The sequence below is a fragment of the Schistocerca cancellata genome, chromosome 4 (assembly GCF_023864275.1).
Source record: "Schistocerca cancellata isolate TAMUIC-IGC-003103 chromosome 4, iqSchCanc2.1, whole genome shotgun sequence".
NCBI classification, from domain to species: Eukaryota; Metazoa; Arthropoda; class Insecta; order Orthoptera; family Acrididae; genus Schistocerca; species Schistocerca cancellata.
This window is the reverse complement of record NC_064629.1, coordinates 506,033,469-506,177,647: the sequence shown is the minus strand read 5'-3', so window position 1 is coordinate 506,177,647 and position 144,179 is coordinate 506,033,469. Positions and strand designations below refer to the sequence as shown.

General features: G+C 41.8%; 1 protein-coding gene across 1 annotated transcript; it reads right to left on the bottom strand.

Annotated features, from left to right (window-relative positions):
- Positions 1 to 71,234: 71,234 nt before the first annotated feature.
- LOC126184292 (uncharacterized) lies at positions 71,235 to 119,770 on the bottom strand. The gene is made up of 4 exons (XM_049926670.1): positions 119,648 to 119,770; positions 97,347 to 97,445; positions 80,857 to 80,958; positions 71,235 to 71,330 (listed from the first exon to the last, which is right to left on the bottom strand). The coding sequence occupies exons 1-4, from the start codon at positions 119,768 to 119,770 to the stop codon at positions 71,235 to 71,237; spliced, it is 420 nt and encodes a 139-aa protein (XP_049782627.1).
- Between the last annotated feature and the right edge of the window lie 24,409 nt (positions 119,771 to 144,179).

Below are 144,179 nucleotides of genomic sequence, written 5' to 3'. Positions count from 1 at the left end.
TTTACAAAAACAAAAAATTCTGTTCTTGATGGGTTAAGGCAAAATAGCTATTCCCCCAGTACGCAGCGTTCCACCACTGCACCGTACGGTGGTCGCTGAAGCACTCTTTGAGCTTTCGGTTACAGAAGGCTATCGGTGCTTACCAGTCCCCAGTTGAGGAAACCCGGTTTTGCCAAATAGTGGTGGTCTGGATTCTGGAAAGGCCAGTCACCGAACGTTTCCTCTAACGTACACAGTACGCGGTACAGCAAAATGGGTTCATATATTCTCTCATTTAGTGTTTTTCTTAAGCGCAGTAATGGGACCACTCCCTAACTACGAAAAATACCCCATACTGTAACATCACCTCTTCCGTACTTTACTGTTGGCACTACATATGATGGCAGATAATGTTCTCCAGGCTTCACCAAACCCACACTTCCATTGGATTGCCAAAGGGTATAGCGAGATTAATCCCTCCTAATCACTCACTTCCAGTCGTCCACTGTCGACTGATGTCGCTCTTGACACCACCTTAAGTGTGAGTACATAAATGTGTAGTTTATGAGGACTTGCTCGACTAATATACCCAATTTTTTTAACTCTTTACGCACAGCCCTGTGATAGCTGGACTACTGGTGAAACTTTTGAACTTACTAGTGATTCCTTCCGCTGATATCATGCGATATTTTTATAAACATCTTCCACAATACATGACGTTTATAGTGTCTTGGTTTAGCTGTCGCTGTTCGTTCTAGTTTCCTCTTCACAGTCGCATCACCAACAGCTCACTTGGGCAGCTTATGTAATGCTGGTTGAAATGGCCGTGATGTTTTTTTGTTATTCGGGTGACATCCAATGACTAACCCACGTTCGAAGTCACTGAGCTCTGCTGACCGATCCATTCTGCTCTTATTGTTTCTCCGCTGGGAACATAATATTTCCCCCCTCTTTTTATGCTGGCGGTTCCGCCTATCGTGACATCTTGTGGTTAATTCCGCATTATGAAAGGACGCCCGGATACTTTTGATGCGACCGTGTATACTTTAATACCACCCTCCAGCCAGGAATTTTCATTAACTGTCACTAAGAGTGTTTCAGGCACGGGAAGAGTCTTCTCGATATGTCTTTCGAAGGCTGTTTGCTTCCACTGCACAACAAATACATGGTTGTATTCGTGCTCATTGGGGGCTTCACCTCACATTAAAGAAAATCATGGACATTCGTTCCAAATTTAATGAAAACGTGATCATTAGCTGCCTGTTATGTAATGAACATCTCCACAAAATTTGATATATATCGCACTGGTTACTGGTTGTGTGACACTTTCCTTTTAAGTCAGTGTAGTTAAAAAAATAGTAGATACAAAATAAAAAAAAGCATCATAAAGGGTTGTATATCTGCGTTTTTGGGACAAACAGACTCACATCAAATGGAGTGTGTCAGTACTGGCAGACTGGCATACTGCTAGGACCACCCAAGGTCTGTATTTATATGATAATGCGGATTTTGCAACTATCTACTTGCGTAAATGGTATTTAACGAGTATGAGTGTATTCATAGATCTTAAGTCATCAGTATTTCTAACAGTTTGATGCCGTTGGCCATATTTTGTCATTTTATGCGAATCTTCTCAGCTCAGTGGAACTACTACACCCAACATCATAAAAAATTTGTTTTGCCGACTCCAGCTTTGGTATTTTCCCCTCTACTGATATTTTTAATCTCAAGGAGCAGGGGATAGGCAAAATAATGTGAACACCTGTACTTACTTAGGAATGGTTTATTAATAAGTGGCTGGACCCCAATTTGCCCGAAATACAGCTGCGATTCTTCCTGGAATTCTGGCTTACAATGGTTGTATAGACTCCAGTGCTGTGTTATGCCACTCTTCGATCAGAAACTCTTCTAACTCCTGTAATGACGAGGGAGGCGGAAATCTGCTCAGGAGTCTGCGCTCCAATACCGCACACAAGGGTTCGATAATGTTTTTGTCCGGGGACTGTGCTAGCCAGGGAAGACGCTGCAGTTCAGTTGCATACTCCTCATACCACGATGTTCTGGCAGTGTGAACGGGGGCATTATCGTCCTGAAATATGGCATCATTGTTGAGGAACAACATTTGAATCATGGGGTGCACCGTTCACCGTCCACATAACCGTTGGCTGTAACACGGCTTTTGAGAGTAATGATGGGACCAGCAGAACACCATGATATGGCTGACCACACCATCACACTTCCACCTACATGCTTCACCGTTGGTATCAAGCAATCAGTATTGTGGACTTCTTTTGGCGTTTTCCAGACGTAAACCCGGTCCGATGTTGGAAATAACGAAAATATTGACTCGTCGGACCATATGGTGTGTTTCCACTGATCAACCGTCCGTGCTTTATACTCCTGACACCACGTTTTACGCTTCTTTGCATTGGTTGTCTGTCTACTGCTTTTCATCACCATCGTGCTGTTCTTCCTTAAGTTGTGTATTCTGTGTTATGTCTGCTGCCCAGTCGCAGTATTGCTTCACTATACCGACTAATCATTGACGATGTGTATATATTTTATCTAGTTAGGCCTGATTACAATTTCGTCGCTTTATCATTAATCAAGTCTGTTGTCCGTCCTAGATACACATCATGGACGTTTTGAGGAGCGCCATACGATTAAATAGTACGTACGTGTTTGAAATGTGATGTATCAATCGGATTACTCCAGCACTTTGTCGAACAGTTTTTTTTTCTCTTTGAGGGTATTTCAAGAAATGCATCTCGTAATGGAAAGAAATCAAATGGTTCAAAATGGTTCAAATGACTGAGCACTATGGGACTTAACATCTGAGGTCATCAGTCCTCTAGAACTTAGAACTACTTAAACCTAACTAACCTAAGGACATCACACACATCCATGCCCGAGGCAGGATTCGAGCCTGCGACTGTAGCAGTCGCTCGGTTCCGGACTGAAACGCCTAGAACCGCTCGACCACCGCAGCCGGCGAAAGAAATCAATGAACCAATATTTTCAGTAGATGGGTAAATTGTGCGTCGAAGCTTGTGATAATCCAGTATAGAACTTACCTTGAGACATATCGCACCACAGAGAACTACGTGTTTATGAATTCCACTATAACGATTTTGCTGTCCCTGCGGAATTCATTAACGGCTTTATAATGCATCGGTGCATTCTCTTCCTTGCAGTATTTCTCGTAATTCTTTTTTCTATACCGTTATGATCTGTGCATACAGTGTGTTGGTGCTGTTAGGATGCAAGGGAGAAATTGATAGTGACCACATTTTTATATAAATGTATTTTTTTCTTTGAGCCAGAAAGGATGCTCGTTGAGACGTGTAAACAAATCACTTTCTTTCTGACGTTTCATAGATGCTTTGACAGCGCACTGCATAATTTCTACAGTTTCTGTATAAGCATCATATTTTCGGAAGTCTCTCCTTACGATCTTTAGCATTACAATGTTGGTTATAGAGTGCTTTCCACTTCTTGTGATCAAACATGCTCTTCTACTTTTGAACATATTTGTACTGTACTGCCGGCCGGAGTGGCCAGCGGTTCTAGGCGCTTCAGTCTGGAACCGCGCGACCGCTACGGTTGCAGGTTCGAATCCTGCCTCGGGCATGGACGTGTGTGATGTCCTTAGGTTAGTTAGGTTTACGTAGTTCTAAGTTCTAGGGGACTGATGACCTCAGATGTTGAGTCCCATAGTGCTCAGAGCCCTCAGAGCCATTTGAACCATTTTTTTTTGTACTGTAGTGGAGTGCAGTGTCTGTGTTTTACTATACAGTCCAAAGCAATGTTGTGTGATGTTAAACTTTAGTTTGTAGTAGTTATAAACAGAGTCAATAAATTACATATTTTTGAAACAACCTTAAGGTACGTCCCTTCAGTTCAAGATGGCAGTGATCACATTTACAGCGAGTACTTTTAGGTACTGCTGTTATATTCTATATAGCTGACTGGAAATGTGTACTGACAATCACAACTGCTCTGTTTACGGATGGTTGGCTGCGAGGTCTGCCTGTAAACATACCGATTCATTTTGCAAGCATCACTGTCTTCTGACAACAACGGTGACTTCCTTGCAAACACAACGATTGAGTGGGAGTCATTACAGCTTTGTGGTAACAGCGGCTATGGAGCGGTTTTCGTATGTTGAAATAGTTGACATGAATTTGATATACAGGTCTGTGAATGGAAATGGACCAGCTAGAGTGAGTATGTAACACCAGTATCGATATTCTCTATACTTATATAACGTCTCGGTCGTTTTTGCTTAATGAAACATCTGTATAACCATGCTCTTTGACGTAAAATCCATGTCAATTTTTATTTATTATTTACGTCAGTGAAATTAATCTATGGATGCAATTTTAAAAGTAATGTTTTCTAAACGAAAAGAAATTTTAAAACTTTACTTGTAGAACTGGTTCATGATGTAATCTCCCCCCTCCTTCCTACTTCCATCTATTCTTGACATTAAACAATGTCCAGTCCAAGTAAGCAAAGTCTTTTGTGATGATTTGAGAGGACTGGAGATTACAATAAACTTTCTAGTTTACTTAGCTTGTCATGTTGAGATGGTTCTAGTTTTTCTTGTCTAGGGGTCTGATTCTTGAAGCTGAAAATCTCACTTCAGGTCCTCACGGTTGGTTTGCATTAATAAATCTGAAATTTGTTGTGGGAGCATTTTTTTACATAACTGTATTTTCGCACATTTTATATAGTACTGTGATTTTTCACATTAACAAAGCCGAAATTACATTGTTCGCACAAGAATACGTCGGATCACATCAGAGCTAAGCTTACGACTCCCACACACTGCAGAAACAACCACATTCCAAGGGATTTACATTTTTTCTTAACAAATGAATTTCTGCTAGTTTCCGTTACATTATTAATTTCGATTACTATTTCATAAATGAACCCAGAAATAAATACAGTAAATAGTTCAGGATTGCGTAATTAATAATAGAAATTTTAAGTGTGCCGATAATTCGTAATTTGAAATGCTTCTAAAAAAAATTAACTGTACATTCAGAACTAGTACACATCGATTATAACATCGAAACTAAAATATTTTATAAAGTAATTCCTTTTCATAAATTTTATCTTGAATTATAACATGCTGTGTATAAAATTACATGAAAATTTTCAGAAAAGCAACTGAGGTAATATTGACTTGCCCAAAAGTCGAAAAATAATACTGGTATCGACAACTACTTTTAAGGAAAAGTAATGCTAGAGGAGGATGTCCCGATACAATGAGTAGGGTACTTAAATTTGTAATCATATAAAACATGAAGGGAAGTCCCTCTGCAACGAAACTTACTTGGCGGGAACAGAAAGCTTGGATTTGCCGAACGAACTCCCGTGCACCTTTTTGGCAAGAGTCAGTGTTCGCATCTTGTGTGCTGAATGAGGCAAGAACACCAGCAAGATTATTCAATACATCCTTGGATGTGGAAAAAATTTGGCTCATTATTCATAAAATACATTGTTTAGATCTGTACTATGAAAATCCGACGCTAATAAGAGGATATTCAGAACTTGTTACGCAGCAAGAGCCATGGGTAACTTTGTCGCCTTTTTGAGTATCCACAAGAAATCTCCACCATCGTCCCAAAGTATAAGTTGAGTCAGTATTTACAATGAGCAGTTATCTGGTTTCTTATCCGAATAATAATGCTGTTTTCCTTTCGAAGACCCATATTTAATGAATAGTCGTTCACAGAGACAGCGTCATTTTCCAAGTGCTGCATTGCTTCCGAATATCCTATTTTATTGAACTGAAGAGTAAGTGCTTTCTTCAACTACATTTAATAAACTTTGACCATAAAACTGGGATTATTCAGATTAGTCACTGGCTAGTATAACGGAAGTGCCAGCAGTAGGAATAATTACTGTGCAAATTTGCAGTGCTGTTTATATTTTAATGCGTATACACTTAGAAGATATTTCTCGTATTGTGTGTTAACTAAATTGTTCAGTTTTGGTCCGAGTCAGTTTATACAATAGTTTCTGTGTTCCCTAGCCAGTTTTGCATTGCATTTCACAGTAACAGTACTATAGAAGTGTAACTTTCATTCTAATGACTTGCGTGTGCTATAGTAAGTAACTGGATACTACAGTTCAAACTGTAACAGGCCTAGGGGACCACATGTTTTATTTGAGCAATATAGTATAAAGAAGTGAACTCTCCTTGATAAAACAAATAGTAATAAAAACAGGGAATAGAATTACCTGAAAACCATTTCAGTGACAGAATTTTCCAGTAATTAAGCTGACAGAAGAACCTATTATCCACCTTAGAATTGCTCCACCATCAGTAAACATTTACCTATAATGATCAATAGCTTCCTGCTATAATGTACAGTTACTAAGTGTTACTGAAAGCCAGGTGTTGCCAAAACGTTTACTGTTACTTCTGTGTTGTTCATGCTGAACTATTGTTACATTGATTGCTAAATTACGCTACTGTCTTGTATCCTATTTGCAAAACAGAATTTCAGTATGAAGAAAGTCAATTCCAATAGCTAACTTAGTTCACGAACAGTGCTACTACTTGGTACGTTAAGCCGGCCGGTGTGGCCGTGCGGTTCTAAGTGCTTCAGTCTGGAACCGCGTGACCGCTACGGTCGCAGGTTCGAATCCTGCCTCGGTCATGGATGTGTGTGATATCCTTAGGTTAGCTAGGTTTAAGTAGTTCTAAGTCCTAGGGGACTGGTGACCTCAGAAGTTAAGTACCATAGTGCTCAGAGCCATTTGAACCATTTGAACTTGGTACGACTGTGCGTAATTAGGCTAGCGACCGTAATTGCAGTTTACTTGTAACTGGAGTCACGCTCCACGAACACTACAGTTCAATCATTTTAGCATAATACATAAATGACGTAGTAAAGAGTAGGAATTACAGTTATTATTGGTAGCATTGCTAGGGAACGAAACATGAAGAATATGTGTATGAGAGAGAGAGAGAGAGAGACGGGTTGCTGACGACTTCTCATTGGTTTTTGTTAGTTTGTTTGTTTTGCTCATAATTAGAACAGCACATCGTTGAGCGCTAGTCCATTGTGTATTCTATATCCATACGAAATAGAAACTGCATTTTTAAGTAACAAAAATTAGTTAATTTCGTAAGTCCAGCGCTTTTATGTAACCAAAGCAATTACTTTTGATGTAAGTTCGGTTTCCATACACAAACATAAAAAATCTGTGTTATTATCCTTGTTTTTGTACACAATAGTAAGTTCTTCGTCATGATCAAAGGAAAGAGTTTCCTGTTATTATTGATAAGTGCGAAAGTTGTTTATAAAGAACGTAAACACGCTTTACATAAGCTTGTTTCTGTTTTGCGTTTTTTTTAATTTTACCTTCTTTGAGGAAATCGCGTTTTCTAGCGCTAAGTGATAAACCTGTACTGGTTTTTTTTATTTGTTCTACAACATTCATCTGTTTCACGTTACAAATCAACAATTTTTGGATAAAACCTGAATAAAATATTGATACTTTAACCGTTCATTTTTAAGTAAGACGGGAGGCAATTATATTGGACGAAAATGTTCAGTAAGTTACGAGGCCCTTCACTCAGTTTCTAGACGCATGACCGCTTCCGGCTTGTTAGTGAATCTAATAGGATACGGATCTTATATGCTAAGAAAGCGATCGAAATGAGGTAACGCCCGATAAGTAAGCAACACACCTGTCTTACAGGTAACGCGGTTTCCATCTTACATGACCAAAGCTACCAGGAAAACAACCACGGTCTACGCGTACTTGTGACAGTATGTGGTAGCCTACGGTATTTTTACAGCTGTGCTTATAACTAATAGAATCTTGGTTCAAATAACGTTTGCTTCCTTTCAGTAGTAAGATTTCGAGTAACGAAATTAGTCCGATAACTTAAACATTACATGCAGTCATGGTGAAATGAAAGTCCTTTCACAGGAGTAACATTATCGCTATAGTGCTAGTTTAGTAAGAACCGGTAGTGTTATAAGTACCGACAGCGCTTTCACAACCAGTGGGTTCTACAACGCCAAACATTCGGACGTGTGCTTCGCCTGCTACTTGAAACAAGCACCTTCCGTTCCATGAAACCGATCGGAATAGAACAGTGTGAACTTCAGAAATTGAAGACGAGATTCTGCAACATCTTGACGACATTCCTTCTACAAGTACACGACCTATTGCACACATCCTTGGCGTCAGACATAGCCTCGTGTACAATGTGTTACATGACCAGGAGCTCAGCCCTTTCATCTTCAGTGTGTGGCAGCCCTAGCACCTGAAGACTTCTCCTAGTCGTGCGGTTCGCCGAATGTTTTTTACAACAAACTGCCATGAACCCCTTACTGTCAGCCGATATCCTGTTCACAGACGCCGGCCGAGGTGGCCGAGTGGTTCTAGGTGCTACAGTCTGGAACCGCACGACCGCTACAGTCGCAGGTTCGAATCCTGCCTCGGGTATGGATGTTTTTGATGTCCTTAGGTTAGCTAGGTTTAAGTAGTTCTACGTTCTAGGGGACTGATGACCTCAGAAGTTAAGTCTCATAGTGCTCAGAGCCATTTTTTTTTTTTGTCCACCGACAAGGCTTTTTTTACTCGTGAAGGCTGTTTCAATAGCCACAATTCGCGTGTGTGGGCACATGTGACTCCACGAGGTACTCGACCTTATGTTTATCAACAGCCATTCGGTTCTAATATGTGGGCCGGCATTCACGGTGATAGGTTAACTGGGCCGGCTGGAGTGGTCGAGCGGTTCTAGGCGCTACAGTCTGGAACCGCGCGACCGCTAGAGTCGCAGATTCGAATCCTGCATCGGGCATGGATTTGTGTGATGTCCTTAGTTAGGTTTAAGTAGTTCTAAGTTCTAGGGGACTGATGACCTCAGCAGTTAAATCCCATAGTGCTCAGAGTCATTTGAACCATTTAGGTTGACTGGACCATACATTCTTCATTACGCTTCACAGGACGGAGATATCGCATCTTCGGGGAACATGTGTTGCCAGAACTGATAGAGGATGTATCTCTGAATGTTAGAAATAGGATGTATTTCTAACACGATGGGCGCAGTCCATTTCAACATTGCTGTGAGGCACCATCTGAGAGCCACCTTCGGGAATCGATGTATCGGCGAGTGTGCCATGTGGCCTTGCCACCCATGTCATCTGAACTCACATGTTTGGATTTCTTTGTCTTGTGACAGTTGGTGTATGAAACCTTATGGAAATAGAAGACCTCGCGGCTACAATTGCTGTCGCTGCTGGTACCATTGGGGACATGCCGGGAATCTTCGGACGGACACTACAATCAAAGGTACGACGTTGTACTTCGTGCACACAGGCTAATGGTCGCACATTCGAACAGTTGCTGTCAGTGCCACTATAATTAGAATGCGAAACTACCTTATGTGTAAATCATCCTTAGCGACAGAAATATGCCGTTTGGGATCATACGTACCATTGCTAAATATATTTGTTTTGATGTTCTCTACCTCCTGTATTCGATTAGATCGAATAGTTTCGGAACGTCCTGTATACAATACTAAATGTGGAAACAAACAACAGATTCAAACTACGATAGAAACGTGGTGTCATGTTTGTACTGCATAATGAAGAGAACAAAGGGAGGGAGAAAAGTCCCGGCGGGTAACTTCACCAAGGGGACCTACGGGCATAAAGTTCCACTCCGACAAACGGACAACCGACAACAGCGAGACATGCCGTCATCTCACGGGACACTGTGCTAGTGTCTTGGCTCTAAGCACTATGGGACTTAACATCTGAGGTCATCAGTCCCCAAGACTTACAACTACTTAACTTACCTAAGGACATCACGCACATTCATGCCCGAGGCAGGATTCGAACCTGCGACCGTAGCAGCAGTGCGGTTCCGGACTGAAGCGCCTATAACAGCTCGGTCACAACGGCCGGCCTAGTGTCTTGGATTCAAATTCAAACCTCTTCGCAAAGTCTGATGATCAGTTACTTAAGGGTAGTACCTGTTCTACCTTTTACGGTCAAATACTGGTGGTGAACGTTTCTTATACGATCAGTATTCAAACCGTTCACCTCCGAGTTGAGCGCCACCCACAGACGCGGTTCAGCTACGGAGGCGGTTCTGGATACATACTGATACTGCTGACTATAGTCAGACGTTAGATAAACATATGAAGCAAACACTATAAACCATATTATTACACCACAGCCTCCAGATTCGGTCCGTAAGCATTTCAGACCTTACCACAGATGTTTAGCGATTGTCCAGCGCTACATGAATTGTAAAATGAGTTTAAAATATTTTCCTTGTGGTGACACCGTGAATCGTTGAAGGATTTATCTCAACGTAGAGTTAAGATGTCGCATAATTATCAGCTGGAATATGCTTGTTTTGGTAATACACGAACATACAGAAAAAAATACCCCACCAAGAAGGAATTTTAAGACAATTCTTAGAAACGTCTGTGAATCTTAAGTACTTTGTGAACACATCACGAACTGGAGGCGCAGTTTCTGCATGTCGTTGCATCATACCAAAGACTTAAAGGCAGGCTTTTTGGGATAGTGACTCCGTTTACTCCAGACGTGTGCAGGTGAGCTCTGACTGGCCAATCTCTAAGTAGTCAATCGATGGCACTAAAACCGAATTTGAAGCTCAACGAGAAACTGGTAATTTGATGCAAGAATATGCGTGACTAACAATATGACTAACAGTACACTGTAGGCGTACGTTGTATACTAGATGTAAAGGCACGCAATTAGTACTGACAACAGCCTGACGCTGCAAGCAATGACTATGAAGGAGAGGGGGCGCTATGTAAGTAGTGTGCGATAAGTTGGGAATTTGGGGTGGACGGGAAGGGTGCTCGGCTAGAAGAAGCGGTTAAGAGGACCGTTCACGTAAGGCAGGAAATCTGGGTTCGAGTCCCGGTCCACCACAAATTTTCACTTGCCGCCACTGAATTCATTTCCGGATCGAAGAAGACGATGCAAATATTCAAAAATTCGAGCAAGAACAACTTATAACATGAGTAACTTGGAAGAATATCCTCGGTCTAGAGAAGCAGCTTAAATCACTCAATAAAGTCAAGGTCTACGGTTCAGACTGTATAACAGTCAGATGTCAGATTCCTTTCAGACTATGCTGGTGCAATAGCTCTACACTTAGCAATCATATACAACTGCTCGCTCATCGTAAGAGATGTGCCGAAAGAATGGAAAGTTGCACAAGCCACACCAGTACCTAAGAAAGGAAATAAAAACAATGCGCTGAATGACAGACCCATATCACTAACATCGATTTGCAGTAGCATTTCGTAAGATATGCTGTGTTCGAACATCATAATTTACTTCGAAGGAAACGATTTATTGACAAACAGCCAACACGGATTCAGGAAATATCGTTCTTGTGAAACACAAGTAGCTCTCTATTATCACGAAGTAATGAGCGCTACCGGCAGGGGATGTCAAATTGATTCCATATTTCTGGATTCCCAGAAGGCTTTTGACATTGTTCCTCACAAGCGACTTCTAATCAAATTGCGAGCCTATGGAGTATCGTCTCAGTTGTTCAACTGGCTTCGTGATTTCCGGTCATTCCCCGAGGAAGTGTTAATAGACCCTCTGCTGTTCCTGATCTACACAAATGATTTAGGAGACAATCTGAGCAGCTCTCTTAGATAGTTTTCAGATGATGCTGCCATTTACCGTCTTATAAAGTCATCAGATGATCAAACCAAATTGCAAAACGATTAAGAGAAGACCTCTGTATTGTACAAAAAGTAGCCGTTGACTCTAAATAATGGAAAGTGTGAAGTCATCTACTTCAGTACTAAAATAATTCGCCTGAATTTTGGTTGCAGTCTGAAACATACAAATGTAAATGCTGTGAGCCGGCCGGAGTGGCCAAGTGGTTCTAAGCGCTACATTCTGGAACCGCGCGACCGCTACGGTCGCAGGTTCGAATCCTGCCTCGGGCATGGATGTGTGTGATGTCTTAGGTTATTTAGGTTTAAGTAGTTCTAAGTTATGGGGGACTGATGACCTCAGATGTTAAGTCCCATAGTGCTCAGAGCCATTTGAACCATAAATGCTGTGAATTCAAATAAATACTTAGGGATAACAATTACGAATAAGTTAAATTGGAACGATGATATAGATAATGTTGTGGGGATAGCAAACCGCAGACTGCGATTTATTTGTAAAAAACTTAGGAAAGAAAACAGGTCTGTAAAAGAGACTGTTTACACCACGCTTGTTAGCCCTTTTCTGGAGTATTGCTGTGCGGTGTAGGTTTCGCATCGGATAGGATCGAAGAAGCTCAAAAAAGGACGGCTCGTTTTGCATGTTCTAGAAATAGGGGTGTGAGTAGCACGGATTAGATACACGACTTGGAGTGGAAATAATTACAACGAAGGCATCTTTCGTTGCGGCAGGAACTACTCATGAAATATCAATCCCAACTTTCTTCTCAGAATGTGAAAATACTTTGTTGGCACCCGTCTGCATAGGGAAGGATGATCATCATCATAAAATGAAAGAAATCACAGCTCGCAGGGAAAGATTTCAGTTTTGGTTTTCCCCGCGCGCTGTTTGAGAGTGGAACGGTAAAGAAACAACTTGAAGGTGTTTTTTGTATACGAAGTCTTCACGGGTTGTCAGTCGAGTAGCGTCGTCGTCTCGTAGCAACGTTTCGATGGAATGTGTCTCCATCATCTTCGCCTGAAGATGATGGAGACGCATTCCATCATAACGTTGCTACGAGACGACGACGCTACTCGAGTGACAACCCGTGAAGACTTCATATATGAAATTCGCCGAAAAAGCCTGCACTCACACATAGCTTGAATGTGGTTCGATGAACTCTCTGCCAGGCACTTAATTGTGAATTGCAGAGTAATCATGTAGAAGTAGATCGCGGCTGCTATCAGAATTTCTATTTCATTTCATTATATATAAGTACGGCTGTAGTCCGAAAGAATAAGCACCACACACATGTATAAATATATACGCCTTGACGGCCTTTAAGATCATTTCCGTGCGGATGCGCTCTCTCTCCCGAACTCTTGCGGAAGTCAGGGTCAGGCTGCGAGCAGTGAGTACGGTAGACAAGGGGGGTTATGTAAGCAGTGTGCGACAAGATGGGGATTTTGGTTGGACGAGAAGCATGCTCGGATAGCTGAAACGCTTCAATTTGCTGTCGGCGACGGAGCGGCAATGCCTGTGCTTAGCGTCCCACCGATCTAATGGTGTAGGCGAGTTTGTTTACTTCCCGCTAGTGTGTATCGCTTACTACAAGCTCGCTGAAACCATATGGCGAACTTCTATAGGAAAAACACTATCAAGATCACTATTCCAAGCTGAATATCCACGACCGCGAACATATAAAGTAGAAAAGTTCTTGAAACTTCCTGGCAGATTAAAACTGTGTGCCGGATCGAGACTCGAACTCCCGAGCATCGTCGTCTACCACCTTGACAACTCGAACAGTGACAGTGCTCGGCTGGTTACTTACGTCTACTGGTATCAAGGCTACAGCATGAAAACACAAAAATGTTAATAACCCGAAGATAATTAACTTTGGAACCCACAGTAAAGTAAAGCAGTCATCAGTTGGACGATTGGTTTGAACACCACATGCTTTAATAGGCACAGTCCTGTTGGAGGTGGTATGCTGTTGCTTTCCTCCGACCTTCGAGTTGACTTACCTAGCCAGTTAATAGGGGAACCTACAGTTTAATGTGGCTTTCGGACCACAGTTTGGCCGCGCGGGATTTGCCGAGCGGTCTGAGGCGCTGCAGTCATGGACTGTGTGGCTGGTCCCGGCGGAGGTTCGAGTCCTCCCTCGGGCATGGGTGTGTGTGTTTGTCCTTAGGATAATTTAGGTTAAGTAGTGTGTAAGCTTGGGGACTGATGACCTTAGCAGTTAAGCCCCATAAGATTTCACACACATTTGAAAATTTTGGACCACAGTGCAACTCGTCATTTTTCACATCAACGAACACTGCCCGAGGGAAATAAGTGTAAAATGGCAGATAAAAATCGTGGGACTGACCAGGAATTGAACCCGAAATCTTTGTATTTGTAGTCTTGGTAGACCGACTCAGTAAGTCATAGATCTCAGCTTTCTGACTGCCAAACTGCTTCACAATATAAGCATCTCTGAAGAAATTCAGATCTACTGTCAACGATACGAATTTCAATATTGTTCTTCACATTTGCTAACAGCGGCTCTAACAACTTACTTTTTCTCTGGGCTGCTTCAAATAGGGGCAATTTTGTCGCCTTAAATCCCATTGAATATTTTAAATATCACTTTTGGACAGCGTTCACTTCCCCATTAATCAATGTATGGACCTCAAAAGAAGCAATTTGCCTGAGTAGCTATAGAGTAGGTTCTGAAGAAACCAAACACATTACACTGCATTTACTCTCTGTGACCTGATTAACACATATGAATCCATGACAAAAATAAATTATTTTAAGAATCGCCTGTGAAAGGAAAAAGAACAGGATGTGACGCTTTAATTATAGCGCACTGGATCAGAAACAATGAAATTAATTCTGTGCCACACTGATGTATTGCATACTAGTGCAATAAAATACTCATCAAATAAAAACGGTTTTGTGCCTCCGTTGCAATCGAGAGTGGAACACAAATCGTAGACAGATTTTATGGGTCACCATGTAACCTCCCCCCCACTTACCGACCTTAATGACAGTGAAAAATGAAACCGCGTGTACCTAATGGGAGTTTTGGAAAAGCAATCGTCACCGAAGTTAACCTGTCGGTAAAGAGGGAGGAAAGGGTTACATCTAAATGAAAGGAAATGTGCTAATGAAACTGGTGGAAATTAATTTTGAAAAGGGGTAAAGTTAATAAAGAAAGTAAATGTGCAGCCGTTACGTTAACAATTAACTAGCGGTAATTAGGTATTTGAGATTTGGGGGAAATCACAGTTGCCAGTCCTAAGGACAATTACTATAGTAACTGAAAAAGAAAGGTTATTACACATATAATTAGCACTAGAAGCGTGGCAACTGAAGGTTGACACGTGTAGTGTGAAAACTGAAAGTTTGTTAGAAGTAATAAATTTCGCTACACCCTGACTTAATTTAGCAAAAGAATTAATAAAACCGGAAAATCGAAAGTTAATTTAGTGACCGAAGTTAATAGTGAGCTTTCTTTCTGAAGCACATCGAAATTCAGTAAAATACGGTTAGTCTTGGACTACCTCAACAATCATTTCAAAAGCTACTTGAATCTACGCAATTTAGAAAGAAGAGATTTAACTTTGAACTTGAATTAAATGATTCTGAACAATTAACAATAGTAAAATTTAGTACGTACCAAGCTGAGCTGCAGTCACAGGTAAGCTAAAATACGGTAACAAAGCTCGCACTCTTAATTCGTGCTTGTGTAATCTGAATATTGTAGCCAGCTATTAATGCCATAATTGAACTTTGAAATTAAAGCAGTGAAAACGAGTTAGCTATATTACTTTAATGCTGGCGTTTGAATTTCAACGACACTCGGGTTCATTTCGGAAAAGGAAGGGACTCTGCTTGGTAATGCAATTGGGACAATGAGCAACAAACGTTCATGCTAAGTTGCTGTAATTATAGTGACGAAAATGGAACAGTTCGAAAAGCTGAGGTCTGCCATACAGTTCTAAAACTTTACGTGCGTCCAGTCTTCCTTGTCGGTTGATTGAAGGTTTGAAGCCGTCGGTCGAGGAGGTGGCGACAGTCACTCATTGTCGGCCGTCGCTGTTGCAGAAGCTGGATGTTGGCGCGCCTTCTTCTCGACACGGTCACCAGACGAAACGGGCTCTTGATGGGCGCTAGTTAATGTTTCCCGTCCGCGACACCATGTCAGAAACTATCATCGCAAGTCGAGCGCAATTACATGCTGCCAAACCCCGAAAGCGCGGCAACTCGCGGGAGCGTCACACAACACACCTGCTCCACTCGCTACTCCCGCCACACTCCCTCTGCTCAGCCCGCGCTCCATGCGGCAGAGTTAACACTACCAAAGATCCTACACACTTTGATTCTTCACACGACCTATCGACGTAATCGTTCGATAGCAGTTTTCCCTAGGCAAGACCCAGCGTAAAAATACAAATAATATTTACGAAACAAACCAATTATACATCGACATAAATGCATAAATATACAAATAGTAAAACAATTACAATATACAAAGAGACAGAAATGTCATATCTTGAGGTAACAAAGCAAGGAAAAAAAATAGTACAATAGATGGAAATAGGAGGCTATGCATTTCCGGCGTTACAACCACTCAACAACATTAAAGCATTTTACACCGTTGAGAGTGAGGAGTGGAGTAGACGTTGTTGTGGATTGGCAAGAGAGCCAACCCGGTGTGAGAGGAAGCCGAAAGGCACTCGTTTTAGCTCACGCAGGTCGGCGTGAGGTCTGGAACAGGTCAAGGAAATTAGACTAGCAAAAAAGGACGTAGCTGTGGAATACTTAACTTTAATCCATAAATGGTGAACATCGCTCTTGACGGTACATGTTTTACAGCATCAATAGTAACTGGTAATGGCGCCTTGCTAGGTCGTAGCAAATGACGTAGCTGAAGGCTATGCTAACTATCGTCTCGGCATATGAGAGCGTATTTTGTCAGTGAACCATCGCTAGCAAAGTCGGCTGTACAACTGGGGCGAGTGCTAGGAAGTCTCTCTAGACCTGCCGTGTGGCGGCGCTCGGTCTGCAATCACTGACAGTGGCGACACGCGGGTCCGACGTCTACTAACGGACCGCGGCCGATTTAAAGGCTACCACCTAGCAAGTGTGGTGTCTGGCGGTGACACCACATTCCTCCCCCGCAAATCGGCTGACGCTTGTGGCATAAGGCTTCCGCCCGTCGTGGGGAGGACCCCATGTTGACGTATGCGACGAGGTGGGGAGCCTAACAACAGGCGAGGCTGTGCCACCCGCACCCTGCCATTCGGTCTGCGGGGAGCCAGGAAACGCCTGAAAATCTGCTCCAGGGTGCACGCCAACATGCGGTGTATGCGCCCATAGAGAGACAGGAGGGCCCGAAGGGTCGACCTCCATCGGGCCGGGGCATCCGACGGGCGAAAACGACATATGGTCCGGAGCGGGCAAGAGTTCCATGGCGGAGGACAACTGGTCACGGTAAGCGATCGGCGGCGCGTTACCCAGGGAGGCGCCCGGTGGTTGCAGCGACGCATCCACTTCGGGCGTCGCCGGCGGGAGAACAGGCGGCGGCGGCTGCGGCGGCGGCGCGTCGCCATGGGGCAAAATGGAAGGCAGCGTCGGTAACACCTGGGGCTGAGGCGAGCCAGTAGATGGGTCCCCAGGGCGCTGACCGGACGGCACCGTCGCTGAAAACAGACGGGGAGCGGCAGATCCCGTGCGACGACAGAGGCGCAGCTGATTGAGATGCCGACGCACCTCACCAGAGGCCCCCAAAACCAGATACATAGCGCGGCCGAGGCAGCGAAGAATGCGCCCTTCAAGCCAACGCCGTGAACCTCGATAGTGACGGTAGTAGACAACGTCGCCTGGGGCAAAAGCAGGTGGCTGCCGCTGCACAGGAACCTGATGCGGCGGATGTAGCAAAGACATCAAGGTGCGATGAGGGCGACCGTGAAGCAACTCAGCCGGCGAGCGACCATCTCGAGGCTGAGAGCGATACGAGGACAAAAAGAGCAATAACGCGTCCTCCCGAGAATGCGACTCTTTCAACTTCAACATCTGTGACTTGAAAGTACTGACCAATCGTTCAGCGGCACCGTTTGACTGTGGCGAAAACGGTGCGGACGTCAGATGTTGAATACCATTGGCCTTGCAGAATGACTGAAATTCTGCGGAAATGAATTGTGGGCCAATGTCGGAAACAATAGCCTGTGGAAGACCTTCAATGCAAAAGATAGCGGATAACGCTTGGATGGTGCCAGATGACGTCGTGCAAGACATCCGGACAACAAAAGGAAAATTACTGAATAAATCTACCACAACCAACCATCGAGAATTCCAGATTGGACCAGCAAAATCGATGTGTAAGTGTTGCCAAGGGGAAGTGGCTTTTGGCCATGCAAAGAATTTCCACGGTGGGGCTGATTGTTGTTCGGCACACACCATGCAAGAAGAGCACATATTCGTAATCGCGGCATCGATTCCGAACCAAGTACAGTGCTGACGAGCAAGTTGTTTCGTACTCACTATACCCCAATGTCCTTGGTGGAGAAGCCGTAAGACAGAGGACTGTAACGAACGTGGGACCTCGACCCTGGACTGATCATTATCAGAACGCAACAGCAAAACACCACGTCGTACAAAAAGTCTCTCCTTGTGATGATGATGATGTTTGGTTTGTGGGGCGCTCAACTGCGTGGTTATCAGCGCCCGTACAATTTCCCAACCTTTGCTCAGTCCAATTTCGCCACTTTCCTGGATGATGATGAAATGATGAGGACAACACAAACACCCAGTCATCTCGAGGCAGGTGAAAACCCCTGACCCCGCCGGGAATCGAACCCGGGACCCCGTGCTCGGGAAGCGAGAACGCTACCGCGAGACCACGCGCGGCGGACAGTCTCTCCTTGTGAGCAAAAAATCGGCGAACCAACGGTTCCCCGATCCATGACTGTGACAAGGGCCATTGCTTAGCAACAAAACGCAGAACGGTAGCAAGGACAGGGTCGGCAGCTGTGGCTGTAGCTACACGACGAAAATCAATCGGAAACGATTCGACCACGTCATCGGTTTCCGAATCAATGAACATGCAAGCAAGTTTGGAGGAATCGAATGCTCTATCCTCAGCAACAGGCAAACGGGACAACGCATCGGCGTTTCCGTGCTTAGCAGTGGACCGATGCAAGATATCGTAGCGGTACTGCGAGAGGAAAATAGACCAGCGAATGAATTTCTGCGCTGTACGTGGAGGTACAGGCTTGATCGGATGGAAAAGCGATATCAAAGGTTTGTGGTCTGTGATGATGGTAAAGTGACGACCACACAAGAAATCATGAAACTTTGTAACACCAAATACGGGAGCCAATGTTTCTTTCTCTATCTGTGAATAATTTCTTTGCGCAGACAAGAGCAATTTGGACGCAAAGGCAATAGGGCGATCGTGCGATCCATCTTTGTGCGCAAGCACAGCACCGATCCTGAAATCCGATGAATCCACCATCAACAAAAGGGGCTTCTGGGGATCGAATGGCGTAAGGCAAATATTGGAAATCAACAGCGATTTCAACTGGCGAAAGGCGCGTTCGCATTCCGTCGTCCAGACGAACGGAACACCTTTACAGCGTAAGCGATGAAGCGGAGCTGAAATGGAAGAGGCGTGGGGGATATGTTTATGATAGTAATTTATTTTTCCCAGCACACTCTGTAGCTGCTTCAAATTCTGCGGCGAAGGCAAGTTTTGTATGGCACGGAGGTGCTCTCGACTGGGATGTATGCCTTGGGCATTGAGTACATGTCCCAGATAGGGTAAGTCACGAGCAAAAAACACACATTTGTACTTCCGCAAGCGAAGACCATTTTGTCGCAAGACCTGAAATAATGTTCTGAGATTGGCTAAATGTTCGTCTTCCGTCTTTCCGGAGATCACAATATCGTCCAGATAGTTTGCTGCAGTAGGGACCGACGCACAAACAGGTTGTAGATATTGCTGAAACAATGCAGGGGCGGATGCACACCCGAATGGCAGTCGTTTGAATCGATACAAACCAAGATGTGTGTTAACCACCAAAACGCGCTGGGATTCTTCGTCCACCGGTATTTGCTAGTACGCATCTGCTAGGTCCAACTTCGAAAAATATTTACCCGGGCACAGATTGTCAAAAAGATCTTCCGGGTGGGGTAAAGGAAAAGTTGCAGTCACTAGTTGTGGATTCACTGTTGCCTTGAAGTCCACACAAAGTCTCAATTTTCCGGAAGGTTTTTTGCAAAATTACTAATGGTGATGCCCAGAGAGAAGCCTGGACACGTTCAATGATACCTTGTGATTCCAAATCGTGTAATGTTTTTGCGACCTCATCACGCAATGCGTGGGGAACATTGCGCGCTCTGAAAAATTTTGGTTGCGCATTTACTTTCAGTTCCAAATGTGCTTTATAGTTCTTAGCGCAACCAAGGCCCGGTGCAAAAATGTCTGCAAATTCTTCACATAGACGAGAAACACTGTCTGAAGGCACAGTCTGGTTCACTGATAGGACCTGATGTACTATAGACAAGTTAAACAACTCAAATAAATCGAAACCAAACAAGTTCACTGCAGCAGAAGAACGAAGGACGTAAAATGACACAAGTTTTGTTTGTCCCTTGTATGTTGCAAGAAGGCTGCACTGTTCTAACACAGGGAGCTAGTGACCTAAATAGCTAGTGAGCTTAACATTTGTGGCACGCAACGGAGGTGTGCCCAGCTGTTTGTACGTGGCTTGATTGATTAATGAAACCGCAGCTCCGGTATCGAGCTGGAACAGTATCACTTTGCCGTTAATGTCCAAGTCCACAAAAAGTTTATTGTCCTGCTGACGACAAGAGCGACTGTCTCGTGCAACGTGAACTGACACTGGAACAAAATCACTTGCAACTTGACGGGAGTGCCGGCGACCTCGACGCCCACTATTTGTGGGACGAACACAGTCACTGTTCGAAAGAGTGGCACTGGGTGGAGTGGCATGAACTATATGAATTTCCATCGGCAAAGTGTCGCGGGCCTGAGTATCCTTGGAGCGATTCCGATTCCGGCGCGAAGCAAAGGGTCTGGAATGATTTTGAACTTCCTATGTGAGCTTTTTCTGGCAAACACTTTGAACATGCCCTTTTTTATTACAGAAAAAGCAAATAGCTTGGCGTGACGGGCAATTCTCACGTGAATGTCAAGTAGCACACCGCGGGCATGATTTTAGCACTGCATTTGCTTGCCGGCGCGGTACACGTGGCCGAGAGCCAGGCGGCTTTGGCGCAGCCGGGCGCGAGGACTGTTTACTGTGCCATGCAGCTCGCCCAGCGGGCCAGTTAACCTGACACATGGGTGGCGAAGTTTCAAATGATTCCTGAGCAAAGTCAAGTGTGTCCTGCCGATCCAATATGTCCATTACTTGTTGAAGGGAGGGGGTGACTAGTTTCAAAATCTGTTCCCTTATACGAACATCAGAAACGTTCTGTGCAATTGCATCACTCACCATAGTATCTGAATAAGGGAGTCCACATTGACACTCAAAAGCACAATCCCTAGTAAGGCCTTGCAAGGTTGCAACCCACTCCCTATTAGTCTGACATGCCGTACGTTTTGTACGAAAGAAGGTATACCTTTTTGCAACTACATTGACTGATTCTTTGAAATATGCATCTAATGCAGACAAAATTTCGTCGTAGGACAGAGTTGCTACGTCACGTCAGGGAAATAATTTGACTACCACACGGTACGTGTGCACACCTACGGAGGAAAGGAGAAAAGGTTGCCGCTCATTACCTTGAATTCTGTAGGCGGCGAGATGGAATCCAAATTGGCGTGACCACTCCGTCCAGCTTTCCAGTGCAGCATCAAAAGGACGAAAAGTTGGTGCAACTGCGTGTTGTGGCTGCGTGAGTGGTGGAGCGGCGGCTGCCGCATCGTTTTGCATTGCACGTTGACCCTGGACGAGCTGTCTAAGGGCATCCAGTAAGGCCTGCGTCTGCTGGTTCTGTAAGCGACAAAATTCGGACAGTACATCTGGAGATGGTGGCGAAGCCATTTCACAAGTAAATCAGGGCAGTATAGTTACGAACGCGGTGTGGCCTCGTCGCCAAATGTTGTGGATTGGCAAGAGAGCCAACCCGGTGTGAGAGGAAGCCGAAAGGCTTTTAGCTCACGCAGGTTGGCGTGAGGTCTGGAACAGGTCAAGGAAATTAGACTAGCAAATAAGGACGTAGCTGTGGAATACTTAACTTTAATCCATAAATGGTGAACATCGCTCTTGACGGTACATGTTTTACAGCATCAATAGTAACTGGTAATGGCGCCTTGCTAGGTCGTAGCAAATGACGTAGCTGAAGGCTATGCTAACTATCGTCTCGGCATATGAGAGCGTATTTTGTCAGTGAACCATCGCTAGCAAAGTCGGCTGTACAACTGGGGCGAGTGCTAGGAAGTCTCTCTAGACCTGCCGTGTGGCGTCGCTCGGTCTGCAATCACTGACAGTGGCGACACGCGGGTCCGACGTATACTAACGGACCGCGGCCGATTTAAAGGCTACCACCTAGCAAGTGAGGTGTCTGGCGGTGACACCACAGACATTATCGCCAGAAGGCGAGACAACACAGTGCCTCAGCCCCTGCCGGTAGGCAGCAAACGGGTCCCATAGAAGTCAGACCTATGCGGTGTTCAGGAGCAGATGCTCGGCCAAGAAATCTCTCGCTGAAATATTGTTGAACCAAACTGTTATTACCAATGCGACAGAAAGCGAAATATAGTGTACATTCGCCTGAATTACACTCATAGCTTCAGCACCGAGAGGAAAGGGGCGATAAAAGTTTTGTCGACGTGTGCTTTCAGTTGCCAGACGTCGTATTAGCTAGTCCCGCGTTTTACCTCAAGACTACGGTCGTAGTCAAGAGTGATGTACTCAGACCTCTGTCAAGGCTTCCTCCGGGAAGGGCCACAGTCTACAATGTTTCCAGATCGAGCATATTTCCGGACATAGCATTCTGGGGGGGAGCACTGCTGTATTGTCCACCTTACGTGAACGGTTCGGCGTTCAATTTCTTTGTCTAAGACTGTATCTGCAACACACACTGCACGATGAAGACCCAGGGGAATTAAAAAAATAAAATTAGTTTATGAGAGCAATGTTAACTGTAGCGTTTGAAGAATTCATAGTATTGTATACGTGTGTGTAAACGACTTCCAGTGCCCACTTAAGCAAGACAAGGATATACAGTCAAGCTTCAGTATTATAAATACGTCTCAGTTTGTGGATGAACTCAGACTTAGGTAGATAATCATTTTGAATATTTAGCAGTACTGTACCCATTGGTGTTAAACTCGTTTTCAACCAATGATTCCCACAGCTACAGGATCACTACTTGTGACACCTCTTAGACAAAATACTTCCGCAGTTCTATCAGACGAAAAGATCAACCTGACACAAACTGCGGGAAGTTTGTTTTACAACCTTCGTACCTGGATAAAGAGCTTTTCCTCTTTGAGATATCAGTGAATGTTGCTGCATAAGACGATTTAAGAAGAAACTAAATTCCTTCAGCTTCGACAATGTTTAAAGAAATCGCCTTAATGGAACTAAATAGTGGTTTGTGAATCGTTTACCGGCCGTACTCTGCCGCATTTCGGTGGCTGGAAGGCAGAAAGCTTACTGACAAATTTCTCAGAATGAAAAGGGGGACGAAATGTCTCCCACTGGAAGGCCATGTGGTTTTATTCAAATGATTACAAAATCAGGTAAAACGAACAGTGAGGTTGTCAGTATAAGCACATTACAGTTGTCAGTATGGTGTTGCACTGCCCAGGGCTTGTAATGATAAAGGGGCGTTTAGATCAGGCATTTTGTATACATAAGTGGAAGAAAGCACCACTGAATTCTACAATCCGTATGCATTGCATACACACAGAAATTACTGTTACAGTGTGCTTATGAAGCCCAATGAGTGAATTGCGTATTTTCCGGTGAGAAAGAGCACTGGCAAACAGTCTTCGCTACATTAGGTTACTTAAACTGGTGTTACTCTGAGCTAGAATTTATGGTCAGCGACTAAGTGTAAGGCCAATGAGACGGATGCGGTTTTGCAACTGTGAAATACTTTCCCACATTATAGAAGCGAATATTAAATTTGAACTACTATTGCGAAAATTTTGAACTTGGATAGCTTAGAATGAAAATCTTTCTGTTTACTGCAAAGGAAAACAATTGATTTTCTAAAACATCCTCTGTCATACACAACTTGAAACAGGGCACGTCGACCAAACCATATGGAAGAACTGACAGCGACGTATATCGGAAGTCGGTAAGATCCCTTGGCTTTTGGTTTTGCAGTATGTGACAGCTATTTCTAGGCGCAAGTAAATGAAGAAAGGCAGCGGGTTTTTGTTATCAAGTAACATCTTCATCAATTACTTTAGTTTTAATGTAATCTACGAGTAATTGCTGATGTTTGATATTAACATGAAAAGGATTCCGTAGACAGGGAAAGAACCTGTTCTTGGGCAACTACATCTGTAATGACCAACAGGCATTAAATGATCTTCAAGCACATGTGTTCCAGCAGCGGTATGAAGAAAATGATAGTAATAACGACGGTAATACTCGAATTATCCGGTAACTTCACACTTCACAGTGGATTTTCTCGAACTAAGAAATTTGCTGAATTAGTAAAAATTTCAAAATGGCTTCACATCGAGGCTATGATTGATGCCTACATCCTTAACATCCTGCTGACATGTGAATAGCATAATCTCTGTGTCAGAAGCTTGCTTCTACTTAACCATTTAATAGGCTCGCATTTTTTCCACTATGACTAATTTTGTAAGCTAAGCACATCATCCGTTACAGCACAATCCTGGGGCTGGGAAATGTCGCCACAATGGTCTGGTGGAACGAACTCACAGGTGCAATGCGTGGGTTCAGGCATTTGCTTTTAAGAGGCACAAACAAATTTACTTTACCTCTGGTAACCTGAAGAGAAAGACGTTATAATCCAGAATCCGCATTAAACATCACATTCCTTCATTACCAACTGGGCAGAGCCGGTTTACGTTGGTAAATGCCATAGGCGGAAGTCATGGTAAACAGAAATAATGTCGCCAGTAAACTTACTTACATTAGAAAATTTTATTTTATTTGATGAACCGATAGCCACTTAAAGGAACAGGGCTCTTATTTTACTTGTACTTGATTGAACTAGAGACATTGAAAAATTTGGTGCTGGACTGTGATTCGGATTCGTATCTCCTCTTTCGAGGATCTGAATCTCTCGAAACAGTATAGTTCAATCATTTCGTTCCTTTTCCCAAGACTGCAATCTTCTCTAGGTCTCCTCCAAAGGTAAGTTTCTGGGTCCGAATCCTGATCCAGTACAAAAATATTCATAACTTCATTTCAAACCCTATCACGTGCACACTGGCGTGAGTGTGAAAATTAATGTGCATTTTTAATGTCTGTTCATGCGTTTCGAACAATCGCAATAGGTGTCGTTATTTCTGGTCAGACACGCACACGTCTTACTGTTGGTGAGTAAGCAATTCATACTTAAGCTATATTTGTGGATGATAAAGAAGGATGGTAGGTGTGGGGATCGATTGTTGCTCAGGCACAAAAATTTGTATCTGTATTTTAGATTCAAACACCTAGCAGCTGGTAAGAAAAACCGATACGTAACATTTGATTTTACTTAGTTAACAATCCGATTACGTGACGGGTTCGTATCTTCATCACAGAACTTCACATCATGCGCTTCATCTTTAAATGCATGCACAATTTGTTACTTCTGAATGGAGGTATATGGGACATCTTTCGTGGTTAGTTAACAGGGACGTAAGGGTCTTGATAGTAGTCCCGGTTACTTACAAAAACTGTCGTCTTTTATTTTCATGTTTAGATTTGGTTGCTGATATTGGCGAAAATTTCGGTAATTCTTGACTCTTCATGGCTATTCAGCAATTTGCATAGATTATATTAGATTAATAATTGTTCCATAGATCATGAATACGACATTTCGTAATGATGTGGAAAGTGTCATTTTAATGAAAGACTTCTTTACATACCATGATTAAATTTCTTTACAACAATTTTTTCCCTCTCTCTCATTCTTTCTATATTTATCTCTCTCTCTCACACACACACACATCCACACAAGCATCCTTTTTTATTTTTATTTGTTTGTTATGCTCGACTATCGGCCAGGGCCGAAAACGTCTGTGAATGACTTTCTTAGTTTTCAGTGCACTTACGAAAGAAATATAAAAACAACTATCAGATGCATTACGTATTCCAGACCGTGGCAGCTACATCTTTGAGACGCCAGCTATGGTCACTTCCCAGCCCGCTGTAGGAACACATCGGTTCGTATTCTTCTTGCTGGTACTGTAACTGAGATTTGGCAAGAAGGCAAGGTATGTTTGGCAACTCTGTGATCGACGAGTTACTTCCTGGTGTGCACGGAATTAAGCCTCAAAGTTCACTTGATTTTTCCTGTAATTTCCATCGAATAACATGAATTATTATCGCTTGATGTGTAATAAAAGATTGTAAATTTACGGTTTTCAGCCCAGGAAAGTCATTGCACGTGGAAATCGCAGCTAATCTCGATCTTTAAATAGCGGTTTACGAGTTCTAGTCACTACTGGCCTCATAATAGGAAGTCACGACACATACCTCTTCGCTATCTCTATGGTAACTTGATGACCTGTGAAAAGGCGTCTGTTATTGTTCGTGGTTCCAATCTCACTGACTGTAACGATTTTATCCCTCCTGGGAAAGAGCTACAAGCAGTCTGATCAAACATCGATAAGGAAATCGCAAGAAAATACTTTCGGCTCATAATGAAGTGGTGAAAAACTTCACAACGGGTAACACCTCTTTTCGCTGCTGACAAGCGAATTTTGCGTTTCTAGGAACACATAACTTTATTTATGAAATGCCACAATTGCATACCTCTTGAGTATGACACAGCATACCAATTAAACACAGACCCAATCGGAATCTAAGTGAGCAGTATTTTACTAATTCGTGCTGATAGAGGCACGCTTGTGCACAGATATTCAGTTTTATTAAGTCAGACTTTCGTCGTAAGGTTATCGTGGGTGGTTTAATTTCATTTCTTATAATACAGTGCACAATTATCGTAAGGTTTCTTTTAGTGTTGTTAAAACAATAGTTAACATCAGAAAGAAATTAATCATCAACGATATATGCGAATTCTCTGACGTTATCTATAACAGTCTGACAGTGCACATGTTGTTTCTAGATTAGATGCATGCAGCAAACTTGTTCTGGGTTAAAGCTGTCAAACAAGGTTTGAAGAAGAATAAAATGCCACTACCACACGATAGCTAATGTAGAAAATACTTTTATGACGTATTTTGGTGCGATGCGCTCTCCCCACACATAATACACAAGTTTCGTGATGCATCTGCTGCCTGGCCGTCTATTAAACCTGAAAAGAACAAAATGTCACAGAAGTTAGCCCTTTTTCCACATGCGACTATTTTGGGTTGAGAAGTGAAGGGAATTATGTTCAAAGTTCCATTAGATTGATAACTTCAGCGGACAGTAGAATCGCGTTTAAAAAAATGTAGCAGTGAATGTACTCGAACTCGCGACGTCTTATCTACGGTGTGCAATGCTTACCGTTACGCTACTAACTGACATGTAGTTACAGCAGCTCCAGAAGTCAATAGTAATCCTCCAGAACTTCCGCATTCCACAGTGCTGTGAGATAATGCATATGGTCGCATCTAGACTTCTGAGAGACAGACAGTTACGGCTTTTCTTTTGCACTGCACGACGTTTTCAACAAATACATAGCGCAATAGAGTAGCTCAAGTGGAAAGGAACACTTCCTCTTTAAACTTCTGCATCCTACACTGTTGGCAGTCTGTGCAGGTGGCAGTTACGTGATTTTATTTCGGTGATTACAAAATAGAGTCGAATGTATGCACTGGGTACCACTACATGGAGCCTGTATGTCAGAACTCTCATCCAGTGTGACGCAACGGCGTTATGATAGAATAATGAATCATAGAGAAGAGGATTTGGTGGTCTGTAGGATTGATGATAAGTTCATATACTTATGGTCTGGGTTTGATTCCAACTTCTGCCATTGATTTTTGATATGGAGAGACATATTCTATTCTCTCCTGGCTACGCCAAATGAAGAAGGTAATATGACATTGTGGTCTGAAATTCACATTAAACATACTATTCTTTCTCTACCAAGAGGACGTTAGGTTGAACCACAATAAAGTCAGGAGTGGCGACATGTAGAAACTGTATCACCAGTAACCTTACAAACGCTATGTAGGGTCACAGGACACTTATCCCATCTTTTATTTGAGCTTCTGTATGTCAACAAAATTGGTTCTGAACTGGGAATGCAACTCAGACCACCCTTAACACGTAATTTGATCCATTCGTGACAATACAGCTCGACTACAATTTGTTGTTTGTTCAAAACTGCAGATTCCTCAACATCACCACATATTGCGCGCGAATGGGTTCGAATCCTGACCTGGCACTAAAGTTTTCATTATGTATTATCAAGCTCTAGCATGAGAACATCTATTTGCTGGTGGATAATAATTATGATTTTTAATGTATTTTCATTCGTTGTCAACACTAACGATATCTGATTTTTTGACTCCCAGTGAGACACAGAACTATTTGCAAGATCACTGTAAGTTCAAGGATGTTATTCCGAGCTGCTGGTGGAGGAAAATTCGGTAGCTGACGTCCCTTTGTGGGTAGTCAACCGTTGTTGTCACTGAACTCTTCGTCATATTATTTCTAGTTCAAACATGCTCACATGTCACTGCTGGTGTAACAAACCCATATTTAACCTTCGTTTTCTGTGGAATACAACAGCGACAGGTGCCGGGTTGGAGTCCTGGGAAGGAAAAAATTAATGTTTCGTCTCGTCATTTCAGTTAAAACATCCAGCTACTGCCGAGAAAATCCGATATGTCACAGTTGGTTGTACTCTGATAACAATCCGATTAGGTTCTGGGTTCGAATCCCTGTCCAACACAAAGCTTTACCTCACGGCATTTCAAGTAAGTTACTTGTGAAAAAGCAATAGTTAACATCTCTCGTAGTTCGTTAACAGGAACAATAGATGCCGGGTAGGAATTCTCGTCCGTTAAAAATGTTTACGTTATGGAAAGTTGATATTTGCTAACTGATACTGTCTAAAATCGAGGTATATCACTTTCTGTATGCCTAGTCAGGAATGACTGTTAGTTTCAGTCACTCACGAAATCTTTGCTTAGTCTGCATGACCTGGATTTGAATCCATATGCAGAACGAGACGGTTCGTCGTGTCATACATTTTCTCAACTAGCTGCTCGTGAATAACTTAAATTTTTAATGTCATTTTGTGTTAAATAATAAGTACGGCATGTTACTTTGAAGAGGAAATCATGAATACGACGAGCTCACTACGTGCATTACTTATCTGACATAATAATGGGAGTGGTAAAATGTCAGGTATATCATTTATTGTAATAAATGTGAGCTTACTAGGCTTAAGGACAGTATTATCTGTGATAAGGTGTTCCCTAATATTTCTAGTATCGTGGTATAACTTTACATCTTGAGTTATTCCGATACAGAGCAGCGTTTTCTAGTGGTGACTTGTTGGAACCATTTTCAATAGTCAAACGACTGTACTGAGGAGCGTTTAGAGGACCTGCCAGACAGCTGCGTTATGCGGGTTGCATACGAATAAGGCGAAATGCAATTCAGGTCGTTCGGATACTTTCGAGCATGACTGTACGGTGAGTACATATGCCATCGATCCACAATCTAATAAAAACATCATGGTTCATTGAACTACGTGCTTTACTGTTCCATGAATTTAATTTAAATACTAGGAATTGGCATGTGCAGAGTGCTTCACGGACAGACGCAAACTGCTATGTGTTGTTGTCATGTGTTACTAACCTGCACTCGTACACTTCCCGTGAGACATTTTGAAAGGGTACTGTACATTCCCTTTCACTATTTCAAGTAATGTAATATTCACTTGGTATCCAGTCATACTTGTAATGACATCTAACGTACACTTGGTACTACCATATGCATTGAGAGAAGAGGTTGACGTTTCAGTTGCATGTTTTATTCTTATATATGTATGCACCTCCTAACATTTTCCTTGCTGTGTCTTCATTCAATAATTTAATTTTGCTTACTTTTTACCAGGTTCGACTCTGTGTGAGTGAGTTTTGTGCAAGTGAGTTGGGGGGTATGCCAAAGGTAGTACAGGTGTAGTCGGAAGTTTACTGGGTCGATACCCTGCAGCTTCATAACAGAAACCAAAAACGTGGGTGGCGATGTTACATCATCCTTAGGTGGCCAATCTGGTTTTGATTTAGTTTGTGGGTTGTTGAAAGTATTTTACATCTTAGGTTGCGAGGGCACAGTCATACCATATCCCACGTGCACACTGATTTCGGAATAAAAAAAGAGAGATTATAGACAATGTTAAGAATAAATAACTGAATATAATAAAGTTAGGCACATGTCTTTGATACAGTATGGATTCTTTACGTCGCGCGATATCGTAGTGAATCATATTTGAGCGCAGGCGCCTCGCTTCATGTGAGATGAAGGCAGACAATGTTAAATTACACAGCCAGTAATAAAATGCAGCAGTTAGGTGAAAGGCTGTAAAATAAATTTTTGGATGATTTTGAAAACGAGAATTTGTCGGTATTAATAATTCAATAGCATTTCTATTTCCCATCATTATTTGCCATGAGCAAAATATTAAGTTATTGGTTGAGAGGTCCGTCATTTAACATCACTGACAGTGACTATGGCTTGGTTAAAGTAAATACAGAGTGGTTCAAGGAACATTCTCGTCTTAGGTTGTGAAGTGTGTAACAATAGCGTTTATCCGTTGCGTAACAGACAATAAGAAGCAAAATCAAAGTATGTAATGGAAAACTAACTTCTGAATTATCTCATAGCGGCGACCATATTTTGACTTCTGATAGTCTGTAAGTTTATCGTCATACCTGAACAGAGGATGTTGCGTGAACGCACCTGAAAGTATTTAATATTATGGATTATAATATATTACTTACAAAAGCCTTGTCATATATATAAGGCGTTCTCCTCTGATGCTCGTGAGTAGGAGTACCGAAATGTAGTCTGAATTCGATAATCGGAGCTCAAAACGTAGGGATAAGTAGCGAAAGCTTCTTCCAAACCTAAAGAAAAAATATTTAACAGATCTCCTCTCATCTGGCGAACCCTGATGCAGGATGTTAAAGTTATCGCGGAATCGGCTAGAAACGTAGAGAGATAAATATAAGAGATTATTAGGAAAGTAAAGTGAAAAATGATTTTCTTTTCTTGCTTCAGGCTTTTTTGTTTGTTTCCAGTAATTGTTCAATTAAATGTTTTGTTGTTTCATGTGCATTAACCAAAGTCATTTAGTTGTGCTCTGCTCTGAATCTTATTATTATTGCTACTATTGTGAGTGTGAAAGTTGGTTACATTGTATTTTTTATTTATATTTTGTTAGGGAGTTGGTTTTGTATTGGTTAACTTCGCCATTACGTACGTCGTTACAAAGAACGAGTTTGTGAGTGAATAATTTATTTTCGGCATGTCGATTGTGACAAGAGCGCAATCGAAAACCCTATCCGCCATGGACAATGGGAAGTTGGCCGCAGGCACGGGCGATGGAGGTATAACAGCAGAAGCCGCCGGTGACGAGTAACATGCCGGGGCAGGCGAGTTGGGCCGACCATAGGGAATATGTTGCGGTGAGGTGCCCGACAAGAACTTCAGCAAACAATGTACCGAGTAACATTTTCTTGAGACCAAAAGAAAGTTACTACCCTCAGGCAAAAAATAACGCAGTGGTTTGGTTAATGGGCAAATATACAAGTTACATTTTTAACAATATTGGGAGCGATGGACATATTGAATACAAGATGTATATGGAAAATGAATTCGAGAAAACACTTAAGTATCAGAATCACAATAAGAAATATGGTAACATGCTCCGAATTGTCTTCAACAGAATAGGTATAGGTTAGGAACTGAATTCCTCGTGGAGAGGGGATGGGTTGTGTCACGATCCCGGTCCTAACATCACCTGCAAGTCACACATGAAAAATAAATCAGTAGTACAGCAGATAAAAGAATATGACGGTAAACATCTGGTGTCCGTTATAAATGAAGATCTTGAACTCCCTAAGGATGCTTTTAGAAGGCTGGAACTGACAAAAGTAACAATGCAGTGAAGAACTTTGCGATGTCGCTGTTCGGGACTGCTGTTCTGTCCACGTAATTTACCCTGGAAGGAACACACATCAATGATTTACTGAATGATTAATTTGGGTCTGGGAAATGATGATGAGGAACCTCAGGCTGCAGAAGAAGAAAATGTGAATGTTGAACTGCCACCAGTTGAAGGTGACAGTAAAGGTGCTAAATGTGTGTTGCTGCTAAAGACTGAATATCATTCCTCATTCTTTGAATGCTGTAACGTATGACTGCAATTATCTGTCACTTTATTTATGTCATTTCATTTTAAGCTAGCAATTTTGTTACTGTTTATGTGGAATAATAAAAAAACAACTCTGTGAGCCAGAGCGCAGCTGCACACACAGAACCGTTACTCGGCGGCAATTTTGCAGGACGCGAGGCGGAGGCTGAGCTTGCAGAGGTGCCGGAATGCACAGATGCAGAGTATCACCAACAACTGACAAGTAATACCGAAGAAATTAAGAGCAGGTTTGATGACATCACGGGAGCGTAAGATGAAATAAGGCACAGATTACACCGTTAAGTCAAAACATCGTGACCACTGCCCAACTCGTCGCTGGATGCCGCTTGGTGGCGTTGCTGGCACCTGAAGGGTATGTAAGCGGAGCAGACACTGGTGGGATATAACCTCAGTGAACATATGGGCTGCAAATGGGGATATCCATGGAAAAAGCGACTTTGACGAAGGGCAGATTATTATTACGCAGAGCCTGTGAACGTGTATTTAAAAAACGGGGAAGGTGGTCGAATGTTCACCTGCTACTCTCGTGAGTACCTACGGAAAGACATAGGACACTGAAACTATCAGTACGCGCTACATGGTAGAACGGTCACGACTATTCAGAAACGTGGGGTTCCGAGGTTCGCCTGCTCTGTAAAGTAGGATAGATGGTGATCTATGGCATCTCTGCCGAAAGAACACAATGCCGGTGCATGTACAAGAATTTCGGAGCACACCATTCATCGTACATTGTTGAACATGGAGCTCTGAAGCAGATCTCCCCTATGTGTTCAGATGTCGACCCAACAACATCTTCAATTACGATTGCAGTGGGCACGTGACCATCTGGATTGGACCGTCGATCAATGGAAACGTGTCGGTTCTTTAGCTGAATCGCATTTTTGCAACACTATGTCGATGGTCACGTCAACAGACGCTGGCATCGAGGTGAACTGTTGCTCGAAACATGCAGCGCGCCACGGATGCAGGTGTCCGCCGCTCGTGGTCTCGCGGTAGCGTTCTCACTTCCCGAGCACGGTGTCCCGGGTTCGATTCCCGGCGGGGTCAGGGATTTTCACCTGCCTCGAGATGACTGGGTGTTTGTGTTGGCCTCATCATTTCATCATCATCCAGGAAAGTGGCGAAATTGGACTGAGCAAAGATTGGGTAATTGTACGGGCGCTGATAACCACGCTGTTGAGCGCCCCACAAACCAAACATCATCACATCATCATCAACACGGATGCAGGCTGGTGGAAGCAATATTATGTTGTGGGAAACATTCTCCTGCCCTTGCGTGGGGACCTGTAATAGTAATCAAAGACACGCTGACAGCTGCAAACCACCTGTATCCCTTCATGCTTGATGTCTTCCCCGACGGTGATTTCATCGTTCAGCAGTATAACTCCACGTTGCGTAGCCATAACTGTGCTACAGTGGTTTGAGGAGCATTATAGTGAACTCACGTTGATGTCTCGGTGACTAAATTCGCCTGATGTAAGTAGTAGGACTAACTGCATACCACCCCATTTTTCGGGTTGCCTACCCGTCAGGGGCAAGCATAAGGGCAATTATGTTCCATAACCTAATGTTCGGCACTGTATTCTGGTAACCTAATGTTCGGCCCTTTGTCGGCACTTAACCTATAGTTCTGTTAAGTGGTTTTCCATGTCACCCCCATCCCCTTAAACTACTGTACCGCCTTTGATACCAATTTAAGTAATTAGTTATGTCCACCCACCATTTCCTGGTACAATTTTCAAATTTCACATGCTTTTGAATGCCATTTCTAGTGCATTCTTCTTTGTCACCCACCCCCACCCCCATAAACCACTGTACTGCATTTGACATAAAAAAATTATGCAAATTAACTGTGCAAATTAACATAGTGTTCTGCACTTAACTTGCTGTTCTTCTCCATGCCACCCACACACGCTCCCCCCACCCCCTTAACTATTGTACCGCTACCACCACATTGATATAAAAAATTTATATAAATTACTATGAAAGTTAATTAAGTCGATATCCTTCACATCTATGGGTTAGTTCTCTTAATTCCCAGCATCCTATTGGTGGGGGAAATCGATGGAATATAGTTTAAACAAAATATCGCTAGTAAAAAACACATCCTGCCACCCGACAATCGACACTGACGCCGCCGACTCTGCACACGCGCTTTGCATGGTCAGCCAGATGCGAGCCACCGCCGGAGAGATGAATGTCGGATCACGAGCCACTGCTCTCATGCTGCTGCCTCGTGCAGCCAGCAGGTACAACTCGAGTTAGAATTCTTCAAGTGTTATACTGATGTCACATGTCTATGTAACTAACAGCTGAGTCCCCCCTCTGGATGCACTATAGAAGTCTTTTGCAACGCTTCCCAGAATAACACAGGATGCATTCCTCCTAGTGATCCTACTGGAACAGCCCATCCATTATATATCAACCCTACCCAGAAATCGTAAAGTGTTGCAGAAATAGTTAACGGTCGCTTTTGTTGTTGTAAGAGCTTTTGTGATGTCTCAGCTTGTGTGGATGGAAATCCTTGTGTTAACAGGACCTGTTTATGAAAACAGCCCTGAATAACACCAACTGCGTTCTTCCCGATGGTCCTAATGAGGCGTCATGTGTTCCCTTCCTGGAAATGGTGACGTATTGCTTTCAACATACGTCTCAGAAATGGTAAACGTTCTCACTGCAAAAAACCTTCATCATGTCAGTGCACACATCCAAAAACACCATTAATCATAAAAGCATTCTTGTTGTCTGGAAACAGAGGTGGGCGAAATCATAACAATTATGCAAACAGAATTCGAAGCACTGTCCTACAGAGGAGAAAAATGGGTGGAATTTTCAGTGTCCTACAGCTAGTGGTCTCGAAATGTCCTAATGTCACAATGGTGGGTGAAGATCAACATACTGCTAGAGATGGATGGTCTGCTTAGATTTGTCTTTGAACACTTAAACAAAGAAGACTAGACTTTACTCTAAAAACATTTTGTAGATACCTTGACCCCCCTCCCCCCCATCTTGTTCGAACTAGTCCGTATAGGCTCCTGTGTCCCAGAACAAAGGATATCTTGTGAATGAATGGGGCATTCTGATTGGCTCTTACTGACTGTACCCACCAAATTACTAATGCTGCCTGCGTGGAAACATTGTCCGCTTTTTTTTTCTGCAGACGAGACATTCAGTGGCAAAACTATAACGTACAGATTGCCATATTTCACTGACAGTCAAACCGTGCTGCCACGGCAGCGTGCTTACCAGTTTCTGTATCACCCCTCCACTACTTTGCAAGTACCATATACTAGATCGCGAATGAGGTAGATGACTGTGCAATACATCCTTTCATTGTCAAATATACAGGGTGAGACACTAACTACTGCCACGTAGAGTAACTCCGAAAGTATAATAGTAGCTGAAAAGTTTGTGGGACAAATGGTGCATGGGATAACGGGGGCCATAATATGACATTGGTTTCTTGTTGCTAGGTGGGGTCGTATCAGAATCAGAGATATGAAGGTCAACTTTGTTTTTTTTTAAAATGAGATGCTACAGTTTGGTACATATTTTCTGATAGTGGCTATCGAGACAAAGCCAGTGATGTGTAACAGTAAGGTCTTTGAAGGGCAACAAAGGTCAAAAAGTTGGCATGAACGTCCATTTGCAGAAGGTGTTCGATGTGATGACCATTGGTATCAATGCAATGCTGTACTCTTTTTATAATGGACTGAGTGGTATTCCTTATCAATTTGGCGCTTGCCAAAGCACATGCTCTGACCATTCTCTCCCATATACGGCGTATACATCTAACGTGCCATTGACGTGTAAACACCATTCGACGGTTTCGCAATACAACACTAATAGGAATGGTAAGACTAGTATCGTTGAATCAAGAGAATGCGAATTATGTATTCCTTTGAAGAACAAATCGATATGCTTCTCATCTATGGAGAATGCCATCGAAATTCAGTGAGAGATAGAGACTTATAGGCTGAAAGATATCATCAAATTACTCACCCTACATGTAATACATTTAAATATGTGTATGATAAATTGAGAGCAGCTGGATCTTTAACACACTGGAACCATATACAGCAACGGAAAGTTACTAACAAGGAAACAGAGATTGGTACTCTTGCCACTTGAGAGGTGGCATGAGCCCCCTCTCATATTTCTATCTTACGATTTTCCTCTCTAATTGCATGCAGTGAAAAGTCGCTATTCCTTCACACCCGGACTTCCCACGCAGCATCTCTCGTCACCCGGGTGGTCCGGTGACAGGCGGGCTCTGCTGATCTGGAAAGCGTTAAGCCGACGGGTGTGAGGAAGTCGAGTGAATGCTTTGCAGACGCCGACATTGTCAAAAAACACGCCCGGAGGGGTCTGAAGTAGCGGCTGGGCTAGAGGTTCCGTTACTTCGCAGAAACTTAGCGAAAACACTTTCTGGCGGGCTACCAGCAAGGCGTGGGAATGACTTGTGTACCCAGGCAGTTGTGGCGGGAAAATTCCCGCGCTTTCTACAAAATAGTAACTGTGATTGGCTTGCTCAGGGCATAGCTCCGTGACTCCATTGGTGGAATGGTAGTGCTCCGGCAATAGAGTAGAATTTTCCGCCGGTTTTCGAGTTGCTGAGTGGAACATTTAACCATGGCCACTGTCGTGGGGGCGGGAATGTTGTGTGTTCGGCCTGTACGGGTGCTCTAGGTAGTCGGCTCTCGCCTTTCGGTCGAGGACGTCGAAGCAACCAGCCATCGCCTTCGGTACACCAGATCGTGTTCTGGCAGTTAAGAAGACAGTTTGGTAATGTATGTCTGCAGCACCGGCAGATAGGGATTTTCCTAGGTGATAATCAGAGCTCAGCAGAGCGCGCCTGTTCGTCTTTTTCTAACTTTGTTCTGTCTTGAGCAGCAGCAATTAATGTTGGGTTAGCTGTGTGTCTCTCTTAAGATTTGAGTGGGAAGGAATTGGCTCCACATACCACTTCGTCTTAAACCTCACAATCTAGTTTAGGGACAACTTCACCTTCATAGCGTTTGTTAGAGTATCCAATTTGAGCCAATTTGATGTATTATAAATGATTCATGTGTTTTTGTTTATTATTTTGTGTTTAGTCTTAATAAATCATATTGTTATTTTGGACAAAACTTTCATTTTCTTAATCGGTAGAGCAACCCATCATTTCTCACTACGTTAATGAAACCTTCCTTTATTTAACTTATTTATCAAATTAAATTATTGCAGGTGCCAAACTCTTTTCTACTCCGCTTGCGGGGTTGATTACAGTCAGTTCGCGTATATTCTTTAATCCATGTGCAACAGCAAAAGTCGGAGTTAGAATAGGGGGGGGGGGGGGCTTAGAACATCATTTACATATGGAGATTCTAGAAGAATTTAGTGTTAAATACACTGCTTGCCCCAGCACCTTGCACACTGTGGTTCGATGTCCTTGTGTTAGTTCATGTCAAATCGCAAGGGAATCTGGCATGAGTCAGAGTAGTGATGTTCGTGTTCTGAATCGCCATAAACATTATCCTTACCATATCAGTCTCCACCAAGAATTAATTGGTATGGACTGTATGCATCCCATTGAATTCTGCCGATGGGCTTAACTTCAGTTTTAGACGGATGACACATTTATTAATTTGGTTTTAATTACTGACGAGGCTACATTCATGAACCATGGAAATGTTAATTTTAATACCATGCATTATTAGCCAACTGAAAATTCATGTTGGCTGTGGCAATTTGCACACCAAAAACCGTGGTCGGTGAATGTATGGTGTGCCGGCCGCGGTGGCCGTGCGGTTCTGGCCCTGCAGTCCGGAACCGCGGGACTGCTACGGTTGCAGGTTCGAATCCTGCCTCGGGCATGGGTGTGTGTGATGTCCTTAGGTTAGTTAGGTTTAAGTAGTTCTAAGTTCTAGGGGACTTATGACCTAAGATGTTGAGTCCCATAGTGCTCAGAGCCATTTGAACCATTTGAATGTATGGTGTGGGATTCTGGAAGACAGAATTATGGGCCCCTATTTCATCGAAGGAAATCTTTATGGTAGGAAGAGAACCACATTCTTGCAAGAAACATTAGGTCTGTTAGTGGAAAAAATACCTTTATGAACAAGGAACAGAATGTGGTATCGCCGGCCGGAGTGGCTGTTCGGTTCTAGGCGCTGCAGTCTGGAACCGAGCGACCGCTACGGTCGCAGGTTCGAATCCTGCCTCGGGCTTGGATGTGTGTGGTGTCCTTAGGTTAGTTAGGTTTAATTAGTTCTGAGTTCTAGGCGACTGATGACCTCAGAAGTTAAGTCGCGTAGTGCTCAGAGTCATTTGAACCATTTTTAGAATGTGGTATCAACACGATGGGTGTCTGCCATATTTTTCGCTGATGGCTAGAAATGAGTTGCAGAGACAGTTCCCAAATCGTTGAATTGGACGCGGAGGAGATATGTCGTGGCAGACTTGACGCCTCTGGATTTTTCCTTTTAGGGATTCGTAAAAGAAATTGTTTATAAAGACGTTCCAACTACACCTGAATATATGTGGGAGAGAATTGTCAGAGTATGTGCTTCGATAAGTGCCGATGTGATAAGGAATACCACTCAATCCATGATAAGAAAATTTCTGCAGTGCATTGATAGCAATGGCCATCACTTCGAACACCTTCTGTAAATGGACGTTCATGCCACCTTTGTGACCTTCGTTAACCTTCGAAGACCTTACTGTTACACGTCATGGAATTCGTCTCGATAGCCGCTATCAGAAAATAAGTACCAAACAATAGCATCCCATAAAAAAAAAACAAGATTGACCTTCATATCTCTGAAGCGACACCTCCCAGCAACAAAAAACCGTCTTATTATGGCCCCCGTTGTCCCATGCAACTTTTGTCCCACAAACTTTTGAGCTCCTATCATCCTTTCCGAGTTGTTCTTGGTGGCAATACTTAGTGACTCATCCTGTATATGTACACACCACACACCAGTGTATGCTAGACAGAATCCTATACCGATTTACTTATTTCTAGGACTTCGATCACAGTGTGTAATTTACGATTATGATTGCCCACCTTTCCCTACGCAGATAGGAATCACAGAGCATTTTTGCACGCTTAGGATAACATTAAAGATTGAAAGATCACCGTGCATTGTTTTTAACCATCCCTCGCTGCAACACTGTCACCAATTTAATATACAGCTGACTATAAGTACAGTGCTACATTCTACGTTTCGTGAAGGAACAGAGCGAGCCGAGTCCATTAACTGCTGTTCAGTGAAGACTGTTCTGCACCAATCTTGTTCACAGTAACCATCCGAGTGTACAAAATCTCTCCAGATGCGCGCATATCGAAGAGGTTGGCTCCCGTTATCGATGGATAATAGATATGGAAGTGCTGTAATGACATAATAGACGGTTAAGAATAAAAGTGTTGGTTTTTATGCATGATGGAGCTCCATACAGATGGAGTATGAAGTATTTTACGTAAATTAAGTGAGCTATCAATTATAAAGTTTTGTTCTAGTGTCTCGGGTCAGTACCAAGAAGGTACTGGTAAGAGAGAAATGATAGTGGAACATAAACACATGCACACTAATTCAGGACATAAATGTTCAACATCTGACATACATCCACCCTGCAAGCTTTCTGTCTCACTCGCTGGGGTGATAAACTTCAAGAAGATAAAACTACTTCCTTCTACACCAAAGAAAAAAACGTAGAGTCTTTTGATTCATACACAATATAGCTTTCCAGACGTGTATAGCGCTCACTGTTCACATCTGATCATGGTTCAGAAATTGCACTATGCTTGCATCAGTCTTACAAAATGATTGTTAGTAACGGAGAATGCCTCTTACAAGGAACCAGACACACAGCAGAGGTGTTTCACATGTGGCCAAAAAAGACGGTCCTGTCGCATTAACTCAGCTCACCTTGTTTCTCCACAGATTGCAGAAGGTATTCGATATAGCGCTCTCCGACTTCTACCCAGTTCCGACTTAAAGTGGAACGATTACATGGACAAAGCTGCAGGGAGAACGGAACAGATACTGAGGAACAGTTACAAGATGCATAGGGGCTGTCTAAAACCACGTTGGAGTTTTACTGTAGCAGATAAGTTCGAAAAAGGTGACTCGTTTCGAGATATGGGACTGCCACAAATATGATTCAATAGTGGCTGTAATCATTAAAAGACGTCTCCATAGGATCCAACTGAGCTATGTGACTGAATGGGAAGGCTTTATTCTAAATCAAGAACAGTATTTCTATCGGAAAATGTAGCACAATATATCCGAGAGGCCATTGTATTGGTCATAGGATTTTGTACATTTCTTATTACCTCAATCTAGCATTGCATTTTTGAGTGATTCGTCACATAGCATGTCATCAACTGTATGTGATCATTCTCAATCAACCATCATTCTCCATTGCCTATAACCCAGTGCATATATCACAGAACCTGTGACATGGCATCGAGATAAATGTATTGCAAATACTGTTTGCTAGCATGAGAAATATCTAGCGGTGGCATGAGGGAGTTGCAAATACCAGCTTAATTCCACGTTTCATAGCCGAATCACTTTCTAAATTAGGTGATTTTATTACGAGCTCACAGCGACAGCGACGGCGACAGTCTGTTAATACACACCCCGGCGATCACCCTCTATATTCAATGTCGCGGTATTTGCGTGGAAAACCACTTCACTCAGAGGCAATACCACATCTAGATTTATGACGCTTGTATGATTTTTAAAATGGAATTAATGAGTGGTGCTTGCATGCGCTGTAGAACCAAGCCTGCTTTTCATGCAGGGCAACAGTAACACAGTCGTTGCGATCGTGTTTTTTTATAGCTGGTCGCCTATAAGACGATTATATCTCTCTTCCTGAGACATACTGGCACCACTCGCAACAAAAACAAATGAGGCATGTCCATCCATCGCGGATTTTCGTTCAGTATTGTTTGTTGTCACCAGCATTCAATTATTAGTAGGGGATGTGTGATCAATTCGGTGCGATCAGTTGGCACCTTAAGTACGTGTTCTGTGGTCTGTGTTCCGACATGTGCTAAGAAAATGACTATGTCCTATCGTAAGGAAGATATGGATTTGACATGGAAAATTGCGGTAGCTGTAAGGGGAATGAAAGATCTTTTACTTGGAAAATTATGTCCAGTCATAAGGAGGATATAGATATTTGTATTTCCAGAGCCACAGTCGTCAGAAGAGGGTATTTCTGATACTTCGCTCATTTTTTAATGTCATCAGATTGAGGCTGCAATCGTAGTGTTTAACTGAAAGTACAGAGGTAAATATGTGGCTGGTTTCCTAGGACGATTCTGCCTGGCGTGCGGGCAGCGCCTGGCGGCGGTAGCCTGTGGCCGGAACGATTGACATTTCCGGGGTACAACGTGCAGCTGACTTAGCGATGTGTCGCTCTAGGCGGGTAATACTCAGTACGTGTTGCGCAGCCTTCGTGATCGCGCGTGTTGGGAGTATTCTCCATGTAAATTTGAGAAGATACAATATGGACGAGTGTGTGCGCTTCTAAGGTATTCCCTCCCATGTAAATTGCCCAGTCGACTGTTTCTACACGTTTCCCGTCTTTATTTCTTTGAGAGAAAATCGGTTGTGATGTGTGTTGTGTGCATCTAGATGGTGAAAAACAGCTGGAAGAGAGATTTTCTGGGTCTCTAGACATGACAAACACCATAGTTGACCTTTTACAGCAGATTGATGGTTTGAAATTATATAATTGACATATCATTTGAAATTATATCATTGACATAGGTACTCATTAAAAAATAAGAGTGCAACGTACCAGTTTCCTATATTTTACCAAGTTTTCACGTAAAGACCTTTGCAGATGAGATAAGTTTGTATTTACTCAGTGATTTGCAGCACTTCCCACCTCACTGAACCTCTCTAAGGTCTCCGGTTTCTAGAGATATAATTTCCACTCGTTATATTGGGAAATATACTGTGAAAGCGATCAGTAGCATACTGTAAAATCATGTGACAATACATATGTTCTTGTGATCCCAGCGTCTGAAAATGAGTGTAAAAAGCATGGCAGCAGGCAAGCAAGCATGTCGGGGCTACAAACAGTAACGCCTTTGTGTCAGGGGAACCAGCCCAGCCTTTGTACACCAGTTCGGGGGGTGACCACAGTCCGAGGAAGCCGCACTGATAGCGCATCAGGTAAGCGTGCGCGGGGGAATGTGGCTCGTAACCATTGGCCACGATGGATGACCGACCGACTTCGCGGCAAATATCTAGTGCTGCGACTATATACTGAGCATGTGCCCATATTTTTTTGGGATCTATCTGTCTTTGCGATAAAGATGTGAGTGTGGGGTGGTCGATAGCTTTACGCAGGATGCAGAGGTGACGATTTTATACGGTGCAGAATAAGAATCGAATTGTGTTTACTGCATTGACATGGTAATCGTTTGTGGTGATATAGCCCGATTGGCGATAGCTTTCACGCTGAAAAATTCAAGCTTTCCTCGACCGTAGCACAGCAGTTTAATTGATAAAGTGTCTTTCGCGGTAGTTTCTGTATTTCATGATCGGTAGACCACCTTTGTAGGGTTTAACTATCTGTGTAATATGACTGATGTATGTTTTTTATTTCAATATGTACCGGGTGATCAAAAAATCAGTATAAATTTGAAAACTGAATAAATCACGGAATAATGTAGATAGAGAGGTACAAATTGACACACATGCTTGGAATGACATGGGGTTTTATTTGAACCAAAAAAATACAAAAGTTCAAAATAGTCCGACAGATGGCGCTTCATCTGATCAGAATAGCAATAATTAGCAAAACAAAGTAAGACAAAGGGAAGATGATATTTTTTACAGGAAATGCTCAATATGTCCACCATCATTCCTCAACAATAGCTGTAGTCGAGGAATAATGTTGTGAACAGCACTGTAAAGCATATCCGGAGTTATGGTGAGGCATTGGCGTCGGATGTTGTCTTTCAGCATCCTTAGAGATTTCGGTCGATCACGATACACTTGCGACTTCAGGTAACCCCAAAGCCAATAATCGCACGGACTGAGGTCTGGGGACCTGGGAGGCCCAGCATGAGGAAAGTGGCGGCTGAGCACACGATCATCACCAAACAACGTGCGCAAGAGATCTTTCACGCGTCTAACAATATGGGGTGGAGCGCCATCCTGCATAAACATCGTACATTCCAGCAGGTGTTTATCAGCCAGGCTAGGGACGATGCGATTCTGTAACATATCGGGGTACCTCTCACCCGTCATGGTAGCAGTTACAAAACCACAATCACGCATTTCCTCGAAGAAAAAAGGCCGTATAACGGTAAAAGTGGTAAATCCAACCCTTACCGTGACTTTCTCGTCTTGCAATGGAGTTTTCACGACAGTTCTAGGATTTTCGGTAGCCCAAATTCTGCAGTTGTGGGCGTTGACAGACCCTCGGAGCGTGAAATGAGCTTCGTCGGTCCACAACACGTTACTCAACCGATCGTCATCTTCAGCAACCTTTTGGAACGCCCACACTACAAATGCCCTCCGCTTCACTAAATCGCCAGGTAACAGTTCATGATGCCGATGGATTTTGTACTGATAGCATCGGAGGGTACGCCTAAGTGCCAACCAAACAGTAGTGTATAGAATGCCGGTGCGACGTGCGACTGCACGAGCGCTGACTCCCCCGTGCATAGACGAACGCGCTACAGTCTCCTCGCCATAGCTGCATTTGTCAACGGACCTTTACCCGTTCGAATCCCCTTCCTATGGCGATAGGATCGTAACGCTGAACTAGCACATTCCCCATTCTGATAATACAGCTCCACTAAAAGCGCCTTTTCAGGTAACGTCAATATGCTGCGAGTGCTGGCGCATCTGATTCTCTCTCTCATTACAGCTCCTTTCATACGCGATTGTCATGCGCAGTCACTGATGTTTTGCTGTCCAGCGCCATCTGTCGGACATTTTGTGAGCTTTGGTTTTTTTAGGTTCTAATAAAACCCCATGTCATTCCAAGCATGTGTGTCAATTTTTACCTCTCTATCTACTTTATTCCGTGGTTTATTAAGTTTTCAAATTTATACTGACTTTTTGATCACCCGGTACAAAATAGATTCGCCACCGAAAGTCTCTTAATTCGTCTTTCTGTAAAAAATGGCGGACAGTGCTCCACACTGGTGGCATCAGCAGTTTGGCGAGTAAATCAATAAGAAACAATCAGAATGCTCCATTCACAGGAAGTTCCATAACGCCAGAGAGTCACAGGAAATCATTTGTATTGGGAATAGGAGCCACTACAGACTGGTTTGAACAAGACAGGGGCAAAGTATCTCCGGGAAGTTCTGTGACGTTTGAGAGTCACGTGATGTCTTCTTTGTTCGAGTGTTCAGAGACAAGTCCAAGCAGACCATCCTCCCCTGGTTTGCACAGACAGAACCGTCATTGTGGGTTTATATCATTTCCAGACCAGCAGCTGTAGAATATCGAAAATTCACCGAAAATACAAGTCAGTCATTTTTATCGTCTGTTGTAAAGTGCTTCGAATTCTGTTTGTGTAAGTGTTTTGATTTTATCGTCTGCGCTTAGACATCAGTGAGCCTTCGAGAATTGAGGGAAATAACGTCCCCGACTCAAGCAGCAAATATAGACTAATCCTACTCACCGTTTCAGAAAACTGATGAACACCACAGCAGCTGTACAACCCAGAAATTTTTCTCTCTCTCTGGCAGTGCCTTGAAACAAGCAGCTAAAACTCGAAAAGTGGTGAGCGTCCTGTTTAGAGTCACAGAGATATTTCTTTCGACTTCCAAATATCGTGGTTTTGGCTTTTGGCGTGTAAAATAAGATATTGTAGCTGATATTGATTTTGGGATTTGTTGCCCACAAAAGAGTGTGAAATGTCTCAGGGAGGTTTCACAAGTCTGCAGCGGTCTTTTTAGAGTCTGTGTTCAGGTATGGCGGTATACATCGCAAAATTGAAGTAATCTACTCTGCAGCGAACTTTTTGAAAGTGTATGTAGAGGCATATTGAATTTGATTTAGTAACTCCTGAATTAGCTCGTGCTCAAAGACAAGGAATGAATGTGGTATTTTCCAGAATAGCGCGAGAAGTGTCTCAAGGATGGTTTCACACATGGGCTGTGATCTTTCTTTAGATGCGGTGTTCAAGTGTGGTAGTGGTGGTGGTGGTGGCGGTGGTGGTGGTGGCAGATACCTCGGGTGAGGAGAGTTGGAGTTAGGATAGTGGAGGTAGCCCAATTGACCTGTTTTCCAGCCAAAATTTGTTCTTTTCGCCGTGACGTCACGGCAACATTGCTACGTCTATGGCCTGGAAAGAAGGAGCTGGATTTTCTGGGGCACTTCGTTAACCCGAAAGGTATTCGACCAAACCCGGCCAAACATGATACAGTAAGAAATTTTCCAGTCCCAAAGAGAAAGAAATTGTAATGAGGATATTTAGGATGGTGGATTCCTGTAAATGATTCATTCAGATAAAGAGTGTGAAAATGCCACCTTTGTGCTATTTGACTGGTAAAAGGACGAAGTGGAGCTGGGACAGCGAAGCGCAGAGAGAGAGAGTTTGATGAGTTAAAAAAGGCATTGTTAGCTGCGCCACTACTTGCGCAGCCAGAACTCGCAAAGGATATCTGTATGGCTGCTGACAGCTCAGGCTGTGACTTGGGCATCACGCTATCCTAGAAGGAAGAGCGAGGAGGAGATGATGATGATGATGTTTGGTTTGTGGGGCGCTCAACTGCGTGGTTATCAGCGCCCGTACAATTACCCAATCTTTGCTCAGTCCAACTTCGCCACTTTCCTGGATGATGATGAAATGATGAGGACAACACAAACACCCAGTCATCTCGAGGCAGGTGAAAATCCCTGACCCCGCCGGGAATCGAACCCGGGACCCCGTGCTCGGGAAGCGAGAACGCTACCGCGAGACCACGAGCGGCGGACGTGAGCGAGGAGGAGACTTAATTCAGAAACTGATTGCCTCTGCGTGTCGTGTGTTCACTAAGGCTGAGAAAGACTAGACTATCATTGAGCTCAAGGCCTTGGCAATAGTGTTTGTATTTGACAAGAACAGATCTTACCTATTTGGTAGAACGACAAAGATCTACAGCGATCACAGAGCCTTAAAGTTCCCTATGTCGGCGAAGTTAACGCATTTCGTTCTGAAGTGGTGTAGATACCTACCTGGTCCACAAAATGTAATGGCACACGCACTTTCACGAAATCCGACTGCTCAGATAGAAGAGAGTGATGAGAAATTGGGAGAAAATAAATAAAACTCGCTATATTTGTGATGAGTGAGCTTCGAGAATTATGTGTGGACGGCTTTGAGTGAGATAGGCAGGCAGCAGGATAAGAATCCTGTGTGGAAATCGATTAAGGAGAATTTAAGAGTCAACAGTGGCCAAAGGTTGCCAGACTCTACATGACAAAAAAAGGTGTGCTGTTTTATCGTTGGAATGCTGCAACAAATGATTGGGTTGAGTTCATAACAGATGAGAAGGTCAACAGACTTACATGGTATGAGCATCTCAGTTATGGGCATCTTGGGGCATGTAAATGTTTCCAGAAACCTAGAGATTCTGCGTATTTTAAGAGTATGGCAAGAAGGATAAAACAAGTGCTAAGCAGTTGCAAGGCACATCAAGTAGCAAAATCTCTCAGTTTTTCGTGCCAAGTATCGCCATATTCTCTATTGTACCTGCCAGACTAAAACAGTATGGGGCAACAGACCTGTTTGGGCCTCTCCCGAAGTTGGTGGATAATTATCAGTATGTGTTAATGGGTGTCAAACCCTTTTCGAAATATATGACTTTCGCTTCACCATGTAAAACTTTGGGAAGAATGGCCACAGCCGCCTTCATAAGTAATTGCTTAATAGAAGTGGTACGAACAGAGAAAATAATAACTGAGTCTGGACCACAGTTTAGGTCAAAACAGTGGTATCTTGCATTGAGAGGGAGAAGGTTTACGCCACTTTTGTATGATGCTACCACCTGGCTCCGAACCCAAGTGACAGAGTGGTTAAAGAAACTGTGCAGAATTAATTGCAATAAACGTTAGAGGAGATGAAACGAATTTTTGAATCATTTTAAGAATATCATAAATAAGATGCCACATGAACAACAGGTCTATCTCTTACGAGCGTTCCAACGCCAGACCGTATTCCAGAGCTAACCGATTTCCCACCCACCTGTAAGCAGCGCCACAGTGATGTAATAAAAAGAGCAATATCAAATACCAAAAAGAAAGCAACGAATCGACAGAGGAGACAAAAAGGATAGATTAGGAGGCTGACATTGGCTGTTGGTGATGAAGTATTAATAAAATCACAGAAACTGTACAGAAAGCATAGGTTCCTCACGAGTAAGTTTTTCTCGGTCTATAGCGGACCACTCAGAGTACGAAGGACAAAGGGTAGTCCATGCTAACACAATTGAAATTGAATGAGTTCGTGGGCGAAAATCGAGAGGGTTACATCATATTGCTCACATGAGGTTGTGGAAAGTTAGTTTGTGAGTGTATTCTAATTAGTGTAAAGTAACTGTATCTTACGTCCGTGTGTCTGTGAATGGATGTGAGTCGTGTGACATTGTGTATTCTTAGGTCCTAACTTGATTAATTGTGTGCTAAGTGCCAGAAGCTTGAAAGATTGACATGGTCAACTGTAGATGATTTACGTATTAAACGAACAGTACAGGCTATTGAGTGTTTTGCGCCGAAGGAACGCCTGGGATTTTTTTTTGTTTTTTGTTTTATTCTGTTTTGTGATTTTTGTCTCCCAGTGGATAATACATAATTCTCGGTACTCTCATGGATGAGGATCCAGATGTAAGATGCCGAGTTGCACGTGCACTGATGAGATATAGTGTGTGTCCTGAATGAAGTATGAATATGAGAAGTCAGAGGACCATGGAGTACCTTGATAATGCGGTGACAATGAGCCCTAAGACAGAAGAAGTGGTTGGCACGGGAGAAGATAGACGTAAGAATAGGGAGTGTGACATGATGATGGCTAAAGTAACCCAATTAGCATGTAAAGTAGGAAAAATTAATGTTGAAATTAGAATTATATTACTACCTTCAGCTGCTGACGGGCGTTGATATATATCAACAGGGACAGGTGAAAATATGTGCCCCGACCGGGACTCGAACCCAGGATCTCCTGCTTACACGGCAACGCTTTATCCATCTGCGCCACTCAGGGCACAGAAGAGAGGGTGACTGCAGAGACTATCTCGTGTACACCTCCCCTAAGACCCACATTCTCACCTTGTATGTCCACACACTACATTCGTAGTGTCCCACCCCAACACACTCATTACTCGTCGAAGACATTCTTACCAAGCCCCGTAAGAGTTCGGGGAATATGTGTGCATCCGCACAGAAGAAGAAGGTCATGGCCGGTATTGTCAGAGCTATATACTTATAGGGATATGATGTCTGTTCTTTCGGACATGCCCGAAAGAACAAACACCATATCCATATAAGATTAATGTTGAGTTAGTTAATGGTGTATATTTATTAATTTTGTGAATTCTAATCTGTCCATAGAGAAATGGAGAACCTTTGAATTTTCGTGACCAATTTATGTTCCCTAAAAGATAAGGATTCTGGATACTGTATGCCGAGGAAGGATGAGAGATTATAAATGAAAAGGAGTAACTAGAGGGAGACACACATAGATATGTGCAAGGCGAGTCTATCCAAGGGCAAATTGAATGTGTATGTTCGATGGATCGATAATGATGTTGAAGTATCATTCATTCGTGTCTGAAAATAAATTAAGACTTAGAAGTTAACAGGCACAAATTGAGAGGCTTCTGGGAAAGAAGTATTTATAGATGGTACTTAATTTTCTTTTCCTCGATATCTTAAAAAAGTAATAACATGTTTAATCTCCTAATGCTGTGACGCTGTGACAGAAATGGATGACTTGTCTCTTTGATGTGATCAGCTGAATTATTTTCTCTGGAAAGTTATCTTACTGCAAAAAAAAAAAAAAAAAAAAAAAAAAAAAAAAAAAAAAAAAAAAAAAAACGGAGGGAGAGAGAGGGGAGAGGGAGACGGAGAGAGAGAGAGAGCGCAGAGCTGTGTCATACACTGATACACACTCTTCGGGACAGCAGGCTAGGCAGTTATTTGCATGAATGAAATTACGATTGTTTTGTGTTGTGTTATGCAGAAGGTGAAGTTAGAAGCATAGCATAGGGTTGTGTGGACCCTAAAAATAATAAAATTCACATGCAGCTCCAATACTAATTACGAATCCTGAAGCTGACCAATTTAAAACTTTCAGTACCACTGAGGTGTTGACAATATGATGTAGAATACGTGTGTCTTGTAGAGGAAGTCTCAGAGACGTGGTGATGTGCTATAAGAATAAATTATATAGTCGTAAGATGATTAATTGTGTATACAGCAAAATGTTGATGAAAAGTTGGAGATTCATGTTCTTATAGTAAATACTTGAGAGACAAATTTTCTTCTTAGTTTGCATGAGTCTTATTGGATACAGTATCAAATTTGTGATCATATTAACAATTAATGTGGAATTAGACAGATATGAGAACTTACAATTAGGTATTGGCACCTGTTTTACTAAGGATGAGTGCCTGTGTAACTAGTGTTGCATCAAGATTGTTTTGTGTTACTATTTTTAGGCTATATGACCATGCACGTTTGAAGACAAGCTTATAAGTACTGGGTATGATAATGGAGTGTTTAAGAATGAGGAGTCTCTGACTCTCTCTGAGTAATGACGAGGATCTATTGAAGACAGAACATGAAGACTTTGATCGTGAGGTGTCGTTCCAGTTGCGGATAAACAGGACTTAAAGTAGAAAGAAATTGTTAACAGACCATGTACGATGTGTGTGTGTGTGTGTGTGTGTGTGTGTGTGTGTGTGTGTGTGTATGTGTGTGTATGATGCGATGCGATCAGTGTTACAAAATAGTGTGTTATATCCACTGTTGCAAATATTCCGGAAGTCATCGAATGAAGGCGGCGTTCCAAGGAACACAGCAATGCACAAATAGCGGGCACTGGTGTGCAATGCTTTGTGCACCCGTTGCAGGACAATGGCATCCAGGAGCAGTCAGGCACGGCTCCAACGACGCAAAGTGGAGTGTTGGGTGAGACATTTTCACAGGCGGCGACTCCATTGGGCCTGAGGGTCCCAGGCCGCTTCAAAAATTCATTGGGGGGGGGGGGGGGGAGGATGCAGAGACCCCCCCCCCCAATAATTTAAGAAAATTATTACTTATATTATGCTTTGTAAAATCACAAAAGTATGTTGGAATTTTTTATATTCCTTGTCTGATGATAGTTACCTTTTAAAATACATTCAGTAATGAGTTAAAATAAATCATTATTACGGTAGTAAGCAGGTTAACTGAAAACGAGTGGTGTGAATCAAGATAGTGTTATAGTGAATGCCGGACATTTGCCAGGCCGGACATTTGCCACACTTGCCCCTTCGCCAGGTAGCTTGAGTAGCGATCCCTCAGGTAAGGGACACCCTTCCTCGTACTTCTTCTGTCCGCTTTCAAACCGCCGTCTCCACATCTTACTCGATACAACCAGCACGTAAGGGACCTTCTTCTTCGTCGTGCGAAATACAGAGCTTCTTTTCCGAAATCGAAATATTTACAACTTTTGGGAAACGAAAGCAATACTGACGATTATGTCAGTATGTAATTAGTTCTGCCTAGTATAAATATAGATCCCTCTGTTTGTACGGCAGCTTCCTTTCACGCTTACTGATTGCCATAGAAACAGTCCATCGCCATGGTGACAACAAGAGAGGAACGATGTAACGAGAATGCGAATGTACGCTAATCATTTCTTTTTGGTCACTGCATTTGTGCCTACTTTAATTACTACAACTGCATACCCAAAAGACATTAAGGAAAGAATAAATGGGGATGTGAATGTTTGAAAAGACGAACGACATACTCCATATTAATTTACTCTCTAAAATCTGATATCCCTTGTGGCGAAACATTAGTTAATAAAGTGTAGCGGTACAATGTTCAAAACATGACTACGTTCACTAAATAGAGATAAGAACTTTTATGACTGACATGTCATCTAAAGACGACGTGCAATTTTAAAATGTTAGAAATAAGGAAATGAAGTAATACAGAATGCTACTCTTGTAACGTACGTTGTTGTTCTACATTGTTTAGCTCTGGTATTTACAGGGTCACAGAGGAAGCATCCTAGGTTCTGGAGGGAAAAGCTGTAATTGTAATTATCTGCATTACAACAGAAACAAGAAGGATAACTTAAGGAAAAATAATGTAATGTGTGTTCAAGCTCACAATCGACATTGAAGCACATAGTTCCTGTAACTTAGTATGGGCAGAGGTTATATTCGACAACAGATGAAACAGTTACTGAACAGTTCAAAGAAAACTTGAGTCTCATCACAAATAGATACCATACTCATACAATTATAGTTGGCAGTGACTTCAATCTACCTTCCGCATGTTGACAGAAATACATTTTCATACCCTATTTTAAATAGGAAACAACTTGTTCTAAATGCTTTTTTTAAAATTATTTTGAACAATTAGTTCACAAGGCCATTCAAATTGTAAATGGTTACGAAAACACTCTTGACCTCTTAGCCACAAATAATCCTGAGCATCACAGGGATTAGTGAACACGCAGTCTAGCGAGACTCACTTCCGTAACAAATAAATTCACCAAAAATAAACGCGAAATATATCTGTTTATAAAAGCAGCTAAAAATTCGGTTGACGTCTTTCTAAGAGATAGTCTCCAATCCTTCCAAACTATATAAATGAAGACCATATGTGGCTTAAGTACAAAGAAATAGTATCAACAGCACTCGAGATATTTATACGAAATAAAGTAATAAGAGACGGAACTGATCCCCCGCGGTACACAAAACACGACAGAAAGCTGCTGCAGGAGCACCGCAAAAGTCACGTATAATTTAGACGAATGCCAAATCTTCAAGATTTGTGAAGTTTTACTGAGGCTCAAAATTTGGTGCGGATTTCAATGCGACATGCATTTAATAGTTTTCACAACGAAACTCGATCTAGAAATGTGGCGGAAAATCCAAAGAGATTCTGGTCCTATGTTAAGTAAACCAGCGGAAAGGCTCAGTAAGTACCTTTACAGCGCGACAGCGACGGTAATGTTACTGATGACAGCGCCACTAAAGTGGAGTTACTAAATGCAGTTTTCCGAAATTCCTTCACCAAAGATGACGAAGTAAACATTCCAGAATTCGAAATGAGAACAGCTGCAAACACAATTTACAAGTAGATATCCCTGGTGTTGCAAAGCAACTCAAATTACACTGTCAGTGACAGAGGAAATGATCGAATATCTTTTCAAAAAGTCTCTAATGTATAAGAAAAGTAGGTCTAATACATTTGTTTCTGATGCTCTTTAGTAACAATTAATTTTCAGTAGTAAGCTCCTTGCTTTAACTGGCCTATTTACAGATAATCAACAATTTAGTAACAAATTTTAATTTTTAAAGGACTATATCTACATGTACTTAAGTAGATTTGCATCTGCTATAAATGTTTGCAGCTAAACGTAAATTAAAAAAAATCCGAGGTGACAAAATTGTCAACCTTAGGATCAGATCAGTTTTGGGATGTCAATTTTAGGCGCATTTCAAAGGTTCAGTTCCCATTTTCTTTTACAAAAGCGTATACTATCAGTTTAACAAACCATGATATTTTAGGTGATAGTTGCGACACTGAAGCTTCAGAAAATAATTTTAGAACTCACGATTATTTAATAGTACGGCCATAATATTGGAAGGTAAAAAAAAGTTATCTTAACGTGACAACAATAGGGATACTTCTGCGAGGCTTGAAACACTTTTTAATTTTTACATTAAAGGCTGATTCCCATCACACTTTGCACAAGCGTTGGACCGTCAAAATGATAAATTATCATTTACCATTCTGGCGTGTGTAAAATCAGCCTAAACACGCTGAACTAATGTACACTCTACTTACAATTACAACTTAATATTAGCTCCGATAATGCTGCTTCAATGTTTTGATAATTGTAACTCAGTAATCTGCGAGGACTCAGTAGTCTTCATAGTTTCTTAATGCATTATTTTTAACGTATTTTAGTCCAGTTTCTGAATATGGGCAATGGCTTTCAAGCAAGGCCTAATGTTGCCAGTCTCTTCATAATTCTTTATGATTCTCTCTATCCTGTCGTCCAGCTTCTTCTGCCTCTTCTTACCCTCAAGATTCATTTCCAATTTCATGTACATGCAGTTTGTGAGCTCGGCTTCCTTTTTCAAGTACTCCACCAAATAGTTGATTCTAGGGTGAGGGTTTCCAATAATACTATTTATTTTGTTGTGCCACCTTTCAGCAGCATTCGTCGTACGGTGCCTTTTTCCGTAACAGTCCCACATTTCTATTGCGATATCCTCATTCTCTAGCCAGTTACCCACAAAGTAGTCAAAAAATTGAGAGAACCTTCCGTTATCAGGAGCTTCTGCATGAATCTCATTCCATCCATCGCTTACGTCCTCCGATTTTACAAATGCCAGCGATGCACACATGCTGGCGTGGTCTTAAATCCTCGTTCTGGCGGTACTCTTCAGTTAGGCCGAGAACTCGAATTCTTCTCCATAATCTCTTCTTCATATGGAAATAGAATCCATTTATTTGAATTGTGGGAAAAACTTGACGAATGGCTGATATCGCAGCTGCCTCAAAGTCGACCTTTACTTGTTTAGGACACCACTCAGGGATGGCCTGTTTTATCAGACGAAACAGACGAACATATGTGTCTTTCTTCTTATTAGGGAACAGTGCAAATACAGTAGGAAGAATGTTTGTTTCTTTAATCGGACCTCCTAAGTCTACGTGTATGGTGTAGATTTGTGCAAACTGTTTGCGGCAGCTCTTAAATGTTCCATCCATAAAAAAATGGGACATGTTTTTAAACTTCATTTTCCTTTGCTTCCACTAAAAATTGTTATTCTCTCCTCTAATCTATCATCTTCCAGAAGAAAACTACAGGTATCTCCCATTTTTAATAGATCTACATGAAGATTAATTTCATAAGAGTTCTTAGGCTCTTGTTGGTTCCCCCCGCGCTTGACTCCATCGACGAACCATGGTGCTCTTTATACATTCTGAATTAGGCACTGAAACGTCCCATTAGAAAAATTATACATGACTGTGCTTAAACTGACACACAATATTTTTTAGCGCAACGCAATCTTTCAGAAATCCCTACAAAGGAATGGCCCTGACTAACATTAACCTGTACCTTTCACAAATCACTTACCTCACAAAAATCTTCGTTACTCAAGCTACTGCAATACAGCGAGCGCCACTACTGCCAGCTGAATAAAAGATTCAAACTACAGAAGGCACTAACTACTGATAGGTATAGTTAGCAATTGAAAGATGTTAATAGAGAACAAACAATGTATTTACCTTAATAGCGTTGAAAAATCATAATATACATAGCAGTTCATAATATCCAGTATTACAAATTTCAAAACTCCGCCATCTCTCTCCCCACATCCACCACTGCTGGCGGCTCACCTCCAACTGCGCAACGCTACGCGCAGCTGTTAACATCCAGCTGCCCAACACTACAATGGCAGACAACAATGCTAACTAGCCACAGACTGCACACAGCACAGCCATTGATTTTCATACAGAGCGCTACGTAACGTTGCCAATAAAAAAATATAAACAGCCTACTTACATAGCCCCCATGCTCCCCACAAAAAATTTTACAAATTGTTTTGGGCAGTGGCCAATAATGATTTGATAAAATTTTTCATAATTACAATAACAAAGATATCCAATGCACACACTTATTAATACAATGTTGGTCAACAGCTAAAATTTTCTCACAGTCCATAAAGACAGTCCTGATCATTCATCACAGTAAAACTGCCGTTTCTTTTATCAATGTCTGAGCAGTAAAAGACAATGCACACGGAAGTAGTGGATGTCCATGCAGTCTTGAAGAAGTAGTGTTGTCCTTCCAACGGAAAGACAGTCCTGACTCTTGACATGCTGATCAGTTGACGCAGGTAATACAAGAATTACATATTTCAGAGGACACTCGCGCTCCAGTACGGGAGGAGGGACATAGAAATACGGAACAACCACAAAATAATAACACAGGACACTTCGGAAATTATGAAAGAAATTGGCAATACGCATTGGATTTTGAGATGGAACCGCCGAAACGAAGTAACAATGAGCGATGTGCGACTCGCCGACACGATGATTTCGACTATAAGCTGTTCATTACTACACGTAAATTCAAAACATTTAAGAATTCTGACAACGACATTCATCCACAAGCATGGCTCCATCAATTTTCTCATTGTTTTCCTCCCAACTGGCCATTGGAGCACAGGTTAGAATTTATGTGTGGCTACTTGGAGAATGAACCAGCTGTAAGAATGCAATTGGTCATTCACGATTGTCACAGTGAAGGAGAATTTTATCATGCCTTCCTCTCAGCGTATTGGTCTCAAGCTACACAAGACCGAGTAAAACATAGCATCATAATGATGAAACGTTTCGAACAATCTGAATTTTCCAGTCTTATGAAATATTTTGAACACATGTTGCATAAGAATCAGTATCTTTCAAACCCATACAGCCCCTCAGAACTCATCCGCATTTGCTTAATCAAACTGCCTGAACATTTACGACATATTATTTTAGCAGGACGTTGCAAAGACGACATTGAAGCTTTTCAGGGACTGTTACAAGAACTGGAAATTGACACTGACAATCGCGGAACGCGAAAACAGGAGTACAACAATTACAGGTCACATCTGTCACAATTCCGCGATGACAGAAATAATAAATGGACACGACAAGGCTATTCTTATGACATAAATCGTGACCACAACAGACACCACCCGTATGACAACCGCTAGCAGAGTAGTAATAATTACAGGGAAAGATCACCTCTCCGCGGTAATGAATATCACAGAGACAATCAGAGAAACAGACAATATAGGAACCAAAATAATTATTATCAAGGGAGACAGAATAACTTTAGACGCAACGGTCCAGTGCGCAATTACGACTCAGGGAGAAATTCTCCACCATGTGACCGACAAGAAAGAAACTACGGAATATACCGACATGACGACAGACAATATGATGGTAACGACAGACCTGAACTGCATCAGAACTGGCGGGATTTAAACAGGGCAGGGCCCTCTCGTCACGGTGAATTTGTAGAAGATAGGTCTCCAAATCCCAAGAACGACGCGCGGCAACAAAGAAACAGACAATGAATCACACCGCATGCGCCCGCTGGCTCAGAGAAAAATAACATAGACGCTAACCTTGAGAAAAATCCCACTATTCTTTACCGACGTATACCACATGATAATTGCGTTAAAGCTGAAACTCTGCGTACTAGGAAGAGTAAAGGTTTACACCACATTTCACATGTAAAACTGTTTATTGAAAAATAATCTGCTTTTTAACTTTGTCTTTGCCATAAAACGTTTCACTTCACATTTCTACTATGCATTGTCACACTTAGAAACTGTTATTATGCAACTATGTTTTGAAGTTAAATATCCAGTCAAGATCCAAGCAAACTTATTTAAACAGAAATTACGAATGCATTGTTATTGCAAACAGACGACACAGTGTTATTGTGTGTGTACATTCTTGCTTGTTAGCTGCACGATTACGTAACGACTATAAGGCTCACATAATTAGAACATATACTGGTACTGCTAATGAGATTCTAATGCAACATTTTGGTTTACTTGAAAATACATTCTGGATTTAAGGTACTTTCTGTGAGATACCAGATGAGACAGTGGTTAGTTTATGTGACAGCTACACGATTTTATCACGACACTACTAATGAGTGACAATTTACAACGTTGCTTTTGCGGTGTATCTGTTTTATATCTGCACAGTATTTCTGAATTCTTCTGTAAAGTAAAACATGTTTTAGTAGTAACTTTTGTGGTATAGCCACAATGAGACAGCCTTTTCTGTAGTACAACAATACGTTACAGCACAGTACTTTCTTCATCATGGCAATAAGCGTAATAACTAAGATATCTATACGCAAAGCATTTCACTTTTGTTTATCATGAGGTAAGTACATTGACTTCTGCAGAACTTAGCTTTCGGAGGACAATAACTATGACACTTCCACAGAGATTGTCTTACAGCAAGACGCACATTTAGCGCTACCGGACACGTATTTGAGTGATTAATTTTGTACTTAAATCATTTATTTTTAAAGATATTTGAAGTACAATGATACAAAGGTTTTCCGTAATACATTTCATTCCATTGTTGTAATCTGTAACACCTGAGGGTATAATTACATTAATTCTCAGGGGGGTACACGCCTACTTTGTGTACCATGTGTGTGGCAAGCACAAGGAGCCCTAGCTAATATGGTATTTGCTTATACAACTTTACACATCGGTACCATATTTCTCTAACACATAAAATACACAGCTATCTGATCATTTAACTGAGAGACACAAACATTTTTTAATACATCAGTGACAGATGTTTACGCAATTACACAGTTGGATAACTTCACACTTATGAAATTGTATTTTGTCTGTACTTTGTGAACTGTTCATATTTTTTCGGACCCATTGTGATATTATGAGACCTTTGAATGATATATTTGGTATGGGATCACGATTTTTAAAGTGCGTTTGAGGCAGATGACACTTTTGACATGAGCAGAGAATTTTTTTTAATTATTGGAGGAAGCTACGACGATTTTGAGAATTGACTGAGATGTTATGATATCATTACGACGACGATGTGTATTATGCTGTTGAGGTATGTTTATGATCAATAAGCCGATGTTATATGAGTTATTTGATTATGCTACGTACCTATTATGATGAAATATTGAGGAATGTCTACGAATATGTATATGTGTAATAAGGTAAGGAATAATGAGTAGTGTTTAGGGACTCTGACTTGTGAAAAAGGATGTTGGAAACCAAGAATCGTACTTTAAGAGTTATGAAATGTGTGTAAATACGTGAATGTATCACAATGCCGGCGAAAATTTTTTGGACACTGCTATATTCATAAGATTTTGTTTCTACACATTTGCAACGCAAATTCTCGACTCGTGAAATTTTGTATATGAGACTGTCACTGTAGCAGAAACTGCTGTCGTAAATATTTCCGTAAGAAAGTTAAGTGACCTCCGGCACGTAATGCGTCGTGGGCACCCAGCTGCGTCAGACGCCTGGAGAAAAAGCCATTAGTGTGTGCCTTTTCAGAGGCACAGGTAGAAAAACAAAGGGAGGCCATTATCCTCGCTATTGACATTCCTTTGTAGAAAGCATCGCAAATACGACACGCTCATTACTTGGAAACATTCTTACATCTGCACACCTGATTATGACAAGTATCTTTCTACGAGAATTGAGAGATTTTTTTACTACCTTACGAAATGCCATATGGCTAATTAATGATGGTTTATGCCTTCCTTTGTACATATTTGTTCATTTTCTTTAATATCTAGTTCCTAGCTGCACTGCAGCATTGATTAAAATAAAATCTTATAGATGTACTAATATAAATATTTTGTGCCTACAGATCCAGAAAAAAAGAATAACTTTGATGTACTTCAAAAAAAACGAAGGAGCACAAAAACACATTTCCCTTCACAGGAATTGCATACGGAATTTTCTTTTCAACTACTTGGTAATTTTTTTGTAGAATAACTTCTTGTGGTGCACCACTTTAATTACATAGACATCAAGATGTGAATATACATTTCCCTTATCTGCATTATTGTCTTTAGTGTAATATTTTTTCTTCTTGAGCTTTGTCATGTTTAGGTATAAGTTATAGCTTCAAAATCTTATAAATATAGCAGTGTCCAAAAAATTTTCGCTGGCATTGTGATACATTCACGTATTTACACACATTTCATAACTCTTAAAGTACGATTCTTGGTTTCCAACATCCTTTTTCACAAGTCAGAGTCCCTAACCACTATTCATTACTTCTTACCTTATTACACATATATATATTCATCGACACGTCAATCTTCGACGACACTTCAATATTTCATCATAATAAATACATAGCATGATCAAATTCCTCATATAGCATCAGCTTCTTGATCATAAACAGACCTCAACAGCATAATACACATCGTCGTCGTAACAACAACATCATAACACCTCAGTCAAATCTCAAAAACGTCGTAGCTTACTGCAATAATTTCAAAACCTAAAGAAAATTCTCTACTAATTTCAGTAGTGTCATATACCTCAAACGTACTTTAAAAATCATGATACCATACCAAATACATCATTCAAAGCTCTCATAGTATCACAATGGTTCTGAAAAAATATGGACAGTTCACAAAGTACAGAGAAAATACAATTTTGTAAGTGTGAAGTTATCCAACGGTGTAATTACGTAAACATCTGTCACTGCCGTAGTAAAAAAGTTTGACTCTCTCAGTTAAATGATCAGATAGCTATGTAATTTATGTGTTAGAAGAATATGGTACCGATGTGTAAAGTTGTATAAGCAAATACCATATTAGCTAGGGCTCCTTGTGCTTGCCAAACAAATGATACACAAAGTAAGCGTGTACCCCCCTGAGGATTAATGTAATTATACCCTCAGGTGTTACAGATTATAAAAATGGAATGAAATGTATCACGGAAAACCTTTGTATCATTGTACTTCAAATATCTTTAAAAATAAATGTTTTAAGTACAAAATTAATCACTCAAATACGTGTACTGTAGCGCTAAACTGTGCGTCTTGTTGTAAGATAATCTCTGTGGAAGTGTCGTAGGTATCGTCCTCTGAAAGCAAAGTTCTGCAGAAGTCAATGTACTTACCTCATGATGATCAAAAGTGAAATGCTTTGCATATAGATATCTTAGTTATTACGCTTATTGCCGTGATGAAGAAAGTACTGTGCTGTAACGTATTGTTGTGTTACGGAAAAGGCTGTCTCATTGTAGCTATACCACAAAAGTTACTACTAAAACATGTTTTACTTTCCAGAGTAATTCAGAAAAACTGTGCAGATGTAAAACAGAAACACCGCAAAAGCAACATTGTAAATTGTCACTCATTAGTAGTGTCGTGATAAAATCGTGTAGCTGCCACACAAACCAACCACTGTGTCATCTGGCATTTCACAGAAAGCACCTCAAATCCAGAATCCACTCTCAAGCAAACCAAAATGTTGCATTAAAGTCTCATTAGCAGTACCAGTATATTTTGTAAGTATGTAAGCCTGATAGTCGTTACGTAATCGTGCAACTAACAAGCAAGAATGTACAAATAACAACACTGTGGCGTCTGTTCACTATAACAATGCATTCGTGATTTCTGTTGAAATAAGTTCTTTTGGTTCTTGACCGGATATTTAACTTCAGACATTGTTGCATGTTAACAGTTTCTAAGATTGAAAAAGAGTACTAGTAACGTGAAGTGAAAATTTTATAGCAAAGACTAAGTTAAAAAACAGATTATCTCTCAATAAACGGTTTTTCATGTGAAATATGGTGTAAACCTTTACTCTTCCTAGTACACAGAGGTTCAACTTGAACGGAATTATCATGCGGTATACGTCGGTGAGGAATACTAAAATTTTTCACAAGGTTAGCATCTATGTTATTTTTCTCTGAGCCAGCGGGCGCACGCGGCTGCCTGCGGTGTGAGTTATTGTCTGTTCCTTTGTTGGCGCGCGCCATTATTGGGATTAGGAGACCGAACCTCTACAAACTCACCTTGACGAGAAGGCCCTGCCCTGTTTGAAGCTCGCCAGTTCTGATGGAATTCAGGTCTGTCGTTTTGTCGGTAGTTTACATAGTTTCTTGTTTGTCGGTCATGTCGGTAGTTCGTGTAATTTCTTTCTTGTCGGTTAAGTGGTGGAGAATATCTCCCTGAATTATCACTGCACGCTGGACCGTTGCGTCTAAAGTTATTCTGTCTCCCTTGATAATAATTATTTTGGTTCCCATATTGTCTGTTTCTCTGATTGTCTCTGTGATATTCATTACCGCGGAGAGGTGATCTTTCCCTGTAATTATTACTTCTCTGCCAGCGGTTGTCATATGGGTGGTTTCTGTTGGTCACGATTTACGTTGTAAGAATAGCCTTGTCGTGTCCATTCATTATTTCTGTCATCGCGGAATTGTGACAGATGTGACCTGTAACTGTTGTACTCCTGTTTTCGCGTTCCGCGATTGTCAGTGTCAATTTCCAGGTCTTGTAAGAGCCCCTGAAAAGCTTCAATGTCGTCTTTGCAACGTCCTGCCAAAATAATATGTCGTAAATGTTCAGATAATTTGATTAAGCAAATGAGGATGAGTTCTGAGGGGCTGTATGGGTTTGGAAGGTACTGATTTTTGTGCAACATGTGTTCAAAATATTTCATAAGACTGGAAAATTGAGACTGTTCGAAACCTTTCATCATTATGATGCTATGTTTTACTCGGTCTTGTGTAGCTTGAGACCAGTACGCTGAGAGGAAGGCATGACAAAATTCTCCTTCACTGTGACAATCGTGAATGACCAATCGCATTCTTTCAGCTGGTTCATTCTCCAAGTAGCCACACATAAATTCTAACCTGTGCTCCAATGACCAGTTGGGAGGAAAACAATGAGAAAATTGATGGAGCCATGCTTGTGGATGAATGTCGTTGTCAGAATTCTTAAATGTTTTGAATTTACGTGTAGTAATGAACAGCTTATAGTCAAAATCATCATGTCGGCGAGTCACATGTCGGTCATTGTTACGTCGTATCGGCGGTTCCATCTCAAAGTTCAATGCGCCTTGCCAATTTCTTTCATAATTTCCCAAGTGTCCTGTGTTATTATTTTGTGGTTGTTCCGTATTTCTATGTCCCTCTTCCCGTACTGGAGCGCAAGTGTCCTCTGAAATATGTAATTCTCGTATTACCTGCATCAACTGATCTTGTACTTCCCGGATTTCTCTTTTGTACTGTGTATTGATTTGATTTTGATTTTGTTTGAATTTTCTAATTTGTTCATACTCTTCTGTGTCAGTGAAGGATACGGGTCTTGTGTCATTCGGATCATCATCTACCTTTGTAGATAAGTTAGTGACCTGATCCGAAAGTTCGGCTACTTTCTGCGATAGTGAACATATTTCCTCAGTGTGTTTTTCTGAACCAAGTTTCAGAGTGTCCATTTGTGTTGATATCGATTCTACTGTGTCCTTTAAGTTTTCCTGAGTTTTTGCAAGTTGCGTAACCGAATCGGTAGATGCAACTGAGTCAATTTTAGCCCACAAGGTCTCATGATTTTCATGAACAATGGTTTGCAGTTCTTTTATGGCTGCTTCGTGATTCTGTAATGCATTTTCATGCCGCGAAAAAATAGGTTCAAAATGCTCACAAATTTGTGTTTTTACGTCATTACAGACTTTTTGACATTTCGATTCAATGTTATGTAACTCAGTAGTTAAATCTTCACGTGTTTGTTCAAGCGTGGTGTCTAACTTCCGAAGATTTTGTTCCATTGTGTCTAACAGTTGCTGTATTTGTCTCTGATTTTGTTCCATTGTGTCTAACTTTCGAAGATTTTGTTCCATTGTGTCTAACATTTGAAGCTTTTGCTGTGTTTGTCCCATTTGTTGTATTAATTGTAATAACAATGCACTGGTGTCTGAAACATGTTCCTCAGTGCTTTTCGACAGTGAATTTGCACCGGCAACATTCACATTTTGACAAGCAGAAAATGTGTCTTGACTTGTTTGAGAAAACGGTGAGGACCCAAAACCTGAATCTACAGTATTTGCGAGATTGTGTCGTGTCATTTCGGATTCCTGAGGTGAGCTGTTGCTGACCGATCGAACGATAATGCTTCCCTGTTCACTAATTGTTTCACTGCCTACGCCATTGTTTGCCGCCCGCTCCATTTCCCTATGCACAATTACCAAATTACTATGTTGAACATTAGTTAATTCATTACACGGTGGCGCTAACACACTGCTTTCGTCTTCACTGTCATTTCTCAGTTTACTTTGGAGCCTAGTATTACGTTTTTCACACGCCATAATTGTCATAATATTTCACACGATAACACAGAAAAACACAATTTGAAGAGCAAAAATAGGGGAACACATTAACATAGCACTGAAAATAATATCTAGTTAATTGCAAGCGCAGCAGCAAAATACTTGGTGCAAATCTACAGGCATGCCACAAGTGTTTTACTGTACAACAATGAAAGACTGCAACTACAAAGGAGATTCTCTGTACAATTACGCACTAGCAATAAACAACAGCTACACTAATTACACAAACTACAAGAAAAGATCAGATATGAAACGTCCCGTTAGAAAAATTATACATGACTGTGCTTAAACTGACACACAATATTTTTTTAGCGCAACGCAATCTGACTTTCAGAAATCCCTACAAAGGAATGGCCCTGACTAACATTAACCTGTACCTTTCACAAATCACTTACCTCACAAAAATCTTCGTTACTCAAGCTACTGCAAAACAGTGAGCGCCACTACTGCCAGCTAAATAAAATATTCAAACTACAGATGGCACTAACTACTGATAGGTATAGTTAGCAATTGAAAGATGTTAATAGAGAACAAACAATGTATTTACCTTAATAGTGTTGAAAAATCATAATATACATAGCAGTTCATAATATCCAGTATTACAAATTTCAAAACTCCGCCATCTCTCTCCCCACATCCACCACTGCTGGCGGCTCACCTCCAACTGCGCAACGCTACGCGCTGCTGTGAACATCCAGCTGCCCAACACTACAATGGCAGATAACAATGCTAACTAGCCACAGACTGCACACAGCACAGCCATTGATTTTCATACAGAGCGCTACGTAACGTTGCCAATAAGAAAATATAAACAGCCTACTTACAGCACCACTGTTACAAAGCTATTAACTTTATTATGTGGATTTCCCATTTCATCCGCGTATATCTCCGATAACTGTGTAGTTTCTTCTCGAGACCTTCTCTTCGCCCTTTCCACTTGCTTTCTCACTTACAGAGCCGCAGCGTCAGGTGGTCCACAGAGATGTTCTAATACGTTCAGCACTTCTCCGTTTCTCGAAAGCAGCTTTCCCTTGCAATGATCCGCTTTTCGGCGTAAGTACATCCATGTAACAGCACCTTCTTTAGATTCCCTCTGTTAAGATACGCGTAACCTTTGTAATGAGCAGGAGGCCTGCCCTTGTTCGATGTAATAACTTTCATACTGATGGTCACGTTAGGAACTTCGAAAGGAAACTGGGCGGGCGGGTGAGGAGGAGGAGGAGGAGGAGGAGGAGGAGGATGGGGAGACAAGGGACCCATCCCTTCGTAGCAGGTAAAATCGTGGCAAATGTCCGGCGTGGCAAATGTCCGGACACCGTTACAGTGCTGTGGGCGCACTTAGAATTTGTCCTGGTGTGCGAACCTTTGTGTAAAGTCTGGCGCCGGCGGGCCAGCGCTGCGGCCGCGGCGACTTCAAAAGGGCTGGAGCGGAAGCGCCTGGAACCCTCTACCTCGTGTCGCCTTGACACTTCGAGACATTACGACGCTGCTGTCGCAGTTATTTAGTGTAGATAGTTTCGTTCAGTGCATGCTGCAGACGTGTTTAGTGTTCCGACTTTAGTGTCTAGTGGGCTATTTTATATATTTTATTGGTTTACTTTAGTCTCTTCGTGTATTGGAAATTAAGTATGCAATGGATAAATTTGTTACCAAAAAGGCGCGCTTAGAAGTTGATGATACTGTAAGTCATCTTCCAACAATTATTGTGTCGTCAATTGATTCATCATCTTCAGGCGAGAACCGTTCACAGCCGAAACCTGGACAATCCAGTAAGGGAAGATCATATCAGAAGCATTGGTTGATCATATATACATGGCTAGAATATGAAGCATCTACCGAAAAATTTTTTTGCAAATCCTGCAGCGAGGCAGATCCTAAAAATCTATTACAATTTTCTTCCAAAAAAGAAGATGCATTTACTTCCGTAGGGTTTTCTAACTGGAAAAAGGCTTTGGAAACATTCATTCTTCGTGAAAATTGGTTTACGCATAAGGAAGGTGTTCTGAAACTAAATCCTATCACTAACCGAAGTGTGGCTTCCCTATTGAATAAACAGTTATACAGTGATATGAAAAAAGGCCGTTTAGCTCCAATTAGAGGGCACGAAGATGTAAACTCAATTTTTTTTTCAATTTTTAGAACTTTGAAAGAATGACATACCTGAGTTTGAAAATTGCTTAGGGTGTTCGGGGTATAAGTGGACGTCCCACAATATTCAAAACGATATCATTGATCTTACAGGAAAGTCTATGTTGAGAAAGGCATTGGCTTCAATCAAAAAGACTGAACACTTTTCTATTACGGTTGACGAAACAAGTGATTCTTCGATTCACGAACAAGTGTCATTTTGTATTCGTACTGTCGATGATTCCTTAATCATCAACGAAGGCTTTATTGGCTTATATGAGACCCCCAACACTGAATCACAAATTCTGGTTCGTATTTTAAAAGACGTTTTTGCTCATCTTGATTTGTCAATGGATAACTTAAGACAACAGTGCTATGATGGTGCCTCGAATATGAGAGGTAAGTTCAAAGGACTAAAAAAGATAGTTTTGGATATACAACCAAAAGCACGTTATGTGCACTGTACTGCTCACAGTTTAGACTTGGCAGTTGTAGACAGTCTTCGCCATCTTACGTCTATGAGGGATATTATGGCTTTAGCCAAGGACTTAATAAACACTACAAGGGAATCCAACAAAAGGATTGGACTTCTCGGAAGCATACGCTGTGAGAGCGCCAACAACCAAGCTGGTCTATGACCCCTTTGCTCGACTCGATGGACTATGCGAGCATCTAATATCTTGAGAATATCTAAAAACGTTGAAGAACTTCTAGACTTTTTTGAAAGATTTTCTGCAGAGGACAAAACAGAAGCAGTTTACAAATGTGCAGGCTATCTTGAGTCATTATTACAATTCAAGACTTACTCCTTTTTACATCTTCATTGCCATGCAATGAACCCAGTAGAGGATCTCAATGAAAAAATTCAGTGCCCTCATCTGTTGCTGATCTGGAAAAAATATATGAGGGCTTGATTTGTATATTGAATGGAAGGCACGATAGTTTTGAACATTTCTGGAAATTGTGTTTAAAAGAAAATCCTTCCCAAGTTGATGATCCTTCGCTTCCTCGGAATCGAAGTATACCAAAGAACTATGAAAACAACGAAGCCAGCTCACTGCACATTTTCAAAACCCCAAAGGAATACTACAAAGCTATTTACATTGAAGTTTGTGAAACGGTGCAATCTTGCAGTACTGAGCGGTTTGCTTCAACTGGACTCACACAGGTCATTTCAGTTGAACAAGAGTGCTTGCTTTTAGTAAATAGAGGTGAAATACATTTGGAAAAAAGCAACTGAGTTTTTCAGAAATGACCTAGACATTGAGAGACTGCGCTTACACTTGACTATGTTAGCCGATATCACTAATAAAAAACAACTGGTCTCAAAAAACATGCGTGTTTTAAGAAAGTACTTTACACACGAGCTTTCAGTTGGAGAAATGTTATGTGGAGTGCATTAAGCTTCTCCAAAGAGTTCCAGTCACGACAGCAACAGCAGAACGGTCATTTAGCGCCATTAGACGTCTGAAGTCATATCTCCGATCAACAATGGGACAGAAGCGATTGAACAACTTGGCTGTTCTTCATGCTCACCGAGATGTTGTGGATGAATTGGATACCCGACCAGTCATCAGCGACCTGATATTCAGTAATCCAGTCGGACGGTCGACATTTGCACCTTTCTAAAGACACTCTAGACCTAATAGTGGCATTTAGAGCAGTATTAAAAATCTTCATAAAATAGAGAATTAAATACATACATAATGTTAAATTATCAGTTTCGAAATATTAGTACTAGTTTAGTACTGTATTACTATAGCACTGTATTAGTTAATTTCAAATACTGAATTATTTTTAGAGTGTAAGACCAATTAAAACTCGCTATTTACTTACTTTTTGACTGAAAGTATTAGGCATACTGTAATAACCTTGTTAACTGTATTAAGGCATTAACTTTGAGATATTGTTTTTATTTAATGAACCCTGAGCCTTATTCGAAGTAAGCTTAAATTAGCTATTTCACTTATTAATCAAAGTGCTATTACTGTGTGACAGCAATATTTTATGTTTTATTCTTTTAATGATAGTTCAGGATTTATTTAAATATAATTTTAATCTTTTCTGAGCTATATACTCAGTGCTCTGTAATAGTCTATAAGCATGATTATTTCTGTGAATTAAATTAGCTTTTAACGAAAATACCTTGCGTGTTTATGTTTTGTTTCTTTTCTCAAAGCCAAAAAGTGTTTCAGGCTTGTCAAATTCGAGTTATCCAGAGTCCAGTTTTCGGGGTTCTAATGTTGATCATTTCAGTAAAATGCTTTCAAAAAACGTTAAAACTACTTTCATCTAAAATTTAGGAAATTTACTGGGGCAAGACCCCCAGTATGCCCCACCCCACCGCGATATTTTTTGTAAGTCGGAACCCCTGGACATATTTCCTACCCAACAGACGGGCCAGGCTCCTGCTGGAGAAGAACGATGATCTCACCTAGGCCATAACAAAAGCCAGCTGTCTTACGGAATGGATGAAAACACCACATTACGCATTGGAACGGCGTGGCCCTGAAGCAGTGATGTGCTTGTTTGCACGCTACAATCATGATGTCAGTTTACTATCTTACTATGAACTACACATGCAGCTGGGCAACTGGAATGTCCCATGGAATATTGCAGAATTGATTTAACTTTAGAGAAACACAAAATCTCTCTGAAGAGCGTCATTAGTAGACGGAGTGATTTATGAGTTAAGGATGAGAAACTTGGAGGAGCAGTCGTGTTTGGGAATTTTATAGAGTGAAAAACATTGCTTAGTGTTGCGAATAGCGTGGGGAGACTAATGGACGATAAAGAAATTAGTGTCTCAGTTGAGTGGTAGTAATGAAACAATGAGTAGGCAAGTCCCTCGTCTCCTTGCAAAAAATGGCTCTGAGCACTATGGGACTTAACATCTGAGGTCATCAGTCCCCTAGACCTTAGAACTACTTAAACCTAACTAACCTAAGGACATCACACACATCCATGCCCGAGGCAGGATTCGAACCTGCGACCGTAGCGGTCACGCGGTCACGCGGCCGTCTCCTTGCAGATTTCCTACCTGGAAGCACTGGCGGCGATGATTAACTTTGGTGACGATTATAGTGATAAACTTTGGTAACATTGGAGTGAACTCTTGTAAACATTGGAGTGATGAAATTTGGTGACACTGAGGTGTGACATTATAAAACACATGGTATAATGGACTTCACCATTTGCTCCGACTAGACTCTTTCCTCGCAGTCCCTTTGGAAGAATGGCCACAGCCACGACATCCCTGGGAAATCCCTTAGTGTGAGCTGTGCGTATGAAGTATAGATCACTATGGTACTGTGATGATGTTTCTGGGTTACAATGTTAACAGATTATTTAGTTAATGACTTGGATTCACTACAATTATTCCATGCATTGACAGTTAATGTATCCAGTTAAGAAATTTCGCTGTTCAGTGTGTAACTTCTAAACGAAAATTTTAGTAATTGTTGTATTAGCAATTAGTGGATTACCAACAGATTTGGATTTAAGTATTAGAGATTAATAAAAGGGGAAGCCTAACAAATATTGACCATCTGGGGGATGAAAGTGTTGGAAATGTGTTTCAGATACCATTTTGTGAAAACTTTACTTTCTAGTACCACGTTTGGTGGTGACTTTCATTTAAATAAGATGAGCATCGTGCCTGTCGTCAAAAGTCAGTCTTCGTTGAGACTCTACCATTCAGAGAAAGTCAGAAGGACATGACATAAAGAGAAGTAAATAACTTAGGATTACTTGACAGTTTAATTCACTACAGGACACTAATTAATATATTGCTATACTAATTTAATCATTTATATATATATATATATATATATATATATATATATATATATATCTCCAACTAGACCGTCGGCAGTATACACACTGATAGCCTCCCAAACATAAATTCAGAAACTCCAAAATAAAGTTCAAATATTAATTAGAACATTATGTAATGTTGTCAATCACTGGGCGGCTAAACTGAACATTCAGAAAAGTGATCTGTGCAGGTAGGTGCAAAAAACTTAACCTAGGTCATCAGCACGAAGTCTTCGACTGGTATGCAGGCAGTCTACAACTGAATTTCACTCCAACACTATGCTTTTATGCGAGTTGATTTTTATATTATTCAAACTAAGTACTGACCAGCCTCAGAAAAAGTTTAGGGGTCACTCTTGGAACATGTTTACGGAGTGTCAATGTGTGTGTGTGGTGGACCGATTGTATTTCCACATTAAAGTGAGTTAGTTGTTAACAGTGCCTCAGGAAACGTTTATACGCGATCTCGCGCGTGGATGTTCTCCTATGGCGATATTTAAGTGAACTTTCAATGGTGCTAGGAACTGAAGATTAGATACCGTGAACTTAGATTCACGTATTGCCGTTAGACTGGCTCTAACGATATTTTTTTTTATTTTTTAATAAAATATGGTTGCAGCCTTCTATTTCTAGATTTTTACTGTAGTGGCGTTGAGACATTCCCACTTGCCATTCCATTATTCAGAGTTGATTATAAGCATGTTAGAATCTTCAATCGGTGGTGAAGAAAGACGATGGAGACACGATGTAACCATATCTCCTACTGTTGAGCTAGAGAAGTTGCAAGACGTTTGCTGCACCTTCTCATTAAGAGTTGGTCAACGTAGCCCTCCATATGGAACAACTCACGAAGAAGAACTTCCAGTATGTTCGAAGCAGTATGTGTCACAGCAGGAACATTATACATCTCATCCCCATTAGTTAAGAAAGGGTAGGAAATGCTACATGTTCTCTTAGTGTAAGGTTTCAGATAAATAAAATTGTTGATTGGATACTTGATAGAAGATATTATTACTAACATGAATCAGAAAAACTGTTCAGACGCAAAATTTGGCTCTGTGTATGGCAACGTATGGTGAACTCCCTTAGGTGAGAAATATCACGGCCTGCAAACATTAACCTACCATCATATTGTGCTTTCACGTTAGCCCCAGTTACAAAAATAAGCGTATATATTGTCACTTAATTAAAATTCCTTGGAAGTCTTTAGGGTAGCCAACTTTATCATAGAATTCCATTGATATGTTCTCTTATCTAAAAACAATATGAACCACTATAGCAGATATAGCGAACAGTTCCTGTTATTAATAAATGAAAGTGATAAATAATTAATTGAAGTATTACATGATGTTAGTACTGGATATAGCCTACTGCTTGATGTAGTTCATCGCCTCGAGGAAACACTAAGTAAACCTACATAACTGACTAGAATAAACCAGTATTCTAAGATAATGTCAAAAAAACCTTAGGATCGAGCTCTTCTTTACTGGTGAAGACACACATACACGCACGCACGCACACGCACACACACACACACACACACACACACACACACACACACACACACACACACACAGGGAGAGAGAGTGAGTTCTGTCAGGCTAAATAACTTGGAATTGATTAATTTAAAAAGGACTTAAAATTTCAGATTCGATTGAACCAAACTGTTGAAGATAATTCATTTATTTATTTGCAGAAACAAATTAATTTGTTACATTTGCTATCAGTCTTATAATAAGTGTATATCAGTACAAAGAAATACTTATACTACAACTGTCAATTACTACTTTTATAGGGCCCTACTTCTACCAATATTTAAAAAAGACGTTTAGGAGTATATCGCTATGCTTATAGTGTTCGTCTATATCCTAAACGAACATCTTTGTGTTTAAGTCTCCAGGAATCCATTTCCTTCACATCTTGCACAATTATATTCATACTCTTTATTTTTCATGTAATTATGTCCCACATGTTCATAGTTTCATCAACTCTCTCTCTTGGAAAAAATGTAGAATTATTCTGCTCTTCAATTTTTGAATGAGTGACCTGAAACAAAGGTCAGCCACATCAAACACTTATCAATAACTTACAGCTAACGGATATAATCACTGCCATTACATAGCAGACATAGACATTTCCACAAATATTAATGATGATTTGCACAAGACCATATCGTTAGTTTGAAATAGTGTGGGCATGTGCCTAGCCAGGCATCTGGTACCTATTACAAATAAAAGAATCTCAGGGTTAGGCTTGCAGTTACCATCCGGAACATCATTCTTAATAAATTATGTATTTCAAAGAATTTGACACAAAGATACGTACAAACACCGTTCAGCAGCAATATCAGGGACAAAAAAGTGTTAAAGTGCAGCTGGAAATGTGAAGTGCTCTTTATGAGAAGTGAAATTATGGAGTTGTTTAGTAAGAAGCAAATGATTTGCTGTAATTTATATAGGTTGCATTGCTCAATGCTTGTAATTTCTCTAATATTTGGCCTTTCATTTGTTGTTGTGACACTAAATAAAACAGCTACTGAAACAAGGCTAAGGCATAATAACAATATTATAAGATTTGTAGGTTAGTCTGCTAATTTTAGGGCAAATAAAGAGCCAAAATGTAATTTTTATCTTAGGGTGCTAAATTTGACAATAATCCATTTCAATGAGCGGGGAAAATTGATGTTAAGTGATGTTCTAAAATATAATTTTAGCAAGCAGATTGATGGTAGGGCTATCAAAGATACTATCATGCATGTAAAATAGAGAATTGATTATTTAAAGAATCCAAAGCTTGAACAATATGGGATTACTGTAGCAGTAAACAAACCCATTAATAGTGAATCCAACAGGTCTTCCAATATTAAAAAAAAACATTGTGGATAGTATTAACAACATACTTAGTGATGAGGATGCGTTAACCCCTAAGGCAGATAAAGGGAATCAAGCGTTGATTGTGGAGAAGGCTGAATATGTAAATAAATGATTTTTGTGGAAAAGAAGATGAAAAGAATTGATATGGATATAACTTCAAAGGCACAGAGATAACTGAATGAAAAGCTAAAACTATGTAGCGAAATATTTCCTCCAAGAGGAAACACAACAGCTTAAAGTTATCAACCCATGTACATTATGCTTACGCTACAGCTTAAGGTTCATAAAACAGAAATACCAGTCAGGTCGATAATGGGAGAGGTGGTTCTTTCAGTGAAATTGCTAGAAAATTCATCAAACTACTAAAGAAACGCTTCCAGTATAATCTTATATGCTAATACGCCATTGACAGCACTATTGTAATTCTTAAGAGAAATTTAACTGAGCAGAATAGAATACTCAGTGATAAGATTAATGAATTTATTTATTGCTGTCTTGAATTCTGATATACCATTATTTTAAATATGAAAATGAAATATACCCCCAAAAATGATGGACTGGGTATGGAACTTACATTTTTGGTCGGATAGCCGATATTATTATTATTATTATTATTATTATTATTATTATTATTATTTACCTTGAATAAAAGATTTTTCTCGAAAATGTCAGATTGGCAGAAAAAAACAGTGTATTAAAAAATGGTTCAAATGGCACTGAGCACTATGGGACTCAACTGCTGTGGTCGTAAGTCCCCTAGAACTTAGAACTACTTAAACCTAATGAACCTAAGGACATCACACACATCCATGCCCGAGGCAGGATTCGAACCTGCGACCGTAGCGGTCGTGCGGTTCCAGACTGTAGCGCCTTTAACCGCGTGGCCACTCCGGCCGGCAACAGTGTATTACTTCAGGTACGTTGATGATAAGCTGTTGTTGATTAACGGTAATGGTGATGCCATCAGTACAATGTTACTAAGTTTAGTGTTTTATATGAAAAAAACAAAATCACCTACGAAGTGGAAATTAATATCTTGGTAAAATTTTAAATTTCAATATTAGGAGCGTTGGTTGGTTGGTTGGTTGGTTGGTTGGTTGATTTGGAGGAGGGGCCAAAGAGCGAGGTCATTCGTCAAGTCGGATTAGGGAAGAATGGAGAAGGAAGTCAGCCGTGCGCTTTCAAAGCAACCATCCTGGAATTTGCCTGAAGCGATTTAGGGAAATCACGGAAAATCTAAATCAGGAAGGCCGGACGCGTGTTTCAACCATCGTCCTCCTGAATACCAGTTCAGTGTGCTAACCACTGCGCGACCTCGCTCGGTGTTATTAGAAGCGAAATAGGAATTATGCTGCTGGGGTTTTCCGGAAAAATACCAGTACTGATGTTGTTGTAGACTTCCGTACAAACCACTCAAGTCAGTGTAAGAAAGACTTTTTAAATTTTCCACTATCACAGGCTGAGCAGGAACGAGAGTTAAATTCCATTAAATACAATGCTAAAGTGAATCTTCATCCTTCATACTCATATTATGCGAGTAATCTTTACAATAAAATTGTCATTAAAAGTTTAGAAGTATACAAGAAGCTCTACCCCTAGTGAACAATAAATTAATAGACAGCAGTAGCAGATACATTTCTTTGTCGTATTACGGTTAAATTAGTACGACAGTGGCATCAGCTTTTAAAAAGCATAATATGATAGTTTCATTTATATCCACGGTAGTCTTTGTCGTATTTTAATTATTAGTTTGACAAAGGAAACATTTATCACGAATCAGGTGCTTATAAGTTAGAATGTCGAGATTGTGATGCCTGTCATGTGGGGCGGACGGGAAGGCGATTCAAAGTTAGGTTCAGTGAACGCATAGCCTTGGAAGGGAAAGATAAAACTGGCTTCGGTGCCCACCTAAATAAAAGTGGACACAGTGTTCCGACTTTGACTTCGAATCTGAAGTTGCTGCATTGAGGTGAGAAGGGCACACTTACGAACCTCTTTGAGGAGATCGAAATGTTTTGTCATCTAAGGTCTTCTGGTATTGTTCTGCTCAATGAGCAGGTGCAGTAAGTAGTGACAGTTTTTGGGGACTTTTTAAAAGTCACCTCCTTGGTGGCAGAGATAGTTAAACCCAGGCAGGAGGTATTCTGCGTACAATGTTCTGCTCATGTAGTAACGCTTGATAATAATCAAATGAGAACAAAGTTTGCGCTTTTAAATTTTGTTGATTTCCTGTAAGCCTTATCATTATCCTTGATGATAATGTTATTAACGTCAATTCAGTATATTATATACGTAATTCACTGAATTGTCAATACATCTTTTACAGGTTGCTTTACTGTACATCACTTTCTCTCTCAACAGCCATGAAAATGTAGTTCATATGCTTGTGTTACATAGCATGTAGTTTTTGGTATTTAATACAATGCATTGTAAATGAAACTGAAAATGATAATTCAAGCTTTTAATAATGGTTAGAACTTAAAAAAAAAGTCTTAACATTAATTTTAAGTCGCAATTTTCCCATCAAGATCAGTGTGTTATTCCACCAAGTCTTTATATAAAAAATGGTTCAAATGACTCTGAGCACTATGGGACTTACCATCAGAGGTCATCAGTCCCCTAGAATTTAGAACTACTTAAACCTAAGTAACCTAAGGACATCACACACATCCATGCCCGAGGCAGTATTCGAACCTGCGACCGTAGCGGTCGCGCGGTTCCAGACCGAAGCGCCTAGAACCGCTCGGTCACAACGGCCACTGTCTTTATATCGATTTTACTATACCTTTTCGTCTGTTTAATGCTAAACTCTTATTTTACTATCATTGTGATTTGTCTTCTTTTATTTCAGTACAAAATTTGATTTAACTGCGTTATCGTGCAACAGGACAATTCCGCCCTACAGTACGACGATAAACGGCAACTTCAGCACTGCAAACAGCCCACATCCCCCCGGCAAAGGAATCTAACGTTGTTCACACAAATTCCGGTAAGGTTAGAAACTCCGATGCTCCATAAATTCAAAACGCCCAGGAATGCTGTCGGATGGAATCTCCTGTTGCACTACAACAGCTTTCCCATCGCATGCCTGCAGAGCATTATGTATTTTCGGTAAATTTTATACTTTATCACCACATTTTAGGTCACTAAAGCCACCACTTCCCGCGTTCTACAATCACGCTTCCGTATTCGCGTGCTCGGGTTTTTCCCTTTGAGCACTCGCTTCGTGCCTGCTGCCTACACTAGTCGACTCCCCCGGCCGTCGCTATTCATCGTGAATGTTCTGAGCTCTGTTTTACCGTTGCCGTTCGACGTCCCACGGCAGCCTAACCGTAGGGGGCCCGGGTTCGATTCCTAGCCGGGTGGGAGATTTTATCCGCTCGGGGACTGGGTGTTGTGTTGCCCTTACGTTCGTATCGTCGTAACTAACACTACGCTGTAGAGATGGCTGTATAGGTACGTCCAGAGAGGGGGAAAGGGGGGGGAAACTTTCGTGAGACAGTCTTCCTTATTCCAGTTATCACGATTAGGGAACTTACGATTATCTTCAAGATCTCTCCGCAGCGCTCCTCCAATACCTGATGCACGTGGTCTATAAAAGCAACCGATTACCACGTTTCATATACCTCTGATGCTTCAATTCATCCACATTGATTCACATTCGGAATCTGTACTAACCTCACCAGATATTATCGGATTCTTTATGGCAATAAATACTCTGCCACCGTTGGCGCCAACCTACCCTTGCCGTATGCATTCCAATCGGAATTCTGTACTTCTTCCATTCACTGCTGGTTCCAGATACCACCTAGGCATTATTACCTTTAACAAGCGAGACTAGTTTTATACATCCACATAAATACTCCGCACGCCACCGTACGGTACGTGGCGGAGGATACCCTCTACTTCTTTCCTATTCCACTGGCAAACAGAGTGAGAGAAAAATGACTGCCTATATGCCTCCGTAAGAGCTCTAATTTCACTTATCTTCGTGGTCCTTACGCGCAGTGTATATTGGAGGCAACAGAAACGTTCTGTAGTACGCTTCAAATGCTGGTTCTCTAAATTTTGTCAATAGTGTTTCTCTAAAAGAATGTCGCCTTCCCAGAGATTATCATTTGAGTTCCTGAAGCATCTTCGCAACACTTACGTGTTGTTCGAACCTACCACTAACAAATCTAGCAGCCCGCCTCTGAATTCTTTCGTCGTTCTTTAATCCAACTTGGTACGGATCCCAAAATATCGAGCGGTACTCAAGAACAGTCGACTAGCGTCATATATGCGGTCTCCTTTAAAAAACTGAAACACACATTTGTAAAATTCTCCCAATAAAGCGAAGTCGACCATTCGCCTTCCCTACCACAGTTCTCACATGCTCGTTACATTTTAGATCGTTTTGCAACGTGATGCAAAGATATTTAAATGACTTGGCTACTGTATCCGAACATTACATGTTTTTTCTTCCTACTAATCCGCATTAACTTACATTTTTTCCACATTTAGGGCTAGCTGCCAAGCCATTCATTATACCAACTGGAAATTGTTTGTAAGTGGTCTTGTGTCCTCCTACCATCAGTCAACTTCGACACCTTACCGTACATCACAGCAGCATCAACAAACATCCGTAGATTGCTGCGCACTCTGTCCACCAAATCATGTGTGTATATAGAGAAAAATAGTGGTCCTATCATACTTCCCTGGGGAACTCCTGACGATACCCTTGCCTCAGCTGAACACTCGCCGTCGGGGACAACATACTGGGTTGTATAACTTAAAAAGCCTTCGAGCAACTCACATATCTGTGAACTTATTTCATGTGCTCGTACCTTCGTTAACAGCCTACAAATCTACAAATATGGTATCTGCCTGTTGACCTTCATCCAAAGTTCGCAGTACATCGTATGAGAAAAGGGCCAGCTGAGATTTGCACGAGCGATGTTTCCTAAAACCATGCTGATTCGTGGACATAAGATACTCAGTCTCAGGAAAGATCATTTTTTCGACCTGAGAATATGTTGAAGAATTTTACATTCTACAACAAACCGAAGTTAGGGACAATGGTCTGAATTTTGCGGGTACGTTTTTCTGCCCTCCTTATATACTGGAGTCATCTGTGCTGCTTTCAATGGCTTGAAACTATTTGATGGGCGAGAGATTCACAATAAATGCAGGCTATGTAATGTGCCAGTGCCGTAGAGTACTATCTGTAAAACAAAATTGGGATTCCATCCGGACGTAGTGATTTATTTGCTTTCAGATCTTCCAGTTGTTTCTCTACGCCAGAGATGCTTATTACTATGTCATTCCGATGGTCAAATGGCGGTATGTTTGTACGATTCTCCTGTGTGGACGATTTCTGTGGATCCTCAACTGAGAGACCTAGGGCAGCTGGTTACGGCACTGGGGTCACCGTGGCTCCATATCCCTGTCGTGGCCTCTCACTGACGCTCTTCCAGCACGTCTCGAGCTTCAATAGGTGGCTCTTCAGGCTTTTGACAGGTGGTCACATTAATGCGACTGGACGGTGTAGTTCGTTAAAATTCATGACCGGTTTCAGCTTTGTGGCCATCATCGGATACAACGAGTACAGCAGTGACACATCAGCGCGTAGTCAATAGGCGTCCATGTATCACTGCTGTTCTCATTGGATCTGACGATGGCTGCAAAACAGAGACCGGTCATTAATTTTAATAAACGGATAATCTATAATTTAATGCGTTGCAAAGTTCACCGGTCCTCTCCACAGGCCCACGTGGCCTTATTTCTGAACTTGTAAAAGATAATGTCATTAGAGATGCGGCAAAAGCAGGGGTGGGGGAACACGGTCATCTGTGTCATTTCAAAGGAATCAGAATTTAACTTAAGCTATTTGGGGAAATCAAGGAAAACCTAACTCTGGATGGTGGAACGATTTGAACAGCCGCCCTCCATCTTACCACGACGTCTATCAGCTTGATATCGATGGCCGGCGAGACACGGAGCAAAATGAGTCAGCAATTCATATCAGCAACAACAATGCGCTCTATAGCCAGCAACATCTTCTGTTACAACTAGGGAGTCACGAAACAACAGCAGAGATCGGTTCTACGACAACTCTCTCTGCAGCACCTTAGCAACTGACAGGGCGTCCCTAAGGGACCAGAAGTGAAAGTTACGGAATCTGGCACAGAAAAAAGATATTGTTACTATTTACAATAAATTACAATTAGATGCAGCGTATAGTAGCGACGGGCAGCGTTTGCATCTGTTGTCGTCGAATGGTAGTGACCTGAGGGACAGGATGAGCAGTAACCTGCTAATGTTTGTTGATGACCCTTTAATGAACGGGAAATTGCACAGTTGATTACTGTAGGGGATACAGGGTGACTTGGATAGAATTTTTGTTTGGTGTGATGAATGACGGCTTGCTCTAAATGTGGAAACACTTAAGTTACTGCAGATAATTAGGAAATACAATTCTGTGAGGTTCGTGCACAGTATTAGTGGTGTGCTGTTTTACAATCAGTTCGATCAAATATCTGGGTTTAATGTTGCAAAGTGATGTGAAATGCAATGAGCGCGTGAGGTCGGTTGTGGGGGAGGTTAATGGTTCAAATGGCTCTGAGCACTATAGGACTCAACTTCTGAGGTCATCAGTCCCCTAGAACTTAGAACTACTTAAACCTAACTAACCTAAGGACATCACATACATCCATGCCTGAGGCAGGATTCGAGTCTGCGATTTTAGCGGTCGCGCGGTTCCAGACTGTAGCGCCTAGAACCGCTCGGCCACCCCGGGCGGCAGAGGATAATGGTCGACTTTGGTTTATTAGGAGAATTTTAGGGACGTTCAGCTGATTTATAAAGGAGACCATGTACAGGACAGTTTTTGGCCAATTCTTGAGTACTACTGGAGTGTTTGCGATTCCTACCCCGTCGAACCAAAGAGACACATCGGAGCAGTTCAGAAGCAAGATGCTAGATTTGCTACCGATATCCTAGATCAACACGTGAATATTACGAAATTGCTCCGTGAATGCAAATGGGAATCCCTGGAGAGAAGGAAACTGCTGAGAACTTTAAGAAAACTGTTATCTGAAACTGCACGACGGTCCTACTGTCTTCAACATACTTGTCGCTTAAGGACCGCAAAGACAAGATAAGGAAATAAGAGCTCTTATGGAAGCATATAGAGAATCTTTTTCCTCACACCATTTGCTAGTGGAACAGGAAAATCACAGACTTGCTGTAGTATAAGGCAACCTCTTCCATGCATCGTATGGTGGCTTGCGAAGTATATCTGTACATGTAGATAACAACCAACTACGGAAAATCTTTCTTGGAAGTGGCTACAACAACAAAAAGTATCGCAAGTGTTTTCAGAACAACAGCGAAGACTAGAGCAAAAACGCTTCCGTTTTTGCTATTCTGTGGATCAGTAAAAGGTTAAATGGCTCTGAGCACTATGGGACTTAACATCGGATGTCATCAGTCCCCTAGAACTTAGAACTACTTAAAGCTACCTAACCTAAGGACATCACACACATCCATACCCGAGGCAGGATTCGAACCTGCGACCGTAGCGGTCGCGCGCTTCCAGACTGTAGCACCTAGAACCGCTCGGCTACTGTGGCCGGCGATCAGTAAAAGGGGAAAATTAGTTAGTTCCTGGAGAGACATACATAAGAAATAACTTCAGGCCTCCAAATAAAATACGCCTGCTCATGAAGACTGTGAAAGGCAGCATAGGCCTCTCAAATCCCGCCATTTACAAAACGCCGTGAGAGGGTGGACAGTATTTCGTCGGAAATACCGTGTGCATGACAGAACAACGCCAGATTGAACATCAGAGGTGTCTGCGGCTGTGCTATAGAGAGAAATCGACGGTAGCTGAACCTGCATTGAAAAACGGACGTAAAATTTCGTTCAGCAAAATCTCTATCATCACAAAAGCTAACGGTTCCTGCGATGCGTAATTAAGGAAACTAATTAGATGAAAATATCACATAGTAACATCAGCAAAGACCGTAGTTTGCAGCTGAGCAGAGCGTGACGCACGGCTGGCGCGAGGTTAAAGCGGCCACGGCGGACATACCCTATACGGTGATGCACTGGGCACCAGTGACAACTCAATCAGTATATTGGCTACGTAAGGAGGAGGAAAGCTACCCCTTGGCTGTCATTCACTAGATGACAGCTGTCGGCAGGATGATAGTGGTTGTATAACCCTTCACGGAGCTGGATGCCCGAGAAAATTTCATTTAGCCATATCGCCACGAGACCATGAATATGGATATGGATATGTATAGGTATAGTTAGCTATTTACATTTTCAGCAAGTAAAGATGCAAACGGTCGAAGTTTTAACTAAAAAGAACGTGATATAAAGTAGTAAATAAATAATCCAAGTACTGTAATAAATTTACTGCGGTATAGTTGAAGAACTGTCTGCAAAAGATTTAAGGACACAATAGAACAGGTTTAGAACGTTTCTCCAAGAGACCAGAATTTTACATCTGTGTCACCAGAGTAACACAATTACGACAAATTTATACTTAACATGGGTAGTTAATCTTTCGAGGTGTTGCGCTAATCCTTGATGAAAAATACCGGACTACACTGCGTAGCGCACTAGAAGGTAGTCGCTCTGTTCTCAAAATACGTCAGCAGTGCATTAATACGTAGTTTCACTGCAGCAGGCATGTAACTCTATTAACCTACCTTAATTCTCCTTCTTCTGGTTTCCTGGCTTTCCATGTTCTGGAAGAGGCAAACGACAGATGGGGCACACAGGTCGAGAACGGTTGGCAGCACCTGTTGCACCTGAAACCAAAAATAAGGAGACGAGAGAACTTTTCGACCGTAGTGTTTGTACTGTGGGTGCAGAAGTATCTTTCGTAAAGACCGACATTTATAGAAATAGTAGCGGTCATTTATCAACAGGGCACCAGGCACGTCAAAGGTTAAAGAATACATCCAGCTTCGCTAAAGTAAATTTATCATACGAATATCATCATTATCATCATCATCATTATTATTATTATTATTATAAGGTAAGATACCTATAATGTGTCAGATAAACGAAGTCATGTGCGTTTCTTAGTCTTTGAGATTACATATTTTTGCTCGTCTGGTTCTGCGACAGTTCCACGAAAGTCGTCCACGAGCAACGAAATCATTTAGAATAAATGCGAACCACAATTTCTAGGCGTCAGACGAGGCACTGATTTCAGGTGGTATATTCCGTATCTTTACCAATGCTATCTGAGCAGAATTTTGATACGAAGAACGTAATGGTGTTTAGGGTCTAACGTCTCATCTGAGACGAAGTCGCTGGACACACAGAACAACCTCAGATTCGACAAGGAACCACCCCACCACATACCGTAATGGATGAAGGGTTATCACTACTGTAACGGCCTAAGGAAAATGCGTTTCCATAAGAACTTTTTTTGGGCGGAAGGAAACGTGGCAGAGAAATTCTACCTCTACATGGAGACTCTGCAAATTACATTCAGGTGCCTAGCAGAGGGTTCATCGAACCACCTTCACAAGTCTCTATTATTCCAATCTCGTATAGCGCGCGGAAAGAATGAACACCTATATCTTTCCGTACGAGCTCTGATTTCCCTTATTTTATCGTGGTGATCGTTCCTCCCTATGTAGGTTGGTGTCAACAAAATATTTTCGCATTCGGGGGAGAAATTTGGTGACTGGAATTTCGTGAGAAGATTCCGTCGCAACGAAAAACGCCTTTCTCTTAATGATTTCCAGCCCATATCCTGTATCATTTCTGTGGCATTCTCTCCCATATTTCGCGATAATACAAACCGTGCTGCCTTTCTTTGAACTTTTTCGATGTAATCCGTCAGTCCTATCTGGTAAGGATCCCACACTGCGCAGCAGCATTCTAAAAGAGGACGGACAAGCGGTAGTGTAGGCAGTCTCCTTAGTAGGTCTGTTACATTTTCTAAGTGTCCTGCCAATAAAACGCAGTCTTTGGTTAGCCTTCCCCACAACATTTTCTGTGTTCCTTCCAATTTAAGTTGTTCATAATTGTAATACCTAAGTATTTAGTTGAATTTACTGCTTTTAGATTAGATTGATTTTTCGTGTAACCGAAGTTTAGCGAGTTCCTTTTAGCACTCATGTTGATGACCTCACACTTTTCGTTATTTAGGGTCAACTGCCACTTTTCGCACCATTCAGATATCTTTTCTAAATAGTTTTGCAGTTTGTTTTTATCTTCTGATGACTTTATTAGTCGATAAACGGCAGCGTCATCTGCAAACAACCGAAGACGGCTGCTCAGATTGTCTCCTAAATCGTTTATATATATAAGGAACAGCAAAGAAATGGCTCTGAGCACTATGGGACTTAACATCTGAGGTCATCAGTCCCCTAGAAGTTAGAACTACTTAAATCTAACTAACATAAGGACGGCACACACATCCATGCCCCAGGCAGGATTCGAACCTGCGACCGTAGCGGTCGCGCGGTTCCAGACTGTAGTGCCTAGAACAGCTCGGCCATTCCGGCCGGCAAGGAACAGCAAAGGGTCTATAACACTACCCTGGGGAACGCCAGAAATCACTTCTGTTTCACTCGATGACTTTCCGTCAATTACTACGAACTATGACCTCTCTGACAGGAAATCACAAATCCAGTCACAAAACTGAAACGATTATTCATAAGCACGCAATTTCACTACGAGCCGTTTGTGTGGTACAGGGGACCCAACGAAATATGAAGAAACGGAGATGTTCAAATAAACCTCGTAGTTTTGGGACTGCATTCTGAAGGAGGCTATTGAAATACGAGTGTCCGACGGCCTGATCAACAGAGACGGCTGCTTCATTCTCAGTAAAGCGTGGGACCCAGCGCTCAGACGACATAAGCCGAGAGCGAAATCCGCGTCCGACCGTGACTGCAGAAGCACTGAGGGCCGGAATCCGCACACAAATTCCACAATCGGGTTTCTTCACTGCTCCTTCCTACACGGCGTGCGACCAGGTTCTTTGGAAAGGAGTGGGGAGCGACAAGAGTGTAAAGGTGGTGGGATGCTGCCAAACAGTAGACAAGAAGCTTCAACAAAATCAGCCTTGAAAGTGAGTCTCACAGAATGAAAGAGCAGAAACAGCTCATTCTGAAGATGACACCGAGATACGGAGTCGACATGTCGTTTTATGTAAACGACTGGACTCGTCTGGACACCCAAGAGAAATGACAAAACTTCCTCCTTCTTTTGTGAAACTTTAGTATTACCACCAGTGCAGACGACTAGAAGATTATTTTTTTTTTGTTTTCAGTCATTGTAGGTAGTAATTTTAGTAGCGTATCTCTGCGAGACCTACAGCTATACAGTCGGGTAGTTTCACCTTCTTGTTGTAGCGGTCTGTCTCTGAATGCTTCGGTTAGTACATTGTGTTACACTGTTATGAAGTTCCGTAGACTTGGATTAGATGGGACAGTGCCTTTCATGTGTGGACACAATGAGAACTGGTCCTATCCGGACAGAGCTAGAGGACAGGATTTAAGTTGCTGCCATGAGCTGTCGTCAATGGCAGTTGCGCAGTACACAGGATAATCCCTCCTCCCCCCCCCCCCCCCCCAAACAGACTGTGAATATCCTAAATAACTAATAAATATCGAAAAAAAATATTCGTATAATGATAAACGCAAAGGGGCAAGTATTTTCTATAACTGGTGTCAGACGCTTTTTCTCTGTTGTTTTGGCATATATTGGCAATTTCGTTTTTGTAATGTGTATATGGAGTTATCGCAAATACTGACCATCAGGTCTTACATGTGACGCCCTTTGTCGACGGAAAGCGTCGGTTTGTTACGAACAAAATTATTTTTAAGTGGAATTTTAGGTGCCTATTCGATAGGCGAGTCCCCAGATTAGTCTAAATCGATACTCGTTTTACGGTATGCACTGTACTAACGAAGATATTAAAACACGAAGAATAAGCAGTACTCCAACAGTGACACCAGATCCCTGGCCTACGCTGACTACTACCGCTATGTAGCAGCACTGCTCAGTCGCTGCTTGAGTACTGATTATTCTTCGTGTTTTAATGACCCTCTTAATTTATACCGATAAAACAAATATCGCACTAGGCTAATTTTGGACCGCTCTATCGAATGGGCACGCAAAACGTAGCTTAAAAAAATCATTTTGTTCGTAATAGCTAGCAAACCGACGCTTTCTGTTGACGCTGGGCGTCACATGAAAGATGTGATGAGTTGTATTTTATTTGGGCTGACTTCAGATACATATTGCAAAAGCGAAACTGCAAATAGCTGCCGAAACACAAGAGAAAATACGCCTCTCGGAGAGAGACCTTGTATAGCTGAAATATTACTTTTTATCGACCAATACACTGAGTCAATTACGTTTTCGCGAGAATGATTGACTTGATTTAAGACCAACTGAGAGTTCCTGGACAGAGATGCAGGTAACAAAATGTTTACTGAAAGTGTGGTTCTTGGCTTACCAGGCACAGTGAAATGTTACCTGACCTGCACGTCTACGGTACATAACGGGACCAACTGCGAACTACTGCCATCATTTTTAGCTCATTCACCACCTATTATGCCAAGACGTATTATCATGTATGCACATTCACACGTTGTAGAATATCCATAATGGATAAGCTTGAACATCACGTAGGTAACGATAACTCATAAAACTTGTTTCTATAGTGTGATGAAAATTCACCTAAGTGTAGAGCTCGTGACACGGCTGAATCAAAACAAGAGAACACGCCTCCAGTCAAAGAATTTGCCACAGAAATTAGAAGACGTTTGTAATGAACAAAGTGGAAGTTTGGTAACCGATCAGCAAGGTCATCGGTTCAAAATGGTTCAAATGACTCTGAGCACTATGCGACTTCTGAGGTATCAGTCGCCTAAAACTTAGAACTAATTAAAGCTAACTAACCTAAGAACATCACACACATCCATGCCCGAGGCAGGATTCGAACCTGCGACCGTAGCGGTCGCTCGGCTCCAGACTATAGCGCCTAGAACCGCACGGCCGGCAAGGTCATCGGTGTCATCGGATTAAGGAAGAATGGGGAAGGAAGTCGGCCGTGCTCTTTCAAAGTAACGATCCCCGCATTTGCCTTAAGTTATTTAGAGAAATCACGGAAAATCTAAATCAGGATGGCCGGACGAGGGATTGAAGCGTCGTCCTCCTGAATCCAGTGTGCTAACCACTGCGCCACCTCACTCGGTAAGTTTGGTTTTGTACCAACACGTAGTAAGGTAATATCGAGCAGCAGACCAGGACGTACAATCAGCCCACCCGAATATTCGTTTCACGATGGAGGGGAAAAAGGATGGCTACCCTCGATTACTTGATGTATGTCTGGGGAGGAAGGCTAATGGCACGTAGGGAGATGATGTTTATAGGACCCCTACTCTATGACTTGTATCCACAGGCTGGTACTTCTCAGCATTAGGCTCAGCGTGAAAGGGTACTTCGTACCTTGGTTCACAGGGCCTACGTCATAGCAGACCTTGACAGTGTCAGCTGGGCTAGCCCACCTTGAAATCACCTCTCATCAGAGTGGTTATAGTGAAAGACATATCAGACTTGCACTGCGCTAGTACTACTAATACCGAATTGGCACCAAAGCCAACGGCCTTTTGACTGGCGCAGGGAGCATTCCCAACTTGATCGGACATATTTTGTGGAAATATGATGTGAAATATGTTTTTCGACCACCATCTCAGATTACAATTCTTTTAGTTTCCGTAAAGGACCATCAGGGTTTGTTTAAGGCGGGTGTCTATAACATTCCTTGGAGTTGTGGTATGTTGTATATTGGTCAGACCATTTGCACCGTGGACGACCGGTGCACTGGGCATAAGCGTCACACAAATTTACAACAACCAAGTAAATCTGCTACTGCTGAATATTGTCTCGACTCCGGTCATCCTAAGGAAATAACATCAAAGAGATTCTTGCATGCACTTCCAGCTGTTAGGATTATGTTATTAGGGAAGCAGTTGAAATTAATTTAGCAAGTAAACTTGTAAATAGAGAGGAAGGTTTTTCCTTAAATTCGGCTTGGAATTGTGCTCTCTCCCTCGTCACAAAACAGGGACAGAGTTCATTGTACCTTACACATTGTTTATTAATTTACACTATCCATAACTTCTTAGGCTGGTCATTTTTGTTCGTGTTCGTGTGGTGGCGCTAGTATTTAGTGTGTGTGTGTGTGTGTGTGTGTGTGTGTGTGTGTGTGTGTGTGCGTGTGTGACACCTTCCTGGAATTGCTCTGCAAAACAGTTATAGATTCTCTTACGCAGCACTCACTTGCGGCAGTTTTGTCTTCAAAACGACGGTGTGTGCATCGGTCGCTATATCGGCGTTTCTCAGCGACATCACCAGACTGCATTCCCGTAAGTTGTCTGAATAAAAACAACGACGGTTGAGCTCTTGTCGCGTCTTAAGTGAAATACAATAAGCGAAAAATTCTGTTCTGATATAATCACCAAGGCGACGAGACTTGCTATAATCAACACCAAGCTACCACCAAACGACAAAGAGCAGAAATGCACATGAAGGACCAACGCCTTGACGGCGTAAACGAAATTCAAGCCAGTACGATCTGAGAGTTGAACAAGAAGAAGAAAAAGAGTACAAAAACCTATTGGTGTTATAATTTGTGCATCACGGCCTGAAAGGCCATTCACCCTTTTACTACCAGAATGCCCGTCTAGTAATGAAGAATGAATACAAATACTGTCTATGGCTGTGCTGCTGTTCCCCCTGCACCCTAGCTGGAATAAACACATTCTGCATCAGCTCGTATGAGTTTAGGAGATCTACCAACATCCTTTTTCTTGCACAATCATGTGAAGTTTTTGTCAAGCGCGGGGGGTTTATTGATAGAATGGAAACTCGATATATCGATGGCTGGACGAAGATCTGAACCGTCGTCCTGCCGAATACGAGCCCAGTGTCGTACCGTTGCATCACCTCACTTGTTACACGAGTGGAGAGAAGAAAACGCTCTCGAGGGAGCTCGTCTATTCGTACCACGGTTCTCATGGAAGCCAACTGCAAACCGGAGCTCGGCAATGGGTGGGTCTATAAACATTGGAGTCTTCTGAGGTACCACCTCCGCCTGGTGCAGTGGTACACTGATTCATTACTTAGAAGGCCGCAACCTTCTAATAAAGGGATTTTTTCGAGGATAGTTTCTGGGCCGATGTGAAACTGTATGCGGTGTGCGATTAAAATACATTCATTCGAAAATTATATAAGAATATTATGTTTATCTTGTGGTTAGAGTAATTATTGACCGTGGAAGGATGTTATCTGCCCCTGGGCATCGATCTGAATGATAGTGACGATATAAAAACTGAATATGTTCTCGACTGCTCTGTTCCTTGTTTCTGTGAGTATTCTGTGGTAAGTATCTGCATAATCCAACGGATCGTTCTAAAGAACAAGTGCTAACGCCGGTTTTCGATATCAGTTAGTCCAATATGTTTCGAGAATGGATTAATGAAATGTAGACAAAATATAAGGCAGTGGTGTTAATGCCTCAGTAGATCTACGTAGACCCCTCCCAGCTGAATGAAATGCAGAGAACGTTCATACAATCCTGTTAACCATTCAAGAAAGCCTTCTTGTTCAACTCTCAGATCGTACTGGCTTGAATTTCGTTTACGCCGTCAAAGCGTTGTTCCTTCATGTGCATTTCTGCTCTTTGTCGTTTGGTGGTAGCTTGGTGTTGATTATAGCAAGTCTCGTCGCCTTGGTGATTTTTTCAGAAGAGAATTTTTCGCTTATTGTATTTCACTCAAGACGCGACAAGAGCTCAACCGTCGTTGTTTTTATTCAGACAACTTACGGGAATGCAGTCGGGTGATGTCGCTGAGAAACGCCGATATAGCGACCGATGCACACACCGTCGTTTTGAAGACAAAACTGCCGCAAGTGAGTGCTGCGCAAGAGAATCTAAAACTGTTTTGCAGAGCGATTCAGGGAAGGTCTCTCTCTCTCTCTCTCTCTCTCTCTCTCTCTCTCTCTCTCCCTCACACACACACACACACACACACACACACACACACACTAAATACTAGCGCCACCACACGAACACGAACAAAAATGACCAGCCTGAGAAGTTATGGATAGTGAAAATTAATAAAAAATGTGTGAGGTACAATTAACTCTGTCCCTCAGTTTTTTGACAAGGGAGAGAGCACAATTCCATGCCGAATTTAGGGAAAAACGGAGTGAAATGCAGAGAACGTTCATACAATCCTCTTAACCATTCAAGAAATCCTTCTTGTTCAACTCTGACAGGGTGGCTGACTAGTGGTATAAGGATATCTACATCTACATCCATACTCCGCAAGCAACCTGACGGTGTGTGGCTGAGGGTGCCTTGAGTACCTCTATCAGTTCTCCCATCTATTCCAGTCTCGCAAGATTGTCGGTATGCCTCTGTGTGGGCTCTAATCTCTCTGATTTTATCCTCATGGTCTCTTCGCGAAATATACGTAGGAGGGAGCAATATACTTCTTGACTCCTAGGTGAAGGTACGTTCTCGAAACTTCAACAAAACCCTGTACCGAGCTACTGAGCGTCTCTCCTGCCGAATCTTCCAATGGAGTTTACCTATCATCTCCGTAACGCTTTCGCGATTACTCAATGATCCTGTTACAAAGCGCACTGCTCTCCGTTGGATCTTCTCTATCTCTTCTATCAACCCTATCTGGTACGGATCCCACACCAGTGAGCAGTATTCAAACAGTGAGCGAACAAGTGTACTGTAACCTACTTCCTTCGTTTTCGAACTGCATTCCCTTAGGATTCTTCCAATGAATCTCAGTGTAGCATCTGCTTTACCGACGATTAATTTTATATGGTCACTCCATTTTAAATCACTCCTAATGCCTACTCCCAGATAATTTATGGAATTAACTGCTTCCAGTTGCTGACCTGCTATACTGTAGCTAAATGGTAAAGTATCTTTCTTTCTATGTATTCGCAGCACATTGCACTTGTCTACATTGAGATTCAATTGCCATTCTCTGCACCATGCGTCAATTCGTTGCAGATCCTCCTGCATTCCAGTACAATTCTCCATTGTCATAACCTCTCGATATACTACAGCATCATCCGCAAAAATCCTCAGTGAACTTCCGATGTTATCCACAAGCTCATTTATATATATTGTGAATAGCAACGGTCCTACGACACTCCCCTGCGGCACACCTGAAATCACTCTTACTTCGTAAGACTTCTCTCCATTGAGAATGACATGCTGCGTTCTGTTATCTAGGAACCTAGGAACTCTTCAGTCCAATCAAACAATTGGTCTGATAGTCCATATGCTCTTACTTTGTTCATTAAACGGCTGTGGTGAACTGTATCAAACGCCTTGAAGTCAAGAAACACAGCATCCACCTGGGAACCCGTGTCTATGGCCCTCTGAGTCTCGTGGACGAATAACGCGAGCTGGGTTTCACACGATCGTCTTTTTCGAAACCCATACTGATTCCTACAGAGTAGATTTCGTCTCAAGAAAAGTCATTATACTAGAACATAACACGTGTTTCAAAATTCTACAACTGATCGACATTAGAGAGATATAGGTCTATAGTTCTGCACATCTGTTTGACGTCCCTTCTTGGAAACGGGGAGTGACCTGTGCCCATTTCCAATCTTTTGGAACGCTACGCTCTTCTAGAGACCTACGGTACACCGCTGAAACAAGGGGGGCAAGTTCCTTCGCGTACTCCGTGTAAAATCGAACTGGTATCCCGTCAGGTCCAGCGGCCTTTCCTCCTTTGAGCGATTTTAATTGTTTTTCTATCCTAATGCCTACATTTCGATATCTATCTATTTCTATCTATTCTATTTCGATATCTATTATTTTGTCATCTGTGCGACAATCTAGAGAAGGAACTACAGTGCAGTCTTCCTCTGTGAAACAGCTTTGGAAAAAGACATTTAGTATTTCGGCCTTTAGTCTGTCATCCTCTGTTTCAGTACCCTTTTGGTCACAGAGTGTCTGGACATTTTATTTTGATGCACCTACCGCTTTGACATAAGACCAAAATTTCTTAGAATTTTCTGCCAAGTCAGTACAAAGAACTTTCTAATTCGTTGAACGCCTCTCGCACAGCCCTCCTCACACTACATTTCGCTTCGTATAATTTTTGTTTGTCTGCAAGGCTTTGGCTATGTTTATGTTTGCTGTGAAGTTCCCTTTGCTTCCGTAGCAGTTTTCTAACTCGGTTGTTGTACCACGGTGGCTCTTTTCCATCTCTTACGAGCTTGCTTGGCACATACTCATCTAATGCATATTGTATGATGGTTTTGAACTTAGTCCACTGATCCTCAACACTATCTGTACTTGAGATAAAACTTTTGTGTTGAGCCGTCAAGTACTCTGAAATCTGCTTTTTGTCACTTATGCTACACAGAAAAATCTTCCTACCTTTTTTAAAATTTCTATTTACGGCTGAAATCACCGATGCTGTAAGCGCTTTATGATCGTTGATTCCCTGTTCTCCGTTAACTGTTTCAAATAGTTCAGGTCTGTTTGTCACCAGAAGGTCTAATATGTTATCGCCACGAGTCGGTTCTCTGTTTAACTGCTCAAGGTAGTTTTCAGATAATGCACTCAAAAATTTTTACTGAGTCCTTTGTCCCTGCCACCCGTTATAAACGTTTGAGTCTCACAGTCTGTGTCTAGTAAATTAAAATCTCCACCCAAAACCAGAACATGGTCGGGAAATCTACTCGAAATATTTTCCAAATTTTCCTTCAGGTGTTCTGCCACAACTGCTGTTGAGCCAGGGGGCCTAAGAGACATCCAATTATCATGTTTGAGCCTGCTTCAACCGTGACCTTCACCCAAATTATTTCACATCTCGGATCTCCGCCAATTTCCTTCGATACTATTGCACTTTTTATCGCTATAAATACGCCTCCCCCTTCACTGTCCAGACTGTCTCTGCGGGATACATTCCAATCTGAATTTAGAATTTCATTACTGTTTACATCTGGTTTCAGCCAACTTTCTGTCTCGAGTACTATGTGGGCATTGTGACCGTTTATTAATGAGAGCAGTTCTGGGACCTTTCTATAGACGCTCCTGCAGTTTACTATTACCACATTAATATTATCATTCCCTGTTGCGTTTTGCCTACTGCTACCTTGTCGTGTCTCAGGAGGAGTCTTGTCGGGCCAAGGGAGGGAATTCTCTAACCTAAAAACCCCACATGTGCACTCCACACGTACTCCGCTACCCTTGTAGCCACTTCCTGCGTGTAGTGCACGCCTGACCTATTCAGGGGGACCCTACATTTCTCCACCCGATAGCGGAGGTCGAGAAAGTTGCACCCCATATCTCCGCAGAATCGTCTGAGCCTATGGTTTAAGCCTTCCACACGGCTCCAAACCAGAGGACCGCGATCGGTTCTGGGAACAACACTACAAATAATTAGGTCTGATTTCACCCCACGAGGAAGGATTTCCGCCTTCACCAATTCCGCCAACCGCCTGTATGAACTGAGGATGACCTCTGAACCCAGACGGCAGGAGTCATTGGTGCCGACATGAGCAACAATTTGCAGTCGGGTGCACCCAGTGCTCTCTATCGCCGCTGGAAGGGCCTCCTTCACATCTCGGATGAGACCCCCCCGGCAAGCAGACAGAGTGAACTCTAACCTTCTTCCCCGACCTTTCCGCTATTTCCCTAAGGGGCTCCATCACCCGCCTAATGTCGGAGCAGCCAATCACTAATAAACCCCTCCCCCCGTGTTCCTGCTTGGACCTTGCTGAAGGAGCGGCCAAATGTCCACTCACAGGCAGAGCGGGAGATGCCACACGGCCAGCCTCCACATTGACCCTCCGCCTCGTGCGACGCGAACGCCTTTGAACCCGCCAATCTTCTTGGGGAGAGGGAGGCCCAACCGCGCCCGGTACCTGCGAAGATGTCTCGACAGCAGGGACCGTGGGTGAAGCATGTAACACCTGGGGTGTACCATGCGACGCACCAGACTCCCCACTGCCGCTACACTCCGAGGCAGCAGCCTGAAGACGGCTGATCGCGGCCATCAGCACGTTCAGCTGTTCGCGAACAGTGCCCAGCTCCTCCTGCGTCTGTAAACAGCAGTCACACATCCTACCCATCCTAAGAAATCAACAATTTACTGTAGAGAGTTAAGTAATCAACTCTTAACTAGACTGCTAATTCACTACAGGCAGTTGATAGCTGACTAAACTGTGGTTTCTAGAACTTCTTGTTGGAAACAATGAAAATAAGTACTAACTGTCTCTGGACTGTATTCAAAACAAACACGAAATCTATGGAACACTGTTACTAGTACTCGAAAATTAAAGCTTCCTAAAAGCAAAAACACACGGAAAAAGAAGTGACAAGTAAGAAAAACACAGTTAATACTTAAATTTACGTAGCTTGCTGCACAGGAGATGTGAAGCAGACGGCAGTTACGACGACACTGGCAGCATGTAGAACAAAGCACGAATTACAAAAAAATGTTAGAAATCGTCACAATCAAGCTACAGTAGCCCATTACAAACGGTACTGTAAGGTGCTTAAAATGTTATTAGGAAGGCAAAGACTATGTGGTACGCAAGTAGAATAGCTAATTAAAATTAAAACCATATGGTCAGTTGTGAAGGAAGTGTCTGGTCAGCAGCGCAAGGTCGACGATATATATGTTCAGTTCGTAGTAAAAACATTTCTGTTACTGATAAGTCAGAAACATATACAGTATTTAACAATCATTTTCTGAGCATTACTGGTGCATTAAATAAAAACTTACTTTCTACAGGGAATCATGTAACTCTGTTGGAAAACTCCTTTCTGAGACTGATGTCTCTGTGATAGTGACAAGTGGAAGATTGAGTAAATAATTAAATCACTGAAGACTAAGGACTCTCATGGATATGATGGAGGGCCTAGCAGAATACTTAAGTACTGTGCTGCACATGTTAGCCATGTATTTAGCCACATTTGTAATTTTTTCTTTAGGAATGTCAGTTTCCTGAACGATTGAAGTACTGAATAGTAAAGCCGCTTTTTTCTATGCTATCAGTGTTTGCTAAAGTTATTGAAAAGGCTGTGTATGTAAGGATAATTGATCATTTTATATCACACGATTTGCTATCAGATGTACTGTTCGGCTTCAGATGTCATTTAACAACTGAAAATGCTATATTCTCTTTTCTCTGTGAGGTACTGGATGGGTTAAACGAAAGGTTTCGAACGCTAGGCATATTTTTTGATTTAACTAAGGCGTCTGATTGTTTTGATCACCAAATATTGCTCCAGAAGCAGGACCATTATGGAATACGGGGAGTAGCTCACAATTGGTTCACCTCTTACTTCAGCAACAGACAGCAAAAGGTAATTATTCACAATGTTGAGAATGGCTGTGGTGTGGAGTCTGAGTGGGGCACAGTCAAGTGGGGGGTGACCCAGGGATCAGTGTTGGGGCTACTCCAGTTCCTTATTTATATAAATGATATTCCCTCTAGTATTACAGGTAACTCTAAAATATTTCTGTTTGCTGGTGACGCTAGCTTGGTAGTGAAGGATGTTGTGTGCGACATTGGCCTGGTTTCAAATAGTGCAGTTCATGACCTAAGTTCATGGTTTGTAGAAAATAAACTAACTCTAAATCACAGTAAGACTCAGTTTTTACAGTTTCTAAAACACAATTCAACAAAACTAGGCTTTTTAATTTCACAGAATGGGCATTTGATTAGTGAGACTGAACGGTTCAAATTTCTAGGTGTTCAGATAGATAGTAAACTGTCGTGTAAAACCCATGTTCAGGATCTTGTTCAAAGACTTAGTGCTGCTGTTTTTACTATCCGAATAGTATCTGAAGTGAGTGATCGTTCGACAAGAAAATTAGTCTACTTTGCTTATTTTCATTCGCTTATATGGTATGGTATTATATTATATTTTGGGGTAATTCTTCCCATCCCAAAAGGATATTTTTGGCTCAGAATGGGCGGTTCGGGCTATAAGTGGTGTAAGTTCACGTATCTGGGTATTTTGATATTGGCCTCTCAAGTTATATATTCCTTACTGTCATTTCTTGTTAACAATATTAGCTTATTCCCAAGAATAAGCAGTTTTCACTCAGTTAATAGTTGGCAGAAATCAAACCTGCATTTTTATCGTACTTCCTTAACTCTTGTGTAGAAAGGTGGGCAGTATACTGCTGCATTGATTTTCAATAAGCTACCGCTCGAATTCAAATATCTTAGCAGTAATCCACGCGCTTTCAAATCGAAACTGAAGAGTCTCCTCATGGGTAACTCAACCTTTTCTCTCGAGGAGTTCCTTGAAAAATTAAGCTGATTCTTGTTGTTTTTTGTATTTGCGTTTACTTAAATTTATGGATTGACTTTTTCGGGTTCATAAACACTTTATTTTTACCTGTTATTACTTTTATGTTGTAATTTAATGTACTGACATGATCCATGACCTTGAAGATTTGCTCTTCAATTTGGTCCTACGGAACTTGGCGTGTAAATAAAATAAATAAAATACACATCTCTACCGTCAACGTACATCTGCTACTCAATTACGTGGACTTGTGAAGTCCAGAAAATTTTTCTGAATGAATGCTATGTAGTCTACCGAAAAACTTCGTCGTGGTCAGTCACAGAACAGAAGTGGCCCAACACGTCAAACGACTTCCACAGCGTGCATCCCAAATCACACAGAAAATATAAGTATAAGAAAGTTCCTCCAGTTAATATATTATATTTTTGAGGAATGGATAATTATGAGTTCTACAAAAACCAGCATAGTACAGTAGTTAGCCAGCACATTTAATAATATCTTTGGAGTACTCTGTCGGTACTTCGGGAAAAGTAGGGACATTAAAAACTGAAATGCACTGTACTGATCTCGCACAGCAACGTTTATTTTATAGTACGGCTATCTAGGTAACTGTGAGGCAACGTAAAACTAAAATAATAATCTACACAAGATCAATGAGACTGTATAACTGTACAAAATTGCTTTTTTCACTGATATAAGACACTTTACGGCACATATTTGGCATAACTAATGTTGTTGCATTAGTCAAACAGCTAAAAGATGCACCAGTTCCACATAGTGCCACTCTTGACTCTTTTGAAGCCAGCAGCCTATTTTCCAATTTTCCTGTTCGATAGGCTACAGAAATTTCAAAGGAATTATTACATGAAACCTGAAAAAATGCAGTGGAGACAGAGGAAATAAAAATGGCAGCTGAGACATGTTATAAACTAAGTTATTTCCAGTTTCAGGAGACCCTGTAAACTGCATAATATGTCAGTTGTCATGGTAATTGATTTTCCTCAGAGTCCCTTATTAGCTGAAACCTTTACGAATAATTTTGAATAAATATTTATAGATAAAGAACCCGTAAGTGTCCTAAACTACTACACAGGATCAGGTATGTAGACGATATACTCTGCTGATGGACAGGTACTACCAGACAAATAAATTTTTTCCACATTTAAATTCGAAACTCAGTAAAACTAATTTTACAGTGGAATTTGGAGGAGACTCAGTCAACTATCTAGATATTACCCTTGACATTAGCAAACAAAAACTTTTGTTTAAGACATACTGCAAAGTAATTCCTACAGACACAGTAATACTTACCAAGTCTTGGCATCCTGTGATACCGAACATGTAGGCTTCGACTCGGTGAAGCACTACATGCTGTCTATACCACAAATCAGATCACATTCTGAAAGTGTACTATAAGTAATTATAGGTATTTCACACAGTACTGATTATAGTCCCATCCTAACTGATATACTTGGGAGAAAGAAGATGGAGAATACCAGCACTTCTGTCTCCTCCTCAGTAGGCACTAAGTCACACTGACAACAAATGTGCGCCCATGCTGTATGTAGGTCAGATTCACAGATACTTACTAGCAAACTAAATTCCACGTGATACTTGTCAGTTTTCTATACTAGGAATACTGTTGATCACATTCTATTCAACAGTAAACACCAAATTGCACCTTTAGAACATAGTGGAATTTACAGGATTTTCTGCAGCATGCGTGGCAAATTATATGTAGGTCAATTAGGTACACCTATTGTATTGCATTGTATTGTATTGTATTGTATGTTAACCGGGGGCCTAGGAACGACGGAGAGGCTCCGTCCCCGCCGCAGCCGCAGTGGTCCACAACCCCACAACGACTACGGCAGACCACTTCACTCCTCCGCCGCCCCACACCAAACCACTCTTTCAGGGTTATTGTGCGATTCGGCCCCCGGTGGAACTTCCGAGAAGGACTTCCGATGTAACATGTGTGGAACATTGGATATCGTGTTGCCACTAAAACAGATACTGTCGTCAACTGGTTTCTTGTGGCCAGCCATAAACTGGCCTACTGGAATGTCTTATGTTACAATCGATAGCAAATCTTGACATGACAGTTACTTTAGTTGAATTCCGTAGTAATCATTTCCTGTGCAAACAGCAGACCTCTAGAATGGGGGGAAATGTTGGTGGCTACTTACAAGGACTGCTGCCTTATTTTCTTCCAACTTTTCCATTTTATGGTTTAACCTTTTCGCACTACAGTACCTGAAACAAAATTACGTTCTTCATGACAAACAACATGAATTATAAAAATACTGACCATACGAAACGCAACTCAAACTCTTTAAACACGATGTCCTACGAGCCATCATTAGTGGCAGTCTTCTTGACAGTAAGAACGCAGCACAAACTAGGTGAAGGATCACCCACTAATACTAATGGAACTATCAGTGCACCATACGGAAATGAAATAGCGCTATTACTGCTCAAGTAGTGTGTGAATGACCTGGTGAATAATTTAGCTGCAATATTACAAATTCTCTTGTAAAGTGACGTATTATACGATATACATATTACAAAAATATGCAGTAAGTTCTTAATAAAACGTCAGCCGAGAGCAAATACTGCCAAGTAACTGTTAATGTTGACGAATGCATAGTTTAGAATGTCATGAAATGCGAAATTTTATTACTTCTTCGCTTCACGATAAATGATTAACAACTAAAGTCATTCAATCTGTGTATGGAATAAATACATCCAAACCAGCAGTGATTTCCTGATTCGCCGCTTATGTGCCGTGCCCTGCTGAAGGCCTGACATAGATTACTTGTCTGCAGTACACGCAGTACTCACCAGCAGGCTGAGCGCCACGTGCTCCTGCTCCTGAATTCTGTGGGGCGTGTCCTCCAGGGCCCTGTGGACCACGGCCGCGATTAGCAGTGCCACTTGGTCCTGAAAAAGACGTCAGTTTTACAGAGGCATCGACAGTTCTAACTGAACGTCAAGTTACACTAATCTACAGCAGGGGTGTAAATGAACATCGGTCATATGAATCACTGAGCAGAGCAAACTGACATCAGAAAACTGGTTATAACTGAATGCTGTTACCGCTGTCCGAATACTGGAAGTATGACACAGAATATCCCCTCGCAACTGTGAAATTGTTTTTCGTAGCAGCTTGTTGTATTACACAAACATCTGAATATGTTTTATGTAGTAGAGAGGACTAGGAGGACTAGAAGTAGCAGTACAAGTAGTATTACTTTGTTATAAATCAGTAAACTCCCGGTTCTTTGAAGACTCGAACTCTCATGTACAAAAGAGCTTTAACGTTCTATTAATCCATTCTAAGCAAAAGCTAGTTTTTCATGTACTTCAGTATTTATGATGGCATATCTCCTGCACTATGTGTCTCACAATGATACTGTTTTCAAAGTACATTCAGTAGTATATGTTGATAGAGTCTGCAAACTATGTTGCGAAGAAAGTAGCTAGCAAAGAATTAATAAAACTTGATACTTCACGCTAAAGTCTGACACTATGAACAGCGAAAACGTAGGACCGGTGAGAGATAAACTCTTCTCCTTTCGTCATTTTGCGGAGGGTGTCCGCGAGAAAAAGTTTCGTAAGGGCTTGAAATCATATTTAAATTTTTCGAGGAAGTTGATAAGTCCTCTCATTCTCAAATACTGAATGAATGTAGACGGGGTATTTGGGCGCCTCAGGACAAACAGTTTCCAACCATAACATTCGCATAACACTAACATTTAAAATAAAATTGTCTCTCTTAATGAATACAAAATAAAAGCATTTAAAACTGTTAAATTCGGTAAATAATTATGTGAAATATTGACATAAATTTTTTTTGCCCTGCAAGCCATTAGCTAGGATATCTGCAAAAGATAGTGGTATACGGTATAGTGGTTAGTAATCGATGCTATTATTCAGTTATTAGATTTAGCTGGCTTCATACCAGCTATTATTCTTCCTCGCAAATATTTTAAATAACACAGTTTTAGGGAACAAACAATTTCTTTAAATGCCTTTATTCAAATTAACCGGATGGAATTATATCTGCATTCCAACGTGCTCATGCCGCAGGCCAGTAAGCGTTCTTGTACGAGTCAACTGTTTCCGAAGTTCTCGCTAAGCATTTTTGAGGTTTCCAGAATGAAACGGGATGGTACGTCACCTCGCGGAAAACCAGTCTAGTTCCATCAGATAACAAAAAACCAGAAAGATAGCGTCTTGACAGTTTTTATCTTAATAAAAAATGTTTTTGTGAGGTTTACATACACTACTGGCCATTAAATTTCTACATCACGAAGATGGCGTGCTACAGACGCGAAATTTAACCAACAGGAAGAAAATGCTGTGATATGCATATGACTAGCTTTTCAGAGCATTCACACAAGGTTGGCGAAGATGGCGACGCCTAGAACGTACTGGCATAAGGAAAGCTTCCAACCGATTTCTCATACACAAACAGCAGTTGACCGGCGTTGCCTGGTGAAACGTTGTTGTGATGCCTCGTGCAAGGAGGAGAAATGCGTACCATCAAGTTTCCGACTTTGATGAAGGTCGGATTGTAGCCTATCGCGATTGCGGTTTATCTTATCGCGACATTGCTGCTCGCATTGGTCGAGATCCAATCACTATTAGCAGAATATGGAATCGGTAGGTTCAGGAGGGTAATACGGAACATCGTGCTGGATCCCAACGGCCTCGTATAACTAGCAGTCGAGATAACAAGCATCTTATCCTCATGGCTGTAACGCATCGTGCAGTCACGTCTCGATCCCTGAATCAACAGATGGGGACGTTTGCAAGACAACAACCATCTCCACGAACAGTTCGACGACGTTTGCAGCAGCATGGACTATCAGCTCGGAGACAATGGCTGCGATTACCCTTGACGCTGCATCACAGACAGGAGGGCCAGCGAAGGTGTACTCAACGACGAACCTGGGTGCACGAATGACAAAAAGTCATTTTTTCGGATGAATCTACGTTATGTTTACAGCATCATGATGGTCGCATCCGTGTTTGGCGACATCGCGGTGAACGCACATTGGAAGCGTGTATTCGTAATCGCCATACTGGCGTATCACCCAGCGTGATGGTATGGGGTTGGTTACACGTCTCGGTCACCTCTTGTTCGCATTGACGGCACTTTGAGCGGTGGACATTACATTTCAGATGTGTTACGACCCGTGGATCTACCCTTAATTCGATCCCTGCGAAACCCTACATTTCAGCAGGATACTGCACGACGGCATGTTGCAGATCCTGTACGGGCCTTTCTGGTTACAGAAAATGTTTGACTGCTGCCCTGGCCAGCACATTCTCCAGATCTCTCACCAATTGAAAACGTCTGGTTAATGGTGGCCGAGCAACTGGCTCGTCGCAATACGCCAGTCGCTACTCTTGATGAACTGTAGTATCATGCTGAAGCTGCATGGACAGCTGTACCTGTACACGTCATCCAAGCTCTGTTTGACTCAATGCGCAGGCGTATCAAGGCCGTTATTACGGCCAGAGGTGATTGTTATGGGTACTGATTTCTCAGGATCTATGCATCCAAATTGCGTGAAAATGTGATCACCTGTCAGTTCTAGTATAATATATTTGTCCAATGAATACCCGTTTATCATCTGCATTTCTTCTTGGTGTACAATTTTAATGGCCAGTAGTGTAGCATAAGGGTGAACCGTTTTCAATTCGGATACCTTGATTTGTAGCTTTTAAGTATGCCGCTTTAACAATTTGCTGACATGAAAAGTTACCTCGCTCGTGAAAATCACAGGTGTTAAGACTGATTGTTGACATTGCTGAACGGAACCTATTGCATACTGGTGGGTTTATCGTGGATGCCAGTGTTCAGAGTAAAAAGTGATTAATTCTGTGGCTCACAAGAAGTTAAAATGTAAGCAGCCAAGTAGATGTTAACGACAAAACGCCCATGTTCCGACAAGACGGTACGCAGCATCATAATAAAAAAATTTAAGTTCTGTATGTTCCATCAGAAGATGGGCCTGAAAAAGCTTTAAAACTACGGTGGTAATCCCAAAAATAATATCTCCTACTTTTTTATAAGTACATAGACCTGTTTATTTCTACAATGGTTTACATCAGTTTACAGCTCGAACATCTAGCTATTTTTCGACAATCACCATTTCTCTCGATGCATTTTTGTAGAAGTTGTGGCAGTTTTTGTATGCCCATGTCATACCAGCTCGCCACCATGCTGTTCAGAAAGTTATGAACCTCTTCTTTCACCTCGTAGTCGGAACTGAATCGCTTTCCGGCCAAATGTTCTTTTAACCTAGGGAATAGGTGATAAGTCACTGGGCGCCAAGTCAGGACTATAGGGTGGATGGGTGATTATGTTCCACTGAAGCTGTTGCAGGATATCAACGGTATGCCGAGCGATGTGTGGGCGAGCGTTGTCATGGATAATGTGTACGCCCTTGCTCAACATTCCTCTTCTCCGGTTTTGAATTGCCCTTTTGAGTTTTTTCAGAGTCTCACAGTACCTGTCAGCGTTAATTGTGGTCCCAGCGATTCAGCTCGGACGACGAGGTGAAAGAAGAGGTTCGTAGCTTCCTGAACAGCATGGCGGCGAGCTGGTATGACATGGGCATACGAAAATAGCCACAGCGGTGATGTGATCCATTGTAGAAATAAACAGGTTTATGTTCTTATAAAAAAATAGGAGACCTTACTTTTGCTATTACCATCGTAGTTTATGAAAAGTAACTGGCCTCTGTTATCTGTATCTGAATAAAATTAATACTACGTCACGTACTCTAAAATATTCAAAGTGGATACGCTGGAACATCACATTGATAACGGTAACTAAAAACACTTGTGTGTGCAATGTCTCGAAAAAAAGGGTAGAGCTTGTGACGCGGTTCAGTCTAAACAAGAGTACACGCTTAAAGACAAAGAATTTCACAGAAAAGTAGAAGATCTTTGGAATGATAAGAATGGAAGACTGTTTCAGCATCAGTACGAAGGGAGACTATCTCGAGCAGCAGACCGGCACATACATTCAGTCCACTCGAATATTCGTTTCATGATAGAAATGAAAAAGGATGGCAACCCTCCCTTACTTGATGTATTGCTGAGATGAAAGGTTGATGGTACGTGGGCGATAGCTTTTATAGGAACACTACTACCATTCACTTGTACCTACAGGTTCATAACTGACGCCATACGGCTCAGCGTGAAGGGGTACTTCGTATCTTTTTTCACATGGCCCACGTCATCTGACTTCCTAACAGTGATAGCTAAGTTAGCCCATCTTGAAGTCACCTTTTGTCAGAATGTTTATACTGACAGACCGATCAGACGTGCAGTGCGCTACCGACCATAACCGTACAACGGGCGAGTGATGCTAAGACAGAGTTCGCTCAAAGCCTACAGTTTTTTACCTTACGCAGGGAGCGTTTCCAACTAGAGATGGGGGATCCGCTCTTGAACTAATTCATAGAGTTCAATCTTTCAAAGGAGTGAACAATCAGTGATTCAGAAAAAAAGAACGGTAGCTCCAAACGTTTCCCACGGCAGAGAGAGAGAGAGAGAGAGAGAGAGAGAGAGAGAGAGACGGAGCATATCAGCAGCGCCTCTGCTGGTCAGAGCACAGTGCACGCCACACAACACAGCCAGCGCCGGCCTCTGCCCTGCTTCTACCTTGGCTGCCTGCATTGTGCAGTGCCCCATTGGATTTTGTATTTCACATATGCCGTGCCGTCTCTGTGCGTCGCCTGCCGTGTGCACTGTGCAGTGTCTGGCGCAGCTTAACTTCGCATCGCACTCTGTCGGCGATCGTTTCAGTCGCACGTCCTGCCCTCTGGGCAGTTGATGCGAGCAACAGGACAGAGAGCCACCTAGCGGATAACATAGGAACTACTTGCAAAAACCTGCTCGCAAGGGAACGGACGATTTGTCTCGGAGTGGGTGAGTTCACTGCTCCCCCCCACCCTCGGAACTCGCCCGCTCAACGCTCACCCCACCATCTCGACTCTAGCCAGAGTGTCGAGCAAAGCGACTCAGGTGTCACTCTGGTCTCTGCGGTCTCAGCTCACGCAGTAATACAGCTCGCGGCTTGACCTGCTCGTCTCAGCGCCTCTGCATCGGAGTTCGTCCCCACTGGATATTGTTCTTCGTAGTAATACTGCTATGTATATTACATTATTATGTTATGTATACATCAATTGTTTTTATTTTATTTTTATTTGTTTAAACTGATTAGATTAGGTTCCGGATGACTCCTATTACTATAGGATTTTTATTATGGACACTCGAATTTACGCTTTAATTACGAGCGAACCGATAAACGTATCGCAAAATGTGATACACCAATATTTTCCTTGTTTTATTCTGCGTAAGGCTATATGCAGCACTTTCGTTTTACAGTCAAATTTATATATTTTTTTCTTATTCTGGTACGGATTTTGCGATTTTAGGCGTCTTCGAAAGGAAATGTTCACTTTAAAAATATATGGCTTGCGATGTATTTGTATGAGGTTAATGAAATTTTAATACATTATAGCCAAATATATTGTTAATGTAAATCTCAAGTTACAACATTTTCCGATCACCCAAAAAACCACGATAGTGCAAAATAAATAAATAATCAAAAACTTTGTCATATCGTGGAAATTTCAATAAACAATACAAAATTCTTACTCATTATCTGTGTTACTTCAAAATAGGATCAAATAAGATCAAAATACAGGTATAGTATGGGAATAAACCAAGTTTAAAGGGCAATGTGCCTTCCATTTATTTTCTATTGTAAATGAGTGGTGAGTCATGAAAAAGAGCTAATTCATTTCAGGGAGTGAACAGTTCTGATCCAATCTCTGAAAAGAACAGTTTTGCCCATCTCTATTTCCAACTGGATTGATCGTATTTTGCGGAAAGATGAAGTGAAATGTGTTTTTCGACCACCATCTAAAGTACGGAGATTCTGGCATGCACTTCCAACTGATGGAACAGTGTTATTATGGAAGCAGTTGAAATAAAATTAGCAAGTAACGTATTAAATACATATAGAAGTTTCCGCTTCAATTATACATGGACTCCTGGTCTCTCCATGCTACCTCAGCCTTTGGTTATTAATATTCAACATCGGTAATGTCTGCGTCTGACGGTGGTCATCTCTGTTAGTGTGGTGGCGTTAGTATTTTTGTGTGTGTGTGTGTGTGTGTGTGTGTGTGTGTGTGTGTGTGTGTGTGTGTGTGTGTCATCTTCCCGGAATTGCTCTGCAAACCAGGGTTTTAAAGTCCCTTGCACAGCGTGTAACGCCGGAAATGCATATCCTCCTATTTCCATCTATTGTACTATAATTTGTTTCCTTAATTTGTTACCTGAAGTTATGACATTTCTGTGTCTTCATATATTGTAACTGTTTTACTATATATATATATATATATATATATATATATATATATATATATATATATGCATTTATGTCGATGTATAATTGGTTTGTTTTGTAAATATTATTTGTATTTTTACGCTGGGTCTGGCCTAGGGAAAAATATGCTATCGGACTATTACATCGATAGGTCGTGTCGAGAACGTGTTTAGGATCTTTGGTAGTGTTAACTCTGCCGCATGGAGCGCGGGCAGAGGGAGTCTTGCTGTAGTAGGACGGTGGAGCAGGTGTGTTGTGTGACGCTCCCGCGAGTTGCCGCGCTTTCGGGGTTTGGCAGCATGTAATTGCGCTCGACTTGCTATGATAGTTTCTGACACGGTGTCGCGGACGGGAAGCATTAGCTGGCGCACATCAAGAGCCCGTTTCGCCTGGTGACCGTGTCGAGAAGAAGGCGCGCCAACATCCAGCTTCTGCAACAGCTACGGCCGACAATGAGTGACTGTCGCCACCTCCTTGATCGACGACTTCAAACCTTCAGTCAACCAACAAGGAAGACTGAAAGCACGTAAAGTTTTAGAACTGTATGACAGACCTCAGCTGTTTCAAATTGTTGCATCACAAAAATTCAGCAACTTAGCATGAACCTTTGTTGCTCATTGTCTCAATTGCATTACCAAGCAGGGTCTCTTCCTTTTCCGGAATGAACCCGAGTGTCGTTGAAATTCATAAGCCAGCATTAAAGTAATATCATTCCATTTCACTGCTTTAATTTCAAAGTTCAGTTAAAGTATTCATAGCTGGCCACAATATTTAGATTACACAAGCAGAAATTAAGAGTGCGAGTTTTGTTACCATATTTTTAACTTACCTGTGACTGCAGCTCAGCTTGTTGGTACGTACTAAATTTTACTATTGTTAATTGTTCAGAATCATTTAATTCAAGTTCAAAATTAAATCTCTTATTTCTAAATTGCGTAGATTCAAGTAGCTTTTGAAATGATTATTGAGGTAGCCCAAGACTAACCTTATTTTATTGAATTTCATAGTGCTTCAGAAACAAAGTTCACTATTAATTTTAGTCACAAAATTAACTTTCAATTTTCCGGTTTTATTAATTCTTTTGCTAAATTAAGTCAGAGTGTAGCGAAATTTATTACTTCTGACAAACATTCAGTTTTTACACAGCACGTGTCAACCTTAAGTTGCCACGCTTTTAGTGCTAATTATATGTGCATTAATCTTTCATTTTCAATTATTATAGTAGTTGTCCATAGGACTGGCGACTGTAAATTTCCCCAAATCTCAAATATCTAATTAATGCCAATTAATTGTTAACGTAACGACCGCACATTTACTTTCTTTACTAATTTTACCCTTTTCTCAAAATTAATTTTTACCAATTTCATTTGCATTTTTCCTTTCATTTAGATGTAACCCTTTCCTCCCTCCTTACCGACAAATTAACTTCGGTGACGATTGCTTTTCCCAAATTTCCATTAGATGCACGCGGTTTAATTTTTCACTGTCATTAAGATCGATAAGTGAGGGGGAGGTTATAAGCGCTCGCTTTGTGCAGTTTTGCATTCAAAATGACGGTGTCTTTGCGGAATATTCTTTTCTGAAAAAAAATCATCCGAATGACGAGACCTCCTGCTTTCAATATGAAACTACCACAAAACGACAAAGTGCAGAAATTCACATGAAGGATCGACGAGTTGACAGCGGAACCGAAATTCAAGCCAATTTGATGTGAGAGTTGAACAACATCCAAAAGAAGGCTTTCTTCACGGTTTATTTGAATTGTATCAACGTTCTGTGCACTGTACTCAATAGGGAGGAGACTATGGAGACCACGCGATGCATTAAACGAATATTTTAAATATTCAAAGATACAACAGTGGTCTCGTATTCAGGAGGACGACGGCTCAAACCTCCGTCCAACCATTCAGATTTCGGGTTTAGATTAATCTCTGAATCCTCCCCACCACGCTTGCCGAGTCGGCACCGAAGAAGTTTGCATGCTACGTCTACTACACTCCTCTACTGTCAGCTTACGATCGCGCAGTCTACCGGAGGACTTCGTCGTTGCCATTCGCAGAACGCTTGCGGTCCAACACGTCAAACGATTTCCCTAGCTTACATCCCATATCACACAGCAAATATTAATATAAGGAAGTTCGTCTAGTTGGTATATTATATTTTTGAGAAATGGATAGTTACGAGTTCTACAAAAACCAGTATAGTACAGCAGAATGTTAGCACATGTATTAACATCTTTTGAGTACTATGTCGGTACCTGGAGGAACACAGGAACATTAAAAACTGAAATGCACAGTGCTGATGATCCACAACAATATTTATTTTTGGTAGTTGTTTAGCGGATTTATGCTATTAAGGCTATTATAAGACAACGAAAGGCTAAAATTATAATTTACACAACATTAACGATAGTTTATACCTGTACAAAGCTTGTTTTAAAAATACACAGGACCTTTTGAGACCAATATTTGGAATATGAGAATATGAAGATCGTATCTGTTCTTTCAGACATGTCCGAAAGAACAGATACTATCTACATATAGATAAGGCTTACCAACCAATGATCTTCTTCAGTGCAGATGCACTCACATTGCTCAAACTCTTACGGGAATCGGTACACTTACTGCCGCGAGTAATGAGTATAGTGGGCGGTGCACTACAAATGTAGTGTGTGGACAGTAAGTTGGAAATATGGATCTCACGGGGAGCGTGCCTGAGATAAGTCGCTGCAGTCGCACTATCCTCTGTGTCCTCGATGGCTCTGGCGGGTACAGCGGCTGCCATGTAAGCATGCGACCACGGGTTCGAGTTCCGGTCGGGGCACACATTTTCAACTGTCCTCGTTGATATTTATCAACGCCTCCAAGCAGCTAATGGTCTGGATTTCATTTTAAATTTAATATTTGGAATATCTGATTTCCGAAAAGTTGTCAAACAACTGAAAGATGTACTAATTCCCCTACCTTATTTTCCAATATTTCTGTTAGATACGCTATAGAAGATTGAAAGAAATTGTTACATATAACCAGAACAAGTGCAGTTGAGACACAGAATGTACACTACCGGCCATTAAAATTGCTACACCAAGAAGAAATGCAGACGATAAACGGGTATTCATTGGACTAATGTATTATACTAGAGTTGACGTGTGATTACATTTTCACGCAATTTGGGTGCATAGATCCTGAGAAATCAGTACCCAGAACAACCACCTCTGGCCATAATAACGGCCTTGATACGCCTAGGCATTGAGTCAAACAGAGCTTGGATGGCGTGTACAGGTACAGCTGCCCATGCAGCTTCAACACGATACCACAGTTCAGCAAGAGTAGTGACTGTTGTGACGAGCCAGTTGCTCTGCCACCATTGACCAGACGTTTTCAATTGGTGAGAGATCTGGAAAATGTACTGGCCAGGGCAGCAGTCGAACATTTTCTGTATCCAGAAAGACCCGTACAGGACCTGCAACATGCGGTCGTGCATTATCCTGCTGAAATGTAGGGTTTCGCAGGGATCGAATGAAGGGTTGAGCCACTGGTCGTAAGCAGAAAAAAAATGGCTCTGAGTACTATGGGACTTAACATCTGAGGTCATCAGTCCCCTAGAACTTAAACTACTTAAACCTAACTAACCTAAGGACATGACACACATCTATGCCCGAGGCAGGATTCGAACCGGCGACCGTAGCGGTCGCGTGGTTCCAGACTGAAGCGCCTACAACGGCTCGGCCACACCGGCCGGCAGTTCGTAACACATCTGAAATGTAACGTCCACTGTTCAAAGTGCCGTCAATGCGAACGAGAGGTGACCGAGACGTGTAACCAATGGCACCCCATACCATCACGCCGGGTGATACTCCACTATGGCGATGACGAATACCCGCTTCCACCGCGTTCACCACGACCATCATGATGCTGTAAACAGAACCTGGATTCATCCGAAAAAATGACGTTTTGCCATTCGTGCACCCAGGTTCGTTGTTGAGTACACCATCGCTGGCCCTCTTGTCTGTGATGCAGCGTCAAGGGTAACCACAGCCATGGACTCCGAGCTGATAGCCCATGCTGCTGCAAACGTCGTCGAACGTTTCGTGCAGATGGCTGTTGTATTGCAAACGTCCACATCTTTTGACTCCGGGATCGAGACGTGGCTGCACGATCCGTTACAGCCATGCGGATAAGATGCTTGTTATCTCGACTGCTAGTGATACGAGGCCGTTGGGATCCAGCACGGCGTTCAGTATTACCCTCCTGAACCCACCGATTCCATATTCTGCTAACAGTCATTGGATCTCGACCAACGCGAGCAGCAATGTCGCGATTCGATAAACCGCAATCGCGATAGGCTACAATCCGACCTTTATCAAAGATGGAAACTGGATGGTCCGCGTTTCTCCTCCTTACGCGAGGCATCACAACAACGTTTCACCAGGCAACGCCGGTCAACTGCTGTTTGTGTATGAGAAATCTGTTGGAAACTCTCCTCATGCCAGCACGTTTTAGGTGTCGCCACCGGCGCCAACCTTATGTGAATGCTCTGAAAAGCTATTCATTTGCATATCTGAGCATCTTCTTCCTGTCGGTTAAATGTCCAGTAGTGTAAGATTGGCAGATGAGGCATGCTTAAATCAAAACCAGTTCCTATTTCAACAGGCTCTGTACTGTCAGTCAGAAGTATTAGCGACAGCGCTTCCTCACAGCCTCTTATTAGCTGAAATGCTTATAAATAATTCTGAACAATCATTTTTGGATAAAGTGCTCCTAAGAGTTCCAAAATGAAATACGGGACCAGGTACGTAGACGATGTGCTGCGCCAGTTGATTGGTACCGCCAGGCAAACAAATTTTTCTAACAGTTTAATTGGCACCTCAATAAAATTAAGTTTTGAATGAGATTGTGAGGAGACTCAATCAACTTTTCAGACATTATTATATGTATTAACAAGCAAAAATAATAAATTTAAGACATACAGTAAAGTAATTACTACATGCCAATTCCTAGCATCCTGTGTCACACGAACATACAGCCTTCGACTCCGTGGAGCACTCCCTGCTATCTATACTACAAACTTAATCAGATTCTGAAAGTGAATCATAAATAACTATAGCAATATTGATTACAGTCCTACCCTAACTGACAACAAACTTTATAGAAACAAGCCCGAGGGTAACAGCACATGTGCATCCTTCTCAGCAGCCATTAAATCGCAATGAAAACAAATGGGCCACCTTGCTGTATGTAGGTGGGACTTCACATATACTTGTCATCAAACTAAAATACAGTTCACGTACTTCCAGTTCCTACACTAGGAATACTATTACCTACGTTTTGTTCAACAGTAAAGCCAAAATTACTCATTTACAGCACAGTGGAATTTATAGGATTTCCAGGAAATTGCGTGGCAAACTTTATGTATGTCAGTTAGCTAGGGCTATGGTTACTGGACTGACTGAACAGGAAAGGACCTGGATACAGAAAACGAAGGATTCCACTTTTGCTAAACGTGCTCTGAATGAATGTCATTTTTGTGATGATAAATACGATATGATCCATAGAGCATGGGGGTTACTGGACTGACTGACCATGAACGGAGCTGGATAATGAAAGAGAAAGATTCCTCCTTTGCTGAACATGTTCTGAGTGAATGTCATTTTTGTCACAGTAAATATGATAATGTCCACAGAACACATAAACGTCAGTTAATAATTTTCTCACCATAACATAACATGCTTGTTGTAGACAGTGTAACTGTATCCCACGGACATTCCAATGAATTACTTTTCCCACCTGGCCCGACCCCCTCCCTTTTTGCCAGTTAATCACATTGTCAGGTTACCTTAGTTACTTAATAGTCCACACCACTACTCAGTTGTGTACTGTTTTGGTCTGTACATTTTTAGACTTTTTATCTTTGAGTGTAACGTAAAATGATGTCTGCTCATGGCGTCTTTGTGTATTTCAAAACGCCTGTGGTTTTCGCGTAGATGTTTAGTCCTACATTGTGAAATATTTCTGGAAAAACAATCCTCCTGCAGCTATAAGCTCTCTACGATGATGTGTGAACTATATGTCTAGTTTTGAATTATCTGAAGATGGCCTGGAAAGCAGAAGAATCCGGTCCACAACCAATTATAAAATAAGTATTGTTGTGGATAATTAATACTGTTTATTTTAACATTTAATATGAACCACACATTGTTTATTTATCTATCCAAAATTACATATCAGATGAGTATCGACACATGTGTTACCATTTAGTTACCATGTAAGTGCAAAGACGAATGGTAACGAGAATACTTGTGGAGGCAAAATGCAGCCAAATTTCCTGAACCTGAACTACGTCCCTCACCCCGACGAAGACGCTGTCACATCGTATATGCTATTCGCAAGTCAATTAATACTAGTATTAAGCATAGCTTATCTCACGTTACTTTAACAGAAAAAATATCCAAATGACTGGACAAGATTGTTGGTGACACCTAGGATGTTCTTTGGAATGCAAGACTGTCAATTCGTAAACTAAAGTTCGATATCACTTACTTCTATAAAAGGTGAGAAGCGTAAGAGAGATCGTCCTACATTTACCCAAAAAGAGGAATATATCGAGGCGCGGTTTCTGCTAAGCTGCAGTTAACAACGTGTCAGTATGACTGACGGACGCAAGAAATTTTTAACATTTGTTCCTGCCGGATTAAAAAACCAACATTTAAAGAATATTACTTTACACCCTTTTCTGTGGCGTTGGAAAGAGCTTTGGAAGAGAATTTCCGCTGTAACACGTGTCGAACATTGGATTTTGTCGTGCCATTAAGATCAGATACCGATGCTGTCCCAAATGGTTTCTTGTGGTTGACCGCGAAATGGCCTACTGTGAATGTCTTCGATTACTCGAAATCGACGCGAAATCTTGACAGATAGTTTTTGATCATTCATCTCTGCTAAGAAGGTATGTGACCCACTTCAAAGCAGGTGGATATTCTACGAAAAAAGCAACCTTAGTTGTGTCTCCACTCCACAACCAACAGGGTGATGAGTAGTGGAAAGTACATAGTTACAAGAATTATATTCCCATTCTATTCTCAAATGGTAGACGAAAATCGCATGCACGGGAAAGACATCAAGTGTCATTTCCTACATAAACCGTAAACTTCCAGTTTGCGGGGAAATCTTGGTGGTTATTTTCAAAGGCAGCTGTCTTATTTTCTTTCGAACTACCTATTTTATGGTTTACGCGGTTTCGCGCTAGTGTACCTGAGACAAAATTACGTTCTCATTGACAAACAACATGAACTCTACAAATACTCATCATACGCAAAATAATTCGAACTCTTTAAACACGATGTCTTACGAACCATGATTAGAGGCAATATTCTCGACTATAAGAACGCAGCACAAACTAGGCGGAAAATAACCCAAAAGTGCTCTACGAAAATGTGATAGCGTTATTACCGTTCATGTAGTATGTGAATGACTCGGTAAACATATTGGCTGCAATATCAGAAATTTCCTAGTATATCTATTGAAAACTGCGAAGTGTTTTGCAGTGTGTACAATCGAAATATGCAGTAAGCTCTTAACAAATCATCAGCAAACAGCAAATACTGCCTGGTAACTGTGGATGTTGACGAATGAGTAGTTTTGAACGTCACGAAATATGAAAACGTGTTAATCTTTGGCTTTAAAGTAGATAGTTAACTACTGAAGTTATTCTATTTGTGTATGAAACACACGCAACAATAAAAGTTTTGCAACACCTTGGTTCCGAGAGTTCCGGGACCTGCACATAAAATTGGAATAGAGATGAACATAAGCATCATTTCCGCCCAAAACCACACATTGCATATTGTACCACAAAACAGCGAGACTTCCAGAGGTTGTAGTCCAGCTTGTTGTACATACTGGTACCTCTAATACCCAGTATCACGTCCTCTTGCATTGATGCATGCCTGTATTCGTCGTGACTAGAGGTCTGCGCGGATATCCGCGGTATTTGTTACTTGGCGGATAAAATCGCGACCGGCGCAGATATCCGCGGGTCGTCTGCGGATAATGAGCAAGGCATCTGCCCAGTACGTATGTTGCAATGTTAGTTGAAAACTCCAAGTCTGTTGACATTCTTGGAATCTTGCAGGTCCCGGGTAGAGGGGATGTCTGTTGTCCTCAGCCCCTGGCTACGACCGACGTAGCTGTACCGAAGAGACCTGCGCCTAATCCGTTTCCGCAACCGTTTCTCTTGTGTGGCCTGTGAAGTGCTTTCTGGGTGGCAAACCTGCCCACTGTCTACCAGACAGGTGCCCGTTGCAATTTTCCGCTGCCTTCAGTTCTCGCTTTGTAGTGACCGAGTGGCAAAGTGCATCGTAGCAAATATCAGTGAGAGTTCTTTCTTCAAATGAACACCATATCGATGGATACAATTTCGCGTAAGGTGAAAAAAGGTGATTTTACATTAGTGAAGGAAAACAAATTGAAATCGCCAATTCGGAAAAAATTCGGATACATATTTGATAGCAACGAAAAGATAAAAGATATGGTGGCTTGTTTTGCATGTAAAAAAGTATATTCCTACACTGGACACAAAAGTGGAACCTCAAATTTGCTAAAAAATTCGTGTGCGGCTGGACAAAGTAGCATAATTACTTATTTAAATACCAAGAGAGACGTGAAAGTTCCTGAAGTTCCGCCAAATTTGAAGACAGCCGCGACAGAAAAACTTATCAATCTTGTCAGCAAAGACATTTTACCATTCGAAGTTGCGTGTGGATCTGGGTTACTCGAGACGGCACAGTTTCTTATTGATGTGGGGACCAAGTACGGTGCAGTGAGTGCTAAGGAACTGCTACCTCATCCAACCACCATATCCAGAAATTTTAAGGAAATGGCCGACCGTCTGCGTGAAACTGTCTCCGCAGAAGTGAAGAATATATTCAGAGATATAGGTGGAGCACTAACTGTCGATTTATGGACTGATTCGTACCGTAAAATAAACTATATGGGAGTGACTGCACATTATGTTAATTATGAAGAAGTGAAACTTGAGGATCGAGTGCTGTGCACCAGAAATTTTGAGAGTGAGATTAAAAAAACAGGAGAAAACATTAAACTTGAATTAAAATGCTACGTTCGTTCGATTTATTCAGTGCTGTGAATAACATCGTGTCCGTTACGGATAGAGGTCCAAATATTGTGGCAGCACTTCGCCAATACAAGAGGCTGTCGTGCTCAGCACACATTCTTAATATTGTGCTGGAGCACACGACTCGAGGAGACGCGAATGATGAGAAGAGTGACGTGCAGCGACTAATAAATTCCTGTCGAGCTATCACAACTTTCTTTAAAAGATCTGGTCTTCAGAATCGCCTTCAGAAGTCATTGAAAGGAGATATAGACACACGATGGAACAGTAAATTGGATATGTTTGAGTCTATTAATTCACAAAGGTTTGAAGTTCTGTCAATTTTGTCAGAGAAAAATCAAGATAATTTGATTGATTCTATAGACAAGAGGACGTTGGAAGATATAATAACCTTTCTGACACCATTTAAAACAGCTTCTTGTGATCTCGAAGCCTCCAAAACCCCTACGCTTTATTTATGTGTGTTGTGGAAGTTAAAACTTCTCTCCTTCCTTGAAAAAAATGATGGCAACAGCCCATTTCTGATAGCTTTAAACAGTACAGCCAAATCTATTTTAATCAGAAAATGGGACATAACAGTAACCCATAAACTTGCAACGTTTTTGAATCCAAAATATAAAAACCTAAAATTTCTTAGCAGTGCCGAAAAAGATGAAGTTGTAAAGGAAGCGAAAAATTATGTTGCGAGAAATTGTCCATAGTTAAAAGATAAGGAGAAAACATCTGGAATTCCTGCAAAAAAAAAAAAAAAACAGGAGTCTGACGTACTTTTTAATGAATTTGACGATTCCTCAGAAGATGAGTCGAGGAGAGATCTTGACTTTGCGTCAGATGAAATTCTCAGATATACGAATGATAAAGTCCAATTTTTGGAAGGCATCGACCTGATAGCTTGGTGGCATGGACGTGAAATCGTCTATCCGCGTCTTTCCAAACTCCCATACTTCTTGCACTGCATTCCAGCGTCCAGCAGGCCATCTGAGAGAAGCTTCTCTACTGCGGGACAAATAATGCAGGACCCACGGACGTCTTTGAAGCCACAGACGATTGATGACATCATGTTCCTGCATAGTAATCTTCCAAAGTAAGAAGGTACTTGTACAACTTCTCTTACTTCACTGTATTTTTTGGGATTATCTGAATTAGTTAATTTTTTTTTCATCTGATTCCTTCTTTTACAGAATTTGAATCAGAAGCAAGCAGAAGATGAAAATATTTAATCTGAAGCCTGTGATTTTTTATTGTAATATTTATAGTAAGGAATTTCCTCTACATATTGTTAGTATTTTTACTACTCCCAACAAGAACATTTAAGTAGCATTAGGTAAAAGAAGGAAATATTTAACAAGCAATTTATTTTGTTGTAATTTTCATATTAAAGAGCTCAATTTTAAGTTTTTACTCTTCGCAACAAGAACATTCAACAGCTAAAACGTCAATATTATTAAACTAGTAATGATGATCTCATAAGTGCCTTCCTAAATTTTATCGTGCACTACAGTAACATTTGCAGCTGCCGAGCATTGTCGCTCTTTGTGAACAGTGAAACAGCCCGGCCGGAGCGGTGGCACGGCGGGCCTTATAATTAATTACAAGTGGGACTTCAAACTACGGTTCACGACCATCAACAAGCTGTGACTGCGATAGCCCGCGAAAGATTATTCTGTTCACTTTGAAAACTTATAAAATATTCAAATCATCCAAAATAATAATGTGTCTTTTAATTTACCAGCCAATTAGTAAAGATAAGGGCTGAACATTTTAACTGTAACTCGGTATTGCTTAACAGGGAACAGTGCCTAACATTTGAAGTTATGGGACAGTGGTTTTTATACAGACATCTTGAAATCGTTTGCAGTTCCACTAAACTCTGAAATAAAATTATTTTTTAACATTGAAAGTATTAACTGCGAAATCTACTGCAAATTTTGTCTTAGTAATTTAGACCAATGTTGAGGATGTTCTAAAGTGTTTAGTTGAGAATCAAACAAACATTTCATTTATCGCTAGGTCTTAATTCGATAAATCAGCCAACAGGTGAGGTTCGAGATTTCAATCGTATTTTTAGCTAAAGTTAAATAGACTCCTAATTTCTATAACCACTGATTTTATAACCACTGATTTTGTTGTCACTCTTCGGAAGAAGAGTTATTTCTTCCAGACAACGTCAATTATTGCTGGCAGTTTAACTTTTTCACAGGTGCGCCAGAGTTTTGCTGTGTAGGCCGAATACTGGAAATGAGGAGGACTGAACGCGTAAGCTACAATATAATCATGAGCTGACATGAATGGCTTCAAAATTAGACACATCCAAGCAGTGAGTACAAAAAACCGTAAGTGATGCAATGTGCTAGTAACAGTTTAAAACCATCGTCATTTTCAGCTGCCTTGGCACAAGAGCAGCGAAATATAATTGTTTCTATACACTATTTTCATCATTTAATATCATTACATTGAATTTTATTTTTTTAAATAGCGTTTCCAATCTCACGAGATCCGAGCCGCTACTGTGTGTGCTCCGGAGCGCCAATGCTTTCCTGTTCGGAATGGTCTGCTTTAGAGTAGGTATAGAGCATTTCCTGTGATTTAAGAAATCAGAAGTAGTTAAGTTGTCGCAGAAATGGCACCCTAACAATAACTATGTCATTACATATCATAATTCTAAGTACTACTGTCTATTACTATTGATTACTCATTCAAAACATAAATATATGCGGATGCGGATAAGGAACTTGCGGATGCGGATTAATTGCTGCGGATGCGGATGTGGTTGCGGATTAGGACCTTGCGGATGCGGTGCGGCTGCGGATTGCACTTTTTTTATCCGCGCAGACCTCTAGTCGAGACATATAATCCACAAGTGTAGTTATCCTGAAGGAAGCCACTCAAAAGATGTGCACGATGGACGCGCGAATTGTCCATGAGGACGAATGCCTCGCCACTCTACTGCCGATATGGCTGCACTATCGGTCGGAGGATGGCATTCACGTATTGTACAGCCGTTACGGCGTCTTCCATAACCACCAGCGGCGTATGTTGGCCCCACATAATGCCACCCGAAAACAACAGGGAATCTCCACCTTGCTCCACTCGCTGGACAATGGTTGGTTGGTTGGTTTGAGGAAGGAGACCAGACAGCGTGGTCATCGGTCTCATCGGATTAGGGAAGGATTGGGAAGGAAGTCGGCCGTGCCCTTTCAGAGGAACCATCCCGGCATTTGCCTGGAGTGATTTAGGGAAATCACGGAAAACCTAAATCAGGATGGCCGGACGCTGGACAATGTGTCTAAGGCATTCAGCCTGACCGGGTTGCCTCCAAACACGTCCCGATGATTGTCTGGTTGAAGGCATATGCGACACTCATCGGTTAAGAGAACGTGATGCCCATCCTGAGCGGCCAATTCGGCATGTTGTTGGGCCCATCTGTACTGCGCTGCATGGTGCCGTTGTTGCACCATGGACGTCGGCAGTGAAGTTGCGAATCATGCAGCCCATTGTGCACAGTTTGAGTCGTAACACGATGTCCCGTGACTGCACGAAAAGCATTGTTCAACATTGTGACGTTGCTGTCAGGTTTTCTCCGAGCCATAATCCGTAGGTAACGGTCATCCACTGCAGTAGTAGCAGTAGGCGGCCTGAGCGAGGCATGTCATCGACAGTTCCTGTCTCTCTGTATATCCTCCATGTCCGAACAACATCGCTTTGGTTCACTCCGAGACACCTGGACACTACTCTTGTTGAGAGCCCTTTCTGGCACAAATTAAAAATGCGGAGGCGATCGAACAACGGTATTGGCCGTCTAGGCATGGTTGAACTACAGACAAGACGAGCCGTGTACCTCCTTCCTGGTGGAATGACTGGAAGTGATCGGCTGCCTCCGTCTAATAGGCGCTGCTCATGCATGGTTGTTTACATCTTTGGGTGGGTTTATAGTGACATCTCTGAAAAGTCAAAGGGACTGTGTCTGTGATACAATATCCACAGCCCACATCTATCTTCACGAATTCTGGGAACCGGGATGATGCAGAACTTCTTTTGTCGTGTGTAAATACATCCAAGCATACAGTGACCTTATACAGATCTGCCGCTTCTGTGTCGTGCCATGCGCAAGTCTTGACATTTGTTACTCGTCTGCAGCACACGTACTACTCACCGGGTTCCATACGCATACGTTGAGTTACATGGACAGAAATCTGTGGGGCCTCAGCTCCGGCCCCCTGCGAAAATGGCACACGAGTTGTATGACCACTTGGTCCTGAAAAAGACGTCAATTTTACAGAGGCATCGACAGTCCCAAATGATCTTCCAGAAACACTAATTTACAGTATGAATGTAAACTAAGAGTGGTCATACGATTGACAGATCAGAGCAAATTATCATCAGTAAAATGATTAAAACTTAATGCGAATCCCGCTGTGTTAATGTTCGAAGTTTGACACCAAATATTCTCTCGCAACTGTGACAAGGTTTTTTGCAGCTGCTTGTTGTATTACATGTACATATGAATATGTTTTACCTAACAGAGAGGATTAGGACGGCAAGTAGTAGTAATTTATAATAAACCTGTAAACTTCTTATTCTTTAAAATTCGAATTCCCATGTATAAAACAGGTTGAAACCTTTGATTACTTTAAAAATGGATTAATGCGTTACATAATGGAATTTAAGCACGTAATCGAGAAAAAATGTAGGTAAGTTTAGAAATTATACTTTGTTTTGGAAGTCGGTAAGTGCTCTCATTACGAAACTCTGGATGTACGATAGTCTGCCTAATTTGAGCTCCATTTTAAGCAAAAGCTATTTTCCCGCACAGCTCAGTGTTTACGAATACGTATGTCCTGATCTGTGTGTCGTAAAATGATGTAATTTTGGAGGTACATTTAATGGTGTATGTGGGTACTGTCTGGAAAGTTTGTAGCAGAAACTCGGTAGCAGACATTTAATAAAACTTCATGCCTGATGCTGGAGTTTATATAAACAGCGAAAAAGCAGTATGCGCCTTTCATTATTTTCTGGAGGATGTCAGCGAGAAAAACCCTCTTAAGGGTTTGAAATTATGGGTAAACCTTATTGGAAGTTGCTATGTGATCTCATGCTGAAATACTGGATGAATATAATCCAGGTATTTGTACGAAGTATATTACGCTGTCTCCAGAAAAACACACTGCTTCTAAATGTTTTACTTGTCTTATTGTGGGCCGCAGCGGAGTGGCCGTGCGATTAGAGGCGCCATGTCACTGATTGCGCGGCCCCTTCCGTCGGAGGTTCGAGTCCTCCCTCGGGCATGGGTGTGTGTGTGTGTGTGTGTTGTTCTTAGCGTAAGTTAGTGTAAGTTAGTTTAAGTAGTGTGCAAGTCTAGGGACCGATGACCTCAGCAGTTGGGTCCCTTAGGAATTCACACACATTGTTTTTGTCTTACTGTGGGCACTGGAATTTTTAAATTCCGTCCATAATTATGGCAAATATTGAAGATTTTTACTCTCACAACTCTTCAACAGACGATGGTTGAAAGAATGACTGGTGTGCATCCTACTTATGTTAACATTTGTCCTCTGTCAACATCAGCAAGTGGATGTGTTCCATTACCCCGAGTACCTGCACTAAGCGCTGGGAGCCTCAACGTCAAGGTTGTGTTGTGTAATTAATAACGTTGTGTTTCAGTGATTGGTACACTGTGATACATTTTCGAATAGGTATTCAGGAGAGGAAATGAATTTCCGAATAAAAAATACAGCGTGCCACTTAAAAAAGCTATACTGCTGTTCATATCTTTGTAAAAAACAAAGCTACAACTAAGGCAATCATGCTGATTGATGTCCCCCTGATGGCTAAAGAACATTTGCTTGAAAAATTTTGTAATTTGCTATTTAGGGTGGTCAGGATAAATAGAACACCCTGTATGTATAATTATAATAATAATGATAAATCCTTAAACCTACTCTTTCTCTCCCCCCCCCCTCACTCTCTCTCTCTCTCTCTCTCTCTCTCTCTCTCTCTCTCTCTCTTTCACACACAACACACACACACACACACACACACACACACACACACACACACACACACACACATGCACACACACACAACCTTTCACATAAATTATTAATCTCAGGCATAACCATAACACTATAAAAATCCTAATTTTTGCGTAAATATTTTGCCTACATTAAGTTGTATATAGTTGCAAGTGACAAACGCTAAATAAAGACAGACACACACTGTAAAAACGCAATACAGCAGGAAAACCACACCATGTGGTAAGAAGGTATGAATAGACAATTTTATGTGCTCTTCAAAAATTTGTAATTACGATTTAGAAATTAATATTTATATGTATTTAAACAGTAAAGAACATTTCTTACGTTTAATGGCCATAATGAAAAAAAAAAACTGATGATGCTGCAACTGCATTGAAACATGTCTGGGACAAAAAACAAAATAGTATTTTCCTAAAGGCGGACACCGTCCTAAATCATACACTCCTGGAAATGGAAAAAAGAACACATTGACACCGGTGTGTCAGACCCACCATACTTGCTCCGGACACTGCGAGAGGGCTGTACAAGCAATGATCACACGCACAGCACAGCGGACACACCAGGAACCGCGGTGTTGGCCGTCGAATGGCACTAGCTGCGCAGCATTTGTGCACCGCCGCCGTCACTGTCAGCCAGTTTGCCGTGGCATACGGAGCTCCATCGCAGTCTAACACTGGTAGCATGCCGCGACAGCGTGGACGTGAACCGTATGTGCAGTTGACGGACTTTGAGCGAGGGCGTATAGTGGGCATGCGGGAGGCCGGGTGGACGTACCGCCGAATTGCTCAACACGTGGGGCGTGAGGTCTCCACAGTACATCGATGTTGTCGCCAGTGGTCGGCGGAAGGTGCACGTGCCCGTCGACCTGGGACCGGACCGCAGCGACGCACGGATGCACGCCAAGACCGTAGGATCCTACGCAGTGCCATAGGGGACCGCACCGCCACTTCCCAGCAAATTAGGGACACTGTTGCTCCTGGGGTATCGGCGAGGACCATTCGCAACCGTCTCCATGAAGCTGGGCTACGGTCCCGCACACCGTTAGGCCGTCTTCCGCTTACGCCCCAACATCGTGCAGCCCGCCTCCAGTGGTGTCGCGACAGGCGTGAATGGAGGGACGAATGGAGACGTGTCGTCTTCATAGATGAGAGTCGCTTCTGCCTTGGTGCCAATGATGGTCGTATGCGTGTTTGGCGCCGTGCAGGTGAGCGCCACAATCAGGACTGCATACGACCGAGGCACACAGGGCCAACACCCGGCATCATGGTGTGGGGAGCGATCTCCTACACTGGCCGTACACCACTGGTGATCGTCGAGGGGACACTGAATAGTGCACGGTACACCCAAACCGTCATCGAATCCATCGTTCTACCATTCGTAGACCGGCAAGGGAACTTGCTGTTCCAACAGGACAATGCCCCCCCCCCCCATGAACCATAAACCTTGCCGTTGGTGGCGAGGCTTGCGTGCCTCAGCGATACAGATAGCCGTACCGTAGGTGCAACCACAACGGAGGGGTGTCTGTTGACAAGCCAGACAAACGTGTGGCTCCTGAAGAGGGGCAGCAGCCTTTTCAGTAGTTGCAGGGGCAACAGTCTGGATGATTGACTGACCTGGCCTTGTAACACTAACCAAAACAGCCTTGCTGTGCTGGTACTGCGAACGCCTGAAAGCAAGGCGAAACTACAGCCGTAATTTTTCCCGAGGGCATGCTGCTTTACTGTATGCTTAAATGATGATGGCGTCCTCTTGTGTAAAATATTCCGGAAGTAAAATAGTCCCCCATTCGGATCTCCGGGCGGGGACTACTCAAGAGGACGTCGTTATCAGGAGAAAGAAAACTGGCGTTCTACGGATTGGAGCGTGGAATGATCCCTTAATCGGGCAGGTAGGTTAGAAAATTTAAAAAGGGAAATGGATAGGTTAAAGTTAGATATAGTGGGAATTAGTGAAGGAGGAACAAGACTTTTGGTCAGGTGAATACAGGGTTATAATTACAAAACAAAATAGGGGTAATACAGGAGTAACTTTAATAATGAATAAAAACTAGGAGTGCGGGTAAGCTACTACAAACAGCATAGTGAACAGCTTATTGTGGCCAAGATAGACACGACGCCCACGCTTACCAAAGTGGTACAAGTTTATATACCAACTAGCTCTGCAGATGACGAAGAAATTGAAGAAATGTATGATGAGATAAAAGAAATTATTCAGATAGTGAAGGGAGACGAAAATTTAATAGTCATGGGTGACTGGAATTCGATAGTACAAAAAGGAAGAGAAGGAAATGTAGTAGGTGAGTATGGATTGGGGGTAAGAAAAGAAAGAGGAAGCCGCCTGGTAGAATTTTGCACAGAGCATAACTTAATCATAGCTGACACTTGGTTCAAGAAACATAAAAGAAGGTTGTATACATGGAAGAAGCCTGGAGAGACTGACAGGTTTCAGATAGATTATATAATGGTAAGACAGAGATTTAGGAACCAAGTTTTAAATTGTAAGACATTTCAAGGGGCACATGTGGACTCTGACCACAATCTATTGGTTATGAAGTGTAGATTAAAACTGAAAAAAGGTGGGAATTTAAGGAGATGGGACCTGGATGAACTGAAAGAACCAGAGGTTGTACAGGGTTTCAAGGAGATCATAACGGAACAACTGACGGGAATGGGGGAAAGAAATACAGTAGAAGAAAAATGGGTAGCTTTGAGGGGTGAAGTTGTGAAGGCAGCAGAGGATCAAGTAGGTAAAAAGATGAGGGCTAGTAGAAATCCTTGGGTAACAGAAGAAATATTGAATTTAATTGATGAAAGGAGAAAATATAAAAATGCATTAAACGACGCAGGCAAAAAGGAATACAAACGTCCAAAAAATTAGATCGACGGGAAGTGCAAAATGCGAAGCAGGAATGGATAGAGGACAAATGTAAGGATGTAGAGCCTTATCTCACTAGGGGTAAGATAGATACTGCCTACAGGAATATTAAAGAGACCTTTGGAGAAAAGAGAACCACTTGTATGAATATCAAGAGCTCAGATGGAAACCCAGTTCTAAGTAAAGAGGGGAAAGCAGAAAGGTGGAAGGAGTATAAAGAGGCTCTATACAAGGGCGATGGACTTGAGGTCAATATTATGGAAATGGGATGTAGATGAAGATGAAATGGGAGATATGATACTGCGTGAAGAGTTTGACAGAGCACTGAAAGACCTAAGTCGAAACAAGGCCCGGGAGTAGACAGCATTCCATTAGAACTACTCACAGCCTTGGGAAAGCCAGTCCTGACAAAACTCTACCATCTGGTGAGCAAAATGTATGAGACAGGCGAAATACCCTCAGACTTCAAGAAGAATATAATAATTCCAACTCCAAAGAAATCGGGTGCTGAAAGATGTGAAAATTACCGAACTATCAGTTTAATAACTCACGGCTGCAAAATACTAACACGAATTCTTTACAGACGAATGGAAAAACTGGTAGAAGCCGACCTCGGGGAAGATCAGTTTGGATTCCGTAGAAATGTTGGAACACGTGAGGCGATACTGACCCTACGGCTTATCTTAGAAGTTAGATTAAGAAAAGGCAAACCTACGTTTGTAGCATTTGTAGACTTAGAGAAAGCTTTTGACAATGTTGACTGGAATACTCTCTTTCAAATTCTGAAGGTGGCAGGGGTAAAATACAGGGAGCGAAAGGCTATTTACAATTTGTACAGAAACCAAATGGCAGTTATAAGAGTCGAGGGACATGGAAGGGAAGCAGTGGTTGGGAAGGGAGTGAGACAGGGTTGTAGCCTCTCCCCAATGTCATTCAATCTGTATATTGAGCAAGCAGTAAACGAAACAAAAGAAACATTCAGAGTAGGTATTAAAATACATGGAGAAGAAATAAAAAAGTTGAGGTTCGCCGATGACATTCTAATTCTGTCAGAGACAGCAAAAGATTTGGAAGAGCAGTTGAACGGAATGGACAGTGTCTTGAAGGGAGGATATAAGATGAACATCAGCAAATGCAAAACGAGGATAATGGAATGTAGTCGAATTAAGTCGGGTGATGCTGAGGGAATTAGATTCGGAAATGAGACACTTAAAGTAGTAAAGGACTTTTGCTATTTGGGGAGCAAAATAACTGATGATGGTCGAAGTAGAGAGGATATAAAAGGTAGACAGACATTGGCAAGGAAAGCGTTTCTGAAGAAGATAAATTTGTTAACACGAGCATAGAGTTAAGTGTCAGGAAATCGTTTCTGAAAGCATTTGTATGGAAGTGAAACATGGATGATAAATAGTTTGGACAAGAAGAGAATGGAAGCTTTCGAAATGTGGTGCTACAGAGGAATGCTGATGATTAGATGGGGAGATCACATAACTACTGAGGAGGTATTGAATAGAATTGAGGAGAAGAGGAGTTTGTGGCACAACTTGACTAGAAGAAGGGATCGGTTGGTAGGACATGCTCTAGGGCATGAAGGTATCACCAATTTAGCATTGGAGGGCAGCGTGGAGGGTAAAAATCATAGAGGGAGACCAAGAGATGAATACACTGAGCAGATTCAGAAGGATGTAGGCTTCAGTACGTACTGGGAGATGAAGCAGCTTGCACAGGATAGAGTAGCATGGAGAGCTGCATCAAACCAGTCTCAGGACTGAAGACCACAACAACAACAACAACAACAATGAAACTAGAGTCAGTACTGGTTATAGTACTACCCTAACTGACAACGTACTTGGAAGAGAAATAGAGACGATACCAGCACTTCAATACCCTTCTCAGTAAGTACTAAATCGGTCTAAAAACGACTGGGCCCCCATTCTGTCATGCTGTATGTTGTACTTCACAGATACTTGCTACTAAACTAATATCCACGAAATATCTCCCCCGTCGGAGGCTCGAGTCCTCCCTCGGGCATATGTGTGTGTGTGTGTGTGTGTGTGTGTGTGTGTGTGTGTGTTTTTCCTTAGCGTAGGTTAGTTTAAGTTACATTAAGTAGTGCGTTAGCTTAGGGACCGATGACCTTAGCAGTTTGGTCCCATAAGACCTTAGCACAACTTTCCATTTTCATCGTATTTATTAAGTATTTTTCTTTTACGTGGTAATTTTTGGGAACATCTTTACATATTTAAGTCCAGAATGATTCAGAATTGATTCTCACAAATTTAATCGGCGTTGAAAGGGTGCAAATCGTTTTATTGGCCTCCTGTAAGTTTAGGGACTTCCTTCGTTGTACTATGTTTACGGTATCGATGTGACCAAAATTTTTATAAAAATTAGTAACGTGGAAAGGAAATCAAATGCCAGTATATTAATTAAAAATCCCAAGTGCCTGAACTGTAATTTTTTTAAATTTAGAAAAAATAGTTGCAGTTCTTTGTGGTTGGGAAAAACTAAAGACATTACATATAAGAACTTATCGCAAATTTCCAAAATGTCTAAAATTTCCACGAAATATCTGTCAATTTTCTTTACCAGGAATACTGATAGTTATGTTGTGTTCAACAGTAAATACAAGATACCCCTTTAGTACAGAGTGCTATTTACAGGACTTGTTGCAATTTGCGAGGCAAATAATTTGTGGGTCAATTATGTGGGGGTGTAATTCCGAGACAGAATGAACGCGAAAGGAGCTGGATACTGAAATAGAAAGATTCCACTTTTGGTGAACAAGGTCTGAATAAATGTCGTTCTCATGATATTAAATGTGACACTATTCATAAAGAAAATAAATGCAGAAAACATACATTACTTGAAATTCTGGCCATCAAGTAACAGAACAACAGAATCATGAATTAATATCCAAGGATCAAATAGAGTTCCATTATCCACTCTTGCTAAAGTAACAAAAGCTAGTTAATAACTTCCTCACCATCAAATGTTATTACCCACCTACACTACCATGAAAAACTTCTACCTGTCTTGCCACCTCCTTCCCTTTTTGCCTGCTTATAACATTCACCTTTTATTTTTTACAGTTAACATAGTAGTCGAAGCCACTACTCATTTGTGTGCTGTTTTGGTCTGTACATGTTTACATGTTTTATCTTTGAGTAAAATAACGTGTGTTCGTAGCTCCTTTGTGTATTTGATTATGCTAGTGGTTTTCGTATGGATATATAGTCCTAAAATGTGACGCATCCCTGGGAAAACGATCTGAACTCTCGATGATGATGTGTGAACTATCTGTCTAGTCTCAAGTTTTGTGAGGACGGAACAGAAAGAAGAAAAAAGGTTTTCACGACGAACTATAAAACAAACATTATTGTGCAACATCAACACTGTTTATTTCCGCTTTTAATATGAAGCACACATTGTTTATGTAGCTGTTTCAAAATTAGATGAGTACACACAAATGTGTTACCATTTAGGGAGCACGTAACTGCAAAGAGGAATGGTACAGAGATTACTTGTGGAAAGAAAAAGCTGCCAAATTTCCTAAACCCGTAATAGGCTTCTGACCCCAGCGAAGGCTGCCTTGTTCTGTATCTAATTCACAAGTCAATGAATAGTAGTCTGAATTATAATTTATCTGAGACTACTTTAACAGAGAAGATACCCAATGACTGGAAAAGACTACTGGTGACATCTAGGATGTCCTTTAGTAGACAAGACTGTCAATTCGTTAACTACCGTTGGGGATATCACTTATGTCTATAAAATGTGAGACAGGTAAGGCCTGTCATCCTACTTATATCCAGAACGAGGAATATATCGAGATGCAGTTTTTGACAAGTTACTATAGATAATGTGTCAAATAGTCTGACGAATGCATGAGATTTTTAACATAAGCAGATAGATGTTCTATAATGGAAAACACCCTAAGTTGTTTCTCCACTCCACAAGCCACACGATGATGAGTGGTGGATTGTACATAGTTTACAGAAAGATCTTTCCATTACCATCGCGAACAGAGGGTGCGAGAGAGGCATCATGCGTCTGAAGAGAAGCGTCTCGTTATCTTTTTATCATTTGTTTATTTGATTTAGGTAATAATCATTTCCTATACAAACAGCAAACTTCTAGTTTTTGGGGAAACCTTCGTGGTTATTTACAAGAACTGCTGCCTCAATTTCCTTTGATTTACTTGCTCTATGGGCCGGCCGCTGTGGCCGGGCGGTTCTAGGCGCTTCAGTCTGGAACCGCGCGACCGCTACGGCGGCAGGTTCGAATCCTGCCTCGGGCATGGATGTGTGTGATGTCCTTAGGTTAGTTAGGTTTAAGTTGTTCTAAGTTCTAGGAGACTGATGACTACAGATGTTAAGTCCCATAGTGCTCAGAGCCATTTGAACCATTTTGCTTTTAATCTATGGTAAACGACTTTTCGCACTAGTGTACTTGAAACAAAATGAAGTCCTCGAAGAGAAATAACAGAAATCTATCATAGGAAACAACTGAAATTTTTTTAAACATGAAGTCTTACGAGCCAAGATCGCGAAGCTGACGCGACTTGGTGTTGTCAATATGAAACTACCACTAAACAACAAAGAGCAGATATTAACTTGAAGAATCAACGCGTTGACGGCATAACCGAAATTCAAGCAAATACCATGTGAGTTGAACAGCATCCAAAAGAAAGCTTTCTTCACAGTTTAAAATGCTTGTATCAACGTTCTGTGCATTGTACTCAAGTGGGAGGGGACTATGCAGACCACCTGAGGCATTGTAATCATTATTTTAAATTAATCAAAATATCCACGGGTATGCTGCCGGTCTATAGTGTCCAACGGGCACAATATTTCGGCGATCAAACATGTCGCCATCATCAGGTGAACTGACGGACTGAGCTCCTGTGAACGTGCCGGCACGGAGATCCGTACGCTATGGCTGCTCAGAGGGAACTGGGTTCGGTCGCGGCGGCGGCCGATTTAAATACCCTCCGCCCGCGGCGCGCTCCCTCCGCCGTCCGCGCCCAGCGCCACGGTCGCGCGGTGGAACAGATTGCGACGGCGTCTGAGATGACGTCGGTGTGATGGCTCTGTCCGCCGTGGTCGTCACAACTATACGTCTGCTCTTGATTAACCCGATCGCTGGTTCCCAAGCCTTGCTAAGATTATAGCCACAGTCCCGGTTTATGAGGTCGTCATTGGTGCGAATTTCGATGGCCTCTCTAACAACGCTGTCCCAGTATCTCGACGTCTGTACCAGAATCCTCGTGCGGTCATACTCCATGGCGTGATTTTCCGACAAACAATGTTCAGCGACCGCCGACTTGCTCGGATACATCAGTCGAGTGTGCCTCTGGTGTTCACGGCATCGATCCTGGACGGTACGCATCGTCTGACCAATATACGACTTGCCACATTGACACGGAATCTGGTACACGCCGGCCTTCCTCAAACCGAGGTCATCTTTGGCGCTACCCACCAGTGCACGAGTTTTATTTGGAGGACAAAACACAGTTCCGACCCGGTGTTTCTTCAGAATGCGGGCGATTTTCCCCGAGAGTGCGCCTGTGTATGGAATAAATGCAGTGCCTACCTCCTCCCTCGTGACTTCATCCATCTCAACAGGTTGTGCTGCAGTGGTTGGGCGGAGAGCACGTTGAATCTGCCACTCTGAGTACCCATTTTTTCGAAATACAGTTCTCAGATGTTCCAATTCCTGGGGTAGACTCTCTGTGTCAGAGATAGTGCGCGCCCTATGTACTAGAGTTCCCTCTGAGCAGCCATAGCGTACGGATCTCCGTGCCGGCACGTTCACAGGAGCTCAGTCCGTCAGTTCACCTGATGATGGCGACATGTTTGATCGCCGAAATATTGTCCCCGTTGGACACTATAGACCGGCAGCATACCCGTGGATATTTTGATTATCAAATACGCCGGGAGAAACTCTCAAGAATCACATTATTTTAAATTATTCTGTGGATTCTACTAACCTAGTGTGGAAACTTTTTGGAGTGATTGATATCGAAAAACGGCTGTAGCTCTAGATCTCTAGAATGATCCGTAGGATAATGCAGACACTGACCGTCAAAAACTCACAGCTACAGGAAAGGCAACAGTAGAGAACACATTCAAATTTCGTCTATATCGCCATGATAATTCAAATTAATGTCGATCCGCAGAATACAAACTTCCGCCGTTAACAATTATTCTACAACCTAACACCAGAAAATACACACCATATTTTTAGATCATTTTCCGAATGATTGGATTTTCAGCATACAAAGCACACAGCTTACATCGGCCTGCAAACTACCCGGAAAAAATCCTCTTATTAGAAATTTGAGCATTTCACAGTCGAGCACCTCTAGCCACCGACCAGCAGTAATGATTCGGCGTACTATTGTACCAGGCTGGATGCAGTACCGCACAAGACTCCCGCGTTTATAAACCAACCTACTGTCAAGCTCAGGTTTGCAGGTAGCTCCCATGAGAACCATGGAATGCACAGAAGAGCTCCCTCGCTAGCGTTTTCTTCTCGCCGCGATTTAACCAGCGGGACGGCTCAACGGTACGACACTGGGCTCGTATTCGGTGGGATGACGGTTCAAATCTCCGTACAGCCATCCAACCGTCGAGATTCCATTTTATCCTTAAACCACAACACGCTTGACAAGTCGTTACAGAGCAAATCTGCTTCATACGTCTATTACGCTCCTCTATTATCGACGTACGCTCGCTATGCAACCACGTGGACTTTAGAAAAAGTTTCTGAATGAATGCTGTGCAGTCTTCTGAAGGACTTCGTCATTCGCAGAACACTTGCGTACCAACTCGTTAAACGACTTACCTAGCTTACCTCCCAAATCATAGAGTACATTTAATAATAAGGAGGTTAGTCTAGTTGGTAGTTTATATTTTTGAGGAGTGTATAGTTAGGAGTTCTACAAAAGCCAGCACACCTATTAACATCTTTGGAGTATTCTGTCGATACCTGGAGAAACATACAGGGAGATAATTTTTGAACTATATGAAATAAAATCATTGTAACTTCCGAACAGTTTGCGTTAGGACGTTCAGACCGCACGGTTGGCCGCCGGGCACGATAGCAATTAATATGCACATGGGCACACGCGTTGTTGTTGTCGGCCATTGGCACGTGAAAATGTCGTCAATAAGCAAAATTGGCGCATTTCGCTATCGAGAAGTCTCTTCAACTTCAACGGCTGACTGTGTGGTGTGCAATGTCCTGTCACGGAATAATCGGTGTGATATTCCTTGATGGCACCGTGACTACCGAACAGTACGTGAAGGTTTTGGAAGATGATTTCATCCCCAGTATCCAAAGTGACCCTGGTTTCGACAAGATGCGGTTCGTGCAAGACGTAGCTCGACCCCATCGAAGCAGGAGAGTGTTTCATGTCCCTGAGGAGCAGTTTGGGGATCGCATTCTGGCTCTGTGATACCCAGAGGCCAGTGGCATAGGCCTCGATTGGCCGCCATATTATCCGGATCTGAACATACGCGACTCCTTTTTGTGGGGCTATAGTAAAGACAAGGTGTACAGCAGTAGGTCCAAAACCATCGCTGTGCTTACAACAGTCATTAAGGAGGTCATCGACAGCATCGATGTTCCGACACTTCAGCGGGTCATGCAGAATTTCGCTATTTGCCTGCGCCACATCATTAGCAATGATGGCAGCCATATCGAACATGTCATAACCTAAATCGGAATATCTGTAGTGACGTTTATACGAGGGTTGGAACTTTAATTGTGGCAACTATTTATTTACAACTCTTACAAAGTAGGTATTTCTTTCAAAGTTTTAGTGGCCTTCGAAGTAGTCACCAGCATTGTGTATAACCCGTTGCCAGCGATGTGGAGGTCGTAGGATACTCTTACCAGTGCCAGTTGTGTTGACAGTTCGAGCGGCACGGTTTATTGCCCGGCGAATTTGTAGCCGTTCTGAAGCGACTGCCGTGAAATGTTTCCTTCAGTTTAGAAATCGAGTTGAACTGACGAGAGCTTAAGTCAGGGGAATGCAGTAGGTGGTACCGCAGACCCACCAGTCAAACAAAACAGTAACAGCTTGCACTGTACGATCTTGAGCATTGTCCTGCATAATTATGGTCAGGTCCTGCAGAAAGTGTCATCGCTTCTGTCTCTATGCTGTTCATTTTTGGAACTCAACCTACGACCAGCTTAAAGACAGAAGTGATGGCCCTTTCTGCAGGACCTGACCATAATTATGCAGGACAATGCTCAAGATCGTACAGTGCAAGCTGTTACTGATTTGTTTGACTGGTGGGTCTGCGGTACCACCTACTGCATTCCCCTGACTTAAGCTCTCGTGAGTTCAACTCGATTTCTAAACTGAAGGAAACACTTCACGACATTCGCTTCAGAACTGCTACAAATTCGTCGGGCAATAGACTGTGCCACTCGAGTTGTCAATACAACTGGCACTGGTAGGAGTATCCTACGGCTTCCACATCGCTGGCAACGGGTTATACACAATGCTGGTGACTACTTCGAAGGGCAGTAAAACTTTGAAACACGTATCTATTTTGTACGAGCTGTAAATAAATAGTTGCCAATATTGAAGTTACAACCCTCGTATATTGAATAAAGTGTTTGTAACTAATATACATTTTTTCTCATAGTGTTAAATAATTGTCACTCTTTATGAACACTAAAAACTGAAATGCACGTACTGACGTTTCGCCACAATACTTACTTTTTTGTTCACTGTGAACAGGATTTAGGCCATGTAAGTCATTGTAAGACAACGCAAGGCTAAAACCATAATCTACATAACACCAATGGTAATTTACAGCTGTATGAAGATTGTTTCTTTTCCGAAAGAAAACCTTTTAAGGCCAATATTTGGAATACCTCTTTTCTTTGCATTAGTCGAACAACTAAAAGATGCACCAATTCCACCTACTGCTACGCCTGTTTCATGTGAAGTCAGCAGCTTATTTTCCAATATTCCTGTTGAATGGGCTATAGAAATTTTAAAGGAACTGATACACTAAACCAAAACAAATCATGCCGAGGCAGAGGAATAAGATTGGCAGCTGAGACAAGCTTAAATCAAAATTATTTCAAATATCAGCAAGTTCTGTACTGTCAGTAAGATGTATTAGTAACGGGATCCCAAAGACCCTTATTATCTGAAATATTTATGAATAATTCTCTACAAACATTTTTTGTTAAAGAGCCCCTTAGAGTTTGAAAATAAAATACGGGACAGGGTATGCAGACAATGTACTGTGCTAGTAAGACAGATATCAGCAGACAAAAAAATTTTTACTAAATTTAAATTCCCACCCACCTCGGTAAAATTAAGCTTGATGTAGCGTTGGGAGCAAACTCAATCATATTCTTAGACATTAGCAACAAAAAAAGTTTATTTAAGGCATATAGAAAAAGTAACTGCCACAGACACTGTAATACCTCCCAATTTCTAGAATACTCTGCCTCACAAACATTCAGCCTTCGACTTGGTGGAGCATTATCTTCTACCTGTACTAGGAACCAAATCCTATTCTGAAAGTGAATCTCAAACAATTAATCACAGTATTGATTATAGTCCTACCCTAATTGATAACGAACTTAGGAAAAAGAAGAGTGAGGATACCAGCACTTCTGTATCCTCCTAAGTAGACACTAAATCACATCGACTAATTCACAGATACTTGCTAGCAAACTAATATCCAGGACATATATGTCAAAATGGTTCAAATGGCTGTAAGTACTATAGGACTTGACATCAGAGGTCATCAGTCCCCTAGACTTAGAACTGCTTAAACCTAACTAACCTAAGGACATCACACACATCCATGCCCGAGGCAGGATTAGAATCTGCGACCATAGCAGGCGCACGGTTCCGGACTGAAGCTCCTAGAACCGCTCGGCCACACCGGCCGGCCCTATATGTCAATTTTCCATACTAGACGTACAGTTGCTCACATTCAGTTATGAATTCTCTGTGATGGCGTGTGGACTGTCTAGACGGACTTCAGTTGTCTGAGGAAGGCAAAGAAATCAGAAAAATGCTTTTCTCAACTAACTATAAAACAAATATTATTGTGGAACATCAGTACCATTTATTTCAGCTTTTAGTATGAAGCATACACTGTCATTTAACCACTCCAAAATTACATGTCAGATGACAATCGTCAAATGTGTTACCACTAAGTTACCATGTAACTTCAAAGAGGAATAGCACAGGGAACACCTGTGGAGACAAAAAGCAGCCAAATTTCCTACGCCTGAAATAAGCCTCTCACCCCAGCGAATACTCTGTCAAGTTCTATATGGAATTCACAAGTCAATGAATGCAAGTCTGGATTATAATTTATCCCAGGTTACTTTCACAGAGAAGATATCTAAGTGACTGCAAAAGATTGCTGATGACACCTGGAATGTACTTTGGGAGGCAAGACTGTCAATTAGTAAACTACCGTTCGATATCACTTATCTTCATAAAAGGCGAGGCGGGTAAGAGAGGTCATCCTACATATATCCAGAACGAGGAATGAATCGAGGCGCGGATTTCACCAAGTTGCAGTGGATACTGTGTCAAATAGTCTGACGCACGCAAGAAACTTTTAACATCTGTTCCTGCCGGATTAAGAAACGGACATTTAAAAAAATGTTGCTGTAAAATTTTTCCAATGGCGTTTGAAAGAGTTCTCGAAGAGAACTTCCAGCGGCACAAGTGTGGAACACCGGATTTCGGCATGACACTAACACCAGATATTGAAGTTGTCGTCAAATGGTTTCTTGGGGTCGACCATGAACTGGCCTACTGGAATGTCTTCTGCTACTCGTAATCGATAAGAAATCTTGACATGACAGTTTATGATGATTCACCTCTGCTAGGAATGTGTGTAAGGCACTTGAAAGCAGGTGGATATTCCACGATGGGAAACCTCATTTGTGTCTCCACTCCACAAGCCACCTGGTGATGAGAGATGGAAAGTACTTATTTACCAGAAACATCTTCCCTATCCACTCTCAAAAAGTAGAGAGGAAAACACAGGCACAAGAAAGATATCAGGCGCTAAAGCGAAGTTTCTTGTTACATTTTTATAACGTATCTATCTGAATTATGTAGTAATCATTTTCTATATAAACAGTAAACGTCTAGTTTGTGGGGAACTGCTGCCTTATTTTCTTTCAACTTTCCCATTTTATGATTTACGCCTTTTCGCACTACAGCACCTGAAACTAAATTTCGCCTCGATGACAAACATGAACTCTATAAATACTGATCATACGCATCACAATTCAAACTCTTTAAACATGATGTCCGAAGATCCATGATTAGAGGTAATTTTCTTCCCAGTATGAACGCAATACAAACTAGGTGGAGAATCACCTAGCATTACAAATTTAACTACCACTGTGCTCTACGCAAATGTGATAGCGCTATTACTGTTCATGTAGTTTGTGAAGGACTCGGTGAAGATATTAGCTGCAATATCAGAAATTTCCTAGAAACTCGAGTGAAATGCGACGGACTGTTATCCGATATGTATTATAAAAACATGCTGTAAGCTCTTAACAAAACTTCATCCGAGACAAAATACTGTCAAGTGACTGTGGATGTTGACGAATGCGTAGTTTTGAACGTCATTGAATTCGAAAATGTATTAATCTTTGGTTTCACGAAAAATGGTTAACTGCAGAAATCATTCTGTCTTTATATGAAATAAATAAACCTAAGCCTACAGTGTTCTCCTGCAGATTTGCCGCTCAATGTTGTACCCTGCCCAAGGCTTCACATATGTTAGTCGTCTGTAGTACACGTACTACTCACCAGGGTCGATTTTTGTCCGTTGAGTTATACGGAATTGTACTCCTGAAATCTTTGGGGCCTCACCCCTGGTGGTGTTTGGAACAGGCCCACGGTTGGCAGTACCACTTGGCCCTGAAAAAGACGTCAATTGAAAGAAACAGTTCCAATTGAGCTTCCAGAAACACTAATCTACAATAGGAATATAAACTAAGACCATTCATATGACTCATAAATCAGAGCAAATTACCATCAGCAAACTGATTACAACTGAAGCAGTTCTCGCTGTTCGAGTGCTAGAAGTAATATATCAAATATTCTCTCAGAATTGTGGCAAGGTGTTTTGCAGCAGCTTGTATTACACACAAAATGACTATGTTTTATCTAGGAGAGAGGAGTAGGAGGGCAAGTAATAATAGTAGTAGTGGTGGTAGTAGTAATAGTAGTAGTAGTAGTAGTAGTAGTAGCAATAATTTATTGTAAAGCAGTAAAACTACTAATCTTTAAAGACGCAAACACACATGTATAAAACAGGATGTTACGTTTGATTACTTTACAAATGAATTAATCTCTTCAATACTGGACTTAAGCATGGAAGCGAGGAAAAATGCAGGGAAATTTAGAAGCTATGCTTTTTGTTGTACATCGCTAAGTGCTCTCATTCTGATACTGAATATATACTCCGGGTATTTCTTCGCCGTAAGTTATCCTGCCGCATGACAAATACACAGTTTCTAATTGTGTTACATTCCTTATTGTGTTAAAATTATACGATAAGCTGAGCATATAGTGAAAGCACTGGAATTCATATTCGGTCAATTATTACGAGAAATGCTGAAAACATAATTTTAGGCACTGGAAGCCGTTTGCTAGACAGTCTGCATTTGGGACTGGGATGAGATATAACGGTTTAGTAACAAACGTTATGTTTTTATTGAGTTCATCAGATTATGACTGAATTGATTCCAGCTATTATCCTTCCTCGCAATTGTTTTAAATAATGGGGTTTCAGGGAATAAGCAATTTTATTACAGGGCTCCACACAAAATAATCCAATGGAGGTACATCCAAATTCCGACATGCTCTTGCAACAGGTCACTAAACGTTTTTTCACTTCAGCTATTCGTGGAAGTTTTCGTTAAGCACTTATGTGGCTTCCAGAATGGAACGCTATGGTACATTACCTCGTGGGAAACCACCCTCTTGTACCATATAATAAATAACTGCAACGTATCTCGAAAGACATCGTTCTTGGTAGTATTTATTTTAAGAAAAATGTTTGTGTGACGTTTGTGTAGCTTAGGGGGTGAACCGCCACTAAATTCAGATATCTTATTTGTAGTTCTGAAGCATTCCAATTTAACAGTCTGATGACATGGGAAGTTGCCTCACTCGTGAAAATTATAGATATTATGAAAGATTTGTTCTCATTGATGTCTTGAACCAGCTGAATGCTGGTGGGTTTAAGGTGGCCGTCAGTGTTTAATAGTGGAAAGTTATTATTTCTGTGGCTAATACGAGTTTAAAATGTAAGCTGGCAAGTGGATTTTGACTAAAATACCGCAATGTTGCCACAAACAAGTACCCAGCACAAGTAACGAAAATAAATATATACTTTCTGCACGTTCCATCAGAAGATGAGCCTGAAAAGACTAAAACTGGATTATGGAAATAAATGTTTTAAAAGTGTCTGTTCTCTGTTAACTGTATTCACATTCAGTTAATATTTAGTCACGGGTTCTGCAATATCCATAATGGATAAGGCTGAACATCACATTGATAACGATAACTAAAAAACTTTTTTGTGTAATGTGACGAAAATTTCCCGAAGAGTAGAGCTCGTGACACGGTTCAGTCGAAACATGAGAACACTCTTCCAGACAAAGAAGTTAATACAAATTAGAAGAAGTTCGGAATTAACAGAATGGAATTCTTGTTTGTTATCAATACTACGCGAGATTACCTCGAGCAGCAGACCAGGACGTACATGTAATCCACCCGAATATTCGTTTCACGATGGTGGCGCTTACAGGTGTTCAACGTCGTTTCACGATGGAAATGAAGAAGGATGGCTGCCCTCCCTTACTTGATGTATTGCTGAGAAGACAGGCTGATGGTACTTTGGAAGACTGCGTTTATAGGAACAATAATACCACTCACTTCTACCTACAGGCCAATAACTGATGCCATTCGGCCCAGCGTGAAGGGGTACTTAGTACCTCTTTCTCAAAGGGCCCACGTCGTTTGAGGTCTTGACAGTAACAGATGAGTTAGCCCATCATGGAGTCACTTTTCGTCAGAATGATTATAGTGAGAAACTTACCAGACGTGCATTGCGCTATCGTCGATAGCCGTGAATCGACTGAGTGGTACTGAAACAGAGTTGTCACCAAAGTCAACGGCGTTTCTACCTTACGCAGCGAGAATTTCCAATAGGATTGATCGTATTTTGCAGAAATGTGATGCTACATGGTTTTTTGACCACCATCTATGTTTAGAGTCGTTTTAGGTTCCGCTGTGCACCAGCTTGGTTTGCGTAAGGTGGATGTCTTATCATATTCATTGCAGGTATGACACATTGTATATTGATCAGGCTATCAGGACCGTGGGCGACCGGTGTACTGAACATAAACGTCACAATAACTTACAAAGGCGGAGGAAACCTGCTGTTGCTGAAGATTGTCTCGGCACCGGTCATCCTGTGAAAGGTAACAACACGGAATTTTCGGCACGCAATTCCAGCTGATAGCTAGTGTAACTACGGAAGCAGTTGAAATTAAATTAGCAAGTAACCTTGCAAATGAGATAGAGGTTTCAGCTTATATTCTGCTTGGAATCCTGCTCTCTCCAGTTTCAAAAAACACAGGAACAAAGTTTATGCTACCTCAGCCCTTGGTTATTAATTTTCGCTATCATAACTTATAACTCCGGTCATCTTTGGTTGCATGGTGGTGCTAGTGTGTGTGTGTGTGTGTGTGTGTGTGTGTGTGTTCCCGGACTTACTCTGCAAACCGAGGTTTTAAATGCCCTTGCACAGTACTCGCTTGCTGCAGTTTTGCGTTCGATTTGACGGAGTGCATCTGTCCAGACATTCACGGTTGCCGATGGCATCACCCGACTGCGTTCCTTCAGGTTATCTGAACAAAAACAACGTCGCGACGTAGGCTGTCGTGACTTGATTAAAATGCAAAACGCGGACAACCATTTTCTGAAAAAATTACCACCTTGACGAGACTTGGTGTTATCAATACGAAACTACCACTGAATGACCATGTGCAGAAAAGAACATGAAGGATCAATGTGTTGACGGCGCAATCGTAATTGAAGCCAATATCACGTGAGAGTTGATCAGCACTCAAAAGAAGCCTCTCTTGATAGCGTCACATAGTTGTATGAACGTGCTATGCCCTGTACTCAAGTGGCAGAAGAGTATGTAGACGGCGGAAGCATTAAAACCACTATATTGACTTTTCTCTACAATTTAATAATCCAGTCTCGAAACTTATTGGATCAAATGGCTCTGAGCACTATGGGACTTAACAATGAGGTCATCAGTCCCCTAGAACTTAGAACTACTTAACCCGAACTAACCTAAAGACATCACACACATCCATGCCCGAGGCAAGATTCGAACCTGCGACCGTAGCGGTCACGCGGTTCCAGACTGAAGCGCCTAGAACCGCTCGGCCAAACTTATTCGACTGGCTTTTATCGAAAGATGAAAAGTAATAACGCTATCGTATCTCCGTAGAGCACAGTGGTAGATTCATTCATATTTGGGTGATTCTCAACCTAGTTGGTGTTTATGTTCTGGTGTCAGGTTCTAAAATATTTATTAATCGCTAGATCTATCGAATGATGCGTAGGATAATGCAGATACTATCCCAACCGGTAAGCTAGATCTATCGAATGATGCGTAGGATAATGCAGATACTATCCCAACCGGTAAGCTAGATCTATCGAATGATGCGTAGGATAATGCAGATACTAACCCAACCGGTAAGCTAGATCTATCCAATGATGCGTAGGATAATGCAGATACTAACCCAAAAGACTCACAGAAACAAGAAAGGCAGCAGTCGATATCACATTCGCTATTTTATGTCATATCACAACGATAATTCAAACTCATGTCGATGGGAAAATACAATCTTCCACGGTTAATAAATATTGTAGAACCTGACACCAGAACATAAACACCAACTAGGTTGAAAATCACCCAAATATGAATGAATCTACCACTGTGCTCTACGGAGATGCGATAGTGTTATCACTTTTCATGTATTATGTGAATGACTCGGTAAACATATTAGCTGCAATATCAGAAATTTCCTAGTATCTCGATTGAAAACTACGAAGTGTTTTGCTGTATGTATTATAAAAACATGCAGTAAGCTCTTAACAAAACATCAGCTAAGAGAAAATACTGTCAGGTAACTGCAGATGTTGACGAACGCGTAGGACTGAACGTCACGAAATGCGAATATGTGTTAATATTTGGCCTTACAATAAATATTTAATTACTGAGGTCATTCTACTTGTGTATGAAAAAAAATACACCCAGGCATATAGTGATCTTCTACAGATCTGCCACTTCTGTGTCCTGCCCTGCTCAAGGTTTGACATTTATTACTTGTCGTAGTATATATAATATAATGTACATAGTATTAAAATGTCACATATCTCTGGAAAAACAATCGTTGTACAGCTATGAACTCTCGATGATGATTTGTGAACTACCTGCCTAGTCTCAAGTTTTGTGAGGATGGAATAGAAAGCAGAAAAAAGCTTTTCACAGCAAACTATAAAACAAATATTATTATGGAACATCAACACTCTTTATTTCCATTTCTAATATGAAGTCCACATTATGAAGCTGTTCCAAAGTTAGACGAGTACACACAAATGTGTTACCATTTAGGTAGCATGTAACTGCAAAGAGGGATGATACAGAGAATATTTCTGGAAAGATAAAGCGGTCAAATTTCTTAAACTTGAAGTAGGCATCTGACCCCAACGAAGACTTTGTCTCGTTCTATATGGAATTCACAAGCCAATGAATACTAATGTGAATTATACTTTGTTATATCATAAAGTCAGCGTCGGCACGCCAGTCGGGAACGACAGAGAAGAGAAGGTTGTGAGAAGGGATCAGCCAATCATATGCTAACCGACCTCCCTCCAGGACGACAAAGCGACAGCAGTGACCGCAAGGTGAATACGACATAATCGCCGCGCACGAGTGGTGGCGGCCTCTTCGATAGCAGCGTTAACGTTAGCCACTTCGTTAGCCAACGCATCGTAGACTTTTCATTAGCAGTCTGTACGTAGCGCAGTTACAGATCAACAGTCACTGCAGTTCAGTTGACAGACTTTTGGTAATAGCGGTCGCTAAGATGAAAATTGTTACTTGTGTTTGTCTGTTCTTAAAAAGACTGATTATTTTGTATGTCGCCCTTTGTTTGCGACACATCTGTGTAATTGCAGTTGTGGATGATCATGTATGAAGGACTGCAAGAATACTCAGATTAAAGTTAAGTATTTGTACTTTTCTTGTTATAATAAAACTCATTAATATGAGTTCTTCGGTTGTTTGTCTAGCGAACAGAGTATGCAGGATTCCTTGACACAACAACATGGTGGAGAGATGTACGAGTAACATGGTGCTGACGATATAGGAGCAATAACACAGTGACAACCTGTTAACGCTTAGAACCCAGAGCCACCAAATGCCACAGGTTGTCTCTGTCTTGTTTTGTCATGGGTTTTTTGTTCAAAAATGGTTCAAATGGCTCTGAGCACTGTGGGACTTAACATCTGATGCCATTAGTCCTTTAGAACTTAGAACTACTTAAACCCAACTAACCTAAGGATATCACACACATCCATGCCCGAGGCAGGATTCGAACCTGCGGGTTTTTTGTGTTTTGCTGTTGCCATATACCTACCACGTCCTTTTATTGCAGGGATGTGTTAACATATTTTCACAGTGTCTCTTAGAGTGTTTTTTTATTCAGTGTTTTCAGGTAGGCGTTGCCGAAATTTTCTTTGCTTGTATGCTTACTTTTATTACTTGCATTGTCTGTTTACTGCATTTCCCTATTCCAAAATGAGCAACCCAATCTCCCACCCCCTGCTCAGGCACTTCAACTGCAAGAAATAGATGCAACGCAGCCAACACAGATGTTCCAGTTTCAACACAACAGATTACAACCCTTCTAAAAAACACAGCACAGCAATTACTGGCCAACCAAGTAACAAACGCAGCGTGACCACTGGACCAACATGCAACAACTGTAGCTCCAAGTGACATACCGCCTTTTCCTCAGTTTAATGAAACAGAAGAGGAATGCCTCGAATGGTTGCAACAGTATGAATCCCACATCATTTCTCATGAAATATCAGGTACTATGGAACTACATTACTTTTCGTCAACGTTAGGAAGTGGTCTTTCGCCTCATTCAGAAATTTTCCCCTAACACCATTCTGAGTGGACTTTCCTGTGATCAAGTTGTAGGTTCCAGAATGATATTTTCGCTCTGCAGCGGAGTGTGCGCTGATATGAAACTTCCTGGCGGATTAAAACTGTGTGCCGGACCGAGACTCGATCTCGGGTCCTTTGGCTTTCGCGGGCAAGTGCTCTACCAACTGAGTTAGCCAAGCACGACTCATGCCCCGTTCTCACAGATTTACTGCCTTCCAAACCTTACAGAAGCTCTCCTGCTGACCCTGAAGAACTAGCACTCCCGAAAGAAAGGATATTGGGGATACATGGCTTAGCCACAGCCTGGGGGATGTTTCCAGAACAAGATTTTCACTCTGCAGCGGTGTGTGCGCTTTCTTTCAGGAGTGCTAGTTCTGCAGGGTCAGCAGGAGAGCTTCTGTAGATTTTGGAAGGTAGGAGACGAGGTACTGTCAGTAGTACAGCTCTGAGGACGGGGCGTGTGTCATGCTTGGGTAGCTAAGTTGGTAGATCACTTGCCCGTGAAAAGCAAAGGTCCTGAGTTCGACTCTCGGTCCGGCACACAGTTTTAATCTTCTAGGAAGTTTCATGTTGTAGATTCTCTCCCTAACCACACACATGAAAAAAGTTTTGCATCACCCGGTTCCCAGAACTCTAGAAGATAGACGTTGACTGTGGATATTGTATCACAGACACAGTCCCTTTGACTGTTCAGAGATGTCACAAAACCCACCCAAAATGTAAATAACTATGCATGAGCAGCGCCTATTAGGCGGAGGGGGTCCAACAGCCGATCACTTCCAGTCATTCCACCAGGAAGGAGGTACACGGCACGTGTCGTTTGTAGTTCAGCCATGCCTAGACGGTCAATACCACTGTTTGATCGCGTTCGCATTGTTACTTTGTGCCAGGAAGGACTCTCAATAAGGGAAGTGTCCAAGTGTCTCGGAGTGAACCAAAGCGATGCTGTTCAGACATGGAGGAGATACAGAGAGGGCCCGCATCTCGTGGTCCTGCGGTAGCGTTCTCGCTTCCCACGCCCGGGTTCCCGGTTTCGATTCCCGGCGGGGTCAGGGATTTTCTCTGCCTCGTGATGGCTGGGTGGTGTGTGCTGTCCTTAGGTTAGTTAGGTTTAAGTAGTTCTAAGTTCTAGGCGACTGATGACCATAGATGTTAAGTCCCATAGTGCTCAGAGCCATTTGAACCATTTGAAGATACAGAGCGACAGGAACTGTCGATGACATGCCTCGCTCAAGTCGCCCAAGGGCTAGTACTGTCAACGTCTATCTTCTAGAGTTCTGGGAAACAGGTGATGCAAAACTTTTTTCATGTGTGTGGTTAGTGAAAGAATCTACAACCTGAAACTTCCTAGCAGATTAAAACTGTGTGCCGGACCGAGACTCGGACCTTTGCCTTTCGCGGGCAAGTGCTCTACAAACTGAGCTACCCAAGCACGACTCAGGCCCCGTCCTCAAAGCTTTACTTCTGCCAGTACCTCGTCTCCTGCCTTCCGCTACATACGGATTATGGCTTGGAGAAACCCTGACAGCAACGCCACCATGTTGAACAATGCTTTTCGTGCAGCCACAGGACGTCGTGTTACGACTCAAACTGTGCACAATAGGCTGCATAATGCGCAACTTCACTCCCGGCGTCCATGGTGAGGTCCATCTTTTCAACCACGACATCATGCAGCACAGTACAGTTGAGCTCAACAATATGCCGAATGGACTGCTCAGGATTGGCATCACGTTCTCTTCACAGATGAGTGTCGCATATCCCTTCAACCAAACAATCGTCAGAGACGTGTTTGGAGGCAACCCGGTCAGGCTGAATGCCTTAGACACATTGTCCAGAGAGCCGGCCGGAGTGGCCGTGCGGTTCTATGTGCTGCAGTCTCGAGTCGAGCGACCACTACGGTCACAGGTTCGAATCCCGCCTCGGGCATGGATGTGCGTGATGTCCTTAGGTTAGTTAGATTTAATTAGTTCTAAGTTCAAGGCGACTGATGACCTCAGAAGTTAAGTCGCGTAGTGCTCAGAGCCATTTTTAAACCACTCTCCAGAGAGTGCAGCAAGATGGAGGTTCCCTGCTGTTTTCGGGTGGCATTATGTGGGGCCGACATACGCCGAAGGTGGTCATGGAAGGCGCCGTAATGGCTGTACAATACGTGAATGCCCTCCTCTGACCGATAGTGCAACCATATCAGCAGCATATTGACGAGGCATTCGTCTTCATGGTCGACAATTCGCGCCCCCATCTTGCACATCTTGTGAATGACTTTCTTCAGGAAAACGTCATCGCTCGACTAGAATGGCCAGCACGTTCTCCAGACATGAACCCTATCGAACATGCCTGGGATAGATTGAAAAGGCTGTTTATGGATGACGTGACCCACCAACCACTCTGAGGAATCTACGCCGAATCACCATTGAGAAGTGGGACAATCTGGATCAACAGTGCCTTGATGATCTTGTGGATAGTATGCCACGACGAATACAGGCATGCATCAATGCAAGAGGACGTGCTACTGGGTATTAGAGATACCGGTGTGTATAGCAATCTGGACCACCACCTCTAAAGGTCTCGCTGTATGGTGGTACAGCATGCAATGTGTGGTTTTCATGAGCAATAAAAAGGGCAGAAATGATGTTTATGTTGATCTCTCGTCCATTTTTCTTTTCAGGTTCGGGAATTCTCGGAACTGAGGTGATGCAAAACTTTTTTTGATGTGTGTATTATGACCAACAATTGAATGTGATCGCAGCTAGGTACCAATTCTTTCATTGCAACAAAAGGTCAGAACAAACTTATTGTGCTTGTAGTGCTTTGTATTCAGATGTTATGTTGCATGATGTGAGTGTGTACAATGTAACTTATGTCAAACTTTGAGAAAAGATTTTGAAACAGTCAGATCCTCATTTCATCACTTAGTGCAGATCCCTGATCAGTATGATTCAGGTGACGTAGCGGCCGATAAATCTGAGCAGCCACCAATTTGTTAGGTTGAGTAGTCCCTTGCTCACAACCAGTCCAGTAGGCAGCAACAGCATGTGTGTGCCAAGCTGTGTAAACTGTTTGTCATGCCCTCAGTGCCTTTCAAAGCACAAATGCCAAGACTGCCCGTCCAGACTGGCACAGTGTTACGTTTGTGGCAAGAAATGTCACGTACAGTCCGTATCTTTGCAATGGAACAAACATGAGAATTATGCCCACTCACAAAAGTCTAGTCACAAGGCCCATGTCATAAATGCAGTGTATTCAAAGCCTGCTGCAGGCATTCGCAAAACTAGCATGCAAATAGTTTCTTCAGTGATACACCAATCCAACAAACGTTTTATTCATTTGAATATTAGTGGAAAATGTTTGAAATTTCAGTTGGACACTGGTGCCTCTGTTACATTACTGAATCGAAACACACATGAACCGTTAGGCTCTCCATGCCTGTCTAAAACTAGCACACACCTGATGGCTTACAACGGACAAGACATTCCCTTTCTCCAAAAATGTACTTTGCCTGCCACGTAGCGCTCGCATATGCGTACTGTGAATTCCCCTGTGCTACAGTCAAGCGATTGTGAGAACATATTTGGACTTGATTAGTTTGATTTGTTTGGCTTTCAAATTCAGGACAATGCGTTGTCTATGACCTCATTCAATGCCAAAGGTAGTGTAGCTAGCTTCCTACAAGAATTCCCTGGACTCTTTTCTGAAGGTTTAGGCAAGGCTAACAATTTTGTTGTACATATTACTATGAGAGACAATGCCGAGTCGAAATTTTGCCAGGCCAGAACAGTTCCCATTGCATTAAGGGACAAAGCAGCTGCTGAACTTAAAGGATTGCAAGACATCGGAGCTATTGCGCCTGTACAAGCTAGTTAATGGTAAAGTCCACTGGTTTTTCTCCCCAAAGCTTCAGGTCGCATTCGCCTCTGTGTTGACTTTAAGT

Bases quoted from the DNA above. Each gene is read 5' to 3' on its own strand.
- LOC126184292 (XM_049926670.1), bottom strand. From the start codon at position 119,770: ATGCTACCAGTGTTAGACTGCGATGGAGCTCCGTATGCCACGGCAAAC. The intron at 97,446-119,647 runs GTGTGTCCGCTG...CGTCTTTTTCAG, and splicing joins GGCCAACACCGCGGTTCCTG to GACCAAGTGGCACTGCTAAT. The intron at 71,331-80,856 runs GTAGGTTAATAG...CCTTTGTTTCAG, and splicing joins CCAGAAGAAGGAGAATTAAG to GTCACTCATTCAAAAATTGA.